The sequence below is a fragment of the Heloderma suspectum genome, chromosome 1 (assembly GCF_057233095.1).
Source record: "Heloderma suspectum isolate Gila_16-S chromosome 1, 16-S_ref, whole genome shotgun sequence".
Classification (NCBI taxonomy): domain Eukaryota; kingdom Metazoa; phylum Chordata; class Lepidosauria; order Squamata; family Helodermatidae; genus Heloderma; species Heloderma suspectum.
Window position 1 is genome coordinate 430,972,345 of NC_139458.1, and position 138,766 is coordinate 431,111,110.

Sequence of the window (138,766 nt, forward strand, 5' to 3'; positions counted from 1 at the left end):
TTGCATATGCATTTTTTTTTAACCTAGAGGTGATAGGCTACGTAAGTCTTTACGTAGCCTATGATGTCTATGTAAAAAAACCCAAACGCAAATGACCAGACTCCAAATGGTGGTGGCGGCAGCTGGTTGGAAGACCAGCCGCTGCTGCCGCCGCCGAAGCCGCCACTGGAACTGCCGCCGTCCGGAACATCCGCCCCAGGTAAGTCTCATCCCGGGGGGAGATCCGCGGGGGGCGGGGGGGTGGCAGGCCATTCTGCCACGGATTTCAGGGGCCTGAATGCACTGGCATTTAGCCTCACCGAGATCTGTGGCAGAATTCTCTGACATCCCTACTCAGAGCAAGGACTCTGAGCTCGGTTCCCAAGAAATCTGACTCCCCTCCCCTGCTGTCTTGTGGGCTTTGTCCCCAGCTCTGCACTGTTTGTCCCCAGCTCTGCACTCATAAGAATAGTGTGGACTGGGCAAAAAGGGAGTGTTGCTGGAGCAGGGAGGAGAGGAGACTGCGAAAGTGCCATTACAACCCTTCCTATGCACTGTCCAGCCTCCTCCCTTGCTCTGACACATCCTGGCTAGACAGCCAAAGTCGGCCATCTAGCCTCAAATGAAAGGCAGCTGGAGTACAGAGGAGAGGATCCCCTCCATGTTCTACCTATCCTACACGGGATAGTCAGCCACCTCTGAGTTCAGAGGCGGATGACTAAGCCCATAGGATTGTGCTCTCCATGTATCATATTAGAACTGCTGAAAAGAGACAAAGAGGGAATACCTGTGTAAACACACACACACACTGAAAAAAGTACATGCTTTATTAATTTCTGTAGACTTAAAGCACTATATTCAAATATTCAGTTTTGTTTTTCGATAGCTGGAATTAGTTCTTTATAAAATATATGGATAAATAAAGAAGATTTATTAAGGAACATACAGTGTATATACGAGTAAACGTGAAAATTAGGGATGTACGAAAGTCACTTACCTGGTCTCGCAGCTTGCTTGGTGGTGGAGGGGAGGCGCTTCGCTGCTCCCCCCGAACTTCAGGCCAGGGGGGGGAGGCTTCCTGCCTCTCCCAGCCGAAATTCAGGCCGGGGAGAAGCGCCCCGTCTCCCCGGCCACGAACTTCAAAAGAAAAAAAAACAAAACTCCCCTGTGATAGGCTACGTAACGATTAACGTAGCCTATCATGGCTAGATCTGCAAAGTCAGCCGTGATAGGCTACGTTAATCATCACGTAGCCTATCACGGGTGACTTTGAAAAAAAAAAAAAGCGCGTACGCAAATGGTGGCCCCCATAGGGAGCCGCCATTCGCGTTCCTTATTTGGTCCCTGTAGTTTACGTAAATCTTTACGTAGACTACGGCGAAAATAAGGGCAACACAAATAGCGTAACATAGCCTATCATGGCTGACTTTGCAAATCTAGTCATGATAGGCTACGTTAATCGTTATGTAGCCTATCACAGGGGCGTGTTTTTTTTTTTTTTTACTTTTCTTGTAATGGCGGCGGCGGAAGCCGGTCGAAAGACCGGCTGCCGCCCCCACCCCTGACGAAGACCTGCTGAATCTCTGCCGGGACCCGCCGCCGGGAGGGACATTAGTGAAAGGTAAGTCCCATCCCAGGGGGGGCAGGGGGGGTGGAGAATTTCTCCCCGAACAACCTTCGGAGGACAGAATGTGTTGGCACTTGGCCCCCCGAAGTTTCAGGGAGAAATTCTCCCCCATCCCTATCCTTAAATGATTCAGAGAAAGGATGTCGTATTGACTGATGTATATAATATGTATTGTATTCCCTTATGGGGTATGGTGGGAAAAAAAAGTTTTAGGATGATTGTACTAGCAGAACAATATCTGAATTAAAAAAAGGGGGGAGAAGTAAGATGTAAAAAAAAAAAAACACCTTAAAAACTATTACAACAATTGAAAAAGCCAAATTAAAAAGATGTGTTTTGAACCCCTTGCTCAATGCAAAGAGAGTGCGGGCCAGTTGAAACTCCAGAGAGTGTGTGTTCCAGAGCTTGGGAGCAACACATGTGAAAACCCTTTTCCTGTGTGCCTATTAAGCAGGGCTCTGTAAGTGAGGGTACCTTCGAAGGGCCTCTCCTGCTGGTCTTAGTAACTGAACAGATTTAATTAGCCAGGATAGGCAAGGTTTGAGCAGATAAGTGGTAGCCCTCACCTCTCCACACAGCTTATGTCTGTGAGATCAGCCTCAGAGAAGGGTGCAGGTATCCCACTGGACCCTGTTTAGAACCACTACTCCCCAGGAAGGTACTTGGCTTATCTTTAGCATTCCTTCTTTCCCACTGCTGCAAAAGCTATGTCTATTTTTAAGCTTCAGTGGGCTAGCGTCCTCTTCCCCATGGAATCCCTCTGTGATGATGCCATCAGCTGGTTTAGTGTTAAATTTGTTGTTGTTCAGTCGTGTCCGACTCTTCATGACCCCATGAACCAGAGCACGCCAGGCCTTCCTGTCCTCCGCTGTCTCCTGGAGCGTGCTGAAGTCCATATTCACTGCATCGGTGATGCTATCCAGCTATCTCATCCTCTGCCGTCCCCTTCTCCTTTTGCCTTCAGTCTTTCCCAGCATCAGGGTCTTTTATTTGTATTCTTTAAATATCCCTTCTTATCTAGATAAATGTTTATAACAACTTACATATAAAAAGATTTCAGAATCTCATGACATGTTACCTGCCTGTTAGTGACACAATAATTATTTCTTTAACTTAATCCTGTTGTGTGAGTACTTGTTCCCAAAACACGTATTTATGATCCGGGAAGCTCCCTCCTATTACCTGATTCTCTTATCAAGTGTCAAGGGCTCCTTGGAGGCCTCTCTCAATCTAATCCAGTAGCCAAGTCCAGATACAGACAAAGGGATTCCTTTCAAAGCTTTATTCTTCTTTTACAACTTAACAACTCTACTGTTTGCAACTAGATCTGAGCAGCACAGTACCTATGCCCTAAGTTGGAACAGTTGGTCCCCATTTGAAAGGGAATTACTGGCAGACCCCTGAACTTAAGGACTAGGGAGAGTCCCTCCCCTTTTCCCTTGGATCCTCTGGGCACAGCCGTTGTTTGCGCGCCAACTGGGCACTACGCCTCCTTTCCGCGCCCTCCATTTGGCGCCGCTCTCTGTGTTGGCGTCGTGCGTCCATCAAGTCTGCTTCCCACGCCCTGTCACGCCCAGGACTGCTATCTAAGCTAGGAATGCTGGTGGGAGGAATCTCCATCAGCTGTGGGCCCTGGGAAAAAGGGGCGTGCTCCTCTCCCAGGAGTGACTGCTCTTCCTCAGAATCAGAACTACTCTGGGATTCTATGGGCTCAGTGTCCACCCTGACATCAAGCTAATCCCTTTATGGTTATATTTATGCTACTGTGAGGGAGATGTTACTATTACTCTAATATGGGCACTGACCTTCTGGTGCCCCGTGAGAAACCTGGCACCTCTTGTTTGGATTCTTCCCCTAAGGAATATCAATGAGCCAATCATCTGTTATTAATTGCTTGGCACCTCTCTCTCCCATTTATACATTTCATAAGTCAGTCTGCTTGAAATTATATTTATTTATTTCATTTCTATACTGCCCAATAGCTGAAGCTCTCTTGGTGACTTGGTCCCATTGGGTCATTTACCTTCTTATTTATGCATTTATTGCATTTCTAGACTGCCATTGTGGAAACAGCTTAATTTCTTGGCTTGCTGGCATGGATTTCACTTGCTGTATTTTCTGTTTCTCCAGAGACGGACGAGCATATTGTAAATTAAAAGGAGGCACATGCGAACGCAAATGTCGCAAACCTTTACCACGTCTTGTCATTGGAGTGTGTGCAACAGGAGTTCCATGCTGCAAAGGGTGAGCTGCAAAGCCTGCCTAGTCAATAAGCATAGTGAAAAATGTCATGCAGATGCATAGATACCATAAGTAGGGAACTGTAGGTGATATGTTGCCAATAGCCACAGGGAGCGCATAGTACAGGAAAGTAATGGTAGGGGAAGGGAATAAGTTCAGCTGTTAACTGTACATTGCATAAGTTAGTATGGTTCAGTTCTGCCAACCAGTCACCGCTCATTGCCTTTCATGGGATGGTCTTACTATGGGGCCCTCCTCACAGTTGCCCCCAGCCATGGCTGGAGCTATCCTCCTGCCAAATATATTTTTAAAAATATCTTTCCAGCCTGTCTATAAGCTCCTGAGAACTCATTAGTCAGTAATGAAAGACTGAAGTACTAAAACTGATTTTTTGGGGGTAGTATTTCCTTTTTTATTCAATTTATAACCTGCCTACTCTAGGTGGAGTGATGGACAAACTTGCCGAACGTAAGTTTGTTATTTCCTCAGAAAGTAAAATTTTCATCCATGCCATCATGGGTGAGAGTTCTCCCTTAAACTGAGATCTCATTTGGTATATGACTGTTTGTACATGTGCAGTATCAAACTGTGTGTTAGAGCTTCACCACACAGGGCTCCAATACCACATTCTTACTGGGGCTTCTGCTTCCTGGTTCTTTGTGGGATTAAGATCGGCTCTGTTATATGGGTGGACATGTGCTTTGAATTGGGGAATTCCTTTCTCAGCAAGTTCTATACGTTTCATTTTACAGCCACTAGATGGGGCTGTGGTTATAGTGGAATTGCACTATATGCAGCTGATATATTGCATTAATGTTCCTTATCAGGTTATCTCCGATCTTTTAAAAAGTGGGATAAATTTCAGAAAGTGTGGGAGATACCCTGGAGTTGACAGCATCATGTATTGGACCCACAGCCTTCCATCAGTGACCAATCACGAGTGTGCAATAGAAGCCTCGTTTAGAAATGTTCTTAGGAGCTGTCATTTGGAATCACAGAATGAGTCATTATACACACACACACACACACACACACACACTTCATATATATGTACTCAAACTGATATATTTAAATTTCTGTAGCTAAATGTTTGTTTTTCTCATTTTTCTCTCTTTCAGTTTATTTTTCTATTGTTATTTATTTATTTATTTATTTATTTATTTATTTATTGCATTTCTATCCTGCCTTTTTTCCTCCAAGGACCCAAGCTGGTGTACATAATCCCCCTCCTCTCCATTTTATCCTCACAACAACAACCCTGCGAGGTGGGCTGGGCTGAGAGTCTGTGACTGGCCCAAAGTCACCCAGTGAGCTTCCGTGGCCGAGTGGGGACTAGAACCCGGATCTCCCGGCTCCCAGTCCAACACTCGAACCACTACACCACGCTGGCTTGTTGAAAATTTGCAGGAAAAAATAGTTAACGCATGATGCCATGCATCACCATATTATGCATCCCTCCTGGCTGACAGTTTCCATGTTTACTTACCTTCAGGGATCCGTATATGGAGATATGATGATGCCCCCAAATCCTTGTGGAACCTCAGTAGTGAGAAAAGCTCTCCTGGGGCCTGCAGCAGTGCTGCTGTGTTCACAGATTGCATACCAGTCTGGCAGGCACTTCCTGGATAGGTCGTGTGACCACAGCAGGGCTCATCGCATGGGGCGGCCACATGGGGGTTCCAGAAAGTGCCTGCCAGGTTGAAATACTATCTGTGACGAGAGCCTTCCTGCAGTGTATATGTGACTGTGCATCATATGGACATCCAAGGAAGGGCTGTCTGGCTGAAGGGCTTGAGGAAAACAGTCATGCAGATGTGGAGGTGATTGCAGCGAACCTCGAGTTTGCTGGATGGCCATCCAAGCTTGGGACACACACAAGCATTGGGAACGTCGCAGATTTCACTTACAAGCCACCTAATTTCATTGGCAGCACCAGTTTTGGGGTCAGGCTCCCCAGTTCTCTCGAGGCCACTTTGGACTCCTCAGGAACTAACCATATTCCTTTATACCTTGAGAATTTTTATTTTTTTTTAACAGAACGCTAAGAATCAATAAACAAAGCAATGGTAAGAGTATGCAACTTTCAGCCAAACACCAAAAGGCAGGGAAATTGTGAGCTGAGGCTCACAAGCGTTAATGACACATCCTCCCTAAGGAGGCCGACAGTGGAAGTGACATTCTCATTCTCCCCAAGCAGATAAACCGTGTGGACAGGATGAAGAAGATGATGTGCAGAGGTGACCTGGAGTTGTGGAAACCCCTTCAATAGGATGTGGCGTTCAGGCTTGTGAGGCAGGCATTCTCCCTCTCCCTCTCCCTCCCCCCCTCTCTCCCCGTCTCTCTCTTTCACATATGCTCAGTCAGGCATCATCCCTCTCTCTCTGTCATTCTCTCTGTCTCTCACTGTGTCTGTCTGTCTGTCTGTCTGTCTGTCTCTCTCTCTCTCTCACACATGTTCTTCCTCCTTCCCTTTTTTACAAACCCACAGGGAACATTCTCTCTCTCTCTCTCTCCCCCTCTCCCCCCCTCTCTCTCTCTCTCACACACACACACACACACACACAAACACACACACGGGAGGGGTTATACCCAAACTTTAAATTAATAAATTTAATAATAAAATAAATAAATAATAAACTTGATAAGCGGGGGGTGGACACACGCGCACACACACACACACACACACAACTGGGGAGGCGAGCAGGTGGACACAAACAAAAACCTATGGAGGGAAGGGAACACACCTACATTTCCCAGCCCTTCCCCTGCTTGGATCTGTTCTAGAATCCAAGAAGGAGAGATCTGTTGCAAACCTCTCCCAGTGTCTGATGTGTGTGGAGTGACTGGGAGAGGGAGGTGGCCTTGTACTCCTCACAGCGCACCGAAGCAGCAGCGATGGGACTGTCTGGGGTAGGTGGTGGCCGGAGGAGGGGGAGAGGCTTTAAGGAAGGAGCTAAGCTACAGCCCCTGCCAATGGCGAATCCTACCTAAGAAGAACTATTATAGAATGTCTCCTCTCCCTGGAGAAATTTGGTGAAATAGTTCTCCCAATTTTTGTGCCCACAGCTAAGGTGGAAAATTTTGAGAGGCCATTTGCTGAGAGCTCTGATTTGTACTGCCTGCCTGGGAGAATGAAAACAGGTTATTGGAGACCAAGATGGTGTCACCTCCGTTACAAGCCCCCAAGCATCAAGCTGATTATAGACCACCAGCTATGCATTGAGGCCTTCAAAATGGTATCTCCAACCTCCTGTTAGGGAGGGGGAACCATAGTTTAGTGGTAGACCACATGCTTTACAAGCAGAAGTTTCCATGTTCAATCACCATTTGTTCAACCTGTCCAATCAGAGGAGACAATACTGGCCTAGATGGATGAATAGTCTGGCCTGGTATAAGGCAGATTCCTTTGTGGTCAAGTGTAAAACCTGGTGAACTGCTACACATGCAGGGCTGATTCAGGGCTGGTAGAATGATGGCAAATCATTTTAATGGAGGAGGAGTTCCAGTGGGTGGAAGACAAAGAGACTAGCCCCAAGAGAAAAGGGGTGCCAGAGGATGTAGCGTACAGCATAGCATCCTAACGTTCCTCACAGACTTGACTGAGATATAAGAACTTTAGAGTTGTCCATCATGGGGAAATCCAGCCCTTTGGGGGCCTGATGGATCCCCTCAATGGCTTGGATAAGTGAGCACAGCCATGGTAAAGTTTCTGGGAATCAGGAATTTTACTGAGGTTTTTTGTGTCTGCTGAAAATGGCAGCAGGCAGCAACAGCAGGAGTCCCACCGCTGCCATCCGCCACCACTGGTACTGCTGCCTCCATGTGCAAACTCCTCACCACCTCCTTGCCAAGGACCGCGCGAGGGGTTGGCGTGTGGTGGAGGCCCTGCGGCTGCTGGCACTGCTTCCTACCTCCATGCGCAACTGGCTTCTTTCCCCCTTCCCAGGAGGGGGAGTACGAGCCATTTGTGCAAACCACGGCCATTAATATGAGCAAATGGCTCTGTCCACCACTCCTGGGAGCGGGGGAAGGAGCCATTTGCATGTATTAGGTATGTCGGTGCACACAAATGGCTCCTGTTCCCCCTCCCGGGTCGCTCTACTCTGCCAGCTCCTCATGCTGTCCTTACAAGCAAGGAGAGCGTGTGGGGTTGGCAAGCAGTGGCCACAGGGACTCTTGCTGCTGCCTGCCAGCCCCTTGTCTTTCCTTGCAAGGAGAGCATGAAGACCTGGTAGGCAGTGGGGGCAGGAGTCTCCTGTCGCCTGCCAACCCCTTGCCCTCTCTTTGCAAGGAGAGCATGAGGGATAGACAGGCAGCCAGGGCAGGGGTCTCACGACATTCGCCAACCCCTCCTCACCCTCTCCTTGCAAAGAGACTCTTGCCACTACCACCCGCCAATCCCTCATGCTCTCCTCTTGCCAATTCATCAGCAAGGAAGAGCATGGGGTTGGTGCGTGGTGGAAGTCCACGAGCTGGGTTGGCATCCCACTGGTTGAGCTGGGCCAGCTCATGGATGAGTGAGACTTCAGGAGCTTCACATTCCAGTAGCCTGAGGGCTTTGTCTTCTTCATCTCCTCAGCATTAACCTGGCTCACACATTTGAGTTCCCGTGTTTTCCATTTCAGCTAGGAAAACATAGGAGATCAGATGGCTAACACCTATCTCCGGACATCCGCCTTTCAAAGCAGCAGCAGCAGCAGCAGCACCAATGACATCCATAGTTGTATCATTGAAGAATCAACCACCAAAGATAAAGGTGTGAAATAAACACAGGAATCACAAACACATCTGCGAGTTCTCTTGCCGTATTGCTATTATTCCCTTTTTATCACATTTATATATTTGTTCATTTGAGTTATTTGATTTGTATGCCCCCTTTCCACCATCGTCTGGCCAACATCCTCTCATGGATATTAAACCATTGGTGTTCTTGTGGGCTTGGGGTTGCCCAGCATCCTCCTCTGCCCAGAAGTTGAGCTCTCTGCCTCTCCAATCAGCAGATTCAAAGGCGTTACCCCTAAAGACCCCAGAACATCTTGGGTAGTGCCAGGATCTTCTGAAGATGATTCCAGTGGTCGGCATAACACCTGGGACCATGACAGTTGCCAGCTTTGAAGCCTCCCTTGGAGGAGGCACCTGGAGGAGGGCCTTAGATGATGAGCATAGGTTACTGGTAGGTTCGCGCTGGAGAGGTGCTAGATCAGTCCCATGCTGTGTAAGGCTTTATAGGTCAAAACCAGGACTTTGAATTGGGCTCAGAAACATACAGGCAATACAAGTAGGCCAGCATCAGTGTTATGTGCTCAGAATTTTGTGTCTCCATTATCAATCTGGCTGCTGCTTTTCGAACAAGCTAAAGCTTCTGAACAGTCTTCAAAGTCAGCACCATATAGAATGCATTGCAGTAATCTAACTTGGAAGGTACCAAAGCATAGACCACTGAAGCCAGGTTATCTCTCTCCAGATAGGGATGTAGATGGGCCACCAACCTAAGTCGGTAGAAGATTCTCCATGCCCTGAGGCCCCCTGAGCCTCAAGTGACATGGATGGCTACAGAAGCTACAAAGAAGCTACAAAACAGCTCCTTCAGGGGGAGTGCGACCCCATCCAGAAGAGATTGAGCATCTTCCATCAGCTGTTCTATTGGCAGCTGAACCTGGGGGTTCTGGTGCTTAAAGTTAGGCTGCTGACATGCTTGAACAGTCTGGGCTGATTTGGGGTGGACTTGTGAAGAGGTCAAGATGTGTTGTGCTCTTGGGAACTTTGGCTTTTGGGCGGTATAGAAATGCAATAAATAACAAATTAATAAATAAGTAAATCACGTCCCCAATGGTCTTGGAAACAGAAAGGTTTGGAGTGAGCTTGTAAGAGTGGGGAGGGAAGTGAGGATTTGAGGGAGGCTTCTCCTAACAAGGGGCAGTGCAAACACACTAGTCCTTATGTACGGACACACACACACACCATAGAAAAGAGGGTTCAGAGTAGGAGGCTCGTATTTGTGAAAGCACCTTCTGCAAATAAGACAGAAGTTCCAAGATGCTTCTCCCTGGGTCCGTGTGACCTGTTCCTGTAGCTGACATTTGGGGTGTATTGGAACTCCTGAGTCTCAGCAGCTGAAGGGAAAATGTATCAGTTATTCAGTTTCAAAAATGGTTGCAGTCGATCTCGGCCTGTGGCTAGGCAAGAACCCGAGTGACCAGACTTAGATGAGGCTGGGTGAAAAATGGTGGGGTGATGGTGTAGAACTGCAGCATCCCATGCCTAGGCTAGTTTCTCTCTGGGCTTGCCCATGGGACTCTAGAGTTTGTCCTACTCCAAAGAAACTAGCAGTATTCCTTCTGAAACTGGGGGTGGCAAGGATACCACTTAAACACCCTATTAGATACTGGTAGACACTGTCCATAAGGTCCCAGGTTCAATCTCAATTTTTCTAAGTGGGGCTGGGAAGAATCCTGTCTCAAACCCTGGAGAGCCACTGATAATCAGTGTGAACAATACTGGGCTAGATGAACCAACTCAGTATAAGGCAGCTTCCTATGTTCCTAACAGAATTTCTCATGAGCCAGTATCTTTCTGTTGTTAATAACCTTCCCTTTGCATGGATGCCCAGAGAACAGCAAAGGAACTTCAAAGGGGAAAGAGACACAGATGTGAGTTATTCCTTGACAGCTTTCCTCTGAGTTTCCTAGGCAGTCTCCCATCCCAACGTAGACCAGGCACAGACCTCCTTGGTCAGGAAGATGTGGCACCATCTCCCTGGAGAACTGACCTTGTCCCATGCAGAACGTGTCTCTTGCTATCCCAGGAATTATTCATCTGACAGCAAAAGAGAAGTAAACAAACACTTCCTTACCAGAAGCATTGGCGAACAGGCTTGGCTTCTTGGAAGGGTTCAGATGCCAGGTTTCTTCTGAGATGCTCTTGGGGCTTCGTGAGAAGTTTCCCGGCCAGACATTGACCTGGCCCAGATCTAGCTGGTTGAAGGAAGTTTGCTGCTTCTGCCCAATTCAATTAATGCTTTTATTTGTCATGGAAGTAAGTTAGCTGCTATGCACACCTCCTTGAACAAACTTTCTATTGAAGGAGTGGTTGCTAAGCAGGCTTGCTAGCTCACCTGTGCAGGGTAGGGATGTACGAAACCACTTACCTGTTTTATAAGTGGCATCCATGGTGTGGGGGGGGAGGCACTCTGACCCTCCCCCCGGAATCCTTCCTGGCTGGCTCCACTCCGCGGCGGCTCTGTGGAGCCGCTGGCCGGGTGCATCCGCAGCCGGACATCCAGCTGCGGCAGTCTGCGGACGCAAATGGCGGCCGGTGTAGCAGCCACCATTTGCATCCCTTCACTGAGCTGTGATAGGCTACGTAAATATTTATGTAGCCTATCACGGCTCAGTGAAGGGACACAAATGGTGGCCAGTGTAGCGGCCGCCATTTGCGGCCGCAGCCCAGCAGCAGCTGGAGCCGCCGCCAGAGCCGCAGCCAGGTAGGCTTCGTTTCGCAGGGCTTTCGTGGGGTGGTGGGGCAGGTTGCTCCATTCCACCACGGATTCTGGGGGGGGGGAAATTCACTGGAATTCAGCCTCCCTGTCATCCGTGGCAGAATTCTCTGACATCCCTAGCTCAGTTGTCTATTTGACAACTAGATTTTCAGAGGGAAGGATTCACTATTGTGGGTGAGTCTGGATGCTTTCCCCTTCCTTCTCGTCTTGGCTTATTTGTTGAAACATCTGGTTTTCTTCAAACAAAGCACTTGCTTGCTCAATAGGAAATGACTTATGGTACTGGAGGTATGAAAACATGTATATTTTACAGGCGTGCATGGTGCGTTTGCAGAATAATTGTATTTCTGTGCATGCTTACTTAATTAGGGCTCTAGGAAAAATCACTTGTATTAAGTGTGCATTAAAGAAACAGATTTCAGCATTGTGTTGACCCTGGCTTAATGAAGCATTCTGATCTTAGAATCATTTTGGAGAACAGCTGTAGTTGATACATAGGTGCAATTGCATTCATTTTGGACAGGGATCGACAGAACTTAGATAAAAACCAACTGGTGATCCACTGTCTAGATCCCAGTAGATCACCTGGTGACTGCTGGTTGACTGGATTTCTCCCAAGAATGCTGGACAACCTGGACCTTGATGTGATCCAGGAAGACATTTAAGGTATTTATAAGCATGACCTAATAGGCAGAAGGGATCCCTTAGCACAGATATGTGTAAGGGTAAGCCAAAACCCACCCCACTTCATCCACCATGCGTGACAAAATTGGAGGTGCCAATTTGAAAGTGAGTAATTGTTTCAACATCTCTTATAATAGCAGAATATTGAACAGTGGGAGATTCAGGACAGATATATGAAGTGCTTCTTCACACAGCGTATAGGTAACTATGGAATAGGGTTGGGCACATGGTCAATGTTTGAGATTGCTAGGATTCCCTAAACATCATTCAGCCACATCGTACAGCCAGATTGTCAGAGAATTTAGGTTAACTCAAAAATCACTAGTTCTACCACCCATAAGCAATGTACTTCAACAGGGGCTCCCGGAGAAGGGGTCCTTCTCCAGGAGCCCCTGCCAAAAGAAGTGAGGCAGGTGGCTACCAGGAAGAGGGCCTTTTCTGCGGTGGCACCCTTTTTGTGGGATGACCCCCTAGAGAGGTTCACCTGGCATGTACGTTGCACTCTTTCTACCACCAGGTGAAGTCCTTTTTTTTTTATTTTCCCAGGAATATTAGCATTTTAACCTTCCAGTCTTTTAGCTTGGCTGTTTTTATTAAATTTGTGGACAAGCAAACAATGTGTAGAAAAGCACTACGCACAAGTCCACATTTCAAAATATAGTGGGCAAAGCACTGTGCACATTAGCATATATTATTTAAATTTAATACTGTACTGTGGGGCAAAGCAAGCCCAATATGAGGCATCTTCAGGGCCTTGGAAGGGGCAGAGGTTGGTGAGGTGCTGCTGGGACCAGCAAGACCAGTAGGCAAGCTGGTTCTTCCCCGGTCCGGATAGTCCATCCTGGTGTAGGGCAGCAGAGTGTGGAGGCCAGTCTCAGCGCCCCGAGGTCTTTGTTTGAGGGGGTTGGTGCAGGCAGCAGCAGCAGCACTCTTGCAAAAGGAGCAGCATTTCCTTATGTAGTCATTTCCTTATGATGTCACACCAGAGGTGTCTGATCTCCTTAGCATGGTGGAAGGCTAAGAGTAGGAGATCCTCCAGGGTGTGGGGGAAGATGAGCTGCAGGTAGAGGCTCAATTTCTAGCACCGGACACCTCTTCTATTTTTCCCCCTGTGTCTGTGGTAGGGATGGCGGAGAATTCTGCCACGGATCTCAGTGAGGCCGAATGCCAGTTCATTCAGCCCCCCAAAATCCGTGGTGGAACAAAGCCCCCCCACCCTGTGAAAGGTGCGCAAAATGGAGCACCTACCTGGTGCCATTCTCGCTGCTTTGTGAATGGCGGCCGTGTCTGCGGCTGCCATTCACTTCACAATTTTTCCCATGATAGGCTACGTAAATACTGACGTAGCCTATCACAGCTAATGCAGGGATGTCATTTGTGTCCCTGCTGAGGCCATGTTAGGCTACGTAAATATTTCCATAGCCTATCATGGGAAAAAAAAGAGAATGTGAATGGCGGCTGCTGTAGCCGCCACCATTTGCATTCCCTTTTTTCGCCATGATAGGCTATGTAAATATTTATGTAGCCTATCACAGCAAAAAAGGGAACGCAAATGGCAGCCGCCGTAGCCACTGCCATTTGTGTTCCCTTTTTTTCACTATGATGGGCTATGTAAATATTTACGTAGCCTATCATGGCAAAAAAGGTAACACAAATGGCAGCCACCGTAGCCACCACCATTTGCATTCCCTTTTTTTCGCCATGATAGGCTACACAAATATTTACGTAGCCTGTTCTTGCTGTTCAGTTGTTAAGTCATGTCCGACTCTTGATGACCCCATGGACCATAGCACGCCAGGCCTTTGTGTCCTCTGCTCTCTCCTGGAGTGTGCTCAAGTTCATTTACGTAGCATATCACGGCGAAAAAAAGGGACGCAAATGGCTGCGGCTACGGCAGCTGCCATTTGCGTCCCTGCGCAGCCCAGCAGTAGCCGGATGTCACTGCGGGTGGCTGGTGAGGATTTTGTCACAAAATCGCTCCGTCCTTCCCCCCCCACCGCGGATGTCACAAAACGAAACAGGTAAGACATTTTGTACATCCCTAATCTGTGGTGACCCCCGAGACTCAAGACAGGCAGACTCTGTCTCCACAGAAACAGCAGGGCAGCATCGTGTGAGACCACGCTGAGGTGGGAGTGGATCCCAGCACTGCTGCCTGCCACCACTGCTAGGCGTTTCTGAGAAGGGGGGAAGTAATGGCAGTACAGCACCAGCATCGTGCTCCTGCACTTAAGGAGGCAGCACCAATTGCTCTTATTTATTTATTTATTTATTTATTTCATTTCTATACCGCCCAATAGCCGAAGCTCTCTGGGCAGTTCACAAAAATTAAAACCATGCTCGGGGAAGAGGCCCCCACATCCCAGCAGCCAGGCAGAAGGAGGAAGCAGAAGGCTAGTCATGCTGTAACTCTTGCAAGCTCTCTGTCCCTCACCCCCAAGAGGCTTAGGCAGGCCACCATGGAGGAGATGGGGTAGGGGAAGTATGGGTCCACAAGGTGGAGGTTTCCAATGCCCAATGAGATCACCAACTGCATTGGTGAGGTGGTGGCATTGGATAACCAGCCATTCAGCCTCATTGAAACTGTGGGGTTCAAGAGGCTGATGGCCCATCTGGCGCCCCACTGCAAGCTGCCATGCCACACCACCTGAGCAGGAGGAGGGGGCTCTCCCTGTACCTGCCATGGCTCTCTCTCTCTCTTTCTCTCTCTCCGCCAGCCTTGTGCCAGCGCCCTTGCCACAGCCGCCTCTCTGCCTCCTCTGCCAGCTTGCCTGTCAGCCTGGTTGCCCAGGCAAGGTGGGTATTCCAGGCTGCCAAAGAGGGCCTGAGGTCATCCAGTGTGAAGCTAAATACAGCAGTACTAGGGGAGAGGGGTTATGTTATTTTTATTTTACACTTCAAAAAAACTTACACCTGAGATTAGGGATAGTAGTGACCCCTCCTCCTAATCACCACTTAAACATTTAACTTCTCTGCTTATCCCTTTATGACCTTTTGTTTGACTTTCTGAGAATAGCACATCTTACCTGTGCCTAGGAGAGAAAACTACCAGGACAAATTATGTGAAATTTGGCAGGTTCAGTCACCTGCATTGGGGCTGTCAGGTATCCAGATTACATGGACTTCTGTGTAACCAGCGAGAAGTAATAGTGCTTTGCTTTGAGAGTTTTTGTTGAATAAATCAAATTTTACCCGTGCCTAGCACAAAACCTTCTGGGACAAGCTGTCTGAAGTTTGGCAGATGGAATGACCCACATTGGGGCTGCCAGGCATCCTGATTTCATGGACTTCTGTGCAAACATTGAAAAGTTATAGCTCTTTGCTTTGGGAGTTTTTGTTGAAAAAAAGCAAATTATACATGCACCTAGCACAAAACTACCTGGCTGAACTGCCTGAAATTTGGCAGGTGGAATCATCTCCATGGGGGCTGCCAGATGTCCAAATGCCATGTATTTATTATGAAAAGAAAAGAAGTTACAGCTATTTTTGTTTTCCAATGCAAGTCAATGGGAAATGTAAAATCCAAATAGTCCAGATATCCAAATCTCGCTTTGAATAGGGATGTGCAAAAGGGGCGATTTTTGAAGGGAGCAATTCGCGGTGAGGGGGGAGGCGCTCTGTGCCTCCCCCAAAATCCTAACCCGGCAGGCTCCGCTCTACAGCAACTCCGCAGAGCCACCGACTGGGTGCATTCACAGGCATGCGGAACCTGCGGATGCAAATGGCGGTGGCTACGGCGGCCGCCATTTGCGTTCCTGTTTTTTAGCCATGATTTGTTGTTGTTTATTCGGTCAGTTGCTTCCAACTCTTTGTGACTTCATGGACCAGCCCACACCAGAGCTTCCTGTCAGCCGTCGCCACCCCCAGCTCCCCCAAGGTCGAGTCCATCACCTCTAGAATATCATCCATCCACCTTGCCCTTGGTTGGCCCCTCTTCCTTTTGCCTTCCACTTTCCCTAGCATCAGCTTCTTCTCCAGGGTATCCTGTCTTCTCATGATGTGGCCAAAGTACTTCAGTTTTGCCTTTAATATCATTCCCTCAAGTGAGCAGTCTGGCTTGATTTCCTGGAGTATGGACTGGCTTGATCTTCTTGCAGTCCAAATCACTCTCAGAATTTTCCTTCAGCACTACAGTTCAAAAGCATCTATCTTCCTTCTCTCAGCCTTCCTTATGGTGCAGCTCTTGCAGCCATAGGTTACTATGGGTAATACCATTGCTTTAACTATGTGGACCTTTGTTGTCAGTGTGGTCTCTCTGCTTTTAACTATTTTATCAAGATTTGTCATTGCTGTCCTCCCAAGAAGTAAACGTCTGCTGATTTCCTGGCTGCAGTCAGCGTCTGCAGTAATCTTTGCACCTAGAAAGACAAATTCTGTCACTGCCTCCACGTTTTCTCCCTCTATTTGCCAGTTATCAAGCAAGCTGGTTGCCATCATCTTGGTTTTTTTGAGGTTTAACTGCAACCCAGCTTTTGCACTTTCTTCTTTCACCTTCGTCATGAGGTTCCTCAGCTCCTCCTCACTTTCAGCCATCAAAGTGGTATCATCTGCATATCGGAGATTGTTAATGTTTCTTCCAGCAATTTTAACTCCAGCCTTGGCTTCATCAAGCCCAGCACGTTGCATGATGTGTTCTGCGTACAGGTTGAATAGGTAGGGTGAGAGTATGCAACCCTGCCGTACTCCTTTCCAAATCTTAAACCAGTCCATTGTTCCGTGGTCTGTTCTTACCGTTTCTACTTGGTCATTATACAGATTGCTCAGGAGGCAGACAAGATGACTTGGTATCGCCATATCACCAAGAACTTGCCACTATTTGTTATGATCCATACAGTCAAAGGCTTTAGAATAGTCAATAAAACAGAAATAAATGTTTTTCTGAAACTCCCTGGCTTTCTCCATTATCCAGCGGATATTGTCAATTTGGTCTCTAGTTCCTCTGCCTTTTCTAAACCCAGCTTGTACATCTGGCAATTCTCATTCCATGAATTGCTGGAGTCTACCTTGCAAGAACTTGAGCATTACCTTACTGGCAGGTGAATTAAGTGCCACTGTTTGATAGTTTGAACATTCTTTGGTGCTTCCCTTTTTTGGTATGGGGATATAGGTTGTTTTTTTCCAATCTGTTGGCCATTCTTGTGTTTTCCAAATTTGCTGGCATATGGCATGCATCACCTTGACAGTAGGGATGTACGAAAGTCACTTACCTTTTTATGAAATTCATTCGAGGTGGGGGGGAGGTGCTCCGTCCCTCCCCCGAAATTCTGGCCAGGGGGGGAGGCGCTCCGTTTGCGTCCCTGCAGTCAGCCGTGATAGGCTACGTAAATGTTTACGTAGCCTATTACGGCTGAGTAAAAAACAAAAAACGCGTGTACGCAAATGGCTGCACCCATGGGCGCCGCCATTTCTGTTCCTTATTTTGACACGTCTTAGTCTACGTAAACATTTACGTAGACTATGACGAAAATAAGGGGAACGCAAATAGTGTAGCGTCTACGCTATTTGCGTTCCCTGTATTTTCGCCATAGTCTACGTAAATGTTTATGTAGACTAAGACGTGCCAAAATAAGGAACGCAAGTTGCGGCTCCCATGGGTGCCACCATTTGCATACGCGCGTTTGTTTGTTTTTTTACTCAGCCGTGATAGGCTACGTAAACATTTACGTAGTCTATCACGGTGTTTTTTAAAATTTAGCCATGATAGGCTACGCAAATCTTTACGTAGCCTATCACTTTTTTTAAAAAAAAAAACCTTGGAAATGGCGGTGGCAGCAGCGGGTCGGAAGACCGGCCGCTGCAGCCGCCGCTGCCGAAACGCCACCGGAGCCGCCGCCGGAGCCGCCGCCACCAGGAAGATTTGCTGAAGGTAAGTCCTGTCCCGGGGGTGGCAGGGGGGTGGCAGACCGTTTCGCCACCAATTTCGGGGGTCCGAATGCACTGGCATTCGGCCTCCCCGAGATTTGTGGTGAAATTCTCTGACATCCCTACTTGACAGCATCATCTTGCAAGATTTTAAACAGTTCAGCTGGGATACCGTCATCTCCTGCTGCCTTGTTATTAGCGATGCTTCTTAAGGCCCATTCAACCTCACTCTTCAGGATGTCTGGCACTAGCTCACTGACTACACCGTCAAATCTGTCCGCGATATTATTATCCTTCCTATACAGATCTTCTGTATATTCTTGCCACCTTTTCTTGCTCTCTTCTGCTTCTGTTAGGTCCTTGCCATCTTTGTTTTTGATCATACCCATTTTTGCCTGGAATTTACCTCCGATGTTTCTAATTTTCTGGGAGAGGTCTCTTGTCCTTCCTATTCTATTATCTTCTTCAGCTTCCGCGCATTGCATATTTAAAATAATTCCTGATCTCTTCTGGCTAACCTCTGGAATTTTGCATTTAATTGGGCATATCTCCCCCTATCACTGTTGCCTTTTGCTTTCCTTCTTTCTTGGGCTGCTTCCAGTGTCTCAGCACACAGCCATCTTGCCTTCTTGTTTTTCTTTTTCTTTGGGACGTTCTTTGTTGCCGCCTCCTGAACAATGTTGCGATCTTCTGTCCATAGTTCTTCCGGGACCCTATCTACTAAATCTAGTCCCTGAAATCTATTCTTCACCTCCACTGCATATTCATTAGGAATATTCGTGAGCTCATATCTAACTGCTCTGTGGGTCTTCCCTATTCTCTTTAGTCTGATTCTAAATTGTGCAATAAGAAGTTTGTGATCTGAACTACAGTCAGCCCCAGGTCTTGTTTTTACCAACTGCATAGATGTCCACCACCTTTGGCTATAAAGGATGTAGTCAATCTGATTTCAGTGTCGACTGTCTGGTGAAGTCCATGTATAAAGTCGTCTCTTAGGTTGTTGGAAGAGAGTGTTTGTTATGCACAGTGACTTGTCTTGGCAAAATTCTATCAGCCTATGTCCCGCTTCATTTTGTTCTCCCAGACCATGCTTGCCTGTAATTCCAGGTGTCATTTGACTACCCACCTTAGCATTCCAGACTCCTGTAATAAAAATAACATCTTTGTTTGGCATATTATCCAGTAGGTGCTGCAGATCCCCATAGAACTGATCTACTTCTGCTTCTTCAGCATCTGTGGTTAGGGCGTCTATTTGGATCACTGTGATGTTAAATGGCTTACCCTGAATTCAAAATGAGATCATTCTGCCATTTTTTGGATTGTATCCAAGCACTGCTTTAGCCACTTTATTATTAATTATGAAGGCGACTCCATTTCTTCTGTGGTCCTCTTGTCCACAGTAGTAGATCTGGTGGTCCGTTGATGTGAAGTGGCCCATTCCAGTCCATTTCAGTTCACTGACACCCAAAATGTCTATATTTAATCTTGACATCTCCCCAATAACCACATCTAATTTGCCCTGGCTCATAGATCTTACATTCCAGGTTCCTATGGTATGTTGATCTTTAGAACATCGGATTCGTCGTTCACCACCAGCACCATTGGCTGCTAGCCGTCCTTTCGGGTTTGAGCTAGCTGGGGCTAGTTGAACTTATCCTCTGTTCCTCCCCAGTAGCATTTTGACCATCTTCTGACCTGGGAGTCCCACCTTCCGATGGTATACTGACATACCTGTGGTTGTAATGATCCATTTAGTTTTCATAGGGGTGGACGAAAGTCACGTACCTTTTCTCGCAGCTTGTTCGCGGTGGGGGGGAGCGCTTCGCTGCTCCCCCCGCGAAGTTCAGGCCGGGGGGGAGGCTTCCCGCCTCGCCCGGCCGAAATTCAGGCCGGGGAGGAGGCGCCTCGCCTCGCCCGGCCGCGAACGCGGAAGTAAAAAAAAAAAGAAAAAAAACGCCCCCTGATAGGCTACGTGACGATTCACGTAGCCTATCACGGCTAGATCTGCAAAGTCAGCCGTGATAGGCTATGTCAATCGTCACGTAGCTTATCACGGGTGACTTAAAAAAAAAAAAAGCGCATACGCGAATGGCGGCCCCCATAGGGAGCCGCCATTCGCATTCCTTATTTAGTCGTTGTAGTCTACGTAAATGTTTACGTAGACTACGGCGAAAATAAGGGCAACGCAAATAGCGTTGCCTTTATTTTCGCCGTAGTCTACGTAAACATTTACGTAGACTACAGCCACCAAATAAGGAACGGGAATGGCAGCTCCCTATGGGGGCCGCCATTATCCGTACACACTTTTTTTTTTTTTAAGTCACCCGTGATAGGCTACGTGACGATTCACGTAGCCTATCACGGCTGACTTTGCAAATCTAGCTGTGATAGGCTACGTGAATCATCACGTAGCCTATCAGGGGACTTTTTTTTTTCTTCTTTTATTGCAATGGCGGGGGCGGCAGCCGGTCGAAAGACTGGCTGCCGCTCCTGCCCCGCTCGAACACCCGACGAACCGCCAGCCGGACCCGCCTCCGGGAGGGACATTCAGGGAAGGTAAGTCCCGTCCCGGGGGGGGGTGCGGGGTGCGGGGGGGGTGCGGAGGATTTCTCCCCGAAACATGTTTGGGGGGCCAAACACATTGGCGCTCGGCCCCCCGAAGTTTCGGGGAGAAATTCTCCGCCATCCCTAAGTTTTCATGGCAAGAATACTGGGGTGGGTTGCCGTTTCCTTCCCCAGGGATCATATTTAGTCTGACCTCTCTGCCATGACCTTCCCGTCTTGGGTGTCCCTTCACGGTTTAGCTCATGACGTCATTGAGGTGCTCAGGCTCCAGCACCATGACAAGGCATAGCGGCCGCCATTTGCACCCCTGTCTTTTGCCATAATAAGCTATGCAAATATTTACGTAGCCTATCATAGCAAAAAAGCAGGGGTGCAAATGGCGGCGGCTACGGCGGCCACCATTTGTGTTTCTTTTTTTGCTGTGATAGGCTACATAAATACTTACGTAGCCTATCACGGCCTCCGCAGGGATGTAAATGGCACCCCTGCGTTAGCCGTGATAGGCTACGTAAGTATTTACATAGATGGCTCATAGCTACGTAAGTATTTACATAGCCTATCACAGCAAAAGTGGGGAAGTGAATGGCAGCCGCAGACGTGACCGTCATTCGCAAAGCAGTGCGAACAGCACCAGGTAAGTGCTCCATTTCGTGCGCCTTTCGTGGGGTGGTGGGGCGGGGGGCTTCGTTCCGCTATGGATTTCAGGGGGCCAAATGCACTGGCATTCAGTCTCACTGGAATCCATGGCGGAATTCTCTGACATCCCTAGCTTCGAATCTGAATTCAAAGAGAAGTGAATTAGGCCCAATTTGGTCTGAGGTGAAGCGGGGCCGATTCAGAAGGTTCGAATCAGCATCTGAAGCGAAACGGAGGGTCCATGCACAGCCCTTGTTTTTATGCTGTACTTGTGGTTTTAATTTTGTGAACCACCCAGAGAGGTTCAGCTATTGGGAGTTATAGAAATGTTATAAATAAATAAACACATACATAAGCTTACTGCATTTGAAGCAGGAACCAACATACTTTGAATACTGACTACTTTAATTGAGCCAGCCCAGGAGACAGGGAGGGGCAACAGGTGTAGCAGAGACCAGCAATGGAAAGAACATTGAAATAGGGTTGGCGGAGAATTTCTCCCCGAAACTACGGGGGGCCGAGCGCCAATGTGTTCGGCCCCCTGAACAAGTTTTGGGGAGAAATCCTCCGTACCCCCCTGCCCCCCGCACCCCCCCCGGGACGGGACTTACCTTCGCCGAATGTCCCTCCCGGCAGCAGGTCTGGCCGGCGGTTCGGCGGGTGTTCGAGCGGGGCGGGAGCGGCAGCCGGTCTTTCGACCGGCTGCCGCCGCCGCCGTTGCAATGAAAGAAAAAAAAACAAAACGCCCCCTGATAGGCTACGTGATGATTCACGTAGCCTATCACGGCTAGATTTGCAAAGTCAGCCGTGATAGGCTACGTCAATCGTCACGTAGCCTATCACGGGTGACTTTAAAAAAAAAAAAAAAGTGTGTACGGATAATGGCGGCCCCCATAGGGAGCCGCCATTCCCATTCCTTATTTGGTGGCTGTAGTCTACGTAAAGATTTATGTAGACTACGGCGAAAATAAGGGCAACGCTATTTGCGTTGCCCTTATTTTCACCGTAGTCTGCGTAAACATTTACGTAGACTACAGCGACTAAATAAGGAACGCGAATGGCGGCTCCCTATGGGGGCCGCCATTAGCGTACGTGCTTTTTTTTTTTAAAGTCACCCGTGATAGGCTACGTGACAATTGACGTAGCCTATCACGGCTGACTTTGCAGATCTAGCCATGATAGGCTACGTGAATCGTCACGTAGCCTATCAGGGGGCGTGTTTTTTTTTTTTAAACTTTCGCGTTCGCGGCCGGGCGAGGCGGGTAGCCTCCTCCCCGGCCTGAATTTCGGCCGGGCCGAGGCGGGAAGCCTCCCCCCCCGGCCGGAACTTCGCGGGGGGACCAGCGAAGCGCCTCCACCCCACCGCGAACGTCCTTCGAGGACAGGTAAGGGACTTTTGTCCACCCCTACATTGAAATGAGGTTTCATTTAGGTGGCAAAATATGGTTGGGAAGTGACAGTTGACATTTATGGATTTGACAGTTTGGGATGGAGAGAGTCAGAGAGGGAGAAGGTCTGCTGCTTGATTTTATGAAGAGACTAGGAGAACCCTGAGGAGACAGGACTGAATATTAAGCTATTCCTTCCCTGTGGGATAACCACTTCTGGGTGGTGAAGATCAGGAGTAGGGAGCAGGTGGTTGTGATATGCCAGGAGGCTGCCCTAAGATCTTGCCAGAAGGTTGCCTAACAGGCAATAAAACCCAGAGAAACTGTCCAAGCATCCGGGAATACAACACAAGGAGCTTTGGGAGTCTGAGGAAGATGGCATCCAAGAGCTGGATCCGGTTGTGTGTATTGGCTGGGGTGGAGTTTGGCCTGATGAAAAAGAAGTCATTAAGAGGTTTGTAGTAGGATGAGTCTCTCGTGAGTCCTTCAGAATTGTCACTCAGCAGTCTTTTGACAATCCCAAAGTAAATATTAGTATTCCCTCACATGTAAATATCCCTTCAGTAAATTATCTTGTTTAACAGTCCATCTGTTCTCTAGTGTTGGTGCCCATCTCATGGTAAACCTCTCATACAAAGCTACTAAGATGTTTTACGTGACCCTGGATCACATAAATTTAATTCTGATTGGCTGGGGTTGTGGGTGGTGAAGTTCAGAAGTAGGGAGCAGGTGATTATGATATGACAGGAGGCTGTCCTAAGATCTTAACAGGCAATAAAACCCAGATAGACTGTCCAAGCAGCCAGAAATACAACAGGAGGAGTGGGGGGGGGGTCAAAGAAAGATGGTGTCCAGCTGGACCTGGCTGTGCGTGTTGGCCGGGGTGGAGGTTTAGGGAATTTGGCCTGAGGAAAAAGAACTCATTAAGATGCTTGTAGTAGGAACAGTCTCTCTTGAGTCCTTCAGAATTGTCACTAAGCAGTCTTCTGAAAATCCCAAACTAAATATTAATATTTCCTCATGTGTAAAATAGCCCTTCAGTAAATTATCACATTTAATAATTCATCTTGTCTCTAGTGTTGGTGCTCATCTCATGGCTAAACCTCTTATTCCAAGCTACTAAGAGGTTTTAAAGTATTCTAAGAGAATTGGTGGCAGCAGAAAAGGGCCAGCTTGTGGAATTCTGAATTATAGTGGCAGAGAGTTCTTCAGGCCCTGAAATATAAGCATATTTTTTTTAAAATGCAAAAAGTTGCAAAAAAAGAAAAAAGAAGGAAAGAAAGAAAGACACCCCATAGGTGGGATTTCCCAGTGAAGGGGCGGTTTCCCCATAGGTGATGGCAGCAGTGCAAGAGAAACCCCCATCTGGGCAGGTCTGCAGAGCTAAGCGCCACCCTTTCCAGGCGGCATTGTCCCACTCAAGACTGGCAGGAGCAGGAGGCAGAGGGGGCAGGCAAGGAAGCAGTGGCAGCTGGAAAGGAGGCCATCAGAGGCAGGGGGCAGTGAGAGTTACAAATATTTGTGGGGAGCTGTCTGCTCCACGCAGATCCCTCTAAATTATATGCAAATCTCTCCCTCCTGTTTTCTACTCCACATTTGTAGTGAATTAACTCTACGCAGGTCATCTCATTTATTCATTTTACCCATTGTCAATAGCACCAAACATGGGAAACCACAGAGATTCAGACTGTTTTTTACAATGACAAAAACCATGGAACCACTGGTTAGGGGCCATAGCTCAGTGGCAGATCACACACTTTTCCACGCAGCGGGCCCAATTCCTATCCTTGCCATCTCCATGTAGGGCAGGCAAAGTCCTGCCAAATCCCTGGTGTGCTGCTGCCAGTCATCGTCAACAACGCTGGGCCAGGCGGACCAAGGGCCTGACTCAGTGGCAGGCGGCTTCCTTGGTTCCTATGTTCAAGCGAACCCTGAAGATATTCTGCTGCCAACGCCCTGTGTCTTCTTGAGGAATAACATGCCAGGAGTTTCTGCCACCTGACAGATTGCATCACGATGGTTAATGAACAGGTCTTATGTGTTAGTGTACCACAGCGGTTGTGAACTTCCTCTCTCTTGTGCCCTGTGACTTCTTGGGGAATACCATGCCAAGAGTTTCTGCCACTTGGCATATTGCAGAAGGCTCGTCAGTGCCCATGGCTGACGTGTCGGTGTATTCCAGAGGTGTATAATTAGGTGGCCGTTCAGACCTTTGGAAGACCCAGAACCTTCAGAGCTCTCTGCCAACAACTTCTTCTCTGGTTGTGGAACTTGAGATCCCGGTCAACCTTCAGCAATGCCGATGGACTGGCTCTTCATTGCTGTTATCTCAGGGATAGTCTTGCTTTCTTCAGGTAAGGCCCTTCATCAACATTTCAAAAATTTGGACATATTAACATATCAGTATTTATTCTGAATGTTATTGTTGTACTTTGCCTTGAGAGGGCTCCTATACCCAATTACCTGGGAGTAAGCCCCATTGAAGTCAGTGGAACTGACTTCTGTGTAGACATGTGTATCATCAAACTGGGAATTAAAGACACCAATTAATTCTATGTAATTGTTTGGACTTCAGTTCCTGCAGAGCTGAAGCCTCTTTTCAGATGTTCACAACCTTTGCCTCTCCACCAAAAGATCCAAAGGGAATTCTTCTATCCACCTCCATTCTAAATCTACACCCTCTATGCAGTCTATGTAGTTCCAGGATTGGGGTGTCTGATTTCAGATGAACCCACAACAGAAGAGACTGGGGCCGTTGAAGGTTCAGCTCTGCTTATCTATGACTTTTGAATCAGGAGAGGCATGTTGTGAACATGCCTAGTCAAAGTGATGGGTTAGATGAGCACCATGAAACTGATACTGGAAAATGTTAAGATGGAGACACCCTTGGCTGGCTGATTCCCAAGTGCAGGAATTGTTGTGTTCGCTTGTTTGGGGGGGGGGATGTGCGGATTTGGAATTCTGTTCTTTTTATGCCCAATGGGATAATCAAGCATTTCCATTCCAGTAAGTGGTGGTGGAGTATGGTGGATCCCCGCCTCCCCAATTCCAGTAATGCTCTGCACGTTTCTTTCTGGGTTCTGCCATTTGCCTGAATGGTAATTTGTGCAGAGGGTAATTTGTGCAAATTTCCGCCATGTAAGAAAACCCAGAATCTATGTGTTGGATTGTCTTGCTAAAGACTGAGTTGACACCAGTGGAGGGAAAATGGAATGAAATCCATAGGGCCAAACCAGAAAAATCCATCAAGTTTTCACCCCCCAACCCAGTTAGGGTTCTCATTCACCCCTACTTGTTCTGGATGTGGGTTCACTGCCTCAGAAAGAATGTCTTTGGGGTTTTTCCTGGACTCATCATTGTCATTAGTAGCCCAAGTGTTTTCCATGGTGAGGAACATGTATTACCAGCTTTGGTTGCTATGCGAAAAATCAAGTTCTGGATGGGTATGGCCTGGACACTGTAGAGCATGAATTAGTAGCCTCACATTTAGATGACTTCAATGTACTTCATGTGGGGCTACATTTGTGCTTGGTTCAGAGGCTGCAGCTGGTAGAGAATGCACAAGCCAGGATGCACATATATTACACCAGATTGAAGCAACTGCACTGGCTGCCTATTAGCTACTGAGCCAAGTTCAAGGTGGTGTTGCTGGCGCATAGTCCCGACACACAGGGGCAAGCCCCTGCAAAAATCTTAGCCATACATAGATCGTCAAAACAAGGAATGTATCACAATGGAAAAAAGACAGATGAAGACAGTTAGGTCTCATGAAGTGTTTCATTGTCAAACTCTTTCTGCTTATGCAGGAGTCCCAGGAACCCAAGGCGCATACACTACTCAGCAGTGTGAAGCCAAGAATGCTACATGCAATTTTTATGCATGTTTCGGTAAGAATTCATACCTTGGAGAATGTGATTGGTGGGGATGGAAGTGCTGTGCAAGGTAAGTCCAAAAATATAAAGGAGAACAGTATTGTATGGCCTGCATGCCCCAGTCTCCGGAAGGATCTCCCCTGGTGGAATCCCCGCTGTCTTCTCTTGTAGCAGATCAGAAGTAACACTGGGAATGAAGGTGGTGGCGGGGGACTCTGGCAGCCGCAGCCATAGGAGGATTGACTGCTCCTCGCACTGCCAACTTCATAGGGGAACTCCACTTGGCTGGCATGGGGAGGGCCTGCTCCTCCCAGCACTGGCCAGATCCTTTCACATGCTGCTCGCCATCCCCACCAGGATAACAAAAAGTGAGAAGAGCCTTGGACTCAGCTAGTAGTGGGAAGATCCTCTCGTCCCAGTGACAACTGACTGAGTCATCCTTCCCACATTTCGTGCTGCCCACAATGGGGACAGTGGGAAGGACATGGAGAAAGCTTAGTGCAGCAACAGCTGGGCACCTTTCTCCCTGCTGAGAGAGGCACAGAACTCCATAACTCTCTCTCATGGAGAAAGTTAAAACAGGCAAGATGACATCAGTGGGTGTGGCCTTGTCCACTGATGCCATCGAGCCCTTGGAAGCCCCAGTGGTGGGCAATTCTCTCCCCCCCCACGCGCACACACACACACACACACACACAAAGTTAGTCTGCACCCCTGCTGTAGGTGAACAGAGGCATACTTGACTAGGCCCAATGTGTTTCCTGTTAAAATCTTCAAAAGTAGTATTATGAATGTATGGACTGTGTAAAATCTGCTCCATCTGTGTTTTGTGTATTGTGGGGTTCCTTTATTTCCCCATTGTCGACTCAGGATAGGATGTGAATTATTTTTCCATCCTTTTGCAGAAAAATGCAAATTTTACAAATAATTTCGTAAGTGGTTTTGTAAGAATTTACCTAATTAACCTTAGTACGTAACATTTTGCATTGTCCCCTATTCCATTCAATGTTTCCTCAGCAGAAACCTGTGTATTTTCCTATGAATAAATATGCATAAATTTCCAGAAAGTAAAATAAAATCCAAAAGTCCACGGACTCCGTGCATCCTAAGGGGGTCACTCTGCAGTGGATTCCGCAGATGGGATTCTTAGAATCCTGAGATCATTTTAGTCTGTCTCAAATTTCTCCAGCATCCCGAGGTAGTGTATACAACAGAAGTATAAAGCAAACCATTGTGCAAATAATAGGGATAAGCTCATTCAGTGGCATCATTACTGTCAACAGCAAAGACACAAACTATGGAGAGGAACAACTGGATTATAGTTGGCTTTTTCCTTCCAAAGTTATACATACCAATATCATATTACACAGAAGTGTAATAGGGAAGCACTGTGGTACATCTGTCTTTTCCCTGTGATTCTCTGAGATGTGCTTTATGCAACTGGCTGGCCACAGACCAACCAGCAACTGATCAGACTCGATTTCCCCAGATCAAAGTGTCATCAAGGGGTAGTATCCAACAGTGCCATTGCATATGGATGGAGCCACTCCCACCAATTCCGTTGTGCAAGCCAGACTTATCACTTGCACAACAGAGAGTTAACACTCCTAAGAGGAAGCTGTGAAATGAGCGGAAACACCCATTTTTGTATTGACACAGGATGTGGTATGAGAGCATATAACACAGCCAAAAATAGGAGATGGTCGTTGTAAATAAAATATTTAAAAAGAACTCTGAAATTCAGTAAGGTATCCAGAACACAGCCTTGTCCAGGGTTTTTTGGATGAGTTTCCATTTGCATAGCTCAAGGATATCGACAAGGAGCTTGGACGGATTCATGCCACAACTTCCATATTGGATCCTTGCTCCTCTTGGCCTGTAAAAACTGGCAGGGAGGGAACAGCCACAGCTCCAGCCACACCTGCCAACATAGGAAGAAGTGGCAGGCCATCCTGGCAGGGGCGGAGCAGGCAGGGAAGCACAATTTGCTATTTCCTGCTTTGCTGCCTGATGAGGACGCATGACCCCGTGTAATGGTAGGACCGGCCCTGAAAGTAACATTGAGTCCATATTTTTTCTAATATTCGTGACAGCATAAATTGAAGAGAGAAAAAGGCTTTCACCTGCAATTAATTAGTAATTACTGTCAATTGCAATAGTATAAAATATAAAATGTGAAAAACCAAAATATCCTCAGACAGAATACTGGAAGAAGAAAAAGAAGTTCACTCATTAATATTGAGGAAATTGATGTACATGGGGTTCTCCAAAGTCCAACTTTTCCCGGCCAACCTATGCTCTGGTCTAGTGACCTTTCTTGGCTTGCTGGCATGCATTTTTCTTCCTGCCTTTTCTGTTTCTCCAGAGATCCAGAAGCATATTGCAAAGCGAAAGGAGGCAGATGCACTGAATCCGCCTGTACCAATCTTGATAATAGCCATGGAGAGTGTTCACCAGGAGTTAACTGCTGCGAAAGGTGAGCCAAAAGCCTGACTAGTTAATATCCATAATGAACAATATCAGGCAGATGCATCCATATCAAGTCGGGGCCTATAAATGATATGTTGCCAATGGATATGAGAAGTGCATATAGCGAGCATGGTTATAGGAAGGGAATGGTTGGGGAAGGGAATGCGTCCCCCTGTGAAATACACATTCCATAAGTTAATGTGCTGGAAATTATGCTGGTTTGGTCCTATTGGTTTTGGTCATGTATTGTTCTTTATATCTGTATTTATTTATTTATTACATTTCAATACCTCCCGATAGCTGAAGTTCTCTGGGAAGTTCACAAAATTAATTGCATTTCAATTTACAAAAAAATTGAGAAACCAAAAATCATAGATGGATAAGACATTGTTGTATAGTAAAAACAACCTTTAAAGCATAAGAACAGTTGAAAAAGTGACATTAAAGTGATGAGTCTTGACTCCATTCCTGAATGCAGAGAGAGTGGGAAAGGTCATAACCCCAGAGGGTGTGTTTTCTAGAGTTTGGAGGCAACACATAACTGGGGTCTCTGTAAGGGCTCTGTTAGTGAGCCTATCTTCCAAAGGGCCTCTCAGGCTGAACGTAGCAAAGAAGTGGATTTAATTGGCTGGGAAAGGCAAGGACTGAGCAGTAGGAATGTAGGAGACATTGGTTTCAGTTCATTTTTGATGCAATCTTCAGTTCAAGTCCATATATTTCCAAACTTACAATTTTCTTCATGGACCCCCCCCCCCACAAATGGATTCGACATCCACATGAAAAAAAATGTGTACTTCAGGAAAATGCACATGAAGATGGTTTACTCAATGGGAGAAGAACGCGTACATTAAAAAACAAAACCTGCATAATGGTTGCTTGCACTTAGAGAAATATGCACAGAAACATACATGGTTTTTCATGCAAAAAGAAAAAAAAGCAAAGCTTGAAATCTGATACTGACTTGAGTCAGAACAAGCTTCAAGGTAGATTTTGGACAGCGTTGGGAAGCTCGAGTTTTGCTGATATGCCCATCCCTTTCGAGCAGGCACATGGTAGCCATCACATCTGCAGACACCTTATCTATGTGAAAAGCAAATTAGGGAAATTCCCAAGAATTAAGGGACAAAGTGTTCATATTTTGACATTCGTAGTACCATGACATTTTAATGTATCACACATGCACATGAATGTAGTATGAATACACACTAATTTGCGACATATACCATATGCATATGTAATGTTCACCTTGTATCATGTCATATACTTCATTTATCCTCAAATAATGCAAAACTCTCAAATAGCCTTGGTAGTTTACACAGGCACAATGGCAGCACCAGGAAATGCCAAGCAAATGATCAGGGCTCATCAGGGCTGGTGCTGGTTGCCGACTGCCTCCATGCCTCTCTCTTTGCAGCCTGCTGGCTGCCCTACTAAATAATGGAATGCAGAATTTGTGCCAACCGCTGCTACACATCTGCATGAATATCCCCTGATTTTTCTATACTTCAGTAGTGTATTCTTGCTGGATGAGAGTGTGGCCTGACTTGGAGGTGATGTGAAGCGATGTGAACCACCTCTCTGGAGAATCATATCCACAAGGGTCAGTTCAGATAAATCATCACTGGACATTACGCGATGAGTCATCAACAGATGAACGTGCTTGTGTGAGCCGAGCCGAGGAATTTGAAGAAGGGTCTGCTGTCTCTGCTAGTCTAGTAACTATAAGTTTCAGTTTCTTGTCTTGCTGGCATGCATTTCACTTTCTGTATTTTCCATTTCTCCAGAGATCTAGAAAAACAGTGTGAATCTCAAGGGAACAAATGCTTCTATGGAAGATGTCGTGGAAATTATATACAAGTTGGAGGGTGTGGACCAGGACGTCTTTGCTGCAAAAAGTGAGCCCGAATGCCTGGCCGGTTCATATGCATAATGAAAAATATCATGCAGATGGATATATATCTTGAGTTGTTGTTGTTGTTGTTCAGTCGTTCAGTCGTGTCCGACTCTTCGTGACCCCATGGACCATAGCACGCCAGGCCTTCCTGTCCTGCGCTCTCTCCCAGAGCATGCTCAAGTCCATATTCATTGCATCGGTGATGCTATCTAGCCATCTCATCCTCTGTCGTCCCCTTCTCCTTTTGCCTTCAGTCTTTCCCAGCATCAGGGTCTTTTCCAGAGAGTTTTCTCGTCGCATTAGGTGGCCAAAATATTTGAGCTTCAGCTTCAGGATCTGTCCTTCCAATGAGCACTCAGGGTTGATTTCCTTTAGGATGGACTGATTTGACCTCCTTGCAGTCCAGGGGACTCGTAAGAGTCTTCTCCAGCACCACAATTCGAAAGCATCAATTCTTCGGCGCTCAGCCTTCCTTATAGTCCAGCTCTCACAGCCATACATTACTACTGGGAAAACCATAGCTTTGATTAGAAGGACCTTTGTCGGCAAGGTGATATCTCTGCTTCTTACTATGCTGTCTAGGTTTGCCATAGCTTTCCTCCCAAGGAGCAAGCGTCTTTTAATTTCATGGCTACAGTCACCGTCTGCGGTGATCTTGGAGCCCAAGAAAGTAAAATCTGTCACTGCTTCCATTTCTTCCCCTTCTATATGCCAGGAAGTGATGGGGCCAGATGCCATGATCTTAGTTTTTTTAATGTTGAGTTTCAAACCAGCTTTTGCACTCTCCTCTTTCACCCTCAACAAGAGGCTCTTTAGATCCTCTTCACTTTCTGCCATTAGGGTGGTATCGTCTGCATATTGGAGGTTGTTGATAATTCTCCTGGCAATCTTAATTCCGACCTGTGATTCATCCAACCCGGCGTTTCTCATGATGTACTCTGCATACAAGTTAAATAAGCAGGATGACAATATGCAGCCTTGTCGTACTCCTTTCCCAATTTTGAACCACTCGGTTGTTCCATGTCTGGTTCTTACTGTTGCTTCTTGACCCTTGTACAGGTTTCTCAGGAGACAGGTAAGGTGGTCTGGTACTCCCATCTCTTTAAGAATTTGCCACAGTTTGTTGTGATCCACACAATCAAAGGCTTTAGCGTAGTCAATGAAGCAGAAATAGATATTTTTCTGGAAATCTCTTGCTTTCTCCATGATCCAGCGAACGTTGGCAATTTGATCTCTAGTTCCTCTGCCTCTTCGAAACCCAGCTTGTACTTCCGGTAGTTCTCGGTTCGCATACTGCTGAAGCCTAGCTTGTAGGATTTTGAGCATCACCTTGCTGGCATGTGAAATGAGCGCAATTGTGCGGTAGTTTGAACACTCTTTGGCGTTGCCCTTCTTTGGAATTGGAATGTAAACTGACCTTTTCCAGTCTTGTGGCCACTGTTGAGTGTTCCAGATTTGTTGGCATATGGAATGCAGCACTTTAACAACATCATCTTTTAGGATTTTAAATAGCTCAGCTGGAATACTGTCATCTCCGCTAGCTTTGTTGTTAGTAATGCTTCCTAAGGCCCACTTGACTTCACTCTCTAGGATGTCTGGCTCAAGTTCAGTGACCGCACTCTCATGGCTATCAGGGACATTCAGATCTTTCCTGTATAGTTCTTCTGTGTATTCTTTCCACCTCTTCTTAATCTCATCTGCTTCTGTTAGGTCCCTGCCTTCTTTGTCCTTTATCATGCCCGTCTTTGCACAAAATGTTCCCTTGAGATCTCCGATTTTCTTGAAGAGATATCTCGTCTTTCCCATTCTGTTGTTTTCCTCGATTTCTTTGCATTGTTCATTTAAGAAGGCCTTCTTGTCTCTCCTTGCTATTCTCTGGAACTCTGCATTCAGTTGCATATATCTTCCCCTTTCTCCCTTGCTTTTCGCTTCCCTTCTTTCTTCAGCTACTTGTAAAGCCTCATCAGACAGCCACTTTGCTTTCTTGCATTTCTTTTTCTTTGGGATGGATTGAGTTGCTGCCTCCTGAACAATGTTACGGACCTCCGTCCATAGTTCCTCAGGCACTCTCTCTATCAGGTCTAATCCCTGAAATCTATTCCTCACCTCCACTGTATATTCATCAGGGATATGATTTAGGTCATACCTGAATGGTTTAGTGGTTTTCCCTACGTTCTTCAATTTAAGCTGAAATTTTGCAAGAAGCAGCTCATGATCTGAGCCACAGTCAGCTCCAGGTCTTGTTTTTACTGACTGTATAGAGCTTCTCCATCTTTGGCTGCAAAGGACATAATCAATCTGATTTCGATATTGACCATCTGGTGATGTCCATGTGTAGAGTCGTCTCTTGTGCTGTTGGAAAAGGGTGTTTGCTATGATCAGCATGTTCTCTTGGCAAAACTCTATTAGCTTTTGTCCTGCTTCATTTTGTACACCAAGGCCATGCCTGCCTGTTATCCCGGTGATTTCTTGACTTCCTACTTTAGCATTCCAATCCCCTATGATGAAGAGGACATCTTTTTTGGGTGTTAGTTCTAGAAGGTGTTGTAGGTCTTCATAGAACCGATCAACCTCAGCTTCTTCGGCATCAGTGGTTGAGGCATAAACCTGAATTACTATGATGTTGAATGGTTTGCCTTGGATTCGTACTGAGATCATTCTATCGTTTTTAAGATTGTACCCCAGTACTGCTTTTCCCACCCTTTTGTTGACTATGAGTGCTACTCCATTTCTTCTAAGGGATTCTTGCCCACAATAGTAGATATGATGGTCACCTGAATTAAATTCGCCCATGCCTGTCCATTTTAGTTCTCTCATTCCCAAGATGTCCATGTTCAATCTTGCCATCTCATGTCTGACCACCTCCAGCTTACCTTGATTCATTGATCTGGCATTCCAGGTTCCTAAACAATATTGTTCTTTACAGCATTGGATTTTCTTTTCACCACCAGACACATCCACAGCTGAGTGTCCTTTCGGCTTTGGCCCAGCCGCTTCACTCTTTCTGGTGCTACTTGGAAATACCCTCTGCTCTTCCCCAGTAGTATATTGGACACTTTCCGACCTGAGGGGCTCATCTTCCGGCGTCATCTCTTTTAGCCTTGTGATACGTTCCATGGGGTTTTCTTTGCAAGAATACTGGAGTGGGTTGCCATTTCCTTCTCCAGTGGACCACATTTTGTCAGAACTCTCTGCCATGACCTGTCCGTCTTGGGTGGCCCTGCACGGCATAGCTTATGGCTTCACTGAGTTACGCAAGCCCCTTCGCCACAATAAGGCAGTGATCCATGAAGGGGATATCTTGAGTAGGGGCTTATAAATGGTACATTGCCAAAAGACACAAGACGTGCATATAGCAAGCATAGTTACAGGAAGGGAATGATAGGGAAATGGAATGAGTTCAGCTGAAAATGATATATTCCATAGGTTAGTATGCTGGAAATATGCTGACTTGGTCAAATAGGTTTGGGTCATTTGGGGCACAATCCTATGCAGATAGGCGGCCGGAGGACATCACCTATCCAATGCAGGGCAGGAGAAGCACGGAGGGGATCATTCCCTCCGCACTCCTCCTGCCTTGCGTTTTCAGCTCGACAGCCGGTTTTGGCTGTCTAGCTGCAGGATGGTGAAGCCGGGGAGGACGCTGCCGGATGACATGTTGGATGTGTCGTACCGGCATTTCTGCCCTCCCCACCCTGGAATGCCCCTGGCATGCCCTGTTTCAGCCTTTCTGCACTCTTCTTGTGAGCACGGAGGACAGGGCTTCTCTGTGCTGCCTGTGAGGGGGGGAATGTTGGTTCCTGGAGAACAAGATATCCTATGGCTGTCTAGCCGCTGACAAGCAACCATAGGATTGCTCCTTCATTTATTTATTGCATTTCTGTATCACCTTTGTGGAAGCAAGCAACTGAGAGAGTTTCCCAAAATATTCAAAAAAGAAAAATCATAGACAAATGAAGAAACGGAAAAAGGTAGAAAAGGACAAGGGATAATGTGCAGTAAATCCTGCATACTATAGAGTTTGAATATGGACTAAGGGAAGAACCTTTATTGTTGTTGTTTTTAGATGCAGGAACTGCTTTTGACAACCATGAGTGGACACTTTTACTTGCAATTCTAAGGACATTTAATTTTGGACCGATGTTTAATAAATGGGAACAGGCTATCTATTTAAACCCTAAGCAGGAGCGTGTACAAATGGGATGTTAGCACCAGTATTTGCATAGTGATTAACTAAAGACACTAGCAGGGATGGACATTATCTGCATTATGTTTTGTATTCACTTTAGAAACTTTAGCAATAAAAATCAGAGAAAATACCAGAAATTTGCAGAATAAATACCAGAAATTTGCAAATTTGGGTTGCCCTTATTTTCGCCGTAGTCTATGTAAAGATTTACGTAGACTACAGGGACCAAATAAGGAACGCAAATGGTGGCCCCCTATGGGGGCCGCCATTAGCGTACGCGCTTTTTTTTTTTCAAAGTCACCCGTGATAGGCTACGTGACGATTAACATAGCCTATCATGGCTGACTTTGCAGATCTAGCCGTGATAGGCTACGTAAATCGTTACGTAGCCTATCAGGGGGCTTTTTTTTTTACTTTTCTTTTGAAGTTCGCGGCCGGGGAGATGGGGCACTTCTCCCCGGCCTGAATTTCGGCCAGGCGAGGCGGGAAGCCTCCCCCCCGGCCTGAATTTCGGCCGGGCGAGGCGGGAAGCCTCCCCCCCGGCCTGAACTTCGCGGGGGGAGCAGCGAAGCACCTCCCCCCCACCGCGAACAAGCTTCGAGAAAAGGTAAGTGACTTTCGTCCACCCCTAAAGGAAACACACCCAGATGGGAGCAAAGTCAGGACTTTCAGCTGTAATTCAAGGGGTGTGACAACAGTGGGGCACTAACCATTCAGGAAGGACAGCCAGTGGCATACATACACCCCCTTCATTGGTGGCTCATAAGTAATGGAACAAACCAACATCATTTCAAACTTAAGGATCGCCTTTAATACCTGGATGAAAATCCTTTGCAGTCAATGATTGCCTGAAGTCTGGAACCCATGGACATGACCAAATGCTGAGTTTCCTCCCTTGAGATGCTTTGCCAGGCCTTTACTGCAGCTGCCTTCCACTGCTGCTTGTTTGTGGGTCTTTCTGCCTTCAGTCTTGTCTTCAGTAAGTGAAAAGCATGGTCTATTGGGTTGAGAACAGGTGACTGACTTGGCCATTGAAGAACATCCCACCTCTTTGCCTTGAGAAACTCTTGGACAGCTTTTGTTATATGTTTTGGGTCATTATTCATCTGCAATATGAAGCGGTGTCCTATCAGTTTGGCAGCATTTGGCTGAATCTGAGCAGAAAGTATAGCCCTATACACTTTAGAATTCACCCTGCTGCTTTTATCAGCAGTCAGGTCATCCATAAACACCAGTGACCCGGTTCCATTGGCAGCTATACATGCCCATGCCATAACACTGTCTCCACCACGTTTGACAGATGATGCGGTATGCTTTGGATCATGAGCTGTTCCTTTCCTTCTTCATACTTTTCTCTTTCCATCATTCTGGTACAAATTAATCTTGGTTTCATTAGTCCAAAGAATCTTATTCCAGAACCAGGCAGGCTTTTTTTAGGTGTTTGCTGGTAAAGGCTAATCTGGCCTATCAGTTCTTGAATGTTACCAGTGGTTTGCACCTTGTTGTGAAGCCTCTGTATTTACATTCATAAAGCCATCTCTTGACTGTAGATGTTGACAATGGCATGCCTACCTCCTCAAGAGCGTTCTTGACCTGAGTAGATGTTGTGAAAGGGTTCCTCTTCACCATGAGCAGAATTCTGCGGTCATCCACTTTAGTTGTCTTCCGTGGTCTGCCAGGTCTTTTGCTGTTGCTGAGCTTGCCAGTTAATTCCTTCTTTTTCAGGATGTTCCAAACTGTTGTGTTGGCCTCTCCCAATGTTTTTGCTATCTCTCTGATGGGTTTATTTTGTTTCCTCAGCCTAATGATAGCTTCCTTCACTCACACGGACACCTTTTTGGACCTCATGTTGGGAGTTCCAGTGAACAGCTACCAAATGCAAATGTAACACTCAGAACCACCTCCAGGCCTTTTATCTGCTTGATTGGTTATGGGGCACCCAGGAAACAGGCCACACCTGGCCATGCAGCTGCTTGTCAGCCATTCGTTCCATTACTGATAAGCCACTAACGATGTGTGTGTGTGTATGTCACTGGCTGTCCTTCCTGAATGGTTAGTGCCCCACTTTTGTCAAGCCCCTTGAATTACAGCTGAAAGTCCTGTCTTCACTCCCATCTGGGTGTGTTTCCTTTCAACATCAATGTGGTGGTGTACAGAGGCCAACTGCCAAAACAGTTATCCTTGTTCCGATATTTCTGGCCCTGACTGTATGTAGGTCAGGTGGATGGGGAGGCAAAGATCCCTCCGCCACTCCTCCTGCCCAGCATTGGATGATGTTCAGGGACTTCCAATCATCGGGGCCACAATCCATAGGAGTGCACCATAAGTTACTCTTAAAATATCAAAGGGAACCAGAACAGGTTAGATATTACATGTTTCCAAGCGCTGGAAACAAATATTTCCATGGAAATATGGGAACACCTCTGGAGTAAAAGCCATATTTTTTTCACTCAACATGTCAAGTAGACAAAATATGTATATGGTTATGATGAGGTGATATGCAACACTAGTTAAAATTAGGGCCGTGTAGGGACCCACCGACCCGACTCGGAAGCCGCTTTGCAGCTTGCGAGGCCGGCCCGATTCGTCTCGGGCAGATTCAGGGGAACTCTGACCTGACTTGGCTGTGAACCTGAAGCAGGATTTGGATACTGAACTCTGCTTCGGGTCCCCCACTGACGCCCCTGTGCAACCCCCCAGTTCCTTACCTCGGCCGCCTCCTCCTCCGCTGCAGCCGTCGCCTTCTCCATCACCGCACTAGTTCAAATAAATAAAATATACAAGAATTATTGAATTAATTGTCGGAAATGTCAGAAACAAATAGGGGATTTTTGATCATTTATGGTGGGAATGCTCTTTGGAAAAGCAATATTGGAGAATAATTAATAATTATGTGGTGAAAGTATTAGGCTACAAAATGTCATTAGATCCCTTCTTTCATCAACTTGTATGGATGGATTTGTAAGTCAACAACATAAGGAATTAACAGTTTAGATGTTGGCCATGGCAAGAATATTGTATGCAAAAAAGTGGAAAGGAGAAATAACACCTCTAGGGATAAGTGGTTGGAGAAAATATGGGACTCTGAGATGATTGCAAAACTAGGGATGTACAAAAGGGACTTACCTTGTCCCGCAGCGTTTTTCGTGGTGGGGGGGGCGCTTCACTTCTCCCCCCGAAATTCATGCAAGCGGGGGGTGTCTTCCCGCCTCGCCCGGCTGAAATTCAGGCTGGGGGGGAGGCTTCCTGCCTCGCCCCCGGCCGAAATTCAGGCCGGGGAGAAGCGCCCCGTCTCCCCGGCCGCAAACTTCAACAGAAAAGTAAAAAAAAAAAAAACGCCCTGTGATAGGCTACATAACGATTTACGTAGCCTATCACGGCTAGATCTATTAACGTAGCCTATCACGGCAAATAGCGTTGCCCTTATTTTTGCCGTAGTCTACATAATCTTTACATAGACTACAGCGACCAAATAAGGAATGCGAATGGCAGCTCCCTATGGGGGCCGCCATTAGCCGTACGCACTTTTTTTTTTTTTTAAAGTCACCCGTGATAGGCTATGTGACGATTTATGTAGCCTATCACGGCTGACTTTGCAAATCTAGCCGTGATAGGCTACGTTAATCATGACGTAGCCTATCACAGGGGCGTTTTTTTTTTTTTAGTTTTCTTGGAATGGTGGCGGCGGCAGCCAGTCGAAAGACCGGCTGCCGCCCCTGCCCCTGTCGAAGCCCTGCCGAACTGCCGCTGCGACCCGCCGCCGGGAGCGACATTCGGGAAAGGTAAGTCCCATCCCGGGGGGGTGGTGGGGGGGTGGGGGGGTGGCGGAGAATTTCTCCCCAAAACTACTTCGGGGGGCTGAATATGTTGGCACTCGGCCCCCCGAAGTTTCGGCGAGAAATTCTCTGACACCCCTATGCAAAACTAGGGTACAATCGCATGGCTGCTAGGCTGCATCTAGGATTTTTTGGTTTCTGGGAATCAAGTTTGGAGAATGGGCTTTGAGCTCAGTTCCAAAGAAACTTGACTCTCTGCCCCCCCACCTCCTTGTAGGCTGGATGTTTCTTTCCTGGCTCCACACTCATAAGAGCAGTGCAGAATGGGCAAAAAGGAGGCATTGCTGGGAGTAGGGAGGAGAGGAGATGTTTGGGCCATTTACTTTCTTATTTATTTATTGCATTTCTAGACTGCCATTGCGGAAGCTACTTAATTTTTTGGCTTACTAGCATGGATTTCACTTGCTGTATTTTCTGTTTCTCCAGAGATGGACGAGCATATTGTAAATTAAAAGGAGGCACATGCGAACGCAAATGTCGCAAACCTTTACCACATCTTGTCATCGGAGTGTGTGCAACAGGAGTTCCATGCTGCAAAGGGTGAGCTGCAAAGCCTGACTAGTCAATAAGCATAGTGAAAAATGTCATGCAGATATATGGATACCTTAAGTAGGGGACTATAGATGATATGTTGCCAATAGCCACAAGAAGTGCATAAAGCAAGCCTAGGTATAGGAAAGTAATGGTAGGGGAAGGAAATGAGTTCAGCTGTTAAGTGTACATTGTATAAGTTAGTATGGTTCAGTTCTGCCAACCAGCTCATTGCCCTTTCATGGGATGGTCTTACTATGGGGCCCTCCTCACAGTTGCCTCCAGCCATGGCTGGAGCTATCCTCCTGCCAAATGTATTTTTCAAAATATCTTTCCTGCATGTCTATAAGCTCTTGAGCCAGTAATGAAATAACACCAAAGTACTAAAACTAGGGCTATGCACAGCCCGACCCCCAAGTTGAAGCAGTGGCTTTGGGCCACTTTGTACCCCTTCCGAGGTGAGGTGGAGGGGGCACGAAGCAGCCTGGACTGGGTTGGGGCTCACCAAAGTGTTCAGTGCTCTTGGGAGCTTTGGCCTCTGGCCCCGCCCCCTGCCCCTGCCCCCCTGGCACCTCTAGCTCCTTACCTGGGCCACCGCCTCCTCTGTTGCTGCCGCTGCCACCTTCTCCATTGCTGCACTGCCGCCTTCTCCATTGCAGCCTTCTTCTTCTTCTTCTTCTTCTTCTTCTTCTTCTTCTTCTTCTTCTTCTTCTTCTTCTTTGCCACTGCCATCTGTCAGGAGCGCCCTAGTGGCCTCTTTCAGTACACTCCAATAGCCAACTCAAGACACAGATGAAAGGATTCTTTTTTAAGGCTTTAATGCTTTTACAGCTTAATGACTCTTTCAGATGCTAATCACCAGCGACTAAGCAATGAACAGAGGAGTAGCCTATGCTTCGGGTAGGCAGTTGGTCCCCATTTGAAGGAGAATTACTTGAAGTCTCTGAACTTATGGGCTAGGGAGAGATCCTCCCTCTTTCCCTTGGGTCCACGGGAGGCGGCCGTTGCTTGTGCGCCAAACGGGCGCTATGCCTCCTTTCTGCACCCTCCATCACTCGTCATTCCCTGTGTCTGCGTCTAGCATCTAGCAAGCCCCCCTCCTGCACTCTCTCACTGCCCGGGTCACTATCTATCTCAGAAATGCTGGCAGGAGGAATCTCTGCCAGCTGCTGTGCCTGTGGGGGATGAGCTGGCTCCTCTCCCACGGATTGCTGTTCCTCCTCAGAATCAGAACTGCTCTGGGGCTCTATCGGCTCAGTTTCCACCCTGACATCATCACTGCTGTCTTCACCACTGCCCGCCCCCACCATCTCCTGAGGCCTGGACGCGCACGCGACTAATCTTCTTCCAGGGAGTCACCATTTTTAAAATGGTGACTCCCTGCAAGACGAGTCGCCGCGTGTCCAGGCCTTAGGAGATGGTGGCGGCAGCTGTGGCAGGCGGCAATGAAGACAGCGCTGGTGGCAGCAGGCGGTGGCAAAGAAGAAGATGGCGATGGCGGCGCGATGGAGAAGGCAGCAGTGCAGCAACAGAGACAGTAATGGCAGCAGTGGCGGTGGCAGCAGAGGAGGTGGCGGCCCAGATAAGGAGCTGGGGGGTTGCGTGGGGGCATTGGGGGACCTGACACGGGGTTCACCATCTGAACCCTGCTTCTGGTTTGAGGTCACGGTGGGTCAGGGCCCCCCTGAATCTGCCTAAGCTGGATCAGGCCTGCCTCGGAAGCTGCAAAGTGGCTTCTGGGTTGGATCGGGGGTCCCTGCACAGCCCTAACTAAAACTGATTGGTTTGGGGTAGTATTTCCTTATTTATTCAATTTATAATCTGCCTAATCTAGGTGGCGTATTGCATTTCTATCAAGGGTAAGTTCGTCCATTTCCTCAGAAAGTAAAATTTTCATCCATGCCATCATGGGTGAGAGTTCTCCCTTAATCTGAGATCTCCTTTTGTATATGAGTGTTTGTGCATGTGCAGTATCAAACTGTGTTAGAGCTTCACCACACAGGGCTCCAATACTGCATTCTCACCGGGGCTTCTGCTTCCAGGTTCTTTGCGGGATTAAGATTGGCTCTGTTACATGGGTAGGGATGTCAGAGAATTCCACTACGGATCTCGGTGAGGCTGAATGCATTCAGCAGTGCATTCCGCCCCCTGAAACCCACTGCGGAATGAAGCCCCCGCCCACCCCATGAAAGGCACCTACAGAGCCCGGCGGAGCCAGATAAGCGGGGTTTCGTACACCCCTATACATGGGTGGACATGTGCTTTGAATTGGGGAATTCTTTTCTCAGCAAGTTCTATATGTGTCATTTTACAGCCACTAGATGGGGCAGTGGTTATAGTGCAAATGCCTTCTTTTCCCCCTCCCGGGGGGGGGATAGCAGCCATTTATGCAAACCAAGGCCATTAATATGAGCAAATGGCTCCTTCTACCCCTCCAAGGAAGGAGCCATTTGGGAGAACCAGCACTGCTAATATGCGCAGATGGGTTCTCCTTCCCCTCCCAGGAGGGGGAGAAGGAGCCATTTGTGCATATTAGCTATCTTGGTGCACACAAATGGCTCCTTTCCCCCCTCCTGGGAGGGAGAGAAGAAGCCATTTATGCATGATTGCTCTCCTCTGCCAACCCCTCATGGTCTCCTTGCAAGGAAGGAGGGTGCGCGGGGTTGGCGAGCAGCTGCTGCCACCTGCCAGCCCTCATGCTTTCCTTGCAAGGAGAGCATGATGGGTTTGCAGGCAGTGGGGGCAGGAGTCTTGTGTTGCCCACCAACCCCTCACCCTCTCCTTCCAAGGAAAGCTCCTTGTGGGAGGCAGTGTGGTGCTGTGGGAGCTAGGGATGTACGAAAGAGACTTACCTTGCCCCGCAGCTTGCTTCGTGGTGGGTGGGAGGCGCTTTGCTTCTCCCCCCGAAGTTCAGGCGAGGGGGGGGAGGTGCCCCGCCTCGCCCGGCCGAAATTCAGGCCGGGGAGAAGTGCCCCGTCTCCCCGGCTGTGAAAGAAAAAGTGAAAAAACAAAAACAAAACCCCCGTGATAGGCTATGTAACGATTAACGTAGCCTTTCACGGCTAGATTTCCAAAGTCAGCTGTGATAGGCTACGTTAATTGTCACATAGCCTATAACGGGTGACTTTGGGGAAAAAAAAGTGCGTATGCAAATGGCGGCGGCCCATGGGCGCCGCCATGTGCATTCCTTATTTTGGCACGTCTAGTCTACATAAAGATTTACGTAGACTACGGCGAAAATAAGGGAACAGAGAATTTCCCCAACACTTTCAGGGGGCCGAATGCCTCGGCGTTCAGCCTCCCGAAGATTCGTGGAGAAATTCTCTGCCATCCCTAGTGGGAGCCAGTGTGGTTTAGTGGTGAGAGCATTGGACTGGGAGCAGGGAAATCCAGGTTCAGGTCCCCACTTGGCCATGGAAGCTCACTGGGGGACTCACAGACTCTCAACCCAACTTAACCCACAGAGTTGTTGTTGTGAAGATAAAATGGAGAGGAGGAGGAGAATCTAAGCCGCCCTCGGTTCCTTGATAGAAATGCAATAAATAAATAAATAAATAAATAAATAAATAAATAGACAGGCGGTGGGGGCAGGAGTCTCATGCTGCCCTCCAGCCCATTGTCCTCTCCTTGAAAGGGCACTCCTGTCCTGCCAGTGCCACCTGCCAACCTCTCTTGCTCTCTCCTTGCCAGTTCATCAGCAAGGAAGCACATGGGGTTGGTGGGTGGTGGAAGTCCATGAACTGGCTCAGCTCACACTGGTCGAGTCAGGCCAGCTCATAGATGAATGAGCTAGCATCCAAGCCAACAAAAACTCACCAAGCAATGCCCACAAAATGGATTCCTCTGACATCCCTAAAGAGGGAGGAGTTATTACAGCTCTGCTTTAGAAGGGGACATACAGTGTACTATGATTGCTCTATGCTAGGTAGGGATGGCGGAGAATTCCCCCATGGACCCCAATGAGGCCGTATTCCAAAGAATCCGGCTTCCGGAGTCCATGGTGGAAGGGGGCACTTACCTCTGCCTCCCTCTGGAATCCGTCTGAGTTGGCTCCTCTGCGTGGTGATCCCGCAGAGCTGGCCGCCGGCTCTGCATCACTGGCGATACGGCCGGCCGCCATTGCTGTGCCATATCGCTGGCTGAGTGAGGGCTAACTCTGGACACAAATGGCACAGTGGATGCCATTTGTGGCCATAAAGCTGTTAGATTAACCTAAATGCAGCCATAAATGGCTGCATTTAGGTTAATCTAACAGCTTTATGGCCACAAATGGCGTCCACTACACCATTTGCGTCTCTGTTTTTTCAGGCGATAGGCTAGCCCATTGCGTGAAAAAGCAGAGATGCAAATGGCATAGCGGACGCCATTTGTGGCTGTAAAGCTGTTAGAGTAACCTAAATGCAGCTGTAAAAAGTAGGCAAATGAGAAGAAGCTGAGTGAAATCAAGCTTGAGGTACTTGCATGACCCTAAATTATTGTCCACCCTCTCCTAACTTCTCCAGGAGTTTCTCATTCCAGTAGCTTGAGAGCTTTCTCTTCTTCATCTCCTCAGCATTAACCAGGCTCACACATTTCAGTTCCCATGTTTTCCATTTCAGCTAGGAAATCATAGGAACTCAGATGGCTAACACCTATCTCCAGACATCCGCCTTTCAATGCAGCAGCAGCAGCAGCAATGAAATCCATAGTTGTGTCATTGAAGAATCAACCACCAAAGATAAAGGTGTGAAATAAACACAGGAATCACAAACACATTTGCGAGTTGCTGTATTGTTATTGGCCCTTTTATCATACCTATTTATAAGCTTGTTTGAGTTAATGGATTTGTATGCCCCCTTTCCACCATCACCACGCCAACATCTTCTCATGGATGTTACAGCACTGGTGCTCTTCAGGGCTTGGGGGTTGCCCAGCATCTTCCTCTGCCCCAGAAGGTGAGCTCTCTGCTTCTCCAGTCAGCAGATTTGAAGAAGACTTTCTTGGGTAGTGCCAGGGTCTTCTGAGAGGCCAACTGCTCTGAAGGCTCTGACTTGTCTTCTGAAGATGATTCCAGTAGCACCTGGGACTAGGGATGTATGAAACTCACTTATCTTTTCACGGAATTCTTCGCATTGGGGGGGAGGTACTCCATCCTTCCCCCTGGAATCATCGATGGGGGGGGGAGGCAATCTAGTCCTCCCCCCTGGAATTCTGCCCAGCCAGCTCCGCTCCACGGCGCCTCCGCGGAGCAGCCGGCCAGGACCGTCCACAGCCGGATTTCTGGCTGCGGACGGGCTGCTGTGGATGCAAATGGTGTCCAGCCAAGCTGTCGTGATAGGCTACGTAAGTATTTACATAGCCTATCACGGCACCCCCCCCAAAAACAGCGTACACAAATGGCAGCTACGGTGGCCACCATTTGCGTTCCCTATTTTTTGCCGTTCTAGCCTACATAAATATTTACGTAGGCTATTATGGCGAAAATAGGGAACGCAAATGGCGGCCACCGTAGCCGCCGCCATTTGCGTACGCTGGTTTGTTTTGGGGGGAGTTAGCTGTGATAGGCTACGTAAATACTTATGTAGCCTATCACAGCTGCAAGGTTGCAGATGGTGGCTGCAGCAGCCCGGCCGCAGCCGGCCAGGAGACCAGCAGCAGGAGCCGCCGCCGGAGCTGCCACCACCGCCGCCGGAACCGCCGCATCCGTCCCAGGTAAGTTCCGTCCTGGGGGTATTCCGCGGGGGGGGGGCAGGGGGCAGGAGGCCGTTCCGCCACGGATTCTGGGGGGCCTGATTCTCAAGAATCCGGCCTCACTGGAATCTGTGGCGGAATTCTCTGCCATCCCTACCTGGGACCATGACAGTTGCCAGCTTTGAAGCCTCCCTTGGAGGAGGCACCTGGAGGAGGGCCTTAGATGATGAGCATAGGTTACTGGTAGGTTCACACTGGAGAGGTGCTAGATCAGTCCCACGCTGTGTAAGGCTTTATAGGTCAAAACCAGGACTTTGAATTGGGCTCAGAAACATACAGGCAATACAAGCGGGCCAGCATCAGTGTTATGTGCTCAGAATTTTGTGTCTCCATTATCAATCTGGCTGCTGCTTTTCGAACAAGCTAAAGCTTCTGAACAGTCTTCAAAGTCAGCACCATATAGAATGCATTTCAGTAATCTAACTTGGAATGGCTGGAGGACCCATTCAGTTTGATTAATGGTTTTCCAAATGCTCTGGGGGAATTTACATAAGCCGGGACTGGGAATTCCATTGAACCTGCAGTCATGCTATGGGGAGACACGATGGGCTATTAACATGATCGCTTGTAAACACCCTCTCCAGCGCTGTAGACCCCGGGCCACTCCCATGATTTCTGGGAGCTCCAAGCAATGAAAAGGTCAGAAGACGGCTACAGCATAAGTGGCATAAGGCTCCTCATTATACAGCCACAACCAAATACATACACAATTATACTGACTCTCGGTGTTTTAAAAATATACAGAATGAGAACACGCAACTAGATTGAGAGCCAATGTGGTATAGTGGTTAGAGTGCTGGACTGGGATGCGGGAGATCCGGGTTCTAGCCCCCACTTGGCCATTGAGGCTCACTGGGTGACTCTGGGCCAGTCCTTGACTCTTAGCCTAACCTGCCTCACAGGGTCGTTACGGGGATAAAATGGAGATGAGGGGGACCATGCACTCTGCTGTGAGATCCTAGCCAGTTGGAAAAGTGGGATATAAATATAACAACAAATAGTAAAATAAAAATGCAAGCACAGATATCCATTCATATACTACAAAATACTTGCAGAATTTTCGGAAGACCGGGAGTCGATATAACTGTGCATGCGTACTGGGTTTTGACTGTGGCTGTATTGTGCTTGAGAATACTCTTATTTTGGTAAGACTTGTGATGACAATGATCAAACACACGCAAGAGTTTAGAATCACACCCACCACATGGCAGTGAAGGCTATAAATGTTAAATGTTGCATGAATGGTGCTATTTACGGCCACCATTATGCGCAAAATCGCAATTTACGTATAGAGCTTACCCGTGTTTTTCCGCAAAATGGTGGCTCATGGGGCAGCAGGATGCTGTGCGTCACTCACCGGGAAACCAATGGACTGTCTGGCAGCTCACCCTATATGCCGAACAGGGTCGGGCAGCCAGCGGGGTTCTAGCGAGTGGGGTGCCAGGTGGAAGTGGGTGATTCCAGCCATCCCCATGCATATTCAGTTCTTCTCAAGTCCTGGCTGCTAAATGCAGGCCCTAACCCAAAGTCTGTGCTGCTGTGTTATCAGCTCGTCATAGAGCACGTGCCTGTCGTAGTTGACTGTTAAGGGATTTACTCGCTCATAGCACTTTCAAGGCCTCTCCCCCTTTGGTACCTTCTAATAGAAAGGGTGAAAAGATCGTTGGAAATTACAAATTACACATGTGGCCATTGCAATGTGTGTGGGAACTGCACCTCTCTTAAGCAATTTAAACACCTGTTTTCTAATCTATATCAAATCAAGTGATTTGTGAACTGCAATATGAAGGAGTAAGTTCTGCTGACAGGTGTCCTTTTAATCTGTTATATGTTGGCATGACCACTAGAGCTGTTAGAAGTTGAATATGTGAACCTAAGTTGCATCCGCTCTGGAAGACTCCTGGCTCCCATGGTAAAGCATGTCTTGGACATGGAGCATGATGAAAAGGACTTGAACTTTCAGCCTGCTTCAAGGACATGGGACCAGATCACTCCATCAGCTGTGAAGGAGGGAAATATTCTGGATCTCCACTTTAAAGACAATATTTCCCCATGGACTTAATGAAGAGTATAGTTGGATGCCACCATTATAATCCTTTTTGATGTTCCCCTGATTGGGAAATGCAATATGCTTTAGGAGCAGCGTGTGCAAGCATTCAGAGAAAAGAATTACATTCATTTTAGAGCAAGAGACTGAATGGCTTTCAATAGCTCCTGAAGAAGGAGAATGGGAAGGATTTTCAAAATGCATAGAGCACCATACAATTTCCTTTTTCAAGCACTGGAGCCTGCCTCCCCCTTCTTTGTTATGTATTAAATGTGTATTAAATTGTTTTATCTGTAGTAAGTTTTTTGCTTTATGCTATTTTAGTTCTTCATATTTTGTCATAGCGGTCTACAGTTCTCCTCTGACAAGGAGCTATGAAAATGAAAATGTATGCAAAGGCCACTGGCCAAAAGCAACAAAATTGGATTGGATTGGAATGAAAATGGTTCTCTATCTGCATCTCTTTCCTGGGGTTGATGGAAATGCCAGAAATTCAAGGGAAGGTACACTCTTGCTTGGTGGGGCATGGGTAGGGATGGGCGGATCACTTCACCCGTTCTGGGTGGGGGGGTCTGCGTGGGGGGAGGCAGTCCGTCCCTTCCCCCAGAATCCATGCCGGCCAGCTCCACTCCATGGTGGTCCTGCTGAACTCGCCGCTGGCTCTGCAGTGCTGGTGATACAGACGGCCGCCATTGCCGTGCCGTATGGCTGTGCTAAGTACAGATGCAAATGGCGTCCACTACGCCATTTGCATCCCTGTTTTCAGGCAATAGACTATTCATTTATATTTACGTAGATATTTGCGTAGCCTATCGCTTGAAAAAACAGGGACACAAATGGCATAGCAGACGCCATTTGCATCCGGATCCCTTCCTGCAGTGAGTGCTCAGCGATACGGCACAGCAATGGTGGCCGTATCGCTGGCTGTACAGAGCTGGCCAGCTGCTCTGCGGAGTCACCGTGGAGCGGAGCCAGCCAGTGAGGATTCCGGGGGGGAGGAACGGATCGCCACCCACACCTGCGGACCCCCCCTCCCCGGATTGGCAGGTAGGGATGTCAGAGAATTCTGCCATGGATCTTGGTGAGGCTGAATACCAGTGCATTCGGCCCCCCAAAATCTGTGGTGGAACGGCCTGCCACCCCTCCGCCCCCCGCGGATCTCCTCCGGGACGAGACTTACCTGGGGCGGATGTTCCGGATGGCGGCGGCTTCAGGGGGAGCTTCGGCGGTGGCGGAGGCGGTGGCTGGTCTTCCGAACGGCTGCCACCGCTGCCATTTGCAGTCTGTGTCTCCCCCCCCCCCATAGACGTGATAGGCTACATGAAGACTTACGTAGCCTACAATGTCTGGGTTAAAAAAAAAAATTGCATATGCAAATGGTGGTGGCTATGGCCGCCACCATTTCTGTTCCTTATTTTTCGCCGTCTTAGTCTACGTCAATATTTACATAGATTAAGACAAAGACAAGGAAGGGGAAGGCAAATAGTGCCCTCTACGCATGTGTGTGTCTGTGCACAGCCATCGTTTTTATTCTGCACTTATGGTTTTAATTTTTGTGAACCACCCGGAGAGCTTCAGCTATTGGGTGGTATAGAAATGTAATAAATTAGCTAACTAACTAACTAACTAACTAACTAACTAACTAACTAACTAACTAACTGACTGCACTGGAAGCAGGAACCAACATACCTTGAATACAGGGATGGCGGAGAATTTCTCCTCGAATGTCCGGGAGGCCGAATGCCAACGCATTTGGCCCCCCCGAAATTGGCGGTGAAATTCTCCGCCGGCCCCCTGCCCCCCCCCGGGATGGGACCTACCTCCTGCGAATGTCCCTCCCGGCGGCGGGTCCCGGTGGCGTTTTGGCGGTGTTTCAGCGGGGGCAGCGGCGGCGGCCGCTCCTCTGACTGGCTGCCACCACCGCCATTGCAAAATAAAAAAGTAAAGTAAAAAACAAAACAAAACCACACCCGTGATAGGCTACGTAATGACTTACGTGGCCTATCACAGCTAGATTTCCAAAGTCAGCCATGATAGGCTATGTAAATCGTCACGTAGCCTATCACGGGTGACTTTGGAAAAAAAAAAAAAGTGCGTACGCAAATGGCAGCGCCGATGGGGCACCGCCATTTGCATTCCTTAGTTTGGCACGTCTAGTCTACGTAAAGATTTACACAGACTACGGCGAAAATAAGGGAACGCTATTTGCATTGCCCTTATTTTCGCCGTAGTCTACGTAAATCTTTACGTAGACTAGATGTGCCAAACTAAGGAATACAAATGGCAGCGCCCCATGGGTGCCGCCATTTGCGTACATGCTTTTCCCCCACCCCCCAAAGTCACCCGTGATAGGCTATGTGATGATTTACGTAGCCTATCACAGCTGACTTTGGAAATCTAGCCGTGATAGGCTACTTAAACGTTACGTAGCCTATCACGGTTCCCCCCCCCCACTTTTTCTTTCGCGGCCAGGGAGACGGGGCGCTTCTCCCCGGCCTGAATTTCGGCCGGGTGAGGCAGGGCGCCTCCCCCCCCTCACCTGAACTTCGGGGGGAGAACTGAAGCACCTCCCCCCACCGCGAAGCAAGGTGCGGGACAAGGTAAGTCCCTTTCATCCATCCCTGCGAATATTGAGTATTTTATTTGAGCCATGGAAAGGCAACATGTGCAGCAGAGACCAGCAATGAGAAGAATAGAGTGCAGACACCAACAGCCTGGTTCATGGCCAGCCCAGCAGGCAGAAACAAAGGCTGCCTGGCCTGGCAGACAGTTGCTGGGATGCTGGAAGCAGGCAGGTGCAGAGACGGGGTGTGAAGAAATGCCACGGATATAGCTGTTGTGTAATGTTTATTGTGCCCGGCCACTGAGAGGCTGGGATGTCTCTGTGCAGACCTGAGGCTTAGCCTTGTTGCTGTGCTGAAGGCCTGTTTTGGTTAGAGTCCTATTGCTGGCATTCTGAAGCAGGGAGAGAGAGAGAGTGACTTATAAAATTATAGATGGACCCTGGATCACGTAAATTTAATTCTAATTGGCTGAGGTTTCATCTCAGTGGAAAAATATGGTTGGGAAGTGACAGTTGATATTATGGATTTGACAGTTTGGGATGCAGAGAGTCAGAGAGGGAGAAGGTCTGCTGCTTGGTTTTATGGAGGGACTAGGAGAATGCTGAGGAGAAAGGATGGAATATTAAGCTATTCCTTCCCTGTGGATAACCACTTGTGGGTGGTGAAGATCAGGAGTAGGGAACAGGTGGTTCAGATATGCCAGGAGACTGCCCTAAGAACTTACCAAAAGGTTACCTAACAGGCATTAAAACCCAGATAAACTGTCCAAGCATCCAGGAATACAACAGAAGGAGCTTTGGGAGTCTGAGGAAGATGGTATCCAAGAGCTGGACCTGATTGTGTGTGTTGGCTGGAGTCATTAAGAGGTTTGTAGTAGGAAGAGTCTCTTGTGAGTCCTTCAGAACTGTCACTCAGCAGTCTTTTGACAATCCCAAAGTAAATATTAGTATTCCGTCACATGTAAATATCCCTTCAGTAAATTATCTTGTTTAATAGTCCATCTGTTCTCTAGTGTTGGTGCTCATCTCATGGGTAAATCTCTCATACCAAGCTCCTAAGACATGTTAAAGTATTCTAAGAGAATTGGTGGCAGCAGAAAAGGGTCGTCTTGTGAAATTCTGAATTAGAGTAGCAGAGAGTTCTTCAGGCCCTGAAATATAAGCATTTTTTTTTAAATCAACAAATTGCAAAAGAAAAGAAAGACACCCCATAGGTGGTATTGTCCAGTGAAGGGGCAGTTTTCCCACAGGTGATGGCAGCAGTGTGAGAGAAACCCCCATCTGGGCAGCTCCGCAGAGCTAAGCGCCACCCTTGCCAGGCAGCATTGTCCTGCTCATGACTGGCAGCAGCAGCAGGCAAGGGAACAAGGGAAGGAAGGAGCGGCAGCTGGAGAGGAGGCTGTCGGAGGCAGGGGGCAGTGAGAGTTACGACTATTTGTGGGGAGCTGTCTGCTCCATGCAGATCCCTCTAAGTTATATGCAAATCTCTCCCTCCGGTTTTCTACTCTACATTTGTAGTGAATTGAGTCTACTCAGCTGAGCTCATGTATTCATTTTACCCATTGTCAATAGCACCAGACACTGGAAACCACAGAGATTCAGACCAGTGAGTCAGACCGTTCGCCAGGCGGACTACGGGTCTCACTCAGTGACAGGTGGCTTCCTTTCTTCCTATGCTCAAGCGAACCCTAGGGATGGCAGAGAATTCTGCCACGGATCTTGGTGAGGCCGAATGCCAGTGCATTCGGCCCCCCGAAATCTGTGGTGGAATGGCCTGCCCCCCCGCCCCCCATGGATCCCCCCTGGGATGAGACTTACCTGGGGCGGATCTTCCGGGCAGCGGCTTCGGCGGTGGCGGCTGCGTTGGCTGGTCTTCTGACCGGCTGCCGCTGCCGCCATTTGCAGTCAGGAAGTGTGTGTGTGTGTGTGTTTTACAAGATGTGATAGGCTACGTAAAGACTTACGTAGCCTATCATGTCTGGCTTAAAAAAAACACAAACGCGTGTACGCAAATGGCGGCGGCTACGGCCGCCACCATTTACGTCCCTTATTTTTGCCCATCTTTGTCTACGTAAATATTTACATAGACTAAGACAGCAAAAATAAGGGGAATGCAAATAGTGTAGCGGATGCTATTTGCGTTCCCCCTCATTTTCGCTGTCTTAGTCTATGTAAATATTTATGTAGACTAAGACAGGCAAAAATAAGGAACGCAAATGGTGGCGGCTGTAGCCACCGCCATTTGCGTACGCATGGTTTTTTTAAAAAAAGCCAGACGTGATAGGCTACATAAGCCTTTATGTAGCCTATCAGGGCTGACTAGAGGGACGCAAATGGCAGCGGCTATGGCCGCTGCCATTTGCGTCCCTGCTACCCAGAGGCCGGATGTCCGGCTGCTGGCAGAGCTGGCCGGCAGCTCTGCAGAATCCCTGCGGAGCGGAGCTGGCCAGCCAGGATTCCAGGGGGGAGGATTCCAGGGGGAGGGACGGAGCGTCTCCCCCCCCCCCAGCAAAACCCAGCAGAGCCAGGTAAGGGCACTTTCGTACATCCCTAGAGAACCCTGAAGATATTCTGCTGTTAACGCCCTGTGCCTTCTTTAGGAATAACATTCCAGGAGTTTCTGCCACCTGACCGATTGCGTCACGATGGTTAATGAACAGGGCTTATGTGTCAGTGTACCACAGCAGTTGTGAACTTCCTCTTTCTTGCGCCGTGTGACTTCTTGGGGAATACCATGCCAAGAGTTTCTGCCACTTGGCATATTGCAGAAGGCTCGTCAGTGCCCATGGCTGACGTGTCGGTGTATTCCAGAGGTGTATAAGTAGGTGGCCGTCCAGCCCTTCGGAAGACCCAGAACCTTCAGAGCTCTCTAGCACCAACTTCTTCTCTGGTTGTGGAACTTGAGAACCCGGTCAGCCTTCAGCAATGCAGATGGACTGGCTCTTCATTGCTGTCATCTCAGGGATAGGCTTGCTTTCTTCAGGTAAGGCCGCCGTTCATCAACGTTGCAAAAATGTGGACATATTAATGTGTCGATATGTATTCTGAGTATAATTTTTGTATGTTACCTTGAGAGGGCTTGTATGCCCAATTACCTGGGACTAAGCCCCATTGAACTCAGTGGGACTGACTTCTGAGTAGACATGCATAGAATCAAACTGAGAATTAATGACCCCAATTACTATAATTCTTCATAATTGCTTGCACTTCAGTTCCTGCAGAGATGAAGCCTGTTTGCTGATGTTCAGAACCCTCCCATCTACCACCACGAGGTGCAAAGGGAATTTTTTACCTTCCACCCACCTCGGTTCTAAATCTACACTCCTTGTGTAGTCTATGCAGACCCAGAATTGGGGTGTCTGATTTCAGATGAACCCACAACAGAAGACACGCTTTGTCAATATTAGGAGGGAGGAAGAGCTTTATAGGACCACAGGGATTCCGAGGAGGGATACTGGAGAAATGCGAGGTGGACTAAAAGAGTTTGAATTTCCAAGGATCCATCCTGCGGAATCTGCTGCGGAGTGAAACCCTCAGGACACACAGAATCCGTGAAGTTTCGGATAGAGTTTTTTTTTTTTAAACATTCCCGAAATTACCTGGATTTATTTGTAGGAAAATAAATACATTTCTGCTGAATAAACGTTGACTGGAATGGGGGACAATACGCTAAATGTTATGTACTAAGGTAAATTATAAAAATTCTTAGCAAACCGCTTACAAACGTATTTGTGTGTTTTTGCGCATGACGAAAAAGAGAATTTGCATCCGTCTGTGAGCGGATGATGGAAGAAAAGGTGCCTGAAAATAAGCAAACTACAGGCGGAGTGGATTTTACACCGTCTCTACATCCCTAATCCCAAGGACTGGTAAATAAGGTGGAAGGAGAGAAGAAAGGTCTCTGCTGCCTAGAGAGGAGAGCAGAGCAAAGACAGAACGAGCTCAGCTGCACGGCTACTATTTCTGCCTATTCCTGTCCTGACCCAACGGTGCAAGGAGAAGTCGGGCAAGTGGCGAAGGAGGAGTCGGGCAAGTGGCGAGGGGGAAGCAACACCTTTTCGGAACCCCAGGGATTCCTACAATGTGGTGTCCAAACAGTGCTGTTGCACTCATGTCCTGCTTGTGGTCTTCCCACAGGCAGCTGGTTGGCCCCAGTGTGAACAGAATGGTGGACGAGATGGACCTTTGTTCTGATTTTGCATTGCTCTTGTAATATTCTTAGGACAGAGCAAAAGGGGACAAGGGAAGAAAAGACAGAAGAAAAGTACTTGCTGCTAGAGAACAGGAAAATATGGTATTTGGAACAAGCTCAGTTTTGGCTGTCTCACTGCTCACACACAGCAGAGACCCTGCATGGCCAGTTCTGCTGTGAAATGGGGTCTCTCCAGTGGAGGCACGGCGGCTGCTGCAGCCCCCTCCTCCCCTGAGTCCTCCGTGGCACAGCTGCTGCTTGCACATTCCCCTTCCCCCTGTCCCAGCCGACCTCCCCACATCCCCTGTTGGTGAGAGAACAGCACAGGGGAATATGCCTCTGCATGGCTACAGAGCGGATAGGCGGACATCATCATCAGACACTGAATGAGACCCAGCTATCTTCGTCTGTGTCTAGGGACGTCTACGGACATCTAGGGAAGCATTTTGAGCCACATGCTACCCTCTGGGCTCCCACAGCCCACCATGAATCAAAAATACCCAACACCCACTCACCCTCCCATCCCTCCACACATCAACATCCAATGATGTACTCTCATGCATACACACGGTATCCCTGCACTGCAGGGGAAGACACAGTCCCCTCCAAGCCTGAGCGTGGAGATGGAGGCTGGATCTGCACTTTCCAGCAGATTTTATCTCTCTCCTCAAGGAGGGGCGAAGACAGTTCACACACCCCTTCAGCTGACAGATGCAGGCCCTCGTCACAGCTGGCTGTGTGCCTGGGTTGCCACAGTATGCAGGGTCACCACCATCCAATTGGAGTGAGAGGAGAACTAAAGGAAAACAAGGAGACTGCAGAGAAGATGAAGGAAGTATCCTCATTTGTCTTCCCTGCACAAGAGATAGGACAAATATCTGTGCCTGAAGTGATGTTTTCTGGAAGGGAGTCTGAGGAACCGAAGCAAAGAGTGGTGAAAAAAGATGAGGTTCTCCACATGATGGACAAACAGAAAGTTAATAAATCAGCAGGCCCTGATGATATCCATCCTAGAGTTCTTAAAACCCCCTCAAATATGAAATTGCTGATCTTCTAACCGAAATATGCAACGTGTCCTAAGATCAGCCTCTCTACCAGAACACTGGAAGATGGCCAATGTAACAACAATATGCAAAAGGGATATAGGTGGATCTGGGAAAATTGCAGGTTGCTTAATGTCTATTCCAGGTAAGTTGGTTGAAAGCATTATCAAAGATAACATTAGTAAGCATATAGAGGGACAAGCCCTGCTGAAAAAGAATTAGCATGGCTTCTGCAAAAGGAAGTGCTGTCTCATTAACCTTTTAGAGTTCTTTGAGAGTGTAAAAAGGCATCCAGACAGGGGTGACCCAGTTGACATGTTTTGCTTGCCCTTCCAAAAGGCCTTTGACAGATTCCCTTACCAAAGAGTCCTCAACAAACATAGCAGTCATGGAATGAGAAGAGAGGTCCACTTATGAATCTGTAACGCAGCTCTACCTCTCATTCAAATCTTCACCAAGGTTGGCCGTAGAATCCCTGTCCAAATGTCTGGAGACGGTGAGTGGCTGGATGGGGAGGAATAAGCTGAAGCTCAACCCTGACAAGACCGAGGTACTTTTGGTGGGAGACAAGAGGAGGCTGGGGGATGTTGACCTGGTGTTGAATGGGGTACGGCTACCCTTGAAAGACCAGGTCCGCAGCCTGGGGGTCATTTTGGACTCCCAGCTGTCCATGGAGGCTCAGGTGTCAGCTGTGAGCCGGACAGCGCTGTATCAACTCCATCTGATACGGCGGCTGCGCCCCTTCCTTCCCGACCATCTGCTCCCATCGGTAGTACATGCCCTGGTCTCCTCTCGTTTAGACTACTGTAATGCGCTCTACCTGGGGTTACCCTTGAAGACGGTTTGGAAACTGCAGCTGGTACAGAACGCGGCGGCTCGCCTGATTAAAGACAGCCGCCGGCGAGATCACATCACTCCAGTGCTGAAGGAGTTGCACTGGTTACCAGTTGTTTTCCGGGCAAAATTCAAGGTGTTGGTTTTGACCTTTAAAACCCTATATGGTTCCGGCCCAGCCTATCTTAAGGAGCGCCTCCAGCAGCACCAGACAGGCCGCTTAACAAGATCAGCCTCGGATGGCCTTCTCTCTGTCCCATCAGCCAGGACAGCTAGACTGGTGGGGACGAGGGAGAGGGCCTTCTCTGTGGTGGCCCCCACTCTGTGGAACTCCCTCCCTAGGGAACTCCGTCATGCCCCCTCTTTAATGAGCTTCCGTCGTGCATTAAAAACGTGGTTGTTCAGGCAGGCATTTGGGGTGGGTTAGGGTATTTAAAAAAAAAAAAAATGGTAAAATTTTATTGTTTTAAATTGTTTTATGGTGGGTTGTACATCGCCCAGAGTGGCTGGGTGACCAATCAGATGGGCGATTAATAAATTTAATAAATAAAAAATAAATAATAATAAATAACTGCTTAAAGAATAGAAAGCTGAGAGTAGGAATAAGTGGGAAATTGTCCCAGTGGTGGGATGTAAATAGTGAGGTCCAGCAGGGATCTGCATTAGGGCCATGTTGCCTATTAGCTACTGAATCATTGTCAAGAGTTTTTTTGACAGTGCAACACACAGTGCAACACACAGGGGGATGCCCCGAATGTTTGCCATAGACGTAGGTCATGAAAACAAGGAATGTATCAGAGTGGATAGAACACAGATGAAGACAGTTAAGTCCCATGAAGTGTTGCATTGTCAAATTCTTTGTGCTTTCACAGGAGTCCCAGGAACCCAAGGAGCATATACAACTGAGCAGTGTCGAGCCTTGAATGGTTCATGCAACTTTTATGCATGTTTCCCGAAGAATGTGATAATTGGAAAATGTGATTGGTGGGGATGGAGTTGCTGTGCACGGTAGGTCTACAAAGATGGTGATCTAAGAACAAGATAGTGTGGCCAAGATTCGAATTCAATTTCTCAGTGCGGTGTCTTTAAACACGGGCAGGTGCCCATAGAAAAACTGCAATTTGGGAAAAGGTGTGTGTGTGTGTGTGGGGGGGGGGATGTCAGTGATGGAAGTGGCCAAATGTGCCAAAATATTATGGGGTCATTCTTATAGGGGGCAGCAGTAGCAGTGATTTTTTTTTTCTTAAAAATATAGTGCATGCCACTGTGGAGCTCCTATTGGCAGTTCTCTGCCAGGGATATCATGTCTCCCCTTAATGCCCCTTAAATAATTCTACAGCTTCTAGACCTGATCATAGAGTCATGCTGTTGAGAAGGACATTAGAGGGCATCTAGCGCAACCCGCTGCTGAATGCTCATGCCAGAGCATCTACCCAAGGGCAGTTGGATGAGGGATGACACCTTCTGGTCGGTGAAGGAGGAGGAGATACCTATAGGTTAAGTTTGCCTAAGCTTGAGTGCATGGAGTTTCAACATCTGGACTGCAAAGCCCCCTTAGGTTCCCCCACGTGGCAGGACTTGGCCTGAAAGCCCCAGTTTCCAGAAGAATCTCCCCTGGTGGAATCCCTGCTGTCTTCACTGTATCAGATCAGGGGTACAGTGGTGATGAAGGTGATGGCGGGGGACTGTGTCAGCACTAGGGGATTGACTGCTCCTCCCACTGCCGGCAGTCTTCCTTCACCTGCGTCCTGCAGCCCCCAATGGGAGGGGCTGTAGTGCAGTGGTAGAGCACAAGCTTTGCATGCAGAAAGTCCCAGGTTCATTCCCCGGTAGCTCCAGGTAGGAGCTGGCAGTCAGTGTCGACAATACTGGGCTAGATGGACTGATGGCCTGGCTCAGTATAACGCCGCTTTTGATATTCCTCTGGCTGGCATGGGGAGGATCTGCTCCTCTCAGCACTGGCCAGATCCTTTCATGTGCCACACGCCATCCCCACCAGGATAACAAGCAGTGCGAAGAGCCATGGACTCAGCCAGTGGTGGGAAGATCCCCTCCTCCCAGTGACAGCTGAATCATTCTTCACACGTCTGTTGCTGCCCACAAGGGGTTCAGCAGGAGGGACATGGAGAAGGCTCAGCGCAGCACCAGCTGGGCCCCGTCCTTCATGCTGGGAGAGGCATAGAACTCCAGAACTCCCTCACACGAAGAAGGTTAAAATGGTCAAAAGGACATCAGTGGGAGTGGCCATGTCCACTCAGGTCATCCAGCCAGCTCTTGGAGAGCCCAGTGGCGGGCAATTTGCCCCCTCCCCAGTTTTAGTTCTACACCACTGCGGAAGGTGCAGAGAAGTGTGCTTGATTAGGCCCAATGTTTCCCTGGTTAAGATGGTAAAAGATACTGTACAGCATAAGAATAGAACAAAGCGTTGTGGAAACTGCATTGATAAGCTTGTTGGTACCAAGATTAGTAGCAATGCAATGAACACAAATCAGGAGAAGAAGAACTGCATTATAGTTGGCTTTTTGCTACAAAAGGTGTAAGAATAGGACATTACAAAGAACTTAACAATTTAATTGTTTCTGAAGCACTATGGTCCATCTGTCTTTTCCCAGCAATTCTCTGAGATGGGATTTTGGCATGTAACTGGCCATAGGCCAACAATTTAACTGAACAGAGTTGATTTCCCCAGAGCCAAGTGTCTTCAAGGGGCAGTATCCAATGGGGCCATTGCACAAAAGGCCCCTCCCACCGATTCCATTGCTTAAGCAGGACTCATTGCTTGTGCAATGGAGATTGAGGGCTTCCTGGACGAAGACCTGGAATGAGAAGACAGACCCGTTTCTGTATTAAGACAGGATGTGGTATGAGAGCGTATTATATGTGTATGTATGTATGTATATGTATATATATATAAAATATTCAACCAAAAGTATTAAAATCAGGCCAGGTATCCAGCACACAGCCTTGTCCAGGATTTTTTGGAGGAGTTTCCATTGGTATAGCTCAAGGACATTGACTGAATTGCTTGGACGGTTCATGAAACAACTTCCATATTGGATCCTTGCTTCTCTTGGCTTTTACATCCTGGTATGGAGGGAACAGCCACCTAGGCCAGAGAGGTGATCAATACCTCGTTCTGAGAGGGAGTCATCCTGGGCCCCCGGAAAGGGGCTGCAATGGGACCATTTGTGAAGAATCCCTTCCTGGATCTGGGAAATCTTAATAACTTTAGGCTGGTGGCACATATTCTTTCATGGGCAAGGCACTTCAGTGCATGGTTGCCAACCATCTCCAGATGTTCATGGATGAGACCAATTATCTGGATCCATTTCTGCTGGGGTTGAGGCTGGGCTCGTCATGGAACAAGGCAACTTGCTGCCCCTCATCTATCTGCTACCACTGCCACCACCCTTGTGCCCAGCCACTGCCAACCGTGCTCCTGCATGTGCTCCTCCCTCTCTGCCTGGCTGGCCAGCCCACTGGCTGGCCTCTCCCTCCCTTCCTTGGCCAGCTGGTTGCTTGCTCTTGCTGCCATGGCTGCTGCTCCCGCTTTGTGCCCCAGCTATCGCAAGAGGTCTGGTGAACTGCTGTGAGAGGTCTGCCTCTCAGAACAGATCCTATATGCCCTGCAGGCAGCTGGGACACAAGGCAGGAGTGACCAGGTAGGCAGGAGCCAGTGGCCAGCTGGCTGCCCAAGCAAGCGAGAAAGTGGCTGGCGAAATGGGTTGGGTGGGTGGGTGGGCGGGTAGGCAGGTGGGTAAGCTGTGACCCCAGCCATAGCTGCTGACAGCCACCCATGGTAGGAATAAGAGGCGGACTCTCCTGCAGGGCAGGGCAGGGCAGGGCAGGGCAGGGCAGGGCAGCACTCTGTCCTGTTCCTCCGCCTGATGTGGGCGCCTGACCCCGCGTAATAGTAGGCCTGGCCCTGAATGTGACATGGAATCCATGTTTTTTTCTAGTATTCTTGACAGCATACAGTGAAGAAGAAGGAAACACCAAATATTATCACTTCTAAGTAAATAGAGGTGACACTAGGAGTTCAAAATCTAAAAGGGAAACAAACAAAATTTCCCCAAAGAGGAAGAAGAAAAAGAGCTTCACTTGTTAATCTGAAGTACGTTAGTGTTCACCGTGTTCTCCAAATGCCAGCTTTTCCCGTTCACCTATGTGCTAGGCTTCCACTCTGGTCTAGCGACCCATGAGCTTTCTTGGCTTCCTGGGATGCCCTTCACCTGCTGCAATTTCTGTTTCTCCAGCACTCCATTAGAACGTTGTACAGCTAAAAAAGGCACGTGCACCAAAACTGGCTGTACCAAAACTGATACCGACCATGGACCCTGTGACGGAGGAGCCCAATGCTGCCAAAGGTGAGACCCAAGGCCTGACCAGTTGATATCCCTAATGAAAGATATCCTGCAGGTGCTTTTGTAGTGTAAGTAGGGGCCTAGAAATGGTATGTTGCCAACAGACGTCTTAGAATCACAGAATAGTAGGGTTGGATGGGGCCGAGAAGGCCATCGAGCACAACGCCCTGCTCAGTGCAGGAATCCAAGGCAACGCTTGTGCGTATAGCAAGCGCAGCCGCAGGATGATAATGGTGGGGGAAGGGAATGATTTCAGCTGTAAAGTAAAATTACAGTAAACTTTTGACACCAGGTGAAGCAATATTTATTTTCCCAGGCATTATACTTTTGTCAGTTCCTGTTTTACATGTGGTGTTTTAAATCTTTGCACTGCAGCTAGGTTCTATGTGGTTACTATTTTTATACTGTAGTTCAAAACTTTTAAAATTCTATATTGCATTGTATTGTCTTGCATTTTATGGTTTTTAAAATATTTTTATTTTATTTTTATAAATGAAATGAACAATACCAAAGTTACCAACAACCTAATCAATACTTCAATTTCCCAGCAGTACAATATTCTGATGAGGACACCACAATAACAAAGAGAGAAGAAAAAAGAGAAAAAAAAAAGAAAAAAAGGGAAAAGGGAAAAGGGAGGAGGAAAGGAAGTGAAGAAATAAAAAATTCCCTCCCCTCCCCTCCCCTCCCCTCCCCTCCCCCTCTCCCTCCCCCTTAAATAATTGAGTTTAAACTCCAACACCCCCTGGCCTCCCATGCCATTCTATTTTAAAAACTGTATCTATAACCTTAACAATCTTACAGTTTAATAAACAACCTTACATTTCTATATCATATCATCAATCTTATATCAAAGAAACAGGTCTACAATTCATTCCCCAAAGCCTATATTATTAGTAATCATATATATATATATATATATATATATATATATATATATATAGTATTATATAATAATAAAACCTAATATAAACCTTCAAACATCAGTAATATATTTTATACTAGATATATTATCTATTTTAAAATAAAAAAATATAAAGAAAAGCAAGAAAAAATGAAAGATGAAAGAGAGTAAACCAATATAAATATAATCATTTATCTTCTGAATTAGCCTGGATCATATAGACTAAACACAAACAGTTAACAAAGCTTGTTTAAAGATTCCAGTTCATGGGGTTGTAACAGAATTCTCATGGCTTTTTACGTTGCCTCTGCCATTTCATGATTTAGAAACTTCTTCATCTGACCTTCAGACACATTACAAAGTGTAGCAGGATGTTTTAAGTAATATTGTAAGTTCATTTGTTTTGCCATATTCTTTGCTTTGATAAATTGCCTTCTTTTATTTGCCTCTTCTTTGATGTAGTCTGGAAATAGCATAACTTTTTCTTGTTTCCAGGAAAGGCTTCCAGCCTCCCTTGCCAAACGCAGGATATGATTCTTTGTGGAGACTTTGGCAAATTGAGCTATGATCGTGTAATCAGTCCCTTTAGCATTTGGCACAAGAAATGCCTGCTCAATATCAAGTAAATAATCAGATGGAATAGAGAGTATTTCATGCAAAAGTTTATCCACAAAAATAGGCAATTTTACATCATTAGGCAGATTTTTAATCCCAATAATATGTACATTGGATCTTTTCGTGAAGGCCTCCAGCTGAGAGATTCTATCAGAGATATTTCTGAAACAAATTTGTTTCATAGTAGTTTTGTTTCCTGCCACTTGGTCTTCAAGCTCATTAATTTTCATCTCCATTTTTTTGCCATGACGCATTAATTAAATCTACAGCTCCTTGCAGGGCGGTTTTGGAATTTTGGATTAAATCCAACCTTTTGACTTGTTCCGTAAATTGCGAAGATAGTCTTTATCAGTGTAAATAATTCCCCTATATCTTATGTTTTCGACACTTTTGACACAGAGGATGCGGGGGGAGTAGATGCCAGCTCCCTTCTTCGCCTTGGTGCAGACATGTTTCTCTCAAGGTCCTCAGATGTTCTCAAATATTGTTAACATGTCATCATCCCTCAGAGGTTGTTGATATTTCTTAAAGCATCTATTATTATGGAACACGTCAGCCCTGTTTTCTCCTATAAAATAGGAGTCCCAGTACAACTTTTTGTGTTGGTAAAGCTCTCGGGAAGTTATTCCTGGAATCCAGCCCCCCACTATCTCGTGGGGTTACTTTCCTCCAAGATGTTGTCCACAGCATGCCTTGCCTCCCCTTTCCATTGCAGGGGGGAGATGAAAAGGTCTTTCAACCTTTTAAAAAGCTGTTTGAGAAAGCTCCCATGGAGATCCGTGGGAAGCTGCCAGAGCAACATCGGTCCCAGCCGGAAGTCGCATTTTATGGTTTTAATTGTTGTGAACTGGCCAGAGAGCATTGGCTATTGGGCAGTATAGAAATGTAATAAATAGATAGATAAAATTAATAACAAATAAAAAAACCCCGGGACTAGCTGATGCTCTACACACCTCTACTAACATTCCGTTAATTGTGGAATACAGTCCAATAGCCAAAGCTCTCCATACAATATTTCACTAGTGTATGCTTGCGGATATGGATGTGATGTGAAGTGATGTGAAGCACCTGTCTGGAGACTGATATCTGCAAGGACCAGTCCAGATGGATAACTCATCACTTGACATTACAGCCATCAAGTCATGAGTGCGCATGTGTGAGCCTAGCTGAGGAATTTGAAAAGGACCCTGCTGCCCCTACTGGGCTAGTGGCCGATAAGCTTCAATTTCTCTGCTTGCTGGCAGGGATTTCACTTTCTGTATTTTCTGTTTCTCCAGAGATCCAGTAAAATACTGTAAATTTCACGGGAATGTGTGCGGCCGAGGCAAATGTCCTATGGATCATATACCAATTGGAGAGTGCACGCCAGGGTATCCATGCTGCAAAAGGTGATCCCCAAAGCCTGACCAAAGCCTGAAAAATATGATATCATGCAGCTGCATTGATATCTTAAGCAGGGGCCTATCAATGATGTATTGCATATGCATTTAGCAACATGTACGTTTAGCAAGCATATTATAGTTATGTAAGATATATTGTATTACTCTTATCATATGGTGGGGAAAATGTTTTAGGATGATTGTATTAGCAGAACAAGAACTTAATAAAAAGGGGAGGATGTAAAAAAAACAAAACCCTAAAAAAAATAACAGCAATTGGAAAAGCCACATTAAAAAGATGTGTTTTGACCCCCTTCCTGAATGCAGATAGAGTGGGAACCAGTTGTAACTCCAGAGTGTGTGTGTTCCAGAGTCTGGGAGTAATGTATGGGACAACACTTTTTCCACGTACCTGACGAGCAGGGCTCTGTATGTGAGGGTATCTTCAAAGGGCCCCTCCTGCTGGTCTTAGTGACTGAACAGATTCAATTGGCCAGGATAGGCAAGGTTTGAGCAGACAACTGGTAGCCCTCACCTCTCCAGATACCTTATCCCCGTGAGAAGCAAATGCAATTACTGGGAAACATGCTTCAGTGGATTGATGGGTCCCTGAAGCCTGACCACCGAGATCAGCCTCAGAGATGGGAGCAGGTATACTCACCTCACTCGACCCCATGTAGGGCTACTACTGCCCAAGAAGGCCCTTGGTTTATCTTTCACACTCCTTATGTCCCTTTGGTACAAAAGGTATGTTTATTTTTAAATTTCAGTGAGTTGGCTTCCCCTGTGATGATGTCATCAGCTGGTTTCTTGTTAAATTGTTTTTCCTTTATTTAAGCCCCATTAAGCTACATTCTGAAGGATACATTTGTATTGTTTAAATCATTTGTGTCTAAATAACATCACTTCTTATCGAGATAAATGTTTATAGCAACATACACATAAGAACATTTCAGAATAGGGATGTACAAAAGTCACTTACCTTTTCACGGATGTGATTCGTGTGGGGGGGAGGCGCTCCGTCCCTCCCCCCAGAATCCTCAATGGGGGGGAGGCGATCCGGTCCTCCCCCCTGGAATCCTGCCTGGCGAGCTCTGCTCCACGGCGGCTCCACGGAGCAGTTGGCCAGGGCCGTCCTCAGCCGGAGTTCTGGCCGCGGACGGGCTGCTGCGGACGCAAATGGTGGCCGCCGTAGTGGCCGCCATTTGCATCCAGCCAGGCTGCTGTGATAGGTTACGTAAGTATTTACGTAGCCTATCACAGCAGGCCAAAAAAACCAACAACAGTGTACGCAAATGGTGGCGGCTACGGCTGCCGCCTTTTGTGTTTCTTATTTTTCGCCATTTTAGCTTACAGAAATATTTATGTAGGCTATTACGGTGAAAAAAAAAAGGGGAACGCAAATAGCGTAGTGGGCGCTATTTGCGTTCCCCTTTTCTTTTTCTCCATAATAGCCTATGTAAATATTTACGTAAGATAAAACGGCGAAAAATAGGGATCGCAAATGGCGACTGCCATAGCCGCCGCCATTTGCGTACGCGTTCTTTTTTTTGCTTGCTGTGATAGGCTACGTGAATACTTACGTAGCCTATCACGGCCTCTGCAGGGACGCAAAAGGCATCCCTGAGTTAGCTGTGATAGGCTATGTATTTACGTAGCCTATCACGGCTATGAAGAAGAAACGAATGGCGGCCGCCATTCGCCAGTCAACATGGACGGCAGCAGGTAAGTGCTCCGTTTCTCGCACCTTTCGTGGGTTGGGGGCTCCGTTCCGCGTGCCTTTCATGGGTTGGGGGGGCGGGGGCTTCGTTCCACCACGGGTTTTGAGGGGCTGAAATCCGTGGCGGAATTCTCCGCCATCCAGAAATCCCATGACATGTAACAGGTATATTTGTGACACAAGAATTATTTCTTCATCTTCATCCTGCCTCGTGAGCATGTGTTCCCCTAAACATGTATTTACAATCTGGGAAGCTCCCTCATATTGCCTGACTGTGTTATTCAGCTAATCCCTCTTGGTTACATATCTGCTCCTGTGCAGGAGATGTTACAATAACTCTAGCATGGGCACTGATCTCCTGGGCCCAAGTTCAAAACCTGGCAGCTTTTGCTTGGATTCCTTTCTCGTCAGTAAGGAATACCCATGAGCCAGTCATCAGTCACTAATTGCTTGGCACCTCTGTCTCCCATTTATACATTTCATAAGTGAGTATGCTGGAAATTATGTAGACTTGGTCGCATTGGTTTGGGTCATTTACTTAGGGTGCAGTGCTATTCAGATAGTCATCCGCCTCTGAATTCAGAGGCGACCGCCTATCCAATGCACTGCAGGAGAGGCATGGAGGGGATCGTTCCCTCCGTGCTTCTCCTGCCCTGCCTTTTTGGCTAGACAGCTGATTGTGGCGGTCTAGCTGCGGGAGGATGGCGCGGGGGAGGAGGCTGCAGTATGACACACTGGATGTGTCATACAGGCATTTCCGCCCTCCTTGCCCTGGAATGCCCCCGGGCACGCCCCTTATTGGCCACTCCACGCTCCTCTTGTGAACGTGGAGGGTGGCGTTGTTCTGCGCTGCCTCAGAGGCACCGCAGAAGTGGGGGGAGGTCAGTTCCCAGAAAACCAGATATCCTATGGCCGTCTAGCCACTGTGTAGTGAGTGGCCATAGGATTGCCCCCTCCCTGACTTACATATTTATCGCATTTCTATACTGCTATTGAGGAAGCAGCTCCATTTCTTGGCTTGCTGGCATGGACTTCACTTTCCATATTTTCTGTTTCTCCAGAGATGGACCAGCGTATTGTAAATCAAAAGGAGGCAAGTGCCTTAACAGATGTCCGCAAATTGTACCAACCAATGTCATTGGAGTGTGTGCAACCGGAGTTCCATGCTGCAAGAGGTGAGCCACAAAGCCTGACTAGTTCAAATGCAAAATGAAAAACAGCATGCAGAAGCATGGATAGCTTAAGTAGGAGACTATGAATGACATGTTGCCAGCAGACAAAAGAAGTGCATATAGCAAGCCTATATATAGGAAAGTAATAGGGAATGAGTTCAGCTGTAAAGTATACATTCCATAAGCTAGTATGCTTCAGTTCTGCCAGCCAGTTACCACTCATTGAGCTAACATGATATTCTCTTAGGATGGGGCCCTCCTCACAGTTGCCCCCAGGCACTGCTGGAGCTACCAACCCGCCAAACGTGTTTTTTTTTTTTTAAATCAATATATTTCCTGCCTCTCCATAATCTCTTAACAACTCATCACCAAGTCCTGAAACAACAATAACTAATTAAATAAATAATTAAATAATTTTAAATAATTAAAAACCAATTAGGTTTTGGTAGTGCTGGACAAACTTATCCCAAGTGAGTTTATTCTTTCCTCAGAATGTTAAAATTGTCATCTATGCAAACTTGGATGAGAGTTCTCCTTTAATCTGAGGTCTCCTGTTGTGTGTATGTGTTTTTGCGCATGTGTAACATCAAACTGCATCTTCGGAGCTGTATTCTCAAGTCATGGAATGCGTCATTGTACACACACACACACACACACACCCATACACACATGCACAGCTCCCTGCTATGGGACCAATCCAGTGCCCCATCCCCTCCTACACACACAAGTGCCTGCAACTTCTAATATAAACTGGAGACCCTTAGAATTTCAATGCTACAATAGCATGGAGGATGCTACCGTAATTTTTTTCAGGCCTGCAGCCATGTAGGCAGTTGGACTTCCCCAAGTTTGGAAGAATCCCTGTTCAAGATGGGGCTAGGGAGGCAGCTAACAGGGCCTTATGAACCTATTTTTACCGGTGTAGTGACGGAAAAAATTCTCACATTTTTCAACTACTCTCATTTTCTACTTTCATAGAAAAGAAATAGCTTTGGAAAGGAAATTCAGTGGTGAACAAAAGTTTGGAGAAATTCTCACGGGTTGAGTTTGGGTTTCTTGTGCCTGCCTTACTAATGAGGTAGTCAAGGGGTGCGCACAAGTGAGCTGTCTTTCATTGTACAAACATCTCTCCAGCAGCCTGTAGCCTCCTCGGTGTCGTGTACTTCCATTAAAGCTGAGCAGAAGACATCATAGGGTAATTCCTCCCATAGGGCTTTTTCAGGTCAGAAAATGTAGGCAGCCTGGGAGGCTGCAGAACAATGGAGAGATGTGTAATAGAAAACACACACACTCAGCGCACCCTTGGCCATCTCACTGTGATTAGGTGATCACAAGAACACCACAAAAATAAATTATAAAACACCATGAGAATGAGACAGAGCAAAGGAAGGCTCTTATCAGGGTGGAAGAAGCGTTCAGCTATTTGGAAAACAGATTTTGGCTCACCACTACCTTCACCTCTTCCCTGGAGCTAGATACAACACTGCCCCCTTCACACTTGCATTGTGGTGGATACAAAATGCAGGCCAGCCTGCCAGAACAATTGGTGCTGTTGCCATTTGCAGTGGCACACAACCCCCCACAAAACCCCCTTAGATAAAAAGAAAGAAGTTGTGCTACAACCCCTGCCAGTGGTGAGTCCTACCTGTGAAAAACTGTTGAAGGATTTCTCCCACCCAGGGAGAAGTATGGTGAAATAGTATGCCCAGTTCCTGGGATGAAGAATTTGGGAGGCCATTTGCCCACAGCTCTAATTTTTACTTCTTGCCTGGGAGTATGGAAACAGGAAGTCTGCTTGACCTGCTGGGTTGCAACCTGTGCAGACCTGGTCCAAAATTATTGGTTATTTGAGAGCAATGAAAACTGAGATGGTGTCACCCACATTATAAGCCCTAAAGCATCAAGCCATTTATAGCCCACCAACCATGTATTGTGGCCTTCGAAATGCTTGACCTTCCCAAACTCCTGTTAGGGAGGGGGAACCATAGGTTAGTGGTAGGCCACATGCTTTACAGTGGAACTTCCCATGTTCAATCACCATTTGTTTCATCATGTCCAGTTAGAGGATACAGTACTGGACTAGATGGATGAATAGCCTGGCCTGGTAGAAGGCCGATTCCCTTCTGGTCAAGTGTATAAGGCTGGCGATCTGTTTGCATCTTAGTGCAATACTACACATGCAGGACTGAGACAGGGCTGGTAGGATGACTACAAATCATGTTAATGGTGGAGGAGTTCCAGCGAGTAGAAGAGATTAGCCGCAAAAGCAAGGCTGTGCCTGTGCCAGAGGCTCCATGTATGGCATAGCATCCTAAACTTCTTCAGAGACATGACTGAGATACGAGAAGCTTGGGATGCTGATCGGGGAGGAGTTACTACAGCTCTGCATTAGAAGATGGCACACAACGTGCTATGATTGCTCTATGCTGGGGGTGGGAGAAGGAAGCTGCTACAGCTTTTACACTGAGATCCTTACAGTAATGATGAGTGAGAAAGTTGTTCCATTCACATTTAAGTGTGAATTTACCAAATTTACACTTCCTAAACCCACACACGAGTCGGGATGGAGTTAGCTGTCAGAATCCATACTTTTCAGAAATTTGTGTTCTATGTAAGCTGCCATGGGAGGACTTCTGCCCTGAAAGGTGGCCAAGAAATATTTTCACATACAAAGATAAATAAATAATAAATAAATAAAATGGTTAGAAATAAAAATGCACACAAAAATCGTATATTTTTTTTGGGGGGGGGAATGCACAAGAAAAGAAGTATGCATTTTGAAAAAAAAGTGCAATCCAGTGTGGAGACAAGATGGAACCAACTTAAAAGTGGACAAATGAGAACCTGAGTGAAATCAAACTTGACATATTTACCCATCCCTAGACTGCAGGGAAGCTTCTCCCAGCTTCTTCAGGAGCTTCTCATTCCACTAGCTTGAGAGCATTCTCTTCTTCACTTCTTCAGCATTGGCCAGGCTCCCACATTTCAGTTCCCATGTTTTCCATTTCAGTCGTCAGTCAACTGGCTAGCAACGATCTCCTGACATCCATCTTTGAAAGCAGCAATTGCAGCAGCAGCAGCACCAATGAAATCCATTGTCATTGAAGCTCTGTCATTGAAGAACCAACCACCAATGATAAAGATGTGAAATAAATGCAGGAAACCCAAAAGCATTTGACTTTTCTCTTGCCTTATTGCTCTTGTTTCCCCCTTTATCCTATTTATTTCTTCATTTGATTTGTACTCCACCTTTCCACCATCACCTGGCCACCATCCTATCATAGTTCTTAAAGCACCGGTGTTCTCAGGGGCCAGGTGGTGGCCCAGCAACCCCCTCTGTCCCAGAAGGTGAGCTCTCTGCCTCTCCAGGAGGCAGATTTAGAGGAATCACCCCAGGGGACCCTGGACTGTCTTGGTCCCTCAGAAGACCTTAGGGTTTTTTGAGGGGCCAGCTGGCTCTGAATGTTCTGGATCCTCCTCTGCAGATGATTCCAGTGGCAGCGTATTCATTCATTCATTCATTCATTCATTCATTCATTTCATTTCTATACCACCAATAGGGGAAGTTCTCTAGGTGATTCACAAAAATTAAACCCCAAAAGCGCACAGTAAAACAATATAAAATATAAAAACATTAAAATATAAAATCATTTAAACCACAATATAATAATACAACCAGAATAAAACCAGAATAAAACCTAGCAACAATGCAGGGATTTAAAATACAGATTTAAAACAGCAAAGCTAAAAGTCTAGAAAGCTGAAATGCTCAAATGCCTGGGAAAATAAAAAGGTCTTCACCAGGCGCCAGAAAGAATTCAATGTAGGTGCCAGGTGTCAGGAGCTCTCTGGCGGCTTCTCCCAGTAGATTCCAAGAGCCAACTCAAGAGTCACAGAGGAAAGGATTTCTTTTCAAAGCTTTAATCTTTTTACAACTTAATGACTCTTTCAGATGCTAATCACCAGCGACTAAAGCAAGGAACAGCAGGGTAGCCTAAGCTTCAAGTAGTCAGTTGATCCCCGTTTGAATGTGAGTCACTTGAAGACCCAGAACTTATGGGCTAGGGAGAGATCCTCCCTCTCTCCCTTGGGTCCATGGGAGGTGGCTGTTGCTTGTGCGCCAAACGGGTGCTACACCTCCTTTCTGTGCCCTCCATCGCTCGTTGCTCTTTGTGTCTGCGTCGAGCGTCTAGCAAGCCCCCCTCCCACATTCCCTCACTACCCGGGTCGCTCTCTATCTCTGGAATGCTGGCAGGAGGAATCCCTGCCAGGTGCTTAGCCTGTGAGGGATGAGCTGGCCCCTCTCCCACGGATAGCTGTTCCTCCTCAGAATCCGAACTGCTCTGAGGCTCTCTGGGCTCTAGGGATGTCAGAGAATTTCTCCACGAATCTCTGGGAGGCCGAATGCCAACGCATTCGGCCCCCCGAAATTGGTGGAGAAACGGTCTGCTCCCCCGCCCCCCCAGGATGGGACTTATCTTGTGTGAATGTCCCTAGCAGTGGTGGCTCCTGGAGGCGGTTCAGCGGCGGTGGCTGCTGCGGCCCGGTCTTCCGACTGGCTGCCGCCGCCGCCATTTCCAAGTAAAAAAAAAACGTGATAGGCTACGTAAAGATTTACGTAGCCTATCATGGCTAGATTTTCAAAAAACACCATGATAGGCTACGTAAATGTTTACGTAGCCTATCATGGCTGACTTTGGAAAAAAAAATAAAGCGCGTATGCAAATGGTGGCGCCCATGGGCACCGCCATTTACGTTCCTTATTTTGGCACGTGTAGTCTACGTAAACATTTACGTAGACTACGGCAAAAATAAGGGGAACGCAAATAGCCATTTGCGTAAGTGCTTTTTTTTTTTTTCAAAGTCAGCCGTGATAGGCTACGTAAAGATTTACGTAGCCTATCACGGCTGACTGCAGGGACCCAAACGGTGGAGGCTACGGCCGCCGTCATTTGCGTCCCGGCAGGAGAGGAGGTTTTGCAGCCAGAGGGACGGGGCGCCTTCCCCCCGGCCAGAATTTTGGCCAGAGGGACGGGGCGCCTCCCCCCCGGCCAGAATTTCAGCCAGAGGGATGGGCGCCTCCCCCCCGGCCAGAATTTCGGGGGGAGGGACGGAGCGCATCCCCTCCACCGCGAAGCAAGCTGCAGGATCAGGTAAGGGACTTTCGTCCATCCCTAGTTTCCACCCTGACACCAGGCAAACCTCACTAGGGAGCTCATCCCACAGCCAGGGGGCCACAGCAGAAAAGGCCCTCCTCCTAGTAGTTGCCCACCTCACTTCCTTTGGCAGGGGCTTATGGAGAAAGGCCACCTAGGATGATCTTGAGGTCTGGGCAAGCACATATGGGAGGAGTTGATCCTTCAGATAACCTGGCCCCAAGCCTTAAAGGCTTTGAATGTTAATACCTGCTCTTTGAATCAGGCCCAGAAATGGACTGGCAGCCAGTGCTGCTGGAAAAGTACTGGCATAATTTGAGCTCATTAGCCAGTCCCTGTTAACAATCTTGCTGCTCTATTTTGGACCAGCTGAAGTTTCTGGACCGTTTTCAAAGGCTGCCCTGTGTATAATGCATTGCAGTAATCCATTGTGTAACACCTGGGGCGATGACAGTTGCCAACTTCCAAGCCTCCCTTGGAAGAGGCAACTGGAGGACAGCCTTAGATGATGAGCATAAGGTCCAGGTTCATGTTGGAGAGGCGCCCTGTTGGCCTTTGATTGTCAAGAGCTCCTTGGAGGGTTCTCTCAGTCTAATCTAGTAGCCAAGTCCAGACACAGACAAAGGGATTCTTTTTAAAGCTTTATTCTTCTTTTATAACTTAACAACTCTACAGCAGCAGATCTGAGCAGCAGCATCCCTATGCCCTAAGTTGGAACAGTTGGTCCCCGTTTGAAAGGCAATTACTGGCAGACCCCTGAATATAAGGACTAGGGAGAATCCCTCCCCTTTTCCCTTGGATCCTGTGGGCGCAACCGTTCTTTGAGCGCCAACCAGGCAATACGCCTCCTTTCCACGCCCTCCATTTGGCGCCGCTCTCTGCGTCTGTGCCGCGCATTCACCCAGTCTGCTATCTGTGCTGGGTCACTCCCTGGACTGCTTTCTAATCTAGGAATGTGGGTGGGAGGAATCTCTGTCAGCTGCGGGCCCTGGGAAAAAGGGGCACGCTCCTCTCCCAGGAGCGACTGCTCTTCCTCCGAATCAGAACTACTCTGGGATTCTATGGGCTCAGTGTCCACCCTGACATTGATGTGACAAGCTATGGAAGCCTTTGTAAGTCAAAACTACCACTTTGAATTGGGCAATGAAACACACAGGCTGTCAGGGTTGGATTGGAGACCATAGAGCCCCAAAGCAGTTCTGATTCTGAGGAAGAGATAGAAGCCATGGGAAAGGAGCCTGCACGCTCTTCAAAGGCACCGCTTGAGGGAGCGTCCCTCCCTGCTCACATTCATGAGAGTGGTAGCGACCCTGGCAGGCAGGGGGAGGGACAATTGGAGGTTTGGGACACTAGGCGCCAGTGAAGGGACAAGCGGGAGAAGGAAGGCGCCAAGAGGAGGCACTCAGCCCGCTTGGCGCGACATCAACAGCTGCGCCCCGATGCCCCATGGGAAGGGGTGAACTTTTGCCTCCCAGCCCTTAAATCCAGAGGTTTCCCGCCTCTGTCCTTCCAACGGAGATCAACTGATTTCACTAAGGCTAGCAACCTCTGGTAGGCAGCTCTCTAAATGGCACCTCCTTAGGCTCATGCCATTAACATCTGTAAGCGTCATTGGGTTGAATGGAAATAAAGCCTTGGAAAAGAGCCCTATCATTTCTGTGTTGATTCTGGCTACTTGAGGATTTCAGAAGGCAGCAAGGGCGCTGCTGATGCAGGCAGCCAGTGCAAGTGGACCAGAAGTGGTCTTATATGTTCGGAATGTCTTGTCCTAGCTATCAGTCTGGCTGATGCATTTTGCACAAGGTGCAGCTTCTGAACAACCTTCAAAGATTGCCCCATGGAGAGTGCATTGCGGTAATCTAACTTGGAGGTTGCCAGAGCATAGGTGATTGAAGCCAGGTGATCTCTCTCCAGATAGGGGTGTAGCTGGGCCACCAACCAAACTAGGTAGAAGCAGTCCATGCCACTGAAGCCACCTGAGCCTTATCTGACCAAGATGGCCACAGGACAGCCCCCAAGCTACAAACTTGCTGCTTCAGGGGGAGTGCAACTCCATCCAGGAAAGGTTGAGCACCCTCCATCAGCTGTTCTCTTGGCGGCTGAACCTGAGGGCTCTGGTGCTTAAAGGTAGGCTGCTGACATGCATGAATAGTCCAGGCTGATCTGGGATGGGCTCGTGTCGTGAGTGTGAAGAAGTTGAGATGTGTTGTGATCCACCAGAGAGCTTCACCTGTTGGGCAGTATAGGAAAGTAATAAATATGCAAAGCCAGTGTGGTGTAGTGGTGAGAGTGTTGGACTGGGATCCCGGAGATCCGGGTTCTAGTCCCCACTTGGCCATGGCAGCTCACTGGGTGACTTTGGGCCAGTCACAGACTCTCAGCCCAACCCACCTCACAGGGTTGTTGTTGTGAGGATAAAATGGAGAGGAGGAGGATAATGTAAGATGCCTTGGGTTCCTTGCAAGAAGAAAAAAGGCAGGATATAAATGCAATCAATCAATCAATCCATCCATCCATCCATCAGAGTCTCCAGCACTCCTGGGAAGTAGAAAAGCTTGGAGTGAGCTTGTAAGAGTGGAGAGGCAACAGAGGATTTTAGGGAGGATTTTCCTAACAAGGGGCAGTGCAAACAGGCTAGTCCTTATGTACACACACACACACACACACACCATAGAAAAGAGGGTTCAGCATAGGAGGCTACTATTTATATATGCACCTTCGGAAAATATGACAGAAGTTCCAAGAAGCTTCTCCCTGGGTCCGTGTGACCTGTTCCTGTAGCTGACATTCGGGGTGCATTGGAACTCCTGAGTCCTGAGTCTCTGCAGCTGAAGGGGGGGAAAAAAAGTCAGTTTTAAAAATGTTTGCAGTGCATCTCAGCCTGCGACTACTGACTAGGTAAAAACCTAGTGACCAGACTCAGGTGAGACTGGGTCAAAAACAGTGGAGAGGACTGTGGCATCCCATGCCCTGGTTTCTCACTGGGCTTGCCCATTGGACTTCGGAGCTTGTCCTACTCCCAACCAGCTAGCAGTATTCCTTCTGACAGTGGAGGTGGGGAGGATACCAAGATGGCTTTCAAGGATGACTTGGGACGGGCAGAGCAATTGCAGGCCTTACACCAGAGCATTCCTTCATGTTTTCTGGAAATATCACCATGGCTGGAATGTGCATGTAATTCCACTTGAATTTTCTGTATATTACGGCTGTTGGATATGTGCTATTTTCTGATTAGATTGCTATTGTCAGATGTAAGAACGTAATGATTGCTAGACTGGACCAACAGTCCAGATTCCATTCACACAGTGGCCAACCAGATAGCAGTGGGAAACCCACAGGTAGGACATGAGTGCAACGGCGCCCTCCCACCCATGTTCCCTAGCAACTAGTTTACATGTTCCCCAGCATAGTGCCTCTAACAGAGTGTATAAACATCACGTAGCATATAGCCATCAGGACTAATAGCCATTTTCAGCCCCATCCCCCATGAATTGGTCCAAACCCCTCTTGCAGCCACCAAAGATCTGTGTCCATTTCTCCATCTTATGAAGCCAATTTTGTAGTTTAAGCTGTGTGAAGAAGCACTTCCTTTATCTGTCTGAATATGCCACTAATATGCTTCATGGGCCAACCTCTTTGATCTGTAGTATTATGAGGGAGGGAGAAAAATGTCTCTCTATCCGTTTTCTGCACAACCTGCATGATTTTGACAGCACTACCCTGTCTCCTGACACTTGCCTCTTTTCTAAGATAAGCAGACCCAGATGATGTAACCTTCCCTCATGGGGGAGATGGTCTAGTCCCTTGATTATTTGAGTTACCCTTTTTCTGCAGGGTTTTTTTTTCCAGCTCTACAATATTCTTTCTTATGTTTGGTGACCAGAACTGTACACATATTGGAAGTGTGAATGCACCATGGATTTGTGTGAGGGCAGAATGATATTGGCAGTTTTATTTCTATTCCCTTCCTAATTATGCCGAACATGGAATTTGCCTTTCTCACAGAAGCCACACGCTGGTTGACATTTTCATCCAGCTGCCCACCACAACCCAAAGATCTCTTTCGTGTTCAGTCACCACAAGCTCCGATCCCGTCAGCATATAATTTTCATTTATTTTTGTGCCATCCTAAACAATTTGGTGTCATCAGCAAACTTGACCACCTCATTGCTCACTCCTAATTCCAGATCATTTATAAACAGGTTGGAAAGCATTCATCTCAATACAGATCCCTGTGGGACACCACTATTTACTCCCCTCCATTGGGAGAGTTTACCATTTATTCCTACTCTGAGCTTTCTGTTGACTGACCAGTTACTGACCCATAAGAGGACCAGTCCTCTCATTCCATGACTGCTAAGCTTGCTCAGAAGTCTTTGGTGAGGGACTTTGTCAAAAGCCTTTTGGAAGTCCAAGGAAACAAGCTCAAGTACCTCTTACTGGCACATCCTGAACACGGAGAATGTTCTTTTTAAAGTTTTGCATGAAAATGTATTAGCTTTTTGTGCACATTTTCCAATGTATGTTTCTATGCATCTTTGCCTACTGTATGCATTTTTGCCTTCAGAACCTGTGTGGTGTAGTGGTTGGAGTAGGATTGGGGAGATCTGGGTTCTAGTCCTCACTCGGCCATGACGTTCACTGGGTGACTTTGGGCCAGTCACTGGCTCTCAGCCTATCCTGCCTCAGAGGCTTGTTGTGAGGATAAAATGGAGAGGATGCCATTTTTCTGGATCATATCTGCTGCCTTGGGCTCCTTGGAGGAAAGTGAGGACATAAATGTAAGAAACACACAAACAAATAATATACACATTTCTGCAAGGAATATAATGCATTTTAACATTATTTCTCCCTAATATACACATCTCTGTGCACATTTTTAATTGGAGAACTCTACTGCAAAATTCAGAGAAGTGTGCATTTCAAACCACGTTTCTGTTTGGATAGTGGTCTGAAAGTGTAAAAATAAATCCCGAATAAATCCCCCCCTCCATCCCTACCAATCTCCAATTGCTGCTGAAGAGAATATCTAATGATCTGAATAAAAATGTTCCACATACATCGAGGTGGTAACTGTCTTACACATTCTCCCATGGCTGCCATTTAGGAAGGCAATCTCTCCCCTCTTCCTGTCCTGCACATTTTTAGGTCAGATGTGTGATTCCTCAGCCTTGGTTGCTGATTGTTGTTGTTGTTGTTGTTCAGTCATTCAGTCGTGTCCGACTCTTCGTGACCCCATGGACCAGAGCACGCCAGGCCTTCCTGTCCTGCGCTCTCTCCCGGAGTGTGCTCAAGTTCATATTCGTTGCATCGGTGATGCTATCTAGCCATCTCATCCTCTGCCGTCCCCTTCTCCTTTTGCCTTCAGTCTTTCCCAGCATCAGGGTCTTTTCCAGAGAGTTTTCTCTTCGCAGGTTGCTGATTATTATGTGGCAAATAAAAAAAAAAGTGTCTACAAACAAGGTACTCTCAAAATGCACTGCGGTTTTGCAGCTGAATAAAACAAATGCAATGAATTAAAGGAACAAAAAAGTAAATAAACAAACACACACACACACACACACACACACTAAGAGCTGCAGGCCCCACACAGAGAGCCAGTGTGGTGTAGTGGTTAGAGTGTTGGACTAGGACCAGGCAGATCCAGTTTCGAATCCCCACTCAGCCATGAACCTCACTGGATGACTTTGGGCCAGTCACTGACTCCAGCTTAAGCTACCCCGAAGGGTTGTTGTGAGGATAAAATGGAGAGGAAGTCATTTTTATGGAGAATGTTCACTGCCTTGGAGGAAAGGTGGGATATACCAGTCTGCCCTCGGGTCTGGTGGTGCTGCTGCTGAATGCCAGGTCGGCCCAAAATAAGACCTCCCTCATCCATGATTTGATTGTGGATGAGGGGGCTGACCTGGCATGTATTACTGAGGCCTGGGTGGGGGAACTGGGAGGGGTCACTCTCTCCCAGCTGTGCCCTCCTGGGTACTCGGTGCAGCACCAACACCGACTTGAGGGTCGGGGAGGGGGGGTTGCCGTGGTCTATAAGAATTCAATCTCCCTCTCCAGGCTTCCTGCTCATTCGAGTGCAGATCTTGAGTGTCTGTACCTTGTGTTGGGTACCCGGGACAGATTAGGGATTCTGTTGGTGTACCGCCCACCCCGCTGCCCATCAGACTCCCTGCCTGAGCTGACAGAGGTGGTCTCGGACTTGGTGTTGAGGACCCCTAGGATGATGGTCCTGGGGGATCTCAACTTCCATGCCGAGGCCGCTCTATCCAGGGTGGCTCAGGACTTCAAGGCCGCCATGACAACCATCGGGTTGTCCCAACATGTCATCGGCCCAACGCATATAAAAGGACACACGCTTGATCTGGTTTTCTCGACTGGGCAGGAGGATGGTGATCTGAAAGTAGAGGAATTAACAACTGTCCCTTTGTCATGGTCAGATCACTTCCTGCTGAGGTTTAGACTTCTGGCGGCCTTTCCCCTCTGCAAGGGTGGGGGACCTATTAAAATGGTCCGCCCCCAGAGATTAATGGATTCCAATGGATTCCAGAGGGCTCTGGGGGATTTTCCTGCTGGTATGGCTGGTGCTCCTGTCGAAGCCCAGGTCGCTCTGTGGAATGCAGAGATGACTCGGGCGGTTGACACAATCGCGCCCAAGCGCCCTCTCCCTCTGAGCAGAGCCCGGCCAGCTCCTTGGTATACACCTGAGCTGAGGGCAATGAAGCAAGAGGGGAGACAGCTAGAACGCAGGTGGAGGAAAACTTGTGCTGAGTCTGACCGAACACAGGTAAGAGCCCACTATCGAGCCTACTCTGTGGCGGTGAGGGTGGCAAAGAGGCAGTTCTTTTCCACCAACATTGCATCTTCTCAGTGTCGTCCGGCGGAGCTTTTCCGAGTGGTTCGCGGCCTGTTACATTCTGGGCCAGGGAGAGAGATGGTGGAACCCTCGGTAGCACGCTGTGACGAGTTTGCGCGGCACTTTGAGGATAAAGTCGCTCAGATCAGTCATGAATTGGACACCACCATTAATGCAGTTCCATTGGTAGAGGCGTTCAGAGCACCGTCTGGTCCAGTTTTATTGGATGAGTTTCAGTTACTGAGGCCTGAGGATGCGGACAAGGTGCTTGGCCAAGTCCGATCGACCACTTGTGTGCTTGACCCTTGCCCTTCATGGCTTATTAAATCAAACAAGGAGGGGTTGTCCGGCTGGGTCCAGGAGGTTGTAAATTCCTCCTTGAGAGAGGGAGTGGTGCCTGCTGCTTTAAAAGAGGCAGTAATTAGACCACTCCTGAAAAAGCCTAACCTGGACCCAGAGGATGTTAACAATTATAGGCCAGTGGCCAACATCCCCTTCCTGGGCAAGGTGCTTGAGCGGGTGGTTGTAGGACAGCTCCAGGCACTCTGGAATGAAATGGATTATCTAGATCCATTTCAATCGGGCTTCAGGCCTGGTTTTGGAATGGAAACTGCCTTGGTCGCCCTGTGGGATGACCTCTGCCGGGAGAGGGACAGGAGGAGTGCGACCCTGTTGATTCTCCTGGACCTCTCAGCGGCTTTCGATACCATCGACCATGGTATCCTTCTGGATAGGTTGTCTGGGTTGGGAGTTGGAGGCACTGCACTACAGTGGTTCCGCTCCTACTTGGATGGCCGATTCCAGAAGGTGGTGCTGGGGGATTATTGCTCTGTGCCATGGCAATTGTGCCATGGGGTTCCGCAGGGCTCTATTCTATCCCCCATGCTGTTTAACATCTACATGAAACCGCTGGGGGAGGTTATCCGGAGGTGTGGGCTGAGGTGCCATCAATATGCGGATGACACCCAGCTCTACCTCTCTTTCTCATCAAAACCAGGTGAGGCAGTGGCTGTTCTGAAACAGTGCCTGGGCACGGTAATGGACTGGATGAGGGGTAATAAACTGAAATTCAATCCAGACAAGACGGAGGTACTGTTAGTGGGTGGTTCGTCTGCCCGGCTAGGTGATATTCAACCTGTTCTGGAGGGGGTTGCACTCCCCCTAAAGGATCAGGTTCGTAGTTTGGGGGTGCTCTTGGATCCAGAACTGTCACTTGAGGCACAGGTGAACTCAGTGGCACGGAGCACTTTTTATCAGCTTAGGCTGGTATACCAACTACGCCCTTATCTGGACAGACATAGCCTAGCTACAGTTATCCATGCTCTGATAACTTCTCGTCTGGATTACTGCAATGCGTTATACGTGGGGCTGCCTTTGAAAACGGTCCGGAAACTTCAGCTGGTCCAAAATAGGGCAGCAAGATTGTTAACAGGGACTGGCCTGCGAGCTCATATTACGCCAGTACTTTTCCAGCTGCACTGGCTGCCAGTCCATTTCCGGGCCCGATTCAAAGTGCTGGTGTTAACATTCAAAGCCCTTAACGGCTTGGGGCCAGGTTACCTGAAGGATCGCCTCCTCCCATATGTGCCTGCCCGGACCTTAAGATCATCATCAGCGGCCCTTCTCCGTGAGCCCCTGCCAAAGGAAGTGAGGCGGGTGGCTACTAGGAGGAGGGCTTTTTCTGTTGTGGCACCCCGGCTCTGGAATGAGCTCCCTAGTGAGGTTTGCCTGGCACCTACATTGTACTCCTTTCGGTGACAGGTGAAGACCTTTTTATTTTCCCAGGCATTTTAGCATTTTAGCTTTCTAAATTTTTAGCTTTGCTGTTTTAAATCTGTATTTTAAACTCCTGTACTGCTGCTAGGTTTTATTGTGGTTGTATTGTTATATTGTGGTTTTAATGTTCTATATATTTTAAATTGTTTTATTGTGTGTTGTTTGGTTTTAGTTTTTGTGAACTGCCCAGAGAGCTTCGGCTATTGGGCGGTATAGAAATGAAATAAATAAACAAACAAACAAACAAATAAATAAATAAATATAAATGTAACAGAGAAATGAACGAATAAATAATACACACATTTTTTGCAAATAATATAATGCATTGAAAGTGTGATTTATTTATTAATTAACCCATTTTAGCTTTTGACTTTCATAAGCTCTTATTTGCAGGATGGGAGGGGGAACACAATGGCATGTGAATGCAACCATCATCATCTCAGAATGGAATCGTCGCAGACCTTTCTGACCTTGATGAGCCACTGCAGGGAGATTCTGAGGGGACAGTGTAAAAGCAGAGATAAGTTGTGTGAGAACAGATTCTGAGAAGAGAAAAAGTGGCTCAGGTCTCATTTTCTCTCCTCAGAAGAGGAAACTCTGAGACTGTGAGGAAACTGTGAAGGGGATAAAACAGAGACAGAAAAGATTGGTCCCGAGGAGGCTGAGTAAAGACAGTGTTACAAAGTAGCTCTCTCTGAGTGAACAGTACTGACTCCATTTTGAGACACAGCCCCAACGCCAGGCGTCTTCATCCCCAGCCTCAGCAAAGGTGGGAGAAAGGCACAGGACCGGGGCTGAGAGCATCATGCAAGACTAGATCAAGCCATTCAGTTTCTAACGGACTGCCTAAAATTGGGGATGTGCAAAAGTCACTTACCTTTTCGAAGGGGGTGATTCGCGGGAGGGGGGGAGGTGCTCTGCACTTTGTGCAGAGGCTTTGTTCTGCCACAGATTTCGGGGGGACGAATGCACTGGCATTTAGCCTCACTGAGATCCATGGCAGAATTCTCTGACATCCCTACTTAAAATGCATTCCCCAAAGGCAAAGGTGGGGGTCAAAGAATGTGTTTGGCCACAGCATGAAGAACTTCATCAGGAGGGCTTTAAACTGAATCTTATAGGGAAGGGAGATGTAATGTTGGGGGTAACAATGGATGTAGGCGCATGCACTGCAACGGAGAGAACAGCTCTGATAGTGCCCAATACCAGTCTTCAGACACATGTAGGAAGAAAGCCAGACTATGAAGCACATGGTCTTCAATGTCTATATACTAATGCCCACAGTATGGGAAACAAACAGAATGAACTTGAACTCTTAATACAAGAGGGAAATTATAACTTGATAGGTATAACTGAGACTTGGTGGGATGACTCTCATGACTGGAATACAGCAATGGAAGGATATAACTTGTTCAAAAAGAACAGGAGGAACAGAAAGGGAAGTGGGGTTGCACTGTATGTGAAAAATACATATCTCTGCACAGAAATACAGGAGGAGGAGCTTGGTAGCCCCATTGAGAGCATCTGGATCAAAATAAATGGAGCAAGAATAAAAGGGACCTGGTGGTCGGAGTCTATTACCGGCCACCCAATCAAGGAGAAGACAAGGATGAAACTTTTGAAAAGCAAATAGCTAATGTTTCAAGGAAGCATGATGTAGTAGTAATGGGGCACTTCAATTTCCCCAGTATTTGTGGGGAGACAAATTCCGCAAAACATGGCTCCTCCAGGAAATTCCTGACTTGTGTGGCGGATAACTTCCTCCTACAGAAAGTAGAGGAAGGAACTAGAGGATGGACTATCCTTGACTTGATCCTACCCAACAGAGATGACTTAGTGGAGCGACTCTAATGAGAAAAGGAGTCCAAGATGGGTGGGAGTTTTAGAAAAGGAAATTCTAAAGGCACAATTACAAACAATTCCAAAAAGAAAAAAAAGGTGGGAGACAACAGAAGAAGCCAATGTGGCTTCACAAAAAGCTTAGAGATGACCTGAAAACAAAAAAGGACACATATAGGAAGTGGAAGGAAAGCCAAGCAACAAAGGAAGAGTACAGGCAGGTAGCACAGAATTGCAGGGATGGCATCAGGAAGGCTAAAGCTGAGAACGAGCTGAGGTTAGCGAGGGATGCTAAAAGCAACAAAAAGGCTTTCCTCAGCTATGTGCATGGTAAAAGACAGAGGAAAGAAAGGGTTGTTCAGCTATTAAATAAGGATGGCAAAATGATCACAGATGACAAGGAAAAAGCAGAGGTGCTCAATTCCTACTTTGGCTAAGTCTTCTCCCAAAAGAGGGTCTATGACCCCCCTGGCAAAGACGAAGTACAGGCTGAAGGGGCAGAATTGCAGCTTGAGATGGATAGTTATATGGTCAAGGAACACCTAATTACTTTGAATGATTTCAAATCTCCAGGGCCAGATGAACTGCATCCTGGAGTAATAAACGAACTGGCAGAAGAACTCTCAGAACCGCTATCTATCTTCCAAAAGGGTAAAAAGCAGGAACCTGGGAACTACAGACCAGTTAGTCTTACATACATCCCTGGGAAAATTCTGGAGCAGATGATAAAGCAATCCATCTGTAAGCACCGTGAAAACAATGCAGGGATTACTGCATTGTAATGCAGTAATGACCACCCCAGTACTATCTACAAAGCCACTTAGATGCAGCGTGATATCCAGAAACTTCGCACTATGTGGGCAGTTAACCACACGGCCTACATGCCCATCACAAACCCAGCTGTCTATGTGTCTATCGATCGATGATTCTACCTGAACTGGATGCTTCACATCTCCTGTTGCCATTCCTGCAGGGTTCAGTCTAAAAGCTGCTCTGCCAACTTTTTATGTTTAGCATCTAGGCATGAGATTGTGGTCTGGAATTGAATTCGGTAATGGTCAAAGTAACCCCCTTCTCATAGTCAGACCACTGTCAGGGCTTCTGTCTCATTCTGTAGGGCTGGAGGACCCATTCAGTTTGATTAATGGTTTTCCAAATGCTCTGGGGGAATTTACATAAGCCGGGACTGGGAATTCCATTGAACCTGCAGTCATGCTATGGGGAGACACGATGGGCTATTAACATGATCGCTTGTAAACACCCTCTCCAGCGCTGTAGACCCCAGGCCACTCCCATGATTTCTGGGAGCTCCAAGCAATGAAAAGGTCAGAAGACGGCTACAGCATAAGTGGCATAAGGCTCCTCATTATACAGCCACAACCAAATACATACACAATTATACTGACTCTCGGTGTTTTAAAAATATACAGAATGAGAACACGCAACTAGATTGAGAGCCAATGTGGTATAGTGGTTAGAGTGCTGGACTGGGATGCGGGAGATCCGGGTTCTAGCCCCCACTTGGCCATTGAGGCTCACTGGGTGACTCTGGGCCAGTCCTTGACTCTTAGCCTAACCTGCCTCACAGGGTCGTTACGGGGATAAAATGGAGATGAGGGGGACCATGCACTCTGCTGTGAGATCCTAGCCAGTTGGAAAAGTGGGATATAAATATAACAACAAATAGTAAAATAAAAATGCAAGCACAGATATCCATTCATATACTACAAAATACTTGCAGAATTTTCGGAAGACCGGGAGTCGATATAACTGTGCATGCGTACTGGGTTTTGACTGTGGCTGTATTGTGCTTGAGAATACTCTTATTTTGGTAAGACTTGTGATGACAATGATCAAACACACGCAAGAGTTTAGAATCACACCCACCACATGGCAGTGAAGGCCATAAATGTTAAATGTTGCATGAATGGTGCTATTTACGGCCACCATTATGCGCAAAATCGCAATTTACGTATAGAGCTTACCCGTGTTTTTCCGCAAAATGGTGGCTCATGGGGCAGCAGGATGCTGTGTGTCACTCACCGGGAAACCAATGGACTGTCTGGCAGCTCACCCTATATGCCAAACAGGGTCGGGCAGCCAGCGGGGTTCTAGCGAGTGGGGTGCCAGGTGGAAGTGGGTGATTCCAGCCATCCCCATGCATATTCAGTTCTTCTCAAGTCCTGGCTGCTAAATGCAGGCCCTAACCCAAAGTCTGTGCTGCTGCGTTATCAGCTCATCATAGAGCACGTGCCTGTCGTAGTTGACTGTTAAGGGATTTACTCGCTCATAGCACTTTCAAGGCCTCTCCCCCTTTGGTACCTTCTAATAGAAAGGGTGAAAAGATCATTGGAAATTACAAATTATGCATGTGGCCATTGCAGCGTGTGTGGGAATTGCACATCTCTTAAGCAATTTAAACACCTGTTTTCTAATCTATATCAACATCAAGTGATTTGTGAACTGCAATATGAAGGAGTAAGTTCTGCTGACAGGTGTCCTTGTAATCTGTTATATGTTGGCCTGACCACTAGAGCTGTTAGAAGTTGAATATGTGAACCTAAGTTGCATCCGCTCTGGAAGACTCCTGGCTCCCATGGTAAAGCATGTCTTGGACATGGAGCATGATGAAAAGGACTTGAACTTTCAGCCTGCTTCAAGGACATGGGACCAGATCACTCCATCAGCTGTGAAGGAGGGAAATATTCTGGATCTCCACTTTAAAGACAATATTTCCCCATGGACTTAATAAAGAGTGTAGTTGGATGCCACCATTGTAATCCTTTTTGATGTTCCCCTGATTGGGAAATGCAATATGCTTTAGGAGCAGCGTGTGCAAGCATTCAGAGAAAAGAATTACATTCATTTTAGAGCAAGAGACTGAATGGCTTTCAATAGCTCCTGAAGAAGGAGAAGGGGAAGGATTTTCGAAATGCATGGAGCACCATACAATTTCCTTTTTCAAGCACTGGAGCCTGCCTCCCCCTTCTTTGTTATGTATTAAATGTGTATTAAATTGTTGAATTTGTAGTGAGTTTTTTGCTTTATGCTATTTTAGGACTTCATATTATTTCATAGCTGTCCTTCTCCTCCGACAAGGAGCTATGAAAATGAAAATGTATGGAAAGGCCACTGGCCAAAAGCAATAAAATTGGATTGGTTTGGAATGAAAACACTTCTCTATCTGCATCTCTTTCCTGGGGTTGATGGAAATGCCAGAAATTCAAGGGAAGGTACACACTTGCTTGGTGGGGCATGGGTAGGGATGGGCGGATCACTTCACCCGTTCTGGGTGGGGGGGTCTGCGTGGGGGGAGGCAATCCATCCCTTCCCCCAGAATCCATGCGGGCCAGCTCCACTCCATGGTGATCCTGCCGAGCCCACTGCTGGCTCCACAGCGCTGGTGATACGGATGGCCGCCATTGCCGTGCCATATGGCTGTGCTAAGTCCAGACGCAAATGGCATCCACTACGCCATTTGCATCCCTGTTTTCATGCAATAGGCTACACATTTATATTTACGAAGATATTTGCATAGCCTATCACATGAAAAAACAGGGACACAGATGGCATAGCAGACGCCATTTGAATCCGGATCCCTTCCTGCAGTGAGTGCTCAGCGATACGGCACAGCAATGGCGGCCGTATTGCTAGCTGTACGGAGCCGGCCGGCGGCTCTGCAGAGTCGCCATGGAGTGGAGCCAGCCAGTGAGAATTCCAGGGGGAGGAACGGATCGCCTCCCCCACCTGCGGACCCCCCCTCCCCTCCCCAGACTGGCAGGTAGGGGATTTTTACATCCCTAGGGCTAAGCCAAAACCCACCCCACTCCATCCCACCATGCGTGGCAAAATTGGAGGTGCCAATTTGAAAGTGAATAATGGTTTCACCATCTCTCTGCATTGCAGCTAGGTTTCATGCTGGTCCTACTTTTATACTGTAGTTCTATTGCTTTTATACTTCTATTGCTTTCATTAGGACTCTGTACCACTTTGAAGCTGAATGAGCCGAATCCAAATGTCAAAGTGAATCAGGCTGCTTATGGGGTACCTCGTTGAGATCCAAAGTGGATCAGAACAACACCGAGGTGATCCGAAGTGAAACGTGCTGCCGCTGAAGCGCCTCAGTCCACCTTGGAGATCTGAAGCCCAGGCAGCCTGTCTCTAAAATGCATCAACTTGTGAAAGGAGGTGGTGAGGAGGAGGAGGGAGCAGGGAAGTGGAGAGGAGGGGAGGAACTAGGAAATGGCGGGTTTGTATATTTTGGCAACCTAATGTGAAGAGAAAACTCCCTGGAAAAGACCCTGATGCTGGGAAAGACTGAAGGCAAAAGGAGAAGGGGACGGCAGAGGATGAGATGGCTAGATAGCATCACGGATGCAATGAATATGAACTTGAGCACGCTCCGGGAGAGAGCGCAGGACAGGAAGGCCTGGCGTGCTATGGTCCATGGGGTCACGAAGAGTCGGACACGACTGAACGACTGAACAACAACAACAATGAATGGCAGCTCTAGTTGCCACCTTAGGGCTGAACTCAACCAGCAGAATCCAGTCAGTGTGGAGGAGGGGTGGAGAATACTGTATATATTGGAGATCAGCCTGCTTCATTTCATTGTGTGGGAGAGCTGGTTAGAGTTGGAGAGAGAGAGAGAGAGGGGTTCAAGAGGCTGATGGCCCGTCTGGCGCCCTGCTGCAAGCTGCCGTGCCACACCACCTGAGCAGGAGGAGGGGGCCCTCCCTGTCCCAGCCACTGCTGTCTCTCTCTCTCTGCCAGCCTTGTGCCAGTCCAGCACCCTTGCCGCAGCCGCCTCTCTGCCTCCTCTGCCAGCTTGCCTGCCAGCCTTCTTGCCCAGGCAAGGTGGGTATTCCAGTCAGCCAAAGAAGGCCTGAGGTCATCCAGTGTGAAGCTGAATACCGCAGTACTAGTGGAGAGGGGTTATGTTGCTTCATTTTGCACTTCACAAAAACCTATGCCCGAGATTAGGGAGAGTAAAGACCCCTCCTCCTCATCGCTCAAGCACCGCACTTCTCTGCTTCTCCCTTTATGACCTTTGGACTCTGGGAATAGCACAATTTACCTGTGCCTGGCACAGAAACTACTAGGACAAACTACGTGAATTTGGGCAGGTTCAGTCCCCTGCACGGGGGCTGCCAGCTGCCCAGATTTCATGCACTTCTGTGCTACCAGTGAAAAGTTATAGTATACAAGTTATATGGCCGTTTCTCTTTTCCAATGCAAGTCAAAGGGAAAATGAAAAATCCAGATAATTCGGATATGAATCACCCTTTCGATCTGAATCCAAAGCAATCAGATTAGATCTGAATAGGTCCAAAGTGAAGTGGGGCCAATTCAGAAGGTCGGAACCGGCATCCGAATCGAGATGGGTGTGTGTGTCTGTGCACAGCCATAGTTTTTATGCTGCACTTATGGTTTTAATTTTTGTGAACCACCCGGAGAGCTTCAGCTATTGGGTGGTATAGAAATGTCATTAACTAACTAACTAACTAACTAACTAACTTACTGCACTGGAAGCAGGAACCAACATACTTTGAATATTGAGTATTGCATTTGAGCCATGGCAACAGGTGCAGCAGAGCCCAGCAATGAGAAGAATAGAGTGCAGACACCAACAACCTGGTTCATGGCCAGCCCAGCAAGCAGAGACGAAAGCTGCCTGGCCTGGCAGGCAGGTGCTGGGATGCTGAAAGCAGGCAGGCACAGAGACGGGGTGTGAAGAAATGCCATGGATATAGCTGTTGTGTGTAATGTTTATTGTGCCTGGCCTCTGAGAGGCTGGGATGTCTCTGTGCAGACCTGAGGCTTAGCCTTGTTGCTGTGCTGAAGGTCTGTTTTGGTTAGAGTCCTATTGCTGGCATTCTGAAGCAGGGAGAGAGAGAGAGAGAATCACTTATAAAATTATAGATGGACCCTGGATCATGTAAATTTAATTCTGATTGGCTGAGGTTTCATTTAGGCAGAAAAATATGGTTGGGAAGTGACAGTTGACATGTATGGATTTGACTGTTTGGGATAGAGAGAGTCAGAAAGGGAGAAGGTCTGCTGCTTAGTTTTATGGAGGGACTAGGAGAATGCTGAGGAGAAAGGATGGAATATTAAGCTATTCCTTCCCTGTGGATAACCACTTGTGGGTGGTGAAGTTCAGGAGTAGGGAGCAGGTGGTTGAGATACGCCAGGAGGCTTCCCTAAGATCTTGCCAGAAGGTTACCCAACAGGCATTAAAACCCAGATAAACTGTCCAAGCATCCAGGAATACAACAGAAGGAGCTTTCGGAGTCTGAGGAAGATGGTATCCAAGAGCTGGATCCGGTTGTGTGTGTTGGCTGGGGTGGAGTTCGGCCTGATGAAAAAGAAGTCATTAAGAGTTCTCTAGTAGGAAGAGTCTCTTGTGAGTCCTTCAGAACTGTCACTCAGCAGTCTTTTGACAATCCCAAAGTAAATATTAGTATTCCGTAACATGTAAATATCCCTTCAGTAAATTATCTTCTTTAATAGTCCATCTGTTCTCTAGTGTTGGTGCCCATCTGAATGGGTAAATCTCTCATACCAAGCTCCTAAGACATTTTAAAGTATTCTAAGATAATTGGTGGCAGCAGAAAAGGGTCAGCTTGCGGAATTCTGAATTAGAGTAGCGGAGAATTCTTCAGGCCCTGAAATATAAGCATATTTTTTTTAAAAAAATCAACAATTTGCAAAAAAAAAGAGAAAACAAATGAAAGAAAGACACCCCATAGGTGGGATTGCCCAGTTAAGGAGCAGTTTCCCCCTAGGTGATGGCAGCAGTGCGAGAGAAACCCCCATCTGGGCAGCTCTGCAGAGCTAAGTGCCACCCTTTTGGTTATACTCCTATTGCTGGCATTCTGAAGCAGGGAGAGAGAGAGAATCACTTATAAAATTATAGATAGACCCTGGATCACATAAATTTAATTCTGATTGGCTGAGGTTTCATTTAGGCAGAAAAATATGGTTGGGAAGTGACAGTTGACATGGATTTGACAGTTTGGGATGCAGAGAGTCAGAGAGGGAGAAGGTCTGCTGCTTGGTTTTATGGAGGGACTAGGAGAATGCTGAGGAGAAAGGACGGAATATTAAGCTATTCCTTCCTTGTGCGATAACCACTTGTGGGTGGTGAAGATCAGGGGTAGGGAGCAGGTGGTTGTGACACGCCAGGAGGCTACCCTAAGATCTTGCCAGAAGGTTACCCAACAGGCATTAAAAGCCAGAGAAACTGTCCAGCATCCAGGAATACAACAGAAGGTGCTTTGGGATTCTGAGGAAGATGCTATCCAAGAGCTGGACCTGGTTGTGTGTGTTGGCTGAGGTGGAGTTTGGCCTGATGAAAAAGAAGTCATTAAGAGATTTGTAGTCGGAAGAGTCTCTCTTGAGTCCTTCAGAATTGTCACTCAGCAGTCTTTTGAAAATCCCAAACTAAATATTAGTATTCCCTCACATCTAAATTATTAGTTCAGTAAATTATCTTGCTTAATAGTCCATCTGTTCTTTAATGTTGGTGCCCATCTTATGGGTAAATCTCTCATACCAAGCTCCTAAGAGGTTTTAAAGTATTCTAAGAGAATTGGTGGCAGCAGAAAAGGGTCGGCTTGTGGAATTCTGAATTAGAGTGACAGAGAGTTCTTCAGGCCCTGGAATATAAGCATAGGTTTTAAAAAATTCAACAAAGTGCAAAAAAAAAAAAAAAGAAAAAGAAAAGAAAGACACCCCGTAGGTGGGATTGCCCAGTGAAGGAGTGGTTTCCCCACAGGTAATGGCAAGAGTGTGAGAGAAACCCCCATCTGGGCAGCTCCGCAGAGCTAAGCGCCACCCTTGCCAGGCAGCATTGTCCCGCTCATGACTGGCAGCAGCAGCAGGCAAGGGAACAAGGGAAGGAAGGAGCGGTGGCTGGAGAGGAGGCCGTCAGAGGCAGGGGGCAGTGAGAGTTATGAATATTTGTGGGGAGCTGTCTGCTCCACACAGATCCCTCTAAGTTATATGCAAATCTCTCCCTCCGATTTTCTACTCTACATCTGTAGTGAATTGAGTCTACTCAGCTCAGCTCATGTATTCATTTTACCCATTGTCAATAGCACCAGACACTGGAAACCACAGAGATTCAGACCAGTGAGTCAGACCGTTCGCCAGGCGGACTACAGGCCTGACTCAGTGGCAGGTGGCTTCCTTGGTTCCTATGTTCAAGCGAACCCTGAAGATATTCTGCTGTTAACGCCCTGTGCCTTCTTTAGGAATAACATACCAGGAGTTTCTGCCACCTGACCGATTGCATCACGATGGTTAATGAACAGAGCTTATGTGTCAGTGTACCACAGCAGTTGTGAACTTCCTCTCTCTTGTGCCCTGTGACTTCTTGGGGAATACCATGCCAAGAGTTTCTGTCATTTGGCATATTGCAGAAGGATAGTGCCCAGGGCTGACATGTGTATTCCAGAGCTGTATAAGTAGGTGGCCGTCCAGCCCTTTGGAAGACCCAGAACCTTCAGAGCTCTCTAGCACCAACTTCTTCTCTGGTTGCAGAACTTGAGATCCCGGTCAGCCTTCAGCAATGCAGATGGACTGGCTCTTCATTGCTGTCATCTCAGGGATAGGCTTGCTTTCTTCAGGTAAGGCCGTTCATCAACGTTCCAAAAATGTGGACAAATTAATGTGTTGATATGTATTCTGAGTATAATTTTTATATGTTGCCTTGAGAGGGCTCGCATGCCCAATTACCTGGGACTAAGCCCCACTGAACTCAGTGGGGCTGACTTCTGAGTAGACATGCGTAGAATCAAACTGAGAATTAATGACCCCAACTACTGTAATTCTTCATATTTGCTTGCACTTCAGTTCCTGCAGAGATGAAGCCTGTTTGCCGATGTTCAGAACCCTTTCATCTACCACCATGAGGTGCAAAGGGAATTCTTTAGCTTCCACCCACCTCAGTTCTAAATCTACACTCTCTGTGTAGTCTATGCAGACCCAGAACTGGGGTGTCTGATTTCAGATGAACCCACAACAGAAGAGACACTTCATCAATATTAGGAGGGAGGAAGAGCTTTATAAGACCACAGGGATACCGAGGAGGGTTACGGGAGAAATGTGAAGTGGACTAAAATTAGTTTGGATTTCCAAGGATCCATCCTGTGGAATCTGCTGTGGAGTGACCCCCTCAGGACGCACAGAATCCGTGAAGTTTTGGATTTTTTTTTTTTTTAACTTTCCTGAAATTTACATGGATTTATTTTTAGGAACAAATTTGAATGCAGGACAATATGCTAAATGTTACGTACTAAGGTAAATTATGCAAATTCTTGCCAAACCGCATACATAATTATTTGTGTGTTTTTGTGTGTTGTGTATCCTCCGTGGCACAGCTGCTGCTTGCACATCCCCCTTCCCCCTGTCCCAGCCGACCTCCCCACATCCCCTGTTGGTGAGAGAACAGCACAGGGGAATATGCCTCTGCGTGGCTACAGAGCGGATAGGCGGACATCATCATCAGACACTGAATGAGACCCAGCTATCTTCGTCTGTGTCTAGGGATGTCTAGGGACATCTAGGGAAGCATTTTGAGCCACATGCTACCCTCTGGGCTCCCACAGCCCACCATGAATCAAAAATACCCAACACCCACTCACCCTCCCATCCCTCCACACATCAACATCCAATGATGTACTCTCATGCATACACACGGTATCCCTGCACTGCAGGGGAAGACACAGTCCCCTCCAAGCCTGAGCGTGGAGATGGAGGCTGGATCTGCACTTTCCAGCAGATTTTACCTCTCTCCTCAAGGAGGGGCGAAGACAGTTCACACACCCCTTCAGCTGACAGATGCAGGCCCTCGTCACAGCTGGCTGTGTGCCTGGGTCGCCACAGTATGCAGGGTCGCCACCATTGGAGTGAGAGGAGAACTAAAGGAAAACAAGGAGACTGCAGAGAAGATGAAGGAAAGTATCCTCATTTGTCTTCACCGCAAAAGAGATAGGACAAATATCTGTGCCTGAAGTGATGTTTTCAGGAAGGGAGTCTGAGGAACCAAAGTAAAGAGCGGTGATAAGGTTCTCCACATGATGGACAAACAGAAAGTTAATAAATCAGCAGGCCCTGATGATATCCATCCTAGAATTCTTAAAACTCCCTCAAATATGAAATTGCTGATCTTCTAACTGAAATATGCAACATGTCCTAAGATCAGCCTCTCTACCAGAAGTTCTGGAAGATGGCCCATGTAACAACATTAAAAAGGGATCCAGGGGGATCTGGGAAAATTACAGGTCACCTAATGTCTATTCCAGGTAAATTGGTTGAAAGCATTATCAAAGATAACATTAGTAAGCATATAGAGGGACAAGCCCTGGTGAAAAAAAAATAGCATGGCTTCTGCAAAAGGAAGTGCTGTCTCATTAACCTTTTAGAGTTCTTTGAGAGTGTAAAAAAACATCCAGACAGGGGTGACCTAGTTAACATGTTTTCCTTGGACTTCCAAAAGGCCTTTGACAGATTTCCTTACCAAAGAGTCCTCAACAAACATAGTGGTCATGGAATGAGAAGAGAGGTCCACTTATGGATCTGTAACTGCTTAAAGAACAGAAAGCCGAGAGTAGGAATAAGTGGGAAATTGTCCCAATGGTGGGATTTAATAGTGAGGTCCAGCAGGGAACTGCATTAGGGCCATTCTGCCTATTAGCTACTCAATCATTGTCAAGAGTTTTTTGCTGGCATATCAGTGCAACACACAGGGGGATGCTCTGAATCTTTGCCATAGTCGTAGATCATGAAAACAAAGAATGCATCAGAGTGGATAGAACACAGATGAAGACAGTTAAGTCTCATGAAGTGTTGCATTGACAGCTTCTTTGTGCTTTCACAGGAGTCCCAGGAACCCAAGGAGCATACACAACTGAGCAATGTCGAGCCTTGAATGGTACATGCAGGTTTTATGCATGTTTCCCGAAGAATGTGGTAATTGGAAAATGTGATTGGTTGGGATGGGGTTGCTGTGCACGGTAAGTCCACAAAGATGGTGATCTAAGAACAACATAGTGTGGCCCAGATTCGAATTTAATTTCTCAATGTGGTGTCTTTAAATACGGGCAGGTGCCCATAGAAAAACTGCAATTTGGGTGTGTGTGTGTGTGTGTGGGGGTCAGTGATGGGAGGGGCCAAATGTGCCAAAATATTATAGGGCCATTCTTGTAGGGGGCAGCAGTAGCAGTTATTTTTTTTTAAGTGCGTGCCACTGCGGAGCTCCTTCACACGTCTGTTGCTGCCCACAAGGGGTTCAGCAGGAGGGACATGGAGAAGGCTCAGCACAGCACCAGCTGGGCCCTGTCCTTCATGCCGAGAGAGGCACAGGACTCCAGAACTCCCTTGCACGGAGAAGGTTAAAATGGTCAAGAGGACATCAGTGGGAATGGCCTTGTCCACTCAGGTCATCCAGCTCTTGGAGAGCCCAGTGGTGGGCAATTTGCCCCCTCCCCAGTTTTAGTTCTACACCACTGCAGAAGGTGCAGAGAAGTGTGCTTGATTAGGCCTAATGTTTCCCTGGTTAAGATCTTCAAAGATACTGTACAGCATAAGAATAGAACAAAGCGTTGTAGAAACTGCATTGATATGCTCGTCGGTACCATGATTAGTGGCAGTGCAATGAACGCAAATCAGGAGAAGAAGAACTTCATTATAGTTGGCTTTTTGCTACAAAAGGTGTAAAAATAGAATATTGCAAAGAACTTAACAATATAATTGTTTCTGAAGCACTGTGGTCCATCTGTCTTTTCCCAGCAATTCTCTGAGATGGGATTTTGGCATGTAACTGGCCATAGGCCAACAATTTAACTGAACAGAGTTGATTTCCCCAGAGCCAAGTGTCTTCAAGGGGCAGTATCCAATGGGGCCATTGCGCAAAAGGCCCCTCCCACCGATTCCATTGCTCAAGCAGGACTCATTGCTTGTGCAATGGAGATTGAAGGCTTCCTGGACGAAGACCTGAAATGAGCAGACAGACCCGTTTCTGTAGTGAGACAGGCTGTGGTATGAGAGTGCATAATATGTATACACTGAAGAAGAAGGAAACACAAAACATTATCACTTCTAAGTAAATAGAGGTGACACCAGGAGTTCAAAGTCTAAAAGGGGATCAAATAAAATAGCCCCAAAGAGAAAATAGGAAGAAGAAAAAAGAGGCTCACTTTTTAATTTGACGTAAGTTGGTGTTCATGGGGTTCTCCGGATGCCAGCTTTTCCCGTTCACCTATGTGCTAGGCTTCCGCTCTGGTCTAGCGACCTATGAGCTTTTTTGGCTTCCTGGGATGCCCTTCACCTGCTGCAATTCCTGTTTCTCCAGCACTCCATTAGAACGTTGTACAGCTAAAAAAGGCACATGCACTGCATCCGGCTGCACTGAAACTGATATCAACCATGGACCCTGTGATGGAGGAGCCCAATGCTGCCAAAGGTGAGACCCAAAGCCTGACCAGTTGATATCCCTAATGAAAAATATCATGGAGGTGCTTTCATAGTGTAAGTAGGGGCCTAGGAATGGTATGTTGCCAACGGATACAAGAATTCTTAGAATTGAAGAATCGTAGAATCATAGAACAGTAGGGTTGGAAGGGGCCTATAAGGCCATTGAGCACAACCCCTTACTCAGTGCAGGAATCCAAGGCAAAGCTTGTGCATATAGCAAGCATAGCCATAGAAAGATAATGGTGGGGGAAGGTAACTATTTCAGCTGTAAACTATACATTCCATAAGTTAATATGTTGGAAATTATGCTGACTTGGTCCCATTGGTTTGGGTCATTTATTATCCATTTATATATTTATTGCATTTCTATATCACCCGTGTAGAAGCAACGGAGACAGTTTACAAAGATTTCAGGCAATAAAAAGGATATATCAATAAAGACAGCACTGAATGGTAAAACAACCTTAAAAGCATAACAAGGACTGAAAAAACCAACATAAAGCGATGTGTCTTGATTGCATTCCTGAATGTAGAGAGACTGGGGACCAGTCATCACTGCGGAGGGATGAGTTTGGAAGCAACACACGTGAAAACCTTTTCCCCACATGAGGGATCTATGCGGGCCCTGTAAGTGAGGGTATCTTCCAAAGGGCTTCTCCAGCTGAACTTGGTAACAAGGGGGATTTATTTGGGTGGGATAGGCAAGATTCGAGCAGTAGGAGTGCATAGGGATGGCAGAGAATTCCGCCATGTATTCCAGTAGGGATGGCGGAGAATTCCGCCACATATTTCAGTGAAGCAGAATGCACTGGCATTTGGCCCCCCAAAATCCGTGGCGGAACGGCCTGACCCCCCCGCCCCCCTGCGGACCCCCCCCCGGGAAGAGACTTACCTTGGGTGGATGTTCCGGATGGCGGCGGCTCCAGCAGTGGATTCGGCGGCGGCAGCTAGTCTTTTGACCGGCTGCCACGGCCGCCATTTGTAGTCTGCTCTTTGCCGTGATAGGCTACATAAGTCTTTACGTAGCCTATCACGTCTGGGTTAAAACAAAAAACGGCGCACGCAAATGACGGCAGCTACGGAGGCTGCCATTTGCATTCCTTGTTTTTCACCGTTTTAGTCTACGTAAATATTTGCATTGGCTAGAATGGCAAAAAATAAAGGAACACAAATAGCATCCACAAATAGCCATTTGTGTACGCTGAGTTTTTTTTTTTTTTTTGAGGTCAGCTGTGAGAAGCTCCGTAAATTCTTACATAGGCTATCACGGCTGTGTGCCTGGGCATTTGTGTTCCCTATTTTTCGCCATTCCAGCCTACGTAAATATTTACATATGCAATTACAGCGAGGAAAAAGGGAACCGCAAATAGCTTAGTGGGCGCTATTTGCATTCTTTTTTTCCGCCATTTTCTCCTACGTAAATATTTACGTAGGCTTTTACGGTGAAAAAAAGAAACGCAAATAGTGCCCACTACGCTATTTGCGGTTCCCTTTTTTTCTCGCTGTAATTGCCTACGTAAATATTTATGTAGGCTGGAATGGTGAAAAATAGGGAACACAAATGGCGGCCGCCATAGCCGCCACCATTTGCGTACGCCATTTTTTTGGGGGGGCATGCTGTGATAGGCTACGTAAATACTTACGTAGCCTATCACGGCAGCCTGGAAGGACGCAAATGACAGCCGCAGCAGCCCGTCCGCAGCCGGAAGTCCGGCTGCAGACGGCGCTGGCCGGCTGCTCCGCGGAGCTGCCATGGAGCAGAGCCAGCTGGGCAGGATTCCGGGGGGGGGAGGACCGGATCGCCTCCCCCGCCATCAAGGATTCCGGGGGCAGGGATGGAGCACCTCCCTCTCCCCAGTGGATGCCCCAACCGGAACCAGGTAAGGGATTCGTACATTCCTAGGAGTGCGTGAGAAATGAGTTTGAATTCATTTTTTTTTTACCAGGATTTAGTCAGTCCATGCCTTCTGGACAGAATACAGACTCAGACACAATCTTCAGTGAAGACTGTAATGTGATTCGCAGTTCAAAAAAATATGCTTTCAACAGCAAGCGTATATTTGAAAAATCCACATAAAAAAGTGTCCTTTCAGAAAATGCAGACAAAGATGGTTTAATCAATGGGAGAAGAATGCATAATTTCAAAAATATGCATAATTGATGCTTACACTTAGAAAAAAATGCATGGAAATATACACAATTTTTCATGTGAAAAAGAAAAAAACAAAGCTTGCAACCTGATACGGACTCGAGTCAGAGCAAGCCTCAAGATACATTTTGGAGAACTTTGGCAAGCTCGGCTTTTGCTGATCTGCATAACCCTAGCAAGTAGACAAGTGATTGCCCTCACATCTCCAGACACATTATCTCTATGAAAAGCAAAATATGCAAATTAGGTCACTGCTGGGAAAGCATATATTAGTGGATCCATGGGTCTCTCATGCCTGACCATTGAGACCAGCCTCAGGGATAGGAGCAGCCCCTTTAGAACCTCTACTCCCAAGGAAGGTAATTGCCTTATCTTTGGCATTTGTCCTTTCTCAAAGGAGGAATGCCAAATTTTAAGTGAATCAGTGTCCTCCACACTCCCTCTTTTCCAGTTCACCTATGTGCTAGGCTTCCATGTTAAGCACATTCATGTAGAAGCATTTATCTTTTTCTGGCATGGGATGGTGGATAAGGACATCAAAGAAATTTCATGGATTGGGGGCATGTGGGTCTTAGGTTTATGTGCCAGAGACAGACCAGGGACAATATTCCCCTCCCAGGTCCACCCCTGGATGACTCCCAGGATGATTTGGCACTGCCATTTGGCCTCTAGTCCTACCTGATGTGCTGCACAGTGGTGCAGCCCCCTGGGGCCATCGACCATGCTGCAGCCTTGGTAGCAGGAGTGCCCTGTCTCCCTGTCCCATACAAACAGGGCCTCCTTGTAAGTGAGCCCCTGGCGTTTGGACCAACGGCAGTTTCTGTACTGCTTGTAAAGGTAGCCTTATATATTGCACTGCAGAAGTCCACGTAGAAGATTACCAGAGCATGGCAATTGTTCCCAAGCCATCTCCACCCAGGTAAGGTTGCAGTTGCCATATTTGCCCAAAGTGATAAAATGAGTTTGTGACAAAGCAGTTGCTTGAGCCTGTAATGACAGTGATGGATCAATAAGCAGCCCCAGGGTTGAACATGATCTTCTAGGGGGAGTCCAACCGCATCTTGAAGAGGCTGAACATCATTTATCAGCCAACAATACCTCCATCTTGTCTTGACTGACATTTCTTCTCCCGTGAAACAGGCTTCCAGTGTTTTGCCTCATTTTCAGGGTGTTTTATAATGTGCTTTTTTGGTGTTTTTGTTTCTGTGAGGCACTCGGATCACTGTGAGGCAGCCAAGGCTGTTGTGTGTGTTTTCTCTCTATTATACATCTATCCATTGCTCTGCAGCCTCTCAGGCTGTGTGAACATCCTGATTCCAAAAAGCCCTATTGGAAGAATTGCCACATTAGCCGAAGTGGGAAGCCAGCTGGAAGAAGACCACAAGACTCAGTGGCACACTGACAGAGCTGGAATTGAGAACTCCTGGTCCCTTGCTTCCAAGGAGTTGTCACTCTGCCAACCTCACTGAATTATCACATGATGTCTTCACTCGGGCTATAATTGAAGTGTGGGAACAAAGGATGCTTCATACTGGTGGAGATATGATTTTACAGTGAAAGATAGGGTACTTGCCCACACCCCTGGGCCACCTCCTGAGTAAGATAAAGACAAGAAAAGTAAACCCAACCCATGAGAATTAATTCAAAACTGTCTTCTCCATTTAATTCCTTTTTAAAAGTAATTTCTTTTCTATCAGATTGAATGGGAATGGTAAAAAAGGCACTGAAAGCCTCTTGAGAGATCCAGGAGAATCAACAAGAATGAAGAATGAACTTCCCCATCATTATTTTGACAATGGTCATCCGACAGGGTGAACAAGGCAGTTTCTGCCTCCCACACCCTGCTACCCCCAAAAAACCAAGCCTGAAATGCAGTGGCAGTGGGTATAGAGAATTTCTTCCAAGAGGGACTGGAGATGCCCAGCCACCACTCTGTCAGTCCTTCAGCCTAGGAAGGCAATGGTGGACAGTGGCCTATAGCTGTTCACGTGACACAGGTCCATGCGAGGTTTCTTCAGGAGGAGGTGAATTCTAGTCTCTCACAATGGGGCAATTGCAGCCTTTTTTCTTTGTTTTTAACCCAAGTGGACTCCTACTCCCTGCTACTTTTAGTAAGACATGAATTGCAAGGTTGAGCATATAAATGGGCAGCCTGTCTTAATGACTACCTCCTAAGAGTCGTAGGAGTTGTCATCCTAAATAATCTCAGGCTGTTTCAGCTGCCTCCCATCTGGCTAATCTAAACCTTGTGTGTGGGCAAAAGTGTGAGCCAAAGGGTGAGAGCACAAAGGCCCTTGTCCTGTGGCTCTCAGTTGCGGAAGGAAGCCTGTGGGAGGCAGAGCACATGGTCGGAACACTTCCTCTTGAGGTTTCAATTCTTGGCAGCCTTTCCCTTCTGCAAGTGTGGGAGACCCATTAAAATGGTCCACCCTCAGAGGCAAATGGTTTCTGATGGACTCCAGAGGGCTCTGGGTGTTTTTCCTGATGCTATGTCTGGTAGTCCTGTTGAAGCCTTGGCTACTCTGTTGAACACAGAAGTGACTAAGGAAGTTGACATGATCACCCTCAAATGTCCTCTCCATCTGAGCAGAGCCCATGTAGCTCCTTGGTATACACCTGAGCTGAGGGCAATGAAGCAAGAGGAAAGATGGTTAGAAAGCAGGTGGAGGAAGACTGTGCTGTGTCTGACTGAACACAGATTAGAGGCCATGACTGAGTCTACTTTGTGGCAGTGAGGGTGGCAAAGAGAAAGTTCTTTTCTACCAGCATTGCATCTTTTCAATGTCATCCAGTGGAGCTGTTCCGAGTGGTTCATGGCTTTTTGCAATCTGGGCCAGGGGAGAGATAGCGGAAACCTCAGTAGCACTCTGTGACGACTTTGCACGACACTTTGAAGATAAATTTGCTCACATTCATCACAACTTGGACTCCCCAATTTGCGCAGCTACATTAGTAGAGGTGTCCAGAGTACCATCTGGTTCAGGGTTTTTTTGGCTGAGTTTCATTTCTTGAGGCCTGAGGATATGGACAAGGTGCATGGCAAAGTCCAGTCCACCACCAGTGTGCCTGAACCTTGCCCATCATGGCTTATTACATCTAATGAGGGATGTTGGAGGAATCCGGTTGGGTGGTGGAGCTCAGTATGCAACAAATCAGGAGATTAGTTTTAAACTGCACGCATCTGTAAATTTGCACAATTTACATCGGAAATTTGCAAAAGTCATGCAAACTTGCACAATCTTCAACCAGAATTTGCACAAATTTCCATATGCTCAGTGGGGATGCCAGTCTGGGTTTGGAATGTCAGAAATTGCCTTGGTTGCCTTGTGCAATGACTTTTGCTGGGAGAGGGACAGGGGGAGTGTGACCTGTTTGATTTTCTTGGACCTCTCAGTGTCTTTCAACTCCATTGACCTTGGTAACATTCCTGATAGGCTATCTGCACTGGGAGTTGGAGGTACTGCACTGCAGTGGTTCTGCTCATACTTGGATGGCTGCTTCCCCAAGGTGGTGCTGGGGGATTATTGCTTTGTGCTTTGGCAGCTATGCTGGATGGGGAGGCGGGGGCAGGTTTTATCCCCCATGCTGCTTAACATCTACATGAAACTGCTAGGGGAGTTCATTCAGAGATAAGGACTGAGATGTCACCAATATGAAGATGACACCCAGCTCTATCTCTCCTTTTCATGAAACCCAGGCTAGGAAGTGGGTATTCTGAACCAGTGCCTGGGTGGGGTAATGGACTGGATGAGGGCCAATAAACTGAGATGTAATCCAGACAAGATGGCGGTACTATGAGTAGGTGGTTCGTCTTCTTGTCTAAGTGATGTTCAACCTTTTCTGGAGGGGGTTGCACAAGATTGTTAATGAGGACTGGCCAAGGTTATGATATGATGCCCGCACTTTCCCATCTGCCCTGGCTGCCAGTCCCTGTCCAGGCCCAATTCATATGAATACTCAAAACCCTAAACGGCCTGGGGACAGGTTACCTGAAGGATCACCTCCCCCATATACCCCATGCTAGGCCTAGGGATGGACGAAAGTCCCTTACCTGGTCCCGTAGCTTGCTTTGCAGTGAAGGGGAGGCGCTCCGTTTCTCCCGCCAAAATTCTTGGTGGGTGGGGAGGCGCCCCGTCCCTCCCCACTGAAATTCTGGCCAGGGGGGAGCACCCCGCCTCTCCGGCCGCAGAAGTTCTTCTGCCGGGACCAAGTAAAAACAAACAAACAAACAAACAAACAAAAAAGTGATAGGCTACGTAAAGATTTACGTAGCCTATCACGGCTAGATTTTCAAAAAACACCATGATAGGCTACATAAATCTTTACGTAGCCTATCACAGCTGACTTTGAAAAAAAAAAAAAGCACGTATGCAAATGGCGGCGCCCATGGGCGCCGCCATTTTTGTTCCTTATTTGGGCACGGGTAGTTTACGTAAAGATTTATGTAGACTATGGCGAAAATAAGGGAGTAGCTGGTGCTCTACACACCTCTACTAAAGTTCCGTTAATTGTGGAATACAGTCCAATAGCCAAAGCTCTCTGGCCGCTCCACAACAACGAAAACCATACAATGTTTCACTAGTGTATGCTTGCGGATATGCAGGTGATGTGAAGTGATGTGAAGCACCCGTCTGGAGACTGATATCTGCAAGGATCAGTCCAGATGGATAACTCATCACTTGATATTATAGCCATCCAGTCATGAGTGTGCATGTGTGAGCCTAGGCCCTAGCAGCTAGCTGAGGAATTTGAAAAGGACCCTGCTGCCCCTACTGGGCTAGTGACTGATAAGCTTCATTTTCTTGGCTTGCCTGGCATGGATTTCACTTTCTATATTTTTTTTTCTGTTTCTCCAGAGATGAAGCAAAATACTGTAGATATCACGGGAACACATGCGAACGAGGCAAATGTCCTAAAGGTCATGTAGCCATTGGACAGTGTTCACCAGGATATCCATGCTGCAAAATGTGAGCCCCAAAGCCTGACCAGTTCATATACCAGTTCACATAATTAAAAATATCATGCAGCTGCATAGATATTTTAAGTAGGTGCCTATAAATGATGAATTGCAAACAGACACAACATGTACATATAGCAAGCATAGTATAGAAATGTAAGATATATTGTATTACTTTTATTGTATGGTGGGAAAAGCCTTTTAGGATGATTGTATTAGCAGAATAACAACTTAATTAAAAAAGGGGGGGTAAACTGTAAAAAAAAAACACCCTAAAAAACCATAACAGCAATTGGAAGAGCCAATTTAAACAGATGTGTTTTGACCCCCTTCCTGAATGCAGAAAGAGTGGGAACCCATCATAACTCCAGAGGGTGTGTATTCCAGAGTTTGGGAGAAACATACGGGAAAACCGTTTGTCCTGCATGCCTGAGGAGCAGGGCTCTGTATGTGAAGGTATCTTCCAAGGGCCTCTCCTGCTGATCTGGGTAACTGTACAGATGTAATTAGCCAGGATAGGCAAGGTTTGAGCAGACAGCTGGTAGCCCTCACCTCTCCAGACACCTTATCTCTGTGAGAAGCAAGTGCCACAATGGGAAACATACTTCAGCGGATCGATGGGTCTCTGAATCCTAACCACCGAGATCAACGTCAGAGATGGGAGCAGGTATACTCACCCCACTCAACCTCATTTAGGATTACTAGTCCCCAGGAAGGTACTTGGCTTATTATTCACATTTCTTATTTCACATTGCTACAAAGGTATGTCTGTTTTGAAACTTCAGTGAGTTGGCTTCCTCTTCCCCATGGCATCCCCTGGGATGATGCCATCAGCTGGTTTAGTGTTAAATTGTTTTTCATTCATTTATACAGCTCTCATTAAGCTACATTCTGAAGGAGGCATTTGTATTGTTTAAATCACTTGTGTCTAAATAACATCACTTCTTATCGAGATAAATGTTTGCAATAACATACAGATAAGAACATTTCAGAATCCCATGAAATGTCACGGGTATGTTTGTAACATAAGAATTACTTCTTTATCTTCATCCTGTCTTGTGAGTATGTGTTCCCAAAACATGTATTTACAATCTGGGAAGATCCCTCCTTTTGCCTTATTCTATTATCAAGCCAATCTCTTTATCATAGAATCATAGAACAGTAGGGTTGGAAGGGGCCTATAAGACTGCCGAGTCCAACCCCCTGCTCAGTGCAGGAATCTAAGTCAGAGCATCCCTGACAGATGGCTGTGCAACTTCATCTTGAATGTCTCCAGTGTCGGAGAGCCCACTACCTCCCCAGGTACTTGGTTCCGTTGTCCTATTGCTCTAACAGTCAGGAGGTTTTTCCTGATGTTCAGCTGGAATCTGGCTTCCTGTAACTTGAGCCCATTATTCCATGTCCTGTACGCTGGGATGATGGAGAAGAGATCCTGGCCTTCCTCTCTGTGACAACCTTTCAAGGACATGAAGAGCGCTATCCTATCTCCCCTCAGTCTTCTCTTCTCAAGGCTAAACATGCCCAGTTCTTTCAGTCTCTCTTCATAGGGCTTTGTTTCCAGTCCGCTGATCAGCTTTGTTGCCCTCCTCAGAACCTTTTCCAGTTTGTCTTCATCCTTCTTAAAGTGTGGTGCCCAGAGAGGCCTAACCAGTGCTGAGTAGAGGGGAACTAGTACTTCATAGTATCTGGAAGCTTTACTTCTATGAATGCAGCCCAAAAGAGCATTTGCCTTTTTTGCATCCACATCGCATTGTTGGCTCATATTCAGCCTGTGATCTACAACTATTCCAAGATCCTTCTCGCTTGTAGTATTGTTGAGACAGATATCCCCCATCTTGTAACTGTGCATTTGGTTTCTTTTTCCTAGGTGCAGAACTTGGCATTTATCCCTATAAAAATTTCATTCTGTTGTTTTCAGCCCAGCACTTCAGCCTATCAAGAACACTTCAAAGTTTGTTTCCGTCTCCCAAGGTATTAGCTATCCTGCCCAATTTTGTGTCATCTGCAAATTTGATCAGCATTCCCTGCACCTCCTCCTCCAAGTCATTAATAAAAATGTGGAAGAGCACTGGGCCCAGGACAGAGGACTGTGGTACCCCACTCATTACCTCTCCCCAGTTTGAGAAGATCCCATTGATAAGCACTCTTGGAGTCCGATTGTGTAGCCAACTGTGGATCCACTTGATCATTGTTTCGTCTAGCCCACTTTGAGCTAGTTTGCTCATCAGGATATCATGGGGCACTTTGTCGAAAGCTTTGCTGAAGTCTACAGCATTCCCACAGTCCACAAGGGATGGTACTTGATAAAAAAATGAGATCAGATTCATCTGGGAGGATTTGTTCTTAACAAATCCATGTCGGCTTCGAGTAATCACTGCATTGTTTTCAAGGTGCTTACAGATAGATTGCTTTATCATCTGCGCCAGAATTTTCCCAGGGATTGATGTCAGACTGACTGGTCTGTAGTTCCCAGGTTCCTGCTTTTTGCCCTTTTTGAAGATAGGGACAACATTAGCCCTCGTCCAGTCATCTGGCACTTCACCCATCCTCCATGATTTCTCAAAGAGAATAGAGAATGGTTCTGAGTGTTCTTCTGCCAGTTCCTTTATTACTCTAGGGTGCAGTTCATCTGGTCCTGGAGATCTGAACTCATTCAAAGTAATTAGGTGCTCCTTGACCATATGCCTATCCATCTCAAGCTGCAATCCTGCCCCTTCAGTCTGTACCTCGCCTTTGCCAGGGGGCCCATAGACCCTCTTTTGGGAGACGACTGAGTGAAAGTAGGAATTGAGCACTTCTGCTTTTTCCTTGTCATCTGTGATCATTTTGCCATCCTTATTTAATAGTTGAACCACCCTTTCTATCCTCTGTCTTTTCCTATGCACGTATCTGAAGAAAGCCTTTTTGTTGCTTTTAGCATTCCTCACTAACCTCAGCTCATTCTCAGCTTTAGCCTTCCTGACACCATCCCTGCAATTCTGTGCTAACTGCCTGTACTCTTCCTTTGTCGCTTAGCCTTCCTTCCATTTGCTGTATGTGACCTTTTTGTTTTCAGGTCATCTCTAAGCCTTTTGTGAAGCCGCATTGGCTTCTTCTGTTGTCTTCCGCCTTTTTTTCTTGTTGGAATTGTTTGTAATTCTGCCTTTAGATTTTCTTTTTTTAAAAACTCCCACCCATCTTGGACTCCTTTTCTTGTTAGAGTCACTTGCCATGGGACCTTACTGATCATTGTTCTGAGTTTATTAAAATTGGCTTACCTGAAATCCAGGGTATGTGTTTGGCTACACTTGGCTTTTGCTTCCTTTAGAACCAAGAACTCAAGTATAACATGGTCACTTTCCCACAGAGTTCCCATCACTGCTATGTGATCCACTAAGTCATCTCTGTTGGTTAGGATCAAGTCAAGGATAGCTAATCCTCTACTTCCTTCTTCTACTTTCTGTAGGAGGAAATTATCAGCAACACAAGTCAGGAATCTCTTGGAGGGGCCATGTTTTGCAGAATTTGTTTCCCAACAAATATTGGGGAAATTGAAGTCCCCCCATTACTACTACATCATGCTTCCTTGAAACATTGGCTATTTGCTTTTCAAATGTTTCATCCTCATTGTCTCCTTGATTCGGTGGCTGGTAGTAGACTCTGACCACCAAGTTCCTTTTATTCTTTGCTCCATTTATTTCAACCCAGATGCTCTCAATGGGGTTACTAAGCTCATCCTCCTGTATGTCTATGCAGAGATATGTATTTTTAACATATAGTGCAACCCCACCTCCCTTTCTGTTCCTCCTGTTCTTTTTGAACAAGTTATCTCCTTCAATTGCTGTATTCCAGTCATGACAGTCATCCCACCAAGTTTCAGTTGCACCTATCAAGTCATAATTTCCCTCCTGTATTAAGAGTTCAAGTTAGTTCTGTCTCTTTCCAATACTCTGGGCATTAGTGTTTAGACACTGAAGACCATGTGCTTTATAGTCTGGCTTTCTTCCTACATGTTTCTGAAGACTATTTTTTGGCACCATTAGAGCTGTTCTCTGCATTGTGGTGCATGAGCCTTCATCCATTGTTACCCCTAACTAGGGGTGTACGAAACCCCGCTTATCTGGCTCCGCTGGGTTCTGCAGGTGGGGGGAGACGATCCGTTCCTTCCCCCGGAATCCTTGAAAGGGGGGAGACGATCTGTTCCTCCCCCCCGGAATCCTGCCCAGCCAGCTCTGCTCTGCGGCCAGGCCACGGAGCCGCTGGCCGGGCCAACCCGCAGCAGGGCCTCCAGCCGCTGCTGGACTGCTGCGGATGCAAATGGCGTCCTGTGTAGGGGACGCCATTTGCGTCCCTACGCAAGCCCATGATAGGCTACATAAATATTTACATAGCCTATCACGGCTAAAGCAGGGACACAAATGGCATCCCCTACACCATTTGCGTCCCTGCTTTAGCCATGATAGGCCACATAAATATATACGAAGGCTATCACGGGCAGGTGTTGGGACGCAAATGGTGGCCACTACAATGGCCGCCATTTGTGGCCACAGCAGCCCGGCAGCGGCTGGAGCCGCCACCGCTGGAGCTGGAGCCGGAGCCGGAGCCAGAGCCAGGTAGGCTCCATTCCGCACACGTTTCACGGTGTGGGGGGTGGATGGGCTTCACTCCGCCATGGATTCTGGGGGGCTGAATGCGTGCGCTGGCATTTGGCCTCACTGGGATCCGTGGCAGAATTCTCCGCCATCCCTACCCCTAACTTTACGTCTCCCTCCCCCACAGGATTCAGTTTAAAGCCTGATGAAGTTTTTCATGCTGTGGCCAAACACATGCTTCCCAGCCTTTGTGAGGTGCAACCCATCCCTTGCCAACAGTCCATCTTCCAGGAAGTATAGCTCGTGGTCCCAGAATCCAAATCTCTCACGCTGGCACCACCTTCGTGCGAGAGATGTTACATCAGCTTTAGCATGGGCACTGACCCCTGGTGCCCCAAGTATAAAACCTGGCACTTGCATTCGTTTCTTACCAGTAAGGAGTACCAATGAGCCAATCATCAGTTACTAATTGCTTGGCATCTCTGTCTCCCGCGTATACATTTCTAAGTCAGCATGGGGGAAATTATGTTGATTTGGTCCCACTGCTGTCGGTCATTTATGTACTTACTTACATTATTGATAGCATTTCTATCCTGCTCTTGTGGAAGCAGCTTAATTTCTTGGCTTGCTGACATGGATTTCACTTTCTGTATTTTCTGTAGTTCCAGATTTGCACGAGAGGATTGTAAATTAAATGGAGGCCGATGCATCTTTGACAAATGTCACACCACTCCAGAAAGCATTTACCTTGGACCGTGTGGAGAAGCAACTTACTGTTGCAAAAGGTGAGCCCCAAAGCCTGAGTAGTTCATGTATATAATGAAAAATATGATGCAGATGTATAGATATCTGAGGTAGGGGGCTATTAATGATATGTAGCCAATAGAAGTGCATATAGCAAGCCTAGGTGTAGGAAAGTAATCGAAGGGGAAAGGAATGAGTTCAGTTGCGAACTGTACATTCCATAAGCTAGCATGGTTCAGTTCTGCCTCCTCACAGTTACCCCCAGCCACTGCTGGAGATTCCAACCTTCAAATCTATTTAAACAAACAAACACATCTCTCCTGCCTGTACATGAGGACTTAACAACTCATCACCCAGTACTGAACCAACAATAAAGTATGAAAACCAATTAGGGGTGTACGAAACCCCGCTAACCTGGCTCCGCCGGGTTCTGCAGGTGGGGGGAGGTGATCTGTTCCTCCCCCTGGAATCCTCGACGGGGGGGAGGTGATCCGTTCCTCCCCCCCCAGAATCCTGCCTGGCCGGCTCTGCTCCACTGCCAGGCCGCGGAGCCCCTGGTTGGGCCAACCCGCAGTGGGGCTTCCAGCCGCTGCTGGGCTGGTGCGGACACAAATGGCGTCCTGAGTAGGGATGGCGGAGAATTTCTCCCCGAATCTTCGGGGGGCCAAGCACCAACGCATTCGGCCCCCCAAAATCGGCGGTGAAATTCTCCGCCACCCCTCCGCCACCCCCCTGCCATCCCCCCCCGGGATGGGACTTACCGTAGCCGAATGTCCCTCCTGGCAGTGGGTCCCGGCGGCGGTTCAGCGGGCTTTCGGCGGGGGCGGGGGCGGCAGCTGGTCTTTTGACCGGCTGCCACCGCCGCCATTGCAGCTGAAGTAAAAAAACCCCAAACCCCATGATAGGCTGCGTAACGATTAACGTAGCCTATCACGGCTAGATCTCCAAAGTCAGCCATGATAGGCTACGTTAATCGTTACGTAGCCTATCACGGGTGACTTTGAAAAAAAAAGAGTGTGTACGCAAATGGCGGCCCCCACGCGGCGCCGCCATTTGCGTTCCTTATTTGGTCCCTGTAGTCTACGTAAAGATTTACGTAGACTACAGCGAAAATAAGGGCAACGCAAATAGCGTTGCCCTTATTTTCGCCGTAGTCTATGTAAATCTTTACATAGACTAGACGTGCCCAAATAAGGAATGCAAATGGCAGCGCCCGTGGGCCGCCCCCATTTGCGTACGCGCTTTTTTTTCCCCCTTAAAGTCACCCGTGATAGGCTACGTGACGATTAACGTAGCCTATCACGGCTGACTTTGGAAATCTAGCTGTGATAGGCTACGTAAATCGTCACGTAGCCTATCACGGGGTCTTTTTTTTTTTTACTTTTTGTTTCGCGGCCGGGGAGACGGGGTGCTTCTCCCCGGCCTGAATTTTGGCCGGGCGAGGCGGAAACCTCCCCCCCCTCGCCTGAACTTCAGGGGGAAAAGCGAAGCACCTCCCCCCCACTGCGAAGCCAAGCTGAGAAAAGGTAAGTGACTTTCGTACATCCCTAGTCCTGAGTATGGGATGCCATTTGTGTCCCTATGGTAGCCCGTTATAGGCTATGTAAATATATACGTAGCCTATCACGGCTAAAGCAGGGACACAAATGGTGTCCCCTACGCCATTTGCATTCCCATTTTATCCGTGATAGGCTACGTAAATATTTAAGTAGCCTATGACGGCTAAAACGGGAACGCAAATGGCATAGGGGACACCATTTGCGTCCCTGCATTAGCCATGATAGGCTACGTAAGTATTTACGTAGCCTATCACGGCCATGAAGAAGAAGCAAATGGCGGCCGCAGGGCGGCCACCATTTGTAAGTCGGCGTGGATGGCAGCAGGTAAGTGCTCCATTTCGTGCACTTTTCATGGGTTGGGGGGGTGGGGGCTTCCTTCCGCCATGGATTTTGGGGGGCCGAATGCACTGGCATTTGGCCTCACCGAGATCCATCGTGGAATTCTCTGACATCACGAGAGATGAGAAGCACTTAGGGATGGGAGAGTATTCTGCCATGGACTCCAGTGAGGCCGGGTTCTTTGGAATCCAGCCCCCCAGAGTCCGTGGCAGAATGGAGCAATCTCCCCCACCAGCCCGCGAAGTCTGTGCAGACCGGATCCTACCTGCCTCCGGCAGGTCCGGATCCGGCCACTGCTGGCCGCCGTCCAAATGGACGAATGGCTAGGGATGTCAGAGAATTCCGCCACGGATCTCGGTGAGGCCGGCCCCCCAAAATCCATGGTGGAACGAAGCCCCCCCGCCCCCCCCGCAAAAGGCATGCGAAACGGGACACCTACTTGCTGCCATTTCCGTTGACTTGCGAATGGTGGCTGCGTCTGTGGCCGCCATTCACTTCTTCACTATAGCCGTGATAGGCTACGTAAATACTTATGCAGCCTATCCCAGCTAATGCAGGGATGCCATTTGCGTCCTTGCAGAAGCCATGATAGGCTGCGTAAGTATTTACGTAGCCTATCACGGCAAAAAAAGGGAACGCAAATGGCGGCGGCTATGGCTCCAGCCTTTTGCATTCCTTTTTTTTTGCCGTGATAGCCTATGTAAATATTTACGTAGGATATTACAGCAGAAGAGGGGCACAAATGGCGTAGTGGCCGCCATTTGCCTTCCCTTTTTTTTCCTTCACCGTAATAGGCTACGTAAATATTTACGTAACCTATCATGGCAAAAAAAAAAAGGGAATGCAAATGGCGGCCGCCGTAGCTGCCGCCATTTGCGTTCGCTGTTTTTTTTTTTTGCTGTGATAGGCTATGTAAATATTTACGTAGCCTATCATGGCAAAATACAGGGACGCAAATGGCAGCGGCTAGGGCAGCCGCCATTTGCGTCCCTGCAGGCTGCCCAGTGGCCGGATGTTTGGCTGCAGGCGGCCCTGGCCAGCAGCTCCACGGAATCTCCGTGGAGCGGAGCTGGCCAGAGAGAATTTCAGGGGGATGGACGGAGCACCTCCCCCCCCACCGCGAATGTCACCCTTTGAAAAGGTAAGTGACTTTCGTACATCCCTACGAATGGCGTCCTGCATAGCGGACACCATTTGCGTCCTTCCCTTTGGCCATGATAGGCTACGTAAATCTTTATGTAGCCTATCATGGCCAAAGGGAGGCACACCAATGTACTCTACATTGTACCATACGCGGGACGCCATTTGTGGCCGCAGCCCAACTGTGGCCAGAAGTCAGGCTGCGGTGGGCGGTGCTGGCAGGCATCTCCGCGGATTTCCCACTGAGCGGGGCCGGCCAGGGAGGATTCCAGGGGGGAAGGAAAGATCCCCTCTCCCCCATTGAGGATTCCAGGGGGAGGAACAGATTGCCTCACCTCCCAGTGGACCCCCCCCCCACGGATGCAGGTAAGTGGGATTTCCTACACCCCTAGAAGCACTACTGGAAAGAGCAGGACCCCCAAACTGCTCACAGGTGATAAAGGTAGTATGTCCAAGCATCCCATGAGTCACTGGTTGGTGCACCCTCCACAGGAATGCCTTTCGCATGGCCATGATCTTCAGGCGTCTGTCAGAATGGCCATAGGAGGGCATTGGATGGATAAAAGCAGCCCTGCAGGAACCAACAGGAACCCCAGTGTAGCTCATGGGTGCCCCAAGGGAGTCTCCCAAATGCCAAGAAACCCATTGCCATGCATGGATCATAGCAATGTCTTTTCCTTCCAAATGGCCACCGAGTTCAGCTGGAGTGATAAAAGGATCCCCACAGGAAATATCCCGGAATTCCTTATGGGAGTACTGAGGGTGAACACTCAAACTACCCAACGGGTTCCAATGTCACAACCCCTCCATAGCAATGGCCTTTCTTTGGCAGAGGCAGAGGAATAAGCTGTTCTTCCCAATGGCCATAGGAATACATTGGACTGAATAAAGACCATCAAGGAGTAAATAAATATGTATTTAATCACACTGAATCAGATGATCTAGTCAGGCAGTAGCATATGTTTGTGAGTGAGAAATGCAATTAGATTTTGAACTTGTGTTTTTTCTTAATTTAAGCTGAATTGTGACTCAGCTTCTCACACTTGCGTTAAATGCAGGAAATGATAGAGAAATGACAGAGAATCGCTTGCGTCTGCCAACTTTTGTGTGGCATGGTTTGCAGCTGCAATTCGGAGGCTACTCCCACCACATGTGATAGAGTGGAGCCCCTTTCACTCCACCTTCCTCAGCACAGGGGAAATAGGATGTCATGAATGCGATGCTGTTTTATTGCTGCAAGATGCCACCTATGACCTAATTTTAGACAACTCTCCCTATTAACTGCTGAGATGCCTTTCAGTGGTTGCTTCTGCTGGATCAGGTCGTATTTTGCTACCCGACTTCATGTCCCGGTATCAGTCTCCCACACAAATGTGAGGCACTTACTCAATCCTGTCATTAGAGATGTGTGAACCCACCCCCATCCGGGTTCTCTGGGAGCCCACCCAGCCCCTGCCCCCGCTTGCCAGTCCCTAGACTACACTCGAGCCCCTCCCGCACTCGGTCAGCAGCCCACATTCATGTTAGTGGGCTCATTGAGCTCCGCGGTCACCATTTTTTGCAAAATAAGGTAGCTATCACAAAAATGCATGTATTTGGGGGAGGGTTCGCATATCCCGCAGAGTTAGACAAAGCTGCCGGGGTGAGTGCAGTCTGTTCACTGAGCGTGGGCAGTGGGCGAGGAGGGGCAGGGGTCCAGTGAGCAGGGCTCAGGGGTGCTGGCTGGGGGGTTCCACTGGATTCCCCGACAGAATCGTGCACCCACCCACACCATCCCTACCCGTTACGTTTTCTATTGCTGTGCTAGGCTAGGCTAGGCTATGCTGTGCTGTTTTGCCTCATATTAGGATGTCATACATTGGGGTTCTGGTTCTTTCCTGAACCCCTCTATAGCCTAATGCTAAGGAAAGGCAGTCATATCTGGACTATGGGAGTTGGGTATTTTCTGAGGCCCTATTATGGAAGCCGTATAATAGGGCTCCTATTTGGACATTGGGAAGGACAGACAAATCATCTGCCCCTTCAGAAGAAAAGGCCATTGCTACAGATGGATTGTGGTGCTGGGACCTTTCAGGCCATTTAGATGCATGCTCGTGATGAAATCTGGGGGACCTGATGTTTAATGTGGTTTCCTTCTACCATGACAGCTGAATTCAGTGGCTATTTGGAAGGACATTTGTAGATTATGAGCATTTGGAAGGAGAAGCCATTGCCATGAAGACTGTCTGTCATCATGATCCTTGGCACGGTGGGGGGGGGGGAGGCACACCTTCAGTTCATCTGTGGGCACCCTCCTTTTTCCTGTAGAGCTGCTTGTTTCTACCCGATGCATTTCTATGGTCATTCAGAAGTGGGGCTGTGCACGGCTGTGGCCCAAAGCCCGAACCCCGAGTCAAAGCGGGCTGCTTTGGGTCAGTTTGAGCCCAATCAGAGGCAAAGCGGAGGGGGCACAAAGTGACCTGGAGTGGGTTGGGGGCTCCCTGAAGCGCTTGGTGAGCTTTGCAGCTTCGGCACCCCCAGCCCAGTCACGCCGGCACCTCCAGGTCCTTACCTGAGCCACCCATCCCTGCTGCCTCTGCCGCCTCCTCCTCCATCACTGCCGCCTCCAGCGCGATCATTGCTGTCACCGCTGCAGCTGGGTCTGCTGCCACCACCTTCCCTGGTGCCACCGCCGGCTCCGGAGGCCTGGTCATGCGCCGGCTGTCATCGCAGGGAGTCGCCATTTTCAAAATGGCAACCTCCTGGAAGTTCCTGGACGTTGCCATTTTGAAAATGGCGACTCCCTCCAGTGAGAGCCGGCGTGCGTCCAGGCCTCCTGAGCCGGCGGCAGCGATGACGGCGGGGGAGGAGGCGGCGGCAGGTGAGGAGCTGGGGGTTTGAGGGTGTCGGGGGGGGGAACCTGAAGTGGGGTTTGGCCCTCCAAATCCTGCTTCGGGTTCAGGACCGAGTCGAGTTGGAGGAATGGGTGGGTACACCCTCAGTTCTTCTTTGGGCACCCTCCTGTTTCCTGTAGAGCTGTTTGTTTCCACCCAATCCATTCCTATGATCATTCCCAGGGAATATTATGGCCATGTGGAAGGAGGGGGCATTCCTATGGAGCATGCATCACTCTGGAATTCCTGGAGTGTTGCTAACCTGTATGCGGAATTGCTCTCCTGCTCCTTTCCATGGAGCTTCTTGTGTCAGCCCAATGCAGTCCCATGGACCTTCAGAACGACATCTGAATATTATGGATATGTGTAAGGAGAGGGAATTCCCAGGAAGCATGCACCACATCGGGACTATTGGGGGGCAGTGCCTCTCTTACCCATGAGCAATTGGGGCACCCTCTGTTTCCTGAGGGACTTGCAGTATTATTCCAATATGGCCATTCAGAAGTCCAGGCCAGTTCTTAGGGGCAGTAGCCAGGGGCGGCAGGGAAGGGGGGCATGTGTAAGCATGGAAATAATCATTGGCAGTTTTTTGCAAACCCCCTCCCCCTCCACATGTCTAGACCTTTTGAAACTGGTGCCTATAGAATGTTCTATAAAACTGCAGTCACGTTCTCTTTATTGCATTCCAAATTCTTTGTGTATTTGGAGATGATCCCTAGAAACTGCTGTGTTGGGGATCATAGAAGTTGTTCTCTAAAGCCACTCCATTAGTGAGCATTTGGTTCTGAGCTGTTTTCTATGAAAAATAAATGCTTACCTCTTTTAGGTATTTTGATTTGGAGATCATCCCTCAAATCTTCCCATGATTTCCTATGGTCATTCGGAATGAACCAATGCATTTCCATGGCCATTCAGTGTCCTACTTTTTCTTATATCCCTGTTTTTACTAGTGCTGTGCCAAATATTTGTCCAATTTTTTAAAAAACCATTCTAATTCAATTTGATAGAAAAAAATGCTTTTGAAAAGAAATTCAACGATGAAGAAAAGTTTGAAGAAATTCTCATGGGTTGCGTTTGGGTTTCTTGTGCTTACCTCACTAATGAGGTGGTCAAGAAGTGTGCACAAGTGAGCTGTCTTTCATTGTACAATCATCTCTCTGGCAGCCTGTAGCCTCCCAGGGGAAGACATCATGCGGTAAGTCCTCCCATGGGGCTTTTTCCGGTCAGGAAGCGTGGGCAGCCTGGGAGGCTGCAGAGCAATGGAGAGATGTGTACACACACACAGCACCCTTGGCAATCTCACAGTGATCAGGTAACCTCAAAAATACCGCCGAAATGAATTAGAAATCACTGGGAGAATCAGACAGAACAACGGAAGATCCTTTTCATGCAGGAAGAAACTTTCGGCAATGTGGAGAAGAAACTTTGACTCACCACTAGCTCCCCCCCTTCCCTGGACCTAGACATGGCACTGTCCGTCCCACCCCCCCCAACCTCACATCCGCTTTGTGGAGGATGGGGGCCAGCCTGTCAATACAGTTGATGCTGTTGTCTTTGCAGTCAGTGGCAGCACAACAAAACCAAATGCCCAGAATGAAGCTGTGCAGCAACCCCTGCCAATGGTCAGTCCTACCTGTGAGAAACTGTTAGAGGACTTCTGCTCCTGTGGGAGAAATTCGGTGAAATAGTTCTCCCAATTTCTATAGCCATAAAAAGGTTGGAGAATTTTGAGAGGCCATTTGCCCACAAGTCTACTTTTTTCTGGCCTGCCTGGGAGTATGAAAACAGGAAGTTTCCATGCACCATTCAGGCTGGAATACATACCTTATGAGCTGTGTTTGACTAGCCTGGTCACTACTTGTGCAGACCTGGGCAAAATTAGTGGTTATTTGAGCAATAAAATGTAAGATGGTGTCACCTACATTCCAAGCCCTGAAGCATCAAGCCAATTATAGCCCACCAGCCATGAATTGTACCCTTTGAAATGCTTGAATCTCCAACTTCCTGTTAGGGAGGCGGAACCATAGGTTAGTGGTAGACCACATGCTTTATGGATGGAGCTTTCCATGTTCAACCACCATTTGTGCAATCATGTGCAGTCAGAGGAGACAAGACTGGCTGAGATGAATTAATAATCTGGCCTGTTTAAGGTGGAATCTTTTGTGATCAAGCGTATCAGCCTGGTGAACTGTTTTCATCTCAGTGCATTCCTACACATGCTGGCCTGATATGGGGCTGCTAGGATGACTACAAGTCATATTAATGGAGGAGGAGGTCCAGTGAGCGGAAAACAAAGAGACTGGTGGCAAGAGAGACACCTGTTCCAGGGGCTGCAATGTGTGGCATAGCATCCTACACTTCCTCAAAGACTTGACTGAGATACATGATGCTTGTGATGCTGCTGAGGGAGGAGTTACTGCAGCTCTGCAATGGGAGGTGACAGACAATATGCTCTGACTGCTCTATGCCAGGGATGGGAGCAGGAAGCTGCCACAGCTTTTACACCGAGATGCGTACAGGAAGGCTGAGTGAGAGATCCAATCACATGTCAGTGTGAACTTACCAAATGCACACTTCCTAAAACGTCACGGGAATGGGGCTGCAGTTACATGTTGAAACCTATGTTTCTGTCTCCTCTTCACCTTCTCAGCATCAGCCAGGCCCACACATTTCCGTTTCCATGTTTTCCATTTCAGACCAGATAGACCAAGTGGATAACAACTGTCTCCTGACATCCATCTATGAAAGCAGCAGCAGCAACAGCAGCAGCAATGAAATCCATAGTTGTGTCACTGAAGAATCAATCACCAAAGATAATGGTGTGAAATAAATACAGCAAACACAAAGACATTTGACATTTCTCTCTTCCCTTATTGCGATTGTTTCCCCTTTCATCTTATTTATTTATTTGATTGATTGATTGATTGATTGATTTGTACTCCACCTTTCCACCATCACCTGGCCACAGTCCTATCATGGATCGTAAGGCGCCGGTGTTCTCAGGGGCCGGGTAGTGGCCCAGCATCCCCCTCGCACAGAAGGTGAGCTCTCTGCCTCCCCAGGAGGCAGATTTGAAGGCATCACCCTTGAGGACCCCGGACCATCTTGGGTAGTGCCAGGGTCTTCTCAGTGGCCAACTGGACATAAAGGTTTTGAGTCCTACTCTGGAGATGATACCAGTGGTGGCAGAACACCTGGGATCATGACAGTTGCCACCTTCCAAGTGTCCCTATGAGGAGGCCTTCGATAATGAGCATAGGGTATGGGTAGGTTCATGATGGACAGGCACTCCATCAATTATTGTGGTCCCAAGCGATGTAAGGTCAAAACCAGCACCTTGAATTGGGCTTGGAAACATACGGGCAGCCAGCTGAAAATGGGGCCAGTCTGCCAACACAGTTGATGCTGTTGTAGGACAAAAAATCCCCAAATGCTTACCAAAAACAAAAGGAGCTGTGCTACAAGCCCTGCCAATGGGGAAGCTCTACCTGGGGAAACTGTTGAGAATTTCTCCTTCCACTGGTGAAATTTGGTGCAATTATCTCCCAAATTTCTCTACCCACAACTAAGGTGGAGAATTCTGAGAGGTCATCTACGCACAGCTCTAGTCTGAACAATCTTCAAAGGCAGTGTCATGTAGGGAGCATTGCAGGAGTCTTACCTGGAGGTTATAAGAGCATAGATCAATGAAGTCAGCTTACCTCTCTCCAGAGAAGGACTCTGAGTCCACTTGAGCCTCAAGTGACAAAGATGGCTACAGGAGAAGCCAAGCTGTATAAACCTGCTCGTTCAGGAGGAGTGCAACCCCATCCAGATAAGGTTGAGCACCATCAATCAGCTGGTCTCTTGGTAGGTGAACCTGAGGGCTCTGGTGCTTAAAGTAGTCTGCTGACATGAATGAACAGTCTGGGCTAATCTGGGATGGGGTTCTGAAGAGGTCAATACATGTTGTGAACTGCCCAGATAGCTGGATTTCAACTTCCTACCTAGTGACCTAAATTTGGCTTGCAGAATGTCATGACTATATTTCCCCATGTCACTGGAGCCAACATGAACTATGGCCACCCCAGTACTATCTACAAGGTCACTTAGATGGACTGGACGGCCCACACAAGGGAAGATCCATCCTGGGGGAGTTTCATGTAGGGATGTACAAAAGTCACTTACCTGGTCTCGCAGCTTGCTTCGCGGTGGGGGGGAGGCGCTTCGCTTCTCCCCCCGAAATTCAGGCTGGGGGGGGAGGCGCCCCACCTCGCCCGGCCGAAATTCAGGCAGGGGAGAAGCGCCCCGTCTCCCCGGCCGCGAACTTCAAAAGAAAAAAAAAAGCCCCATGATAAGCTACGTAATGATTTACGCAGCCTATCACGGCTAGATTTTCAAAGTCAGCCGTGATAGGCTGCGTAAATCATCACGTAGCCTATCACGGGTGACTTTGAAAAAAAAAAAAGCACGTACGCAAATGGCGGTGGCCTATGGGCGCCGCCATTAGCGTTCCTTATTTGGCACGTCTATTTGGCACGTTATTTGGCACGTTATTTGGCAACGCTGCGTTGCCCTTAATTTCGCCGTAGTCTACGTAAATCTTTACATAGACTAGAAATGCCAAATAAGGAACGCTAATGGCGGCGCCCATGGGCTGCCGCCATTTGCGTACGCGCTTTTTTCCCCCCCCCAAAGTCACCCGTGATAGTCTACGTGACGATTTACGTAGCCTATCACGGCTGACTTTGCAGATCTAGCCGTGATAGGCTACGTTAATCGTTACGTAGCCTATCATGGTTTTTTTTTTTTTTTAATTCAGCTGTAATGGAGGCGGCAGCAGCCGGTCGAAAGACCAGCTGCCGCCCCCGCCCCCTGACGAAAGCCCGCCGAAACGCTGCTGGGACCCGCCGCCGGGAGGGACATTCGGAGGAGGTAAGTCCCATCCTGGGGGGGTGGCGGAGAATTTCACTGCCGATTTTGGGGGGCCGAATGCGTTGGCGCTCAACCCCCAAAGTTTCGGGGAGAAATTCTCCCCCATCCCTAGCAATATCCAGAAACTTCACACCATGTGAGCAATTAAGCATGCAGCCTACATGCCCATCACAAACCCAGCTGTCTATATGTCTAATGATGGGATCTCCCACTACTACAACTCCTCCTTCCCCTAGAGCCACATCTTCAATGCGAGGGTATATTTGCACATCTTCTGAGGAATGGGTCCCTCCTTAGCTTGAGGCATGAGATTGTGGGATGGAATTGGGGTGGTGGTGGTCAAAGTAACCCCCTTCTCATAGTCAGACCACTGTCATGGCTTCTGTCTCATTCTGTAGGGCTGGAGGAACCATTCAGTTTGATTAATGGATTTCTGAATGCTCTGAGGGAATTTACATAAGCCGGGACTGGGGATTCCATTGAACCTGCAGTCATGCTTTGGAATGGGGAGACATGATGGGCTATTATCATGATAGCTCATGAGCACCCTCTCCAGAACTGTAGACTTGGGGCCACTCCCATGATTTCTGGCAGCTCCAAGCAATGAAAAGGCCAGAAGATGGCTACAGAATAAGTGGCATAAGACTCATGAGTCAACTACGGCGGCCACCATTTGCGTATGCTGTGCCCAGCCAGGAGACCAGCCGCTGCCCCTGCCCCCACCACCGCAACTGCCGCCCCCGCAACTTCTGCCACCGCTGCACCTTCTGCCGCTGCTGCACCTTCCACCCCCGCTGCCGCAACTGCCATTGCACCTCCCTCCCCTGCCGCCGCACCTTCCACCACCACCCCTTCCACCACCCTCGCCACCGACCCCGCCGCTGAATCCGCCCCGGTAAGTGCCATCCCGGGGGGTTCCGCGGGGCGGGCGGGGAGGCAGCAGGCCATTCCGCCACAGATTCCAGAGGGCTGAATGCCAGTGCATTCGGCCTCACTGGAATCCGTGGCGGAATTCTCCGCCATCCCTACTTCCTAATGAGGAGAATGTTTTATCACTGATATGCCTGAGAAGCAGAGGTTGTTTACCTTAAAGCCTCAGGTGGCCATGCTTGAGAACCAAGTGCTGTTAGTTTATGCTGGGAATGAATGCTAGGGGTGCGTGCTGCTGCTATGCTGCCTCATGGCTAACATGTATTGTATAAAACCCATTTGACTCAAAGACTTAATGAAGTCTCCTTGTAAGCAAACCATTGAATCTGATTTATCACTATCTTGTAGGGATGGCGGAGAATTTCTCCCCGAAACTTCGGGGGGCCGAGCGCCAACGTGTTCGGCCCCCCGAACAGGTTTCGGGCAGAAATCCTCCACCCCCCCACCCCCCGCACCCCCCCCGGGACGGGACTTACCTTCCCTGAATGTCCCTCCCGGCGGCGGGTCCGGCTAGCGGTTCGTCAGGTGTTCGAGCGGGGCGGAAGCGGCAGCCGGTCTTTCACGTAGCCTATCACGGCTAGATTTGCAAAGTCAGCCATGATAGGCTACGTGAATCGTCACGAAGCCTATCACGGGTGACTTAAAAAAAAGAAAAGAAAAAAGTGTGTACGGATAATGGTGGCCCCCATAGGGAGCCGCCATTCCCATTCCTTATTTGGTCGCTGTAGTCTACGTAAATGTTTACGTAGATGTTTACGTAGACTACGGCGAAAATAAGGGCAACGCTATTTGCGTTGCCCTTATTTTCGCCGTAGTCTACGTAAACATTTACGTAGACTACAGCAACTAAATAAGGAACGCGAATGGCGGCTCCCTATGGGGGCCGCCATTCGCGTACGCGCTTTTTTTTTTTTTTAAAGTCACCTGTGATAGGCTACGTGACGATTGACGTAGCCTATCACGGCTGACTTTGCAGATCTAGCCATGATAGGCTACGTGAATCGTCACGTAGCCTATCAGGGGAAGTTTTTTTTTTTTTAAAACTTTCGCGTTCGCGGCTGGGCGAGGCGGCAAGCCTCCTCCCCAGCCTGAATTTCGGCCGGGCGAGGCGGGAAGCCTCCCCCCCGGCCTGAATTTCAGCCGAGCGAGGCGGAAAGCCTCCCCCCCGGGCTGAACTTTGCGGGGGGAGCAGCGAAGCGCTCCCCCCCACCGTGAACAAGCTGCGAGAAAAGGTAAGTGACTTTCATCCACCCCTACTATCTTGGCACTTCTAACTTAGGAGTTCAACGCCCACTGCAGGGGTGATGTACTTGTTATGACAACGAACAAACACATGTAAGAGTTTATAATCACATCCACCACATGGCAGTGAAGGCCATAAATATTAAATGTTGCATAAATGGTGCCATTTATGGCCACTATTATGCGCAAAATCGCAATTTGCGTATACAACATACCCGTGTTTTTCGGCCAAATGGTAGGGATGTACGAAACACCTACCTGGCTCCACGCCGGGCAATCCGCAGTGGGGGGGAGGCACTCTGTCCCTCCCCCCAGAATCCTCAATGGGGGGGAGGTGCTCTGTCCCTCCCCCCAGAATCCTGCCCGGCCAGCTCTGCTCTGCGGCCAAGCCGCGGAGCCGCCGGCCAGCTCTGGCCGCCCGCAGCCGGACACCTGGCCACTGGGCAGCCCTACAGGGACACAAATGGTGGCTGTCGTAGCTGCTGCCATTTGTGTCCCTGTATTGAGCCATGATAGGCTACGTAAATATTTACGTAGCCTATCATGGCAGGGGGAAAAGCCCCAGCATACGCAAATGGCGGTACGCATTTGCGTACGCTGGGGTTTCTCCCCCCCCGCCGTGATAGGCTACGAAAATACTTACGTAGCCTATCACGGCCTCTGCAGGGACGCAAATGGTGTCCCTGTGTTAGCCGTGATAGGCTATGTAAGTATTTAAGTAGCCTATCATGGCTATTGAGAGGAGGAAGCAAATGGCGGCCGCAGGACGGCCGCCATTCGCAAATGAGCGTGGATGGGAGAGGGTAAGTGCTCCGTTTCGTGTGCCTTTCGTGGGGTGGAGGCGGTGGGGACTTTGTCCCACATGCCTTTCATGGATTGGGGGGGCAGGGGCTTCGTTCTGCGATGGATTTTGGGGGGCTGAATGCACTGGCATTCAGCCTCACCGAGATCCGTCGCGGAATTCTCTGACATCCCTACCAAATGGTGGCTTGCAGGGCAGCAGGATGTAGTGCGCCACTCACTGGGCACCCATGGACCATCTGGCAGCTCACCCTATATAGGCCCTAATCCAAAGTCTGTGCCACTGTGTTATCAGCTCGTCATAGAGCACGTGCCTGTCATAGTTTACTGTTTAAGGGATGTACTCACTCATAGCACTTTCAAGGCTTCTCCTCCTTTGGTACCTTCTAATATAAAGGGTGAAACGATAACTGGAAATTACCCATGTGGCCATTGCAGTATGTGTGGGAATTGCACCTCTCTTGAGTGATTTAAACACCCAATTTCGAATCTATTTTATCAAGTGATATGTGAACTGCAATATGAAGGAGTAAGTTATGCTGACAGATGTCCTTGTAATCTGTTATATGTTGGCATGACCACTAGAGCTGTTAGAAGTTGAATAGGTGAACCTAAAAGTTGCATCCACTCTGGAAGACTCCTGGCTCCCATGGTAAAGTATTTTTTGGACATGGGGCATGAAGAAAAGGACCTGAGGTTTTGGACAGGATTCAAGGACATGGGACCAAATCACACCATCAACTGAGAAGGAGGGAAATATTCTGGATCTCTACTTTAAAGACAATATTTCCCCATGGACTTAATGAAGAATGTAGTTGGATGACACCATTGTAATCCTTTTTGATGTTCCACCAGTTGGGGGTATGCTTTACGAGTCGCATGTGCAAGCAAACAGAAAATAATTACTGTTCATTTTAGAGCAAGAGACTGAACAGCTTTAAACAGCTCCTGAAGAAGGAGAATGATTTTTGGAATGCATAGAGCACAATACATTTTCCTTTGTCAAGCATCGGGGCCTGCCTCCCCCTTCTTTGTTATGTTTTGAACTTGTCATTGTTTTATTTGCAGTGCGTTTTTTGTTTTATGCTATTTTAGTATTTCATAGTATTTTATAGCTGTCTACGCTTCTGCTCTGACAAGGAGCTATGAGAGTGAAAATGCTTCTCTATCTGCCACTCTTGCTTGGCAGGGCATGAGGGATGAAGTGGTACCATAATGTTGGGCCACAAACCATCTTCAGATATATTTATTTGCCAACAGACTGCGTGTTATTGCAAAGCACTGCAATTTGCTCAGGTTTGACATTTGGAAGACACGGTATTTTGCAGACATTTTAGCATCCAAGATTTGGACAATTCATGAGTCAGAGCTCATGGTTATGCAAGGCAGGGGTCAGAAAAGAAGGACGCACTACAAACATGGAACTTTTTAAAGTAGTACGAACTCGGCTAATTACATGAGTGCGCATGCAGGGATTTCAGAGAATGGAGCAAGTAGTTGAGTACTGAAAAAGAATCCAGAAAAAAAACAAACCTCCTTAATAGGTCCATTCAAAAACATGGAATGTGGGGATGGTTATGGGGATATATAATGAGGAATAGACCCATCTGATGTATTCTGAAATGAGAGAAAAGCTGCCAAAGCCTTCACTTTGAGACTGTGGCAGTTGATTATTTATCTATTTAAGGAAAGTATTGCCTGCTTTTTGTTATAGAATAATTCCAGATCAAGGGAACAAAGAATACAATACAATGTCAACAAAAACAAAATGGGAAGAAAGTGACAGAGATCAATAATTTAACACCATACAGTAAAAATAAATAAACAAATCAAAAGCGTGAGTGAACAGATCAGTCTTTAGTTGGTAGGAAAAACTTGTTATTGTCGATGCCAACTGCATATGAGAGGGAGGAGTGCGACACTCAGGATGTCTGCATCGAGAACACCCTCTCTTGGGTTGTTGCATATCCACAGAAATAGGAAAATTTCATTTCAGTATGCAAATCACTCAGAAATGCCCCCTTTCAATCCTGAAACCTGAACGGGATCTCATCTTCTCCAAAAACTGGGAGCCAGTGTGGTGTAGTGATGAAACTGTTGGACTGGGACCCGGGAGATCCTGGTTCTAGTCCCCACTCGGCCATGGCAAGCTCACTGGATGACTTTGGGCCCATCACAGACTCTCAGCCCAGCCTACCTCACAGGGTTGAGGATAAAATGGAGAGGAGGAGGATAATGTAAGATGGCTTGGGTTCCTTGCAAGAGGAAAAAAGGCAGGATATAAATGCAATTGAATAAATAAATAAATATGTTATCATATTCCTGATTGTGCATTTGCATTTGCAAAATGAGTTCTTCAAAATGCACAACTTTGGCAAAATGCACAACTTTGGCAAAATGCACAACTTTCCCCATTCGAATGAACCAAAAACAAGAGACGGAATGGGTCACAAATGAGGAATGGAGTGAGCTGAACCAAGCTTTGAGGCTAAGTTCAGGGTGAGCTCAAGCATCCCTGGTTCACCCATCCCCCGTAGATGTATCAATCTCAAGGCAAATGTGGCACCATCAAGAGGACATCCCCCGTCTTTGAGCAGTGTTGTTGTTGTTCAGTCGTTCAGTCGTTCAGTCGTGTCCGACTCTTCGTGACCCCATGGACCATAGCAGGCCAGGCCTTCCTGTCCTGCGCTCTCTCCCGGAGTGTGCTCAAGTTCATATTCATTGCATCGGTGATACTATCTAGCCATCTCATCCTCTGCCATCCCCTTCTCCTTTTGCCTTCAGTCTTTCCCAGCATCAGGGTCTTTTCCAGAGAGTTTTCTCGTCGCATTAGGTGGCCAAAATATTTGAGCTTCAGCTTCAGTATCTGTCCTTCCAATGAGCAGTCAGGGTTGATTTCCTTTAGGATGGACTGATTTGACCTCCTTGCAGTCCAGGGGACTCGTAAGAGCCTTCTCCAGCACCACAGTTCGAAAGCATCAATTCTTCGGCGCTCAGCCTTCCTTATAGTCCAGCTCTCACAGCCATACATTACTACTGGGAAAACCATAGCTTTGATTGGACGGACCTTTGTCGGCAAGGTGATGTCTCTGCTTCTGACTATGCTGTCTAGGTTTGCCATAGCTTTCCTCCCAAGGAGCAAGCATCTTTTAATTTCATGGCTATGGTCACCGACTGCGGTGATCTTGGAGCCCAAGAAAGTAAAATCTCTCACTGCTTCCATTTCTTCCCCTTCTATATGCCAGGAAGTGATGGAGCCAGATGCCATGATCTGAGTTTTTTTAATGTTGAGTTTCAAACCAGCTTTTGCACTCTCCTCTTTCACCCTCAACAAGAGGCTCTTGAGATCCTCTTCGCTTTCTGCCATTAGGGTGGTATCGTCTGCATATCGGAGGTTGTTGATAATTCTCCCAGCAATCTTAATTCCGACCTGTGATTCATCCAACCCGGCGTTTCTCATGATGTACTCTGCATATAAGTTAAATAAGCAGGGTGACAATATGCAACCTTGTCGTACTCCTTTCCCAATTTGGAACCACTCAGTTGTTCCATGTCTGGTTCTTACTGTTGCTTCTTGACCCTCATACAGGTTTTTCAGGAGACAGGTAAGGTGGTATGGTACTCCCATCACTTTCAGAATTTGCCACAGTTTGTTGTGATCCACACAATCAAAGGCTTTAGCATAGTCAATGAAGCAGAAATAGACATTTTTCTGGAATTCTCTTGCTTTCTCCATGATCCAGGGAATGTTGGCAATTTGATCTCTAGTTCCTCTGCCTCTTCGAAACCCAGCTTGTACTTCCGGTAGTTCTCGGTTCGCATACTGCTGAAGCCTAGCTTGTAGGATTTTGAGCATCACCTTGCTGGCATGTGAAATGAGCGCAATTGTGCGGTAGTTTGAACACTCTTTGGCGTTGCCCTTCTTTGGAACTGGAATGTAAACTTGACCTTTTCCAGTCTTGTGGCCATTGTTAAGTGTTCCAAATTTGTTGGCATATTGAATGCAGCACTTTAACAACATCATCTCTTAGGATTTTAAATAGCTCAGCTGGAATACTGTCATCTCCGCTAGCTTTGTTGTTAGTAATGCTTCCTAAAGCCCACTTGACTTCACTCTCGAGGATGTCCGGCTCAAGTTCAGTGACTGCACTATCATGGCTATCAGGGACATTCAGATCTTTCCTGTATAGTTCTTCTGTGTATTCTTGCCACCTCTTCTTAATCTCATCTGCTTCTGTTAGGTCCCTGCCTTCTTTGTCCTTTATCATGCCCGTCTTTGCACAAAACATTCCCTTGAGATCTCCAATTTTCTCTAGTCTTTCCCATTCTGTTGATTTCCTCGATTTCTTTGCATTGTTCATTTAAGAAGGCCTTCTTGTCTCTCCTTGCTATTCTCTGGAACTCTGCATTCAGTTGGATATATCTTCCCCTTTCTCCCTTGCTTTTTGCTTCCCTTCTTTCCTCCGCTACTTGTAAAGCCTCATCAGACAGCCACTTGGCTTTCTTGCATTTCTTTTTCTTTGGGATGGATTTTGTTGCTGCCTCCTGAACAATGTTACGGACCTCCGTCCATAGTTCCTCAGGCACTCTGTCTATCATGTCTAATCCCTGAAATCTATTCATCACCTGCACTGTATATTCATAAGAGATATGATTTAGGTCATACCTGAATGGTTTAGTGCTTTTCCCTACGGTCTTCAATTTAAGCCGAAATTTTGCAAGAATCAGCTCATGATCTGAGCCACAGTCAGCTCCAGGTCTTGTTTTGACTGACTGTATAGAGCTTCTCTATCTTTGACTGCAAAGGACATAATCAATTTGATTTTGATATTGACCATCTGGTGATGTCCATGTGTAGAGTTGCCTCTTGTGCTGTTGGAAAAGAGTGTTTGCTATGATCAGCGTGTTCTCTTGGCAAAACTCTATTAGCCTTTGTCCTGCCTCATTTTGTACACCAAGGCCATGCCTGCCTGTTATCCCGGTGATTTCTTGACTTCCTACTTTAGCATTCCAATCCCCTATGATGAAGAGGACATCTTTTTTGGGTGTTAGTTCTAGAAGGTGTTGTAGGTCTTCATAGAACCAATCAACTTCAGCTTCTTCGGCCTCAGTGGTTGAGGCATAGACTTGAATTAATGTGATGTTGAATCGTTTGCCTTGGATTCGTACTCAGATCATTCTATCATTTTTGAGATTGTACCCCAGTACTGCTTTTCCCACCCTTTTGTTGACTATGAGTGCTACTCCATTTCTTCTAAGGGATTCTTGGCCACAATAGTAGATATGATGGTCACCTGAATTAAATTCGCCCATTCTTGTCCATTTTAGTTCACTGATTCCCAAGATGTCGATGTTCAATCTTGCCATCTCATGTTTGACCACCTCCAGCTTACCTTCATTCATTGATCTGACATTCCAGATTCCTAAACAATATTGTTCTTTACAGCATCGGATTTTCTTTTCACCACCAGACACATCCACAGCTAAGTGCCCTTTCGGCTTTGGCCCAGCTGCTTCACTCTTTCTGGTGCTACTTGGAAATACCCTCTGCTCTTCCCCAGTAGTATATTGGATACTTTCCGACCTGAGGGTCTCATCTTCCGGCGTCATCTCTTTTAGCCTTGTGATACATTCCATGGGGTTTTCTTGGCAAGGATACTGGAGTGGGTTGCCATTTCCTTCTCCAGTGGACCACATTTTGTCAGAACTCTCTGCCATGACCTGTCCGTCTTGGGTGGCCCTGCACGGCATAGCTTATGGCTTCACTGAGTTACGCAAGCCCCTTCACCACAACAAGGCAGTGATCCATGAAGGGGTCTTTGAGCAGTAGGGATGTACAAATTGTGCTCATACCATTCCGCTTGACTTCCGCAGTTGGCGTCCTCTGTCCCGTCCCGCTGTCCACAAACCCCCGAAATACTGTGTTTTTTTCCCCGCCTCGAAATTTACGTAAATAAAATCGCAGCAAATGTTGAAAAATCCTCCGCGCCCAACAGCCGCCCATCCCATTCCGCCATTCTGCGAAAGACTATTCATCGCAGATATTTACATAGTTTCCGTTGGCCGGCATTGACCCTATGTAACTTCCGCCACACTCTCCCTTGTTGTGATTGCTTACATATTTCCTCCCTAGGGGGGAATCCCCCCGTAGCTTCCGCCACACTCTCGCCATTGTTGGGATTGCCTTGGCCAGAACGTTCCCACTATTTTCGTAATTATTTACGTATTTTTTCGTTGCTGCCCGAAATGTTTCCCAGCCTTTGTGCGCTCCCCCGCTGTCTTGTTTTCTCGGACAGGGACAGGGACTGTGATTTTATTAATTTCTGTATATTTGTGCTTGATGATCCTCGCCTTTACTGGTCTTGTTAACCTAACCACCTCACAAATAAAAAAAAATGGGGCTGCAGCTCCGCTTCCGCAAAGTCTGTCGTCAACTTCCTGCTAACTTCCTGAATGTCGTCTGCATTTGCGCTTGTGTAAATTTGTGGGTGGAGTTCTGTTGTGTGGTGGTGGTGGTGTGTTAGTGGTGGTGCTTAGTGGATTTCCTTGTATCAGTGTTGTTTGTGCATTGTGGTGGTTTTGTCTGGTCTGTGTGTGTGTGTGTGTGTGTGTAGTTGTGCACTGTGGTGTTTTTGTCTGGTTTGGTCTGTGTAGTTAAGTGGTGGTTGTGCATGGCTGTCTGGTGTGTGTGTGTGTGTGTAGTTGTGCATTGTGGTGTTTTTGTCCGGTTTGGTCTGTGTGTGTGTAGTTAAGTGGTGGTTGTGCGTGGCTGTCTTGGTGTGTGTGTGTTTGTGTGTAGTAGCTGCTCTAAAATGGCTGCAGGAGGTGGCAGGAGGTGGGACCATGAGGAGACCAAGGCCCTCCTCATCAACATTAAGAGCAGTGAGGCGGTGGCAGTGCTGTTTGGCAGCTGCTCCTGCCGCAATGAACTTTATTGGGCACGGATAAAGAGGAGGATGGAGCGAGCGGGCCACCATCGCACAATTGGACAATTGAGGTCCAAATGGAAGGCACTAAAGCAGTCCTTCATCAGAGAGGGGATTGCTGCTGCCAAGAGGAGGGCACTGCTGTCCAACCCCCCTGCCTACTACTGGCGTATCCACAGAGTGTGGGTCAAAGCAGGCCAGCCCCCATTTTCGCAGAGGGATATGCCCGGTAAGTTATAGTTATCCCATCCCATCCCATCCCATCCCATCATCAAGCTTAACTAAATATGAAGACAAGGATGTGTACTGAAAATGAAGCTATCTCTTTGTGGTCTCATGTGGAAACAAACAAATCCTGACATTTAGCCTGCAATCCTATGCTTGTTGAACTTGGACAGAAAAAGGTCCCATCATCTTCCGGACACTTTGGCTGGTTGAAGGGATGCAGGGTACTACTGCATTGCTTTTTCCTGTACAACCACATGCATAGGATTATGTGGGCCTGGCTACAACTCATATTACACACTGACACGCTGTCCAATTCCAGGGAAATGCTGCTGTTGCCGGTCTCCACACAGTGCACACAGGGGGACTGGCACCACCCCAGCAGCAACAGGACCAGCCTCTCGGTGTCGTCTTCCTTCTTCATGTAGTGATTGCTGAATTTTTGCACCCCACCCACCCCACTTTCTACCAAGACATTGGCACTCAAGTCAACTCATGAGCAAGTGTTCATCTGAGAGCTTGGAGATCTGGGTATAGTCCACTCAGCCATGGAAGCTTGCTTGGTGACTTTGGCCCAGTCAGAAAGCCCCAGCCTACCTCAGTGTTGTTGTTGTGAACGTTAAATGGAGAAGAAGAGGCTAATGTGAGCCGCCTTGGGTTCCTTGCACTAGGAAAAAAGGTGGCATTTATGCAATGCATCAATAGAATAAAAAAATACCATGGCATTGCAAATGTAGAAATGGGGTGACTAGAAGTACAATCCTGTGCATGTTTACAGAAGTCCAACAGTCCCCATCACACCAAAACTGTCAGTACTGTATAATCTGCATCCCTAATTATCCCCTCATCATTAGACCTTGTGGTAGGAGGACAGAATCAGTGGTTCTTATGGTAGTGGGGTGGTGATAGACAGATCAATCAATGACTGTGGTTTTGTTCACTCACCACATATATAAATGCATTCATTCTGTTACTGTGACATCCCACAGCTGCGCATCGTGCTTTGCTGGTGGAGGAGGCACTGAGGGCCGCGGAGAGGGAGAGGACAGAGGAGGAGGAGGAGGAGGAGGAGGAAGAGGAAGAAGAGGAGGAGGAAGAGGAGGAGAAGGAGATCGAAGAGCCAGCAGCAAGAGGAGCAGCATCTGTGGAGGAAGGCCACCCTTCTTCCACAGATGAAGCCCCTCCTCTTGTGCTCCTGATGCGTATGATGAGAGACGTCCAGAGTAGGGATGGCAAAGAATTTCTCCCTGAATCTTCAGGAGGCCAAGTGCCAATGCATTCGGCCCCCTGAAAGTGTTGGGGAAATTCTCCGCCGGCCCCCCGCCACCCCCCGGAATGGGACTTTCCTTCGGCGAATGTCACTCCCGGTGGCATTTTGGCGGCGTTTCGGTGAGGGCGGGGGCAGCGGCCGGTCTCCTGACCGGCTGCCGCCGCCACCATTACAAAATACAAAAGTAAAAAACAAAAAATAAAAACCACACCCGTGATAGGCTACGTGACGATTTACGTAGCCTATCACGGCTAGATTTCCAAATTCAGCCGTGATAGGCTACGTAAATCATCACATAGCCTATCACGGGTGACTTTGGGGGGAAAAAAAAGCGCTTACGCAAATGGTGGCACTAAGGATGTATGAAAGTCACTTACCTAGTCTTGCAGCTTGCTTCGCGGTGGGGGGGAGGCGTTTCGCTTCTCCCCCCGAAGTTCAGGCCGGGGGGGGAGGCGCCCTGCCTCGCCCGGCCAAAATTCAGGCTGGGGGGGAGGCGCCCCGCCTCGCCTGGCCGAAATTCAGGCTGGGGAGAAGCACCCCGTCTCCCCGGCCGTGAACTACGAAAGTGAAAAAAAAACAAAACACCCCGTGATAGGCTACATAACGATTTACGCAGCCTATCACGGCCAGATTTGCAAAGTCAGCCGTGATAGGCTACGTTAATCGTTACGTAGCCGATCACGGGTGACTTTGGAAAAAAAAAAAAGCGCATACGCAAATGGCGGCCCCTATGGGCGCCGCCATTTACGCACGCACTTTTTTTTTTTTCAAAGTCACCCATGATAGGCTACGTGACAATTTACATAGCCTATCATGGCTGACTTTGGAAATCTAGCCGTGATAGGCTACGTAAATCGTTACGTAGCCTATCACGGTTTTTTTTTTCCCCTTTACCTTTTTTTTCAAGGCCGGGGAGACGGGGCGCTTCTCCCCGACCTGAATTTCGGCCAGGCAAGGCGGGGTGCCTCCCCCCCCGGCCTGAATTTCGGCCAGGCGAGGCAGGGTGCCTCCCCCCCGGCCTGAACTTCAGGGGGAGAAGCGAAGCGCCTCCCCCCCACCGTGAAGCAAGCTGCGGGTAGGGGTGGATGAAAGTGACTTACCTGTCCTCGAAACTTGTTCGCGGTGGGGGGAAGCGCTTCGCTGCTCCCCCCGTGAAGTTCAGGCCGGGGGGGAGGCTTCCCGCCTCGCCCGGGCGAAATTCAGGCGGGGGGGAGGCTTCCCACCTCACCCGGCCGAAATTCAGGCCGGGGAGGAGGCTTCCCGCCTCGCCCGGCCGCGAACTCGAAGGTTTTTTTTAAAAAAAACCAACGCCCCCGTGATAGGCTACGTGACGATTAACGTAGCCTATCACGGCTAGATCTGCAAAGTCAGCCGTGATAGGCTACGTCATTCGTCATGTAGCCTATCACGGGTGACTTAAAAAAAAAAGAAAAAAGCGCGTACGCTAATGGCGGCCCCCATAGGGAGCCCCCATTCGCGTTCCTTATTTGGTTGCTGTAGTCTACGTAAACTTTTACGTAGACTACGGTGAAAATAAGGGCAACGCAAATAGCGTTGCTCTTATTTTCGCCGTAGTCTACGTAAATCGTTACGTAGACTACAGCAACCAAATATGGAATGGGAATGGCGTCTCCCTATGGGGGCCGCCATTATCCATATACACTTTTTTTTTTTTTAAGTCACCTGTGATAGGCTACGTGACGATTGACGTAGCCTATCACGGCTGACTTTGCAAATCTAGCCGTGATAGGCTACGTTAATCGTCACGTAGCCTATAACGTGGGTGTTTTTTTTTTCTTTGATTGAAATGGTGGTGGCGGCAGCCGGTCGAAAGATCAGCTGCCGCCCCCGCCCAGGACGAACACCCGCCGAACCGCCGGCAAAGGTAAGTCCCATCCTGGGGGTGGGGGTGGGGGTGTGGGGGGATGCGGAGAATTTCTCCCCGAAACTTGTTCGGGGGGCCGAACACGTTGGCGCTCGGCCCCCCGAAGTTTCGGGGAGAAATTCTCTGCCATCCCTAGCTGCAGGACAAGGTAAGTCCCTTTCGTCCATCCCTAGCAGAGGCTCAGCAGGACCTGTAAGTAGTACTACAGAATGGCACCTGACCTGATCTAACAACTCTGCCTGCAAGATGCATATTACCATTGTGCTTTATTCTTCTCTTTCTACACACAGGTGATGACCTTCAAAGAAGGGTGGAGGCCATGGAGCGGGAACTGCATCCTCCTACAAACTGAGGCCTGCAGCCAGCCAGTGCCCAGCCCAACATTACAATTGTTTCTGTCTTTTGTTTTGATCTGTTCTGTTTGTATATAAAGTTCTTTCTTAAAAAAGGTAACAATTCCTTGGTTCAAGTCCACAGATATAATTTTTTAAATCTACATCATTGTACACAATGATCTCTGTGTTTGCTTACTGTTAACCGCAACAAGAATGCCTTCCCAGCCAAACAAGCCCAGCTGCTGTAAGCTTCCCTCATAGGGAGATGGTCAGTCAGCATCCCTGATGTTATGAATGAATACATTCAAGACGAGGCTGGACAGCCATCTGTCAGGGATGCTTTGACTTGGATACCTGCATTGAGCAGGGGGCTGGACTCGATGGCCTTGTAGGCCCCTTCCAACCCTATGATTCTATGATTCTATGAAGTATGCTTTGTTTTACGTGGAAGTGCATATCACATACATGTTAACTGGACACATACCAGAGGGATCTTTTCACATAGAACTCTCGGTGCTTAGGAAAACCCAAAAGCTGAGGGAGTCCAGAGAGAGACCACAACAAGGTCTTTGAAAGCAATTCCTTGATTTATGAAAGAAGAATTTAAAATGAATTAAAAGCACACATCAAGACAATTAGAACTATACATACATTTGGGGAATCAGAATCATACTAACATTCAGAGGGGTAAAGGTGCACATATACAGTTGATAGCGAAGTACACTGGGATGCATAGAAAACTCTGTGTGTGTGTAGTAGGGATGTACGCTGTTGCATAGTCCGCCACACACAGTGGGGCAGCGCAACTGGACTCTGCATGTGAGTTATTATAAAGCTCCGCCATATATTGCCAGTGCTTTGGGCTCTGCCCAGGCCAGACAGGGACTGCTTGTTTGGAGAAAGTTCTGAGGGATACCTCAGTGTGACCACACTCACAAATTATATCATTCTGCCTCATTGTCCCTCAGAACTCTGGCTCACATTAACAGCAGTATCATCATCTCAGGGGTCCTCCTCGTCACTTGATGACTGCTCTACTTTGCTGACAGATGGTGGTGGTGGAGGGAGGTGCTGCTCAGGAATCCATCCCCTGTTGGAGCATATGAAGGCAAGGGTGGAGACATGTTCTGGTGTGAGTCTGCTTCGGTGGGTGGTGACAATGTTGCCAGTGGTGGAGAAAAGCCTTTCCGAGGACACACTCGAGGGAGGGCAAGATAGATGCCAAATGGCGACTTTGGGCAGATTTGGCCAAATGCCACATTTTGTCTCCCAGTATAGGAGAAGATCACTCTCTGGGCTGCTCTGCATTCCTGAGAAACTCTCTCTGGCATAAGCTTCCAGTTCCTGGATAGCCACATCATAAGCTGATCCTTTCCTGGCTGCTTCGGCACATTCCCCCTGCCTGCTCCCACTTACACCGAGCTCCCCTGCCATTGAGGAGTACAAGTTGAACTTTCGACAAGATGCCCCTGTGTCTGTATGTTGTGTTGGTGGTGCAGCTGCTGTGGCATCATTATTGCCCCTCCTGCTGGTGATGGTGCTACTGCTGCAGATATTATCTTCAGGGGAGGTAGTAGTCCTACTAGCCTCACTCTTCCCCAGCTCCTTCTCATCCAGCACATCTCTCTGGTTGTGGCAGCACTCCATGACTTTCTCTGTCAAATAGGTTTTTACACTTCGGAAGTCCGGGTTCTGGTTTGGCAGCACCACCCTTGTTGTGCTATCCCGGAACCGTGGTTCAAGGAATGCAGCAGCAACGTATTCCATGTCCCCCCTGATTGAAGTGATGTGTTTGTTGGTGCCCAGCTCCTGCAGAAGGAATTCTGCAAGCCTAACTGCAGGATTGGAGACTTGACTGCCTATAGCACTGGTGCGCTCACAAGCTCAGCATGGCGTTTTCTCAGCACCCCCTCTATAATCTTCAGCACAGGTAGAACTTGGCCCATTGTGTCATAATCTGCACTCAGTAGCATTGTGCATTCATCGAAAATGTTTAAAATGTCCACCAGGTCTTGCATCCAGAGCCACTGATGTGGTGTGACAAAAAATTTGGAGTGGTGTTGTTTCTCAGTAATGTAGTCATTTATAGCTGATCTCTGCTCACAGAGTCTCTGAAGCAGATGCAATGTGCTGTTCCAGCGTGTGCACACATCCAAAATGAATTTGTGTTCTGGAAGGCCACGGCTACGTTGGATGGCGCCGAGTGCCTCCATTGCTGAGCAGGACTGCCTGAAGTGGGTGCAAATGGATCGGGCCACCTTAAGTAGCTTGCCTATTTTAGGAGATGCGTTGCTCAATCAGGAATGCACCACAAGGTTCAAACAGTGCGCAACGCACTGAACGTGGTTTAGCCATGCGATGCGGGCTGCTTTTAGGTAGTTGGAGGCATTGTCTGTTGCTACACAGCCCACTGCTAGATTTAAGGGGGCCAACCAGGACTGAACAATAGCACTGATGCTACTGCTGATGTTTTCCACTGTGTGTGTCCCTGAGAGCATTTTGAGGGACAATGTTGCTCTTCTACGAGTCAGTCGGCTGCTTGCACTGATGGATACCCAGTGCGCGGTGACACACAGATAAGACTTTGTTTGGTTACTTGTCCATGAGTCACTTGTAAAATGTACACTTCCTCCAACTCCACATTTCAAATCCTGTTGGAGCACCCGTCTGATTGCAGAAGCCAGGGCTGGAATGGCTACGCCACTAATGTAGTGACGAGAGGGGACAGCCCACCGAGGGCACATTCTCTTAATGAAGCGCAAAAAGTCTTGTGGTGCGTTCTGGATTGAGCAACGCCTCCCCCAAAATTGTGATGGTGTGATGGGGACTGTTGGACTTCTGTAAACATGCACAGGATTGCACTTCTAGTCACCCCACTTCTACATTTGCAATCCCATGGTATCTGTTCATTCTAGTGATGCATTGCATAAATGCCACTTTTTTTCCTAGCGCAAGGAACCCAAGGCGGCTCACATTAACCTCTTCCTCTCCATTTAATGCTCACAACAACAACACTGAGGTAGGCTGGGGCTTTCTGACTGGGCCAAAGTCACCCAGCGAGCTCCCATGGCTGAGTGGACTATACCCAGATCTCCAAGGTCTCAGATGAACACTTGCTCATGAGTTGACTGGAGTGCCAATGTCTTGGTAGAAAGTGGGGTGGGTGGGTGCAAAAATTCAGCAATCACTACATGAAGAAGGAAGACGACACCGAGAGGCTGGCCCTGTTGCTGCTGGGCTGGTGCCAGTCCCCCTGTGTGCACTGAAGAGACTGGCAGCAGCAGCATTTCCCTGGAAATGGACAGTGTGTCAGTGTGTAATATGAGTTGTAGTAGCCAGGCCCGCATAATCCTATGCATGTGGTTGTACAGGGAAAAACAACGGAGTTCCCAGCATCCCTTCTTCAACCAGCCAAAGTGGCTGGAAGATAATGGGACCTTTTTCTGTCCGAGTTCAGCAAGCATAGGATTGCAGGCTAAAAATGTCAGGATTTGTTTGTTTCTCCATGAGAGAGACCACAAAGAGATAGCTTCATTTTCGGTACACATCCTTGTCTTCATATTTAGTTGAGCTTGATGATGGGATAACTATAACCTACCAGGCATATACCTCTGCAAAAATGGGGGCCGGCCTGCTTGGACCCACACTCTGCGGATGCGCCAGTAGTAGGCGGGGGGGTTGGACAGCGGTGCCCTCCGCTCAGCAGCAGCAATCCCCTCTCTGACGAAGGACTGCTTGAGCGCCTTCCATTTGGACCTCAATTGTCCAACTGTGCGATAGTGGCCCGCTCGCTCCATCCTCCTCTTTATCTGGGCCCAATAAAGTTCATTGCGGCAGGAGGAGCTGCCAAACAGCACTGCCACCGCCTCGCTGCGCTTAATGTTGCTGAGGAGGGCCTTGGTCTCCTCATGGTCCCACCTCCTGCCATGCACTGGTGCAGCCATTTTGCAATTTGCACACAAACAAACACACACACCAAGACAGCCACGTGCACAACCACCACTTAACTACACACACACAGACCAAACCATACAAAAACACCACAATGCACAACTACACACACACACACAGACCAGACAAAACCACAACAATGAACAAACAACAGAGGAAATCCAATAATAAGCAAGCACTACCACTAACACACCACCACCACCACACCACAGAACTCCACCCACAAATCCCCACGCAGATGCAAGCGCAAATGCAGACGACATTCAGGAAGTTAGCAGGAAGTTGACGACAGATTTTGCGGAAGCGGAGCTGCAGCCCGGTTTTTTTTATTATTGTGACTGTGTGAGGCGGTTAGGTTAACAACAAGACCAGTAAACGCGAGGATCATTAAGCACAAATACACAGAAATTAATAAAATCCCTGTCCCTGTCCGAGAAAAGAAGACAGTGGGGGAGCGCACAGAAGGCGGGAAAGTGGGAAACATATTTCGGGCAGCAATGAAAAATACGTAAATAATTACGAGAATAGTGGAAAAGTTCTGGCCAAGGCAATCCACCTTCCGAGAGTACGGCGGAAGCAACGGGGGGATTCCCCCCTATGGAGGAAATCACAACGTAATATTTACAATTACAATATTTTACAATAACGTTGTCTTTATTTTCGCCGTGGTCTCCGTAAAGATTTACGGAGACTACGGGGGTCAAATAAGGAATGCAAATGGCGGCGCCCCATGGGCGCCGCCATTTGCGTACGCGCTTTTTTTCCCCCCAAAGTCACCCGTGATAGGCTACGTAACGTGATTTACGTAGCCTATCACGGCCACGTGGTCTTTCCCCCCCCCTTTCGTAGTTTGCGGCTCGGCGAGGCGGGAAGCTTCTCCCCCGGCCTGAATTTCGGCCGGGCGAGGCAGAAAGCCTCCCCCCCGGCCTGAATTTCGGCCGGGCGAGGCGGGAAGCCTCCACCCCTTCGCCTGAACTTCAGGGGGAGAAGCGAAGCGCCTCCCCCCCACCGCGAAGCAAGCTTCGAGGACAGGTAAGGGACTTTCGTCCATCCCTACTCCTCTTCAATCTCATTCTTAAAATACCGCTGAAATGCAACCTCAGCGGTGTATGTTCTCTCCGGGTGTCCACGCCTCTTTTGAGTGCTGGATTGACCACGGGTTCCTCTTTTCTGCATGTTCATGTCTCTGGGCAGAAGGAGACATAAATGCATGTGGCAAAGCTGAAATCATGTGAACAGCCCACAATCGCAGATATAGTGCAGTGTAGAAATAGTTACCCACCAATCCAGCCATCCAATGCTAACTAAATAGGGGCATATTGTACAGCAGATTAGGCTGAAAAGCCCAGGATGGAGGATGTAGTCCATCCATACGGCCTGAAAAACACAAGCCTACAGTACACACAGGATGCTGGAGGATGGAGTCCTTCCCAGCAGGCCTAACAAAGGCTGCTGGAGGATGCCTTCCCAGTTCCCCCTGCCCCAACCCACTCAGAAACACTAGGGGCACATGCACATGGAGTTGAAAAGCACATGGATTAATCCTGGAAAGCCCAGGAGGATGGAGTCCTTCCCGGCAGGCCTAACAAAGGCTGCTGGAGGATGCCTTCCCAGTTCCCCCCATCCCAACCCACTCAGAAATACATAGGGGCACACACACATGGAGTTGAAAAGCACATGGATTAATCCTGGAAAGCCCAGGAGGATGGAGGATGGAGTCCTTCCCGGCAGGCCTAACAAAGGCTGCTGGAGGATGACTTCCCAGTTCCCCCTGCTCCTCCAACCCACCCCAAAATCACTAAGCATAGGGGCACATTCAAGTAAAGTAAACCTATGAAAGAACATACCTTTACTGTAATAAAAGTTGAACTGCAGTGCCATAGAATGGGGGGGACACAGAAACACACTCCTTGCAGCTGCTGGAGACGGACACTCTGTCTGCAGCAGCGGCACCTCTGGTCTCTAGTCTGGAGTCTGGACTGGAGCAACTGAGGCTGCTGGACACACCGCCGTCCCATGTGAAGGCGGGATAAATGGTCGATGAGTTCCCTCCCCTCAATGACGTTATCTTCCTGGGGGGGTGGGGGGGTGGCCTGGAGGGATCCCACTCACCTGACCTCATCTGACCTGAACCTGACCTCACCTTCACACACAGACAATTAAAAAAAAAGATGAGGCTACGTGCAGTTCATGACTCAGCCTCAGGCAGGCTACATGAAGTTCGTGACCCCGTCCATCCCAGCGAAAGAAAGCCGCGTTGTAGCAGGAAACTGCATATTTATTAAAAAGTTTTGTAAAATCCCTTTTGCCATCTTTTGTCCCGGTTTGCGAAGTTTCCTTCGTAAATACCTTCGTAAAATTTTCAGCAGAGAGAAAAAAAAGTACCGCGTGAGCTCCGGTTCGAGTAGACCGGGGAGCCCCATCCTGGGGGAGGGTTCCGCGGACCGGATGTGTCTGAATTCGGTCTCATTTGACTTTCGAGTGGATTTCTCTGACATCCCTAATGAGCAGCTGCATGAGAAAGAAGGTGCTTATCAGCTATCCAGGTCCCAAGGCTGCATGTGTCAGAAGAAGCACCTTGCACATGGCTCAGCAGCTTACTGGCATCCAGTGCAATACTGTACTGCATTCCAGGTTCATGTACTTTATTCCAGGTTCATGTACTGTAGAGTGCTTCCTCTATTTTGCACACCATGTTTTCTTATGGAGTAATGAACCAAGAGTTTTTGCCATCACAGCTTTTGCATCAGGACCATTAATGCACAGGGCTGAAGTGTCAGAATATCACAGGGCCCGATAAACAGGGAGCCATTGAGACTTTCAGAAGATGGTGGCCCTGTAATACCCAAGCACTAGGGATGTACGAAAGTCACTTACCTGGTCTCGCAGCTTGCTTCACGGTGGGGGGGAGGCGCTTCGCTTCTCCCCCCAAAGTTCAGGCCGGGGGGGGAGGCTTCCCGCCTCGCCCGGCCAAAATTCAGGCCGGGGGGGAGGCTTCCCGCCTCGCCCGGCCAAAATTCAGGCCAGGGAGAAGCGCCCCGTCTCCCTGGCCGCGAACTTCAAAAGAAAAGTAAAAAAAAAAAAAGCCCCGTGATAGGCTACGTAACGATTAACGTAGCCTATCACGGCTAGATCTGCAAAGTCAGTCATGATAGGCTATGTTAATTGTCACGTAGCCTATCACGGGTGACTTTTTTAAAAAAAAAAAGCACGTAAGCAAATGGCGGCCCCCATAGGGAGCCGCCATTCGCATTCCTTATTTGGTTCCTGTAGTCTACGTAAAGATTTATGTAGACTACGGCGAAAATAAGGGCAACGCCATTTGCGTTGTCCTTATTTTCACCGTAGTCTACGTAAATCTTTACGTAGACTACCGGGACCAAACAAGGAATGTAAATTTGCGTATTTACGCTTTTGCGTACGCGCTGTTTTTTTTTTCCAAAGTCACCCGTGATAGTCTACGTAACGATTAACGTAGCCTATCATGGCTGACTTTGGAAATCTAGCCATGATAGGCTACGTTAATTGTTACGTAGCCTATCATTTTTTTTTTTTTTTACTTGATTTTGTAATGGCAGCAGCGGCAGCCGGTCAGAAGACCAGCCGTCACCCCCGCCCCCGCCGAAATGCCGCTGGGACCCGCCGCCGGGAGGGACATCCTCCAAAGTTAAGTCCCATCCTGGGGGTGGCGGGGGGTGGTGGAGAATTTCACCGCCAATTTCTGGGGTCCGAATGCATTGGCATTTGGCCTCCCGGAGATTCGGGGAGAAATTCTCCTCCATTCCTAAGCCTAACATCCGGCCGCTGGGCTACACAGGGACGCAAATGGTGGCTGCCATAGCAGCTGCCATTTGAGTCCCTGCTTTTGCTGTGATAGGCTACGTAAATATATACGTAGCCTATCACGGCAATAGGAAGGAATGCAAATGGCAGCCTCTGTAGCCGCCATTTGTATCCGTGTCTTTAGCCATGATAGGCTACGTATTGGAAGAGCCAAAGTAAACAGATGTGTTT

The 138,766-nt window shown here is 47.8% G+C and overlaps 3 protein-coding genes across 4 annotated transcripts; all 3 read left to right on the top strand.

The window, feature by feature from the left end:
* Positions 1-24,697: 24,697 nt before the first annotated feature.
* On the top strand, positions 24,698-47,346 carry LOC146360300 (helofensin-3-like). 2 transcript variants are annotated; one of them, XR_014786994.1, is made up of 7 exons: positions 24,698-24,834; positions 26,287-26,422; positions 28,718-28,828; positions 30,606-30,716; positions 39,167-39,280; positions 43,870-44,962; positions 46,849-47,346. XR_014786994.1 is itself a non-coding variant. In XM_084829343.1 (6 exons), exons 1-6 carry the CDS (start codon positions 24,777-24,779, stop codon positions 43,871-43,873), a joined length of 534 nt encoding a protein of 177 aa, XP_084685469.1. In that variant the 5' UTR covers positions 24,698-24,776; the 3' UTR covers positions 43,874-47,346. The 2 variants fall into 2 exon arrangements, 1 of the variants encoding a protein (XP_084685469.1); XM_084829343.1 differs by having other exon boundaries at positions 43,870-47,346.
* Positions 47,347-52,457: 5,111 nt separating this feature from the next.
* On the top strand, positions 52,458-70,590 carry LOC146360301 (helofensin-3). Its single transcript, XM_084829344.1, has 6 exons — positions 52,458-52,594; positions 56,553-56,688; positions 59,937-60,047; positions 62,841-62,951; positions 65,724-65,837; positions 68,845-70,590. Exons 1-6 carry the CDS (start codon positions 52,537-52,539, stop codon positions 68,861-68,863), a joined length of 549 nt encoding a protein of 182 aa, XP_084685470.1. The 5' UTR covers positions 52,458-52,536; the 3' UTR covers positions 68,864-70,590.
* A 19,288-nt stretch (positions 70,591-89,878) lies between these two features.
* Positions 89,879-115,129, top strand: LOC146360302 (helofensin-1-like). Its single transcript, XM_084829345.1, has 6 exons — positions 89,879-90,094; positions 92,347-92,482; positions 93,820-93,930; positions 100,947-101,057; positions 106,281-106,403; positions 114,970-115,129. The coding sequence occupies exons 1-6, from the start codon at positions 90,037-90,039 to the stop codon at positions 114,989-114,991; spliced, it is 561 nt and encodes a 186-aa protein (XP_084685471.1). The 5' UTR covers positions 89,879-90,036; the 3' UTR covers positions 114,992-115,129.
* The last annotated feature ends 23,637 nt before the right edge of the window (positions 115,130-138,766 follow it).

Coding starts and splice junctions, on each gene's coding strand:
- LOC146360300 (XM_084829343.1), top strand. CDS start 24,777: ATGCCGATGGACTGGCTCTTCATTGCTGTTATCTCAGGGATAGTCTTG. Junction 26,423..28,717: donor GGATGGAAGTGCTGTGCAAG/GTAAGTCCAAAA, acceptor CTGTTTCTCCAG/AGATCCAGAAGCATATTGCA. Junction 30,717..39,166: donor GGACGTCTTTGCTGCAAAAA/GTGAGCCCGAAT, acceptor CTGTTTCTCCAG/AGATGGACGAGCATATTGTA.
- LOC146360301 (XM_084829344.1), top strand. CDS start 52,537: ATGCAGATGGACTGGCTCTTCATTGCTGTCATCTCAGGGATAGGCTTG. Junction 52,595..56,552: donor GATAGGCTTGCTTTCTTCAG/GTAAGGCCGCCG, acceptor GTGCTTTCACAG/GAGTCCCAGGAACCCAAGGA. Junction 62,952..65,723: donor GGGTATCCATGCTGCAAAAG/GTGATCCCCAAA, acceptor CTGTTTCTCCAG/AGATGGACCAGCGTATTGTA.
- LOC146360302 (XM_084829345.1), top strand. CDS start 90,037: ATGCAGATGGACTGGCTCTTCATTGCTGTCATCTCAGGGATAGGCTTG. Junction 92,483..93,819: donor GGATGGGGTTGCTGTGCACG/GTAAGTCCACAA, acceptor CTGTTTCTCCAG/CACTCCATTAGAACGTTGTA. Junction 93,931..100,946: donor GGAGCCCAATGCTGCCAAAG/GTGAGACCCAAA, acceptor CTGTTTCTCCAG/AGATGAAGCAAAATACTGTA.